Genomic DNA, 144,179 nt, shown 5'->3' with positions numbered 1-144,179 from the left:
ACATATCACCCTCGACTTTGCACAGGGTTCTGTGTCCAGGGTAACTATCATCTTCTATCCCCAAGGTCTGAAATTCAGGGCCTCTAGAAGATACCCAACATTCTCCAATTCACAGCATCAGTCTAAACGTATATATTTTTGAATATGTTAACTTTCATGATCCTATGTCTGTAAAAATATCTACATGGGTAGATAAACATATGTATCAAATTATATCTTTATTTTATTTACTTAACTTTTTATTTAAATAAACTCACCTCTTGATTAATTAATTATATTTATATTATTAATTAATCTAAAATATTTTACCAACTTTGTGCTTTTACTCTTTTGTATTTGTGTAAAGGGTAGGAGTGAGAAGGGGGGAAATGATGTACCTAAGTCAAATCACCAAGTGTTTATTAAGACTTCAAAGAGACCCAGTGACTTCTGCTTCCAAGAAGATGGAGGAAATGTAATTTTCCCTATTGCTCCCGCTAAGCACAACTGAAAACCCTGGACATAAAATATAAAACAAATATAAGAAACCTCAGAAAGGTGGAGAGAGGACAAGACTTCTGGACCCGAGGAATGGCATGGTGGCAAATTCCCTGGGTTTTCTCTTTGCCTTGCACAGACTGTTATGATCCCCCAGTCTGAGGTTCTGTTCTTTTTTTTTTTACGTCTATTTTTTTCTCTATTGTTCAGATTGGGTGATTTTTATGGTTCTTTTATTTCACTATTTCTTTCCTTTGAAAAAAAAGTGAACAGCATCTCAGACTGTGGGATCATAACAAAAGATTTAACATTTGTGTCATCAACGTCGCAGAAGAGGAGAAAGAGGATATGGCTGAACAATTATTGAGAGAAATAATAACTGAAAACTTCCCAAATTTGACAAGAGACATATATTTCCAGGTTCAAGAAGCTGAGCAAACTCCAAACAGGATAAACCTAAGAAACCCATGCCAAAAACACATTATAATTAACCTTCTGAAAACTAAAGACAAGGAAAACTTGAAAGAAGCCAGAGAAAAATTACACCTTATCTATTGTAGAAAAATGACTTGTATAACAGCAGATTTCTCGTTAGAAATCATGAAGGCCAAGGGGAAGTGGCATAATGTTTTTCAGATGCTGAAAGAAAAGAACCTTCAACCCAGAATCCTGCACCCAGTGAAAATATCCTTCAGGAGTGAAGGGGAAGTCAAGACATCTCAAGTGAAGGAAAACTAAGAGAATTTGTCACCAGACCCATGTTAAAAGAATGGCTAACTGAGGTTCCCTAAACAGAAAGGAAACAAAGAAGGAAACTTGAAATATCAGCAAAGAAGAACATAATAAGCGAAATTATGGTAAATACAATGGAATTTTCTTCTCCTCTTGAGTTTTCAAAATTATCTTTGACAAAGCAAAAAAATTATAACACTGTCTGATTTGGTTCTAAATGTAAAATATTTAAGACAATTATATTATAAATGGGGGAGGGTGAAGTACACAGAGGGAGGTGACACTTCTCTAACATTACTCAAACTGGTAAAACGATGACACCAAAAGACCAGTGAGTTAGGTAGATACAATACTTAGAGCAACTATTTAAAAAGCTATGCAAAGAGATACACTCAAAAACACCACAGATAAATCAAAATGGAATTCTAAGAAATGTTTAAGTAACCTACAGGAAGGCAAGAAACAAACAAACCAGAGAAACAAAAACAGAGAGAAAACAAAAATAAAATGGAAATAATAAAAAGTGTTCAGGAGCTCAGTGGGCGCCCAGGTGTACAAACCAGCACACAAAATGCTGGGCTTGCTAAGCCACCACTACTACCTGCCAGTAGGCCCAGCTTCACCGCTACCACACTCACAGGCCTGCGCCTGGCTGCAGCCAAGTGCCATCCATCACTGATGGGGGAGGGGAGGCATGTTTTCCAAACTAAACTTGACTGCACAGGCCCATGGTCTCACTCAACAAGGTTGGAAACGTCCACTCACCTTTTACCTTCATGGTAATATCCTTACAGTACTACCAGCTGCTGAGTGACTACAGGCCACCACCCCTAGGCTACACCCAGGGAACTGGGAACAGCCAAGTACCTCAGAGCAAATATGCAGAGCGGCTGACCATCATAAAGGGTTGGGGAAAGTGATCAGACCCACCTACACTGAGGCATCATCCACCCTAGAGGACTGGTTAGGGCGTGCTTGGTTGAAACAGAACACAATGCCAGACCCTAGTCACCTTGTTAGTTTTGAAAGGTTTTCCTTTTTTTTTTTTTTTTTTTTTTTTACAAGATGGGAGGTTACACTCGTCTCTTCTGTCCAAAAGAAACATGTTTTCAAAATAGTAACAGTTTGAATTTTTCTCCCCTTTTCCCTCTCATGGTTCATTAGGCTCTGAACCCATAGAAGAGATTTTGCAGTTAATTAGAATTTGCATTTTAAGTAGTTAGGAACTAGTCGGGTTTTTTTAAAGCATCGATTAAAAAGATGCACATAAAAGTTGTTATCTACTCTTCTGGCAAACTGTAGCTTGCCTCCAAGATGCCAGTATGTCACTTTAATCTTCTCTGTTGAATTCATTTATGTAGCCCAAATTCTTCCTTGTTCCTTTTCATAAGCCAATACCACTCTATGGATTTTGTTTTTAATGAATACTGACAGCTCACTTTATTTTTTAAAATTTTTATTTTATTGACAGCTGTACAGTATAGATTCTACATAATAGAACTTCCTTTTTGCTTAAGCACTTGCATGGCTATCAATGCTTTGAAGTCAGTTTAAAAAGTCACAATTTATAAATACAGAAAAAAGAGCAATCAACCCAACAGCAATTTTTGTACCAAGACTGTCTGTAGATTTCAGTACTGTCTTTACTGTAAGCTGATCAAAACATCTGGAAAAAAAGACTAAAACTGCTTTCATCTTCGTGTGTACTTATTATTTGACATAAAAAACTTATTTTCATTAACAAAAAATTAAAATAAATGGAAGATTAAGGCCCCTAACATATTAATAATTACTAAACACAACTGGTCTAAATACACCAATTAGAAGACAGAGATTGGCAGACCAGATTTAAAAACATGACCCAGCTTATATGCTGTCTATAAGAGACTCACTTCAATTATGATGATATTGGCAGGTTGAAAGTAAAAGTATGGAAAAAGATATACTATGCAAACATTAATTAAAGGAAAGAAGGAATATTAGTAACAAATAAAGTAGACATCAAGCAAAGAAACTTACTAGAGACAGAATGGGACACTGTATAATGAGTCAATCCATCAGGAAGATAGAGTAATCTTAAATATGTTTGCACCAAGCAACAGTGCTGCAAAAACCAATAGAACTGAAAGGAGAAATAGAGGAATTCTGAAGGAAGAGCAGATTTGAATCACTAGAGATTTAGAAACCAGAAAACATGACAGGACCGGAAATCAGTAAAGATGGACTTTGTACAGATGGGCCAGGCTGGGCCCCGTGAGAGACAGAGTCAGCTACATGTGATGGCACCTGAGGATTCTGGCAGAGTGTGGTATGCAAGATGATTTCAGGAGGCATATCACTGAAGGTTTTTTTTTTTTACTTTATACCTAAGTATTTTAACGTTATTAGGGAGAAAAATACTTGGACACAGAAGGTAGAAACATGTTTGCACAGGCCACCTAGATTAACACTTTGCCATGAATTTTTCAGACCTTCATGTACTAAACATTTCACCATGACTTTTTGGAAGTAGGGATAGTAAGAATAACTGCTCCTATCGTCTTTCCCATAGTGGTCTTGGTAGGTTATCATTCCCACATTGAGATTGCATCCAAATTGGCATGGGCTGTCAAGGTGTCCCAACTGTGTCATACCACCAAGCAGGGGCACCACCCACTCTTAACCAAGGAAGCATCTAAGCTTAGTGGTAACATCAGTCACCAACTGGCCAATCTTGAACCTAGACCAAGGAGTTTTTCACATGTTTAAAATAAACTCTTTTCTTGTATGCATTTGAAAACAAAATTATATTTACTACTTGGTTGTCATTTTTTATTTTAATTTTTTAAAATATAACTTTTGTTTTTGCAGTTTGTGTCTCAGCAGTACGTTGAACAAGTATGACTGAGACACAATCAAAATTCAACTTAACGTTTTGTTTCCCAGGTCCCCTTTAAACTTGATCCAGTGGGAAAGCTTTTTTTTTTTTTTAACTACCACTGGATAATATCCCAGCAGGCCCACTGTCTTTTTTTCCACTAGCTCGCTCTTAGGTAAAAGGCAGTCTTACAGTCTTTTCTGTTCTAACTCAGTTTTAATCTGCTGACTTGAATGTCAAGTCCTAGATATTAGCCAACTCTTCAACCTCCTCCCTTGCCTCCTGGGCAAGGCCTCTACTCGACAGCTGCCTGCCTTCCAGGAAGGCAGTGTGGTTGGCTTCTGCTCTTTCCACTCGCTTCCTCCTTCATTTGTTAGCTGCTATTCTACTTCTTCCCAGGTTAGAAAAGGGGAGGTCAGAGAGAAGAGAGGTAAAGGCGCTAGGACAGTATTTTCTGGCTGGTGGCTGAGGGCTCTCTTGGCCAAGTAGGTCACACCTGAGTTCTTCTCGCCTGGGCACTTTCACGTAGATTTCTATCTCTCCCTGTGGCGGGGCACTTAAGTATTGCTAGTCCTTTCACAGCCCCTAAAAAGACAGCATTCCCCTCTAGCTTCTTTTTGCTGGAGTTCCTCCAGGACCCTAGATGATCTGACGCAACTTCTCTTTATCCCAAATGGCCCACCTCTGGTCCATGGGAAACAGTAACACCTTCCTTGTCCCCAAAACACTGGGAATGCAGCCCACTCCTAACACAGCCACTTCTATCCTTCCTTAGGCAGGAGTTGGTTGCAATTACTCCATCTCCCCTAACAGCGGGGAACATATTCCATAGCTCTCTGTGTGGTCCCAAGGAAACTTGTCACTCTAAGTTTGAAGAAGAGGCAGTACCCCCTTTCTTGGGTCTCTACTATAGCACCAGACCTGCCCTGAAAGATCCTCCACAAATCCTCCTCTCCCTTCACACTTTGACTCATTTTAAATATCATTGATCTGGCTAAGGGGTACAAAAATCATGGAACCAGTTCTCCACAATTTCCTATGTAAACTTGCATATGAGGAGTCCATCTTACACTAACTTTGGCAATATATGCTGCATATTACATTGGAGCCTCAGTCAAAAACCATGGTTGGAAACCACATTCTAACATCCTGCTATATTTATTTGTATGATTACTTTCTATTTAAGGAAAATGATATCAGTTTTCATTTATGATAGAGTTTATTTTTTAAATTAATGTATTTATAGCATGAGTTGATATTTTTAACTATTAAGTGATAAAATACAGGAGGTAACATAGATAAGGCTAAAACACAGAGACAGTATATCAGTAATAGTCATCATAGATTATAAATCTAAGGTATTTTATAGAGATTAATTCAGTAGAAGTGAGAAGAATACATTGGAGGAAGGGGAAAATGGGATTTTTCCCATAAATCCCATAAATCCCCAAAATACAAATACACAATCATGAAGAAGACAATAGATAGCACAGGGAACATTTGGGTATAGAATGCCTTCTGAGAGTTAAGGTATAACATGGGCTGCAGTGTACTATTATGTCCTTTGTTTGCCATATTCTCTGACTTTTGAGGAAACTGCCCTGTCCCTCCCAAATGCATATAAAATAAAAGCAGTACATTCAAAGGGACCTCAGTCCTTAGCCACAGTTGATTGTTCCAGGGCAGGAAATTGACTGGAGTTTGGCTAATTATACTCCTTCCTTAGGAATTTGGAATTAGGACCAACAGATTACAACTCAGTTTAACTATCCTGCAGGAATGGATTAACCATTAGTGTGCTGGCAAATTGTATTTCTGAACTTGTGAAATGGACAGCCCTCCTCTCAGAGCCCGATGATATGTGTTACCCAAACTCGTGAAAACTAATGAGTGAAAAAACCAGAACTCTGATTTTTATATTTATAATGAGAAATATAATGATCCAACAAACTAGATACTTTGGCATACAGATCAGCATATCCTGTCACTGCTTAATCTACATAAGCAGCCAAGTTATTGGAAAGTTCTTTGAAATCAGAACAAGGGATGCTGGCTCAGTGAGCACAGTGGCTGGTGTCTGGACCACAATAACATGATGCATCCATCCCATCTCCTCCAGGGGGATATGCAACCTTGGGGGGGTCACATCCTGTGTTCTTTGTATCTGGGGGCCTTTTATTCCACTCCATGCTGAAAATACTTTGTCATACCATTGCCAGCTAACACCACTTTAAATTGGCATTTTGTTTTTTAAATATGCCAAATGTGGGAGGCTATATAATAGTTCCCGAAAAGATATCCACATCCTAATCCCTCGAATCTGAATATTACCTTATATGGCAAAAGAGGTCTTTGCAGATGTGATTACATTAAATATCTGGATTATCTAGGTGGGCCTAAATGCAATCACAGTGTCCTTTTAAGAGTAGGGAGATTTGATGCACAGACAGAAGATGGGGAGGCAACATGACCCCAGAGGCAGAGATTGAAGTGACTGATGTGGGCACAAGTCAAGAAACTGTGACAGCCACTAGGAGCTGGAAGAGGTAAGAAGCAGATTCTCTCCTAGAGTTTCTGGAAGGAGCACGGCCCTGGAGTGAGCATGGCCCTGCTGACACCTTGATTTTATCCCAGTGATACTGATTTTGGACTTCTGGTCTCTAGGACTGTAAGAAAATAAATCTCTGATTTTTTTAAGCCACCAAGTTTGTGGTAATTTTTTACAGTAGCCACAAGAATATAGTACACCAATAATGAATGGTTTCAGCTTGAGAGTCACCCTTTCTCTTACAGATGACTTTACATGACTGAATTCTGATTCATTATGTGTGTGAAGTAAAAGAAACTGACCTTAGTGACCATAAGCAGAAAAAGCAATTTGTAATAAGGGTCTGGGGGAGTCTCATGAAGCCTGGAGGCAGGAGTGCAGCTGGACCTCAAGAACAGATAGAACTAGGCAACCTGGGAATTCTCTTTCACAGCCTCTCATCTCTGCTCCTTTCTGAGAATCTCTCTGCTTCGCCGTCTCTCTTGCACCAGTCAGGCTTTCTCTGTTGCTCAGCCTGCATAGCAGGTAATGGCTTCTTCCTCCAAAAGCTCTCAGCCGTAAATTTTGTTTTCTCAGCTGTTAAATGAAAAAGTCGGATAATATGCTCTGCAAGCTCCCTCTGGCTCTAAAATTTGATGGAATTCTATTGAGTCCTGTGTGGTAAGTGATGGAAGGAATGGAAAGTCAACGACGGTGGGTGTGAGGGAGCAGAAGTGCCACAGAGAAGGTAGCTACAGGGTGAGGCTCAGGGTACGGAGTGGGAATCTCTTAGGGCCCAGTGAGCTCACAGGCTTGGGCAACTGGAGAAGAGATTCTGACAGGCGGCTTGAGGAGGGGGTTCACTCTGACACCATAGTTTTAAGCAGGCACTATCCACTCATACCTAATGGCTGACAGAAACTCTAGCTAGGTAGTTGCTTACCTCTAGTTAGCATCGATTATTTATGAATTCCTTCCCCTCATTTTATAGGAGGAAACTTTCATTTTTTAATAGAAATGGGTCATACTGCCCCAGTCTATATGTGTGTTCCCTCAGAGCACTTCGTATGGCTTTGGAGGAAAGTTCAGTCTGGGCTGGGAACCACAGTGTGACAACTAGACACATCTTTGCCCATGCCCTTAACCTAGATAATCACACCTGCTCACATGACACCTCCTCTGGGACCCTTTCACTGACTCTGTCTTATTAGGAGCACCCCTTATATGTACCCAGAGCCCCCCTTACTTGTTATTAAGCTTATCACCCTGGCTGGCAGTCAGCTATTTACTTCACAACCCTGTGGTTCCAAAGTGTGCCTTTTCCACGTACATCTCCTGTGCCTATCACAGAGCATGGAACATGGTAGAGACCCCACAAATGTTGAACGATGAGAAGGTCAGGTGTCCATTTACCCACCTTAATTATGTTGGTCTTCTGACAGAAACCACTGGCCCCTTCCACGTTTCCTGCTTTCAAATTGTGACCCCTTTTATATTATAATGAACATTTAATCATGAGATATAGTGAAAAGTGAGATGCTTACTACCCTAAACAGGGAGAAGTCGATGTTTTCTTAGATTAGCCTGATTTTTTGTCCACAAATATCTAAATGAAGTTTTTTTTTTTTTTTAACATGGCAAATGTTCAGGGAAACATAGGAAGGGATATAGGGAGGAAAACCAGCCCTTCCTGCTCTCAACTTAGACCCTGAAGGGAAGCCTTCTAAGCATCCTCCCAGTATTGTTACAGGATGACATGCACTGACCCACTCCGAGTTCCCCTTGTGGCTTTATTTCTCACGTTCCTATAGTTTGGAAAGCAGAGTGAATTCATTTTGAGACTTCAGCTTAATGTGCAACATTCTAATGATTAAATCCATCTAGAGAAACATCACTCATTGCCTGACTGAGGTTATTGTTGTGTGGTTAGCACATATTTTCTGAGCATGAAAGGAAAGGGTTGATGTGTGGAGCCTCCGAAGAAATATTTTACTTGGCACCTGCTCCAACTGCTTCCTCAGGACCACTCCACCCCCAGGCAACCTACCTTCTCTCAGAGGTCTCAGTTCCTATCCAGAGCCTCAGGAGTTTAAAGGAGCCATGAAGCACCCCGGGGAGGGGCTCCCACTCAGGAAGGAGTGGGATTTTCCATGAAATTAGGCGAATTAATTTCCCATGAAATTAGGCGAAGGAAAGAGACTCCATTTTACACAACTGGGAGTATGACTTCCTTTTTTTTAAAATACTAAGCAGCATAGACATAACTACTGCTTCTGTCAAGGCTGCACTGCTACTTCCAATACCAAAGTGAGTGTCTGGGTTGGAGGAAGAGGATGGAAGTGTAGGCGAGGTCGTGAGGCAATGAGGAAGAACCCCCTCGCTTGACTCTACAGAGCCAGGCCTTTGCCGATGTGCACACATTGACATGCTGCCCTTCCAATGCTTCTTGTCACTCTAGACCAGTGGTTCTCAACTGGGAGCAACTTTGCTCTCCAGGCAACATCTGACAAAGTCTGTGGACATTTTTGCTTGTCACAACTTGGGAGGTGTTACTGGGTCTAGTGAGTAGAGTTTAGGGATGCTGCTAGACATCCTATAGTGCACAGGACAGCCCCCTACAACAAAGAATTATCCAGCCCCAAATGTCGATAGTGCCCTGCTCTAGGCACTTTGACTTAGTGACCTTATTCCTGTCCACGGCAGCAACCGTTTTTCCGAACTCCAGCCCAGAACAGCCTCCCGAGCTTCTGCCTTACACAACTGACTGCTTGGCGGGTATCTTTACCTGGAGGTCTCAAAGGCTCCTCAAACGCAACAGGCCGAAAACTCATCTTTATTCTCGTTCAACAAACATAAAGAAGCACTTGCTACATGATAGGCGCTATACTCATGGTGGAAATATAGCAGTAAAGAAGATAGGCTCTCCGCCACCTTAAAAATTCTTGTTTGGTGGAATGTCTAAGCAGTCAAATAGGCAATTATAATACTGAGTGAAAAGTGATCATTAATTCAACAGAAGACTAGGCTTTAGAATTGGTGGGAACTAACACTCAAATATATAGATGGTATGCAAATTCCACTCTACTGTTGTAGGTTTACAGGATACAACTGTCAGCAAAAGGATAAGAGATATCAACTAGAGATGCTTGATAAGTACAAATTCTTGGATCTCCTCTGGACCCTCCTGACACACACTTTCTGTTGGTGACCAACAGTGGCCAATCTGGGATGGGTGTTGGGAGATGGAGTCCTGTCAGGGAATAGAAAGCTATGAACTCAGGGCACGTTACCCTGAATGTGCTTAATAACCTGCATTGGTTATAATTTCTGTTTTATTTTTTCCTCTGCACGTCAAGGTTCAAGATATAATTTCTTACCCTGCCACAAGTGCCATGTTTTTGCCTTATCCAGAGGCTATATAATAATAAATAGACTCTACACATGGGCCATGGCACTGTTTTTACATAAATCACATTTAGCTTGAGGACGTGGAGGATCATTTAACTACTATAACATAGGCTTAGAAGGATTAAATGTGGCAGACTATTAAATGGTGCTTTAAAAGGGAGAATCTAACTCACGCTTGGAGGTTAGGGAAGGACTCCTGGAAGAAGTATCTCTAAGATATGACCTGAAATACCAGGAAAAGTTATACAGATGAAGGTTATGGTAGTTTGTGTGTTCCTGGAGACTTTCACTTTTCTCAGTGAATTTCTCTGGATGCCATAATTTAGATACCTACCCTCACTCTTGGCCCTGGCCCTCTGTAGTCCCAGCTTTCTTCTCTTCCCCAACACCCTGCCCTACTGCTGAGGTCCCCACTGCCTTACAGTTGGACCTGCCTACATACAACCTGGTTGAGACCACATTTTTTTTTTTTTTTAAGTGTGTGGGTTTATTTCTGGGCTCTATATTCTTTTTTCTTTTTTTTTTGGCTGCATTGAGTCTGTTGCTGCGTGCAGGCTTTCTCTAGTTGCAGTGAGCAGGGCCTATCTTTTGTTGCAGTACACAGGCTTCTCAATGCAGTGGCTTCTCTTGTTGCGGAGCATGGGCTCTAGGCACGTAGGCTTCAGTAGTTGTGGCACGCAGGCTTAGTAGTTGTGGCTTACTAGCTCTAGAGCACAGGCTCAGTAGTTGTGGCGCACAGGCTTAGTTGCTCCGCGGCATGTGGGATCTTCCCAGACCAGGGCTGAAACCCAGGTCCTCTGCATTGGCAGGTGGATTCTTAGCCACTGAGCCACCAGGGAAGTCCTGAGACCACATCTTTACTCCCCAATACCAGGTTTCTCACCTGCATCATTCCCCTCAAGAATGTAGCACCTCAAATTACCAAAGGTATATTGTTCCAGAAACAAGTTGATTAGAGTTCATTGCATTTATTGGTCTGTCTCTCACCTGTTTCCCCTTCTAAAGTAGTTCTCAAGTGTGTCTTCATATTTGAATAACATGAAGTTTTAAAAACTACTAATGTCCCCAGAGATTCTTAATTAGTATAGGATACAGCCTGAGCAGCAGGAGTTTTTAAATCTTTCCAGGTGATTCTAATATGCAGCAAATTCTGAGGACCACAAAGCCAATCCACGCCTGCTGGGCCCACAGCACAGAAGCAGTGATCTGATTTCTATGACCCCACACCTGCACTCTGCCCAAATCTGCCAGGTGTGTGCCTTTTCCATCTGTTTCCAGTAGTCCTGCCTGGGCTAACACAGAATTGTCCATTCATAATGCTCGACTTGCAACAGTGTTATTGATTCCCCCCCAAAACAGGGTCTCTTCAGTTTCCTCAACAGCCTTCCCATCCACTCCATTCTACCCAAGTGCAAACTTACTTCTGCTTCCCCCACAGCAAAGGACTGTTTATTTTCTTATCGTGTTCCCCTGTGTATTAGTTTATGACTGCTGTAGCAACTTACCACAAACTTACTGGCCTAAAACAACACACATTTATTCTCTTACAGTTCTGAAGTTCAGAATCTGAATTGGGTTTCACTGGGCTATCCTCAAGGTGTAGGCAAGGGTGCATGCCTTCTGGAGGCTCTAGGGGAGAATTCATTCCCTGGCCTTTTCCAGCTTCAAGAAGCTACCCACATTCCTTAGCTTGTGGCCTCTTCCTTCATCTTCAAAGCCAACAGCATAGCATCTTCTAATCTCTCTCTCTATCTGACCTTGCTTTCATCATCACATCTCCTATTCCCTAGTGATTACATTGAGCCAACTTGGATAACCCAGAATAATCCTTTATCTCAAGGTCCTTAATTATAACTGCAAAGCCTCTCCTACCATGTAACGTAACATATTCACAGGTTTCAAGAATGAGAACTTGAACATCTTTGCAAGGCCATTATTTACCTACCATTCTATGTTTGAGGCAGTCATCTTTTTGTAATCTGTCAGCTTTCCATTATCTAGAGGTTCTGAGAGCCTAGAAGATGTGGACATTGTAACAGGACTTCAGTTTGCAATAAAATGAGAAGGTTGGATTACGCTAACACGGTGGACGGTGGTGGTAGCAGTGGTGGTTTTGCCCCCCAGGGGATACTTGAGAATGTCTGAAGACATTTTTAGTTGTCACAAGTATGTATGGGAGTGCTACTGGCATCTAGTAGGTAGAGGCCAAGAATGCTGCTAAACATCTTACAATGCCCAGGATAGTCTCCTAAAACAAAGAATTATCTTTGCTCAAAATGTCAGTAGTGCCAAAGTTGAGGAACACTGAACTAGACCATTCCTACTCAGAGTGTATTCAGTGGACCAGCAACCTTGATGTGACCTAGAAGCTCTTTAGAAATGCAGAATCTCAGGCACCAGGCTGAGAAAATGCATTTTAACAAGATTCCCAGGTGATTCCTGTACCTATTTTGAGCAGCCCCGACTAGAGCAGTGATTCTTAACCCTGCCTGCACATTAGCATCACCTGGGATGTTTTGAAAAAAGACACTGATGCCTGAGTCCAAACACATACCAGTTAAATCAGAAACTCTGGGTGGGGGCGGGGCGGGGGCAGTGGTGAACCAGGAACTAGTGTTTGTTAAAAGCACTCCAAATAATTGTAATGTGCAACCAAGATTGAGAACCTCTGTTTTATGATCACTAAAGCTTTGTTATTCAAAGTGTGGCTGGTAGACAAACAGTATTAGCATCACGGATGAACTTCTCAGAACTGCAGAATCTTAGGCCCCATCCCAGACCTCTCAAATCAGAATCTGCATTTAAACAAGATCCGAGGTGATTCGTATTCATATTAAAGTTTAAGATGCACTGCTAAAATTCCTTCCAGCCTGAATTTGTCAATGTTCTCCAGAAAAACAGAACCAATAGGAAGTACAATATATATATAGAAGGAGATTTATTATAAGGAATTGGTTCACATGATGATGGAGACTAACAAGTCCCAAGATCTGTGGGGTGAGTCCACAAGCTGGAGACCTGCAGAGCCGATGGTGTAGTTCCAGTCTGAAGGCTAGCAGGCCCAAGACCCAGGAAGAACCGATGTTTTAGTTCTAGTCCAAAAGCAGGAAAAAGCTCATGTCCCAGTTCAAAGGCTGTCAGGCAGGAGGAATTCTCTCACTCAGGAGGAAGTCAGCATTTTTGGTCTATTCAAGCCTTCAACTGATTTGGATGAGGCCAGCCCACATTAGGGAGAGCGCTCTTCTTTACTCTATCTACAGATTCAAATGCTAATCGCATCCAAAAACACCCTCACAGAAACACCCAGAATAATGCTTGACCAAATGTTTGGGCACCCATGGCCCAGTCACGTTGATAGACAAAATTAACTTTCATACCACTTAAAAAATTCCAGGGCTTCCCTGGTGGCGCAGTGGTTGGGAATCCACCTGCCAATGCAGGGGACACGGGTTCATGCCCCGGTCCAGGAAGATCCCACATGCCGCAGAGCGGCTAGGTCCGTGAGCTGTGGCCGCTGGGCCTGCGCGTCCGGAGCCTGTGCTCCGCAACGGGAGAGGCCACAGCAGTGAGAGGCCCGTGTACCGCAAAAAAAAAAAAAAAAAAAAAAAAAAAAAATTCCATTTGCTTTCAAAGTATATAATTCAGGCTTCACTAAGCCCTCTCACTGTATCCCTACATGGAAGAAACTATTCAAAAATCCTGTTTAAACAATGCTCTTCTTTTTCAAAATACTGCATTTTTTGTGACTATATTTAGCTGTGCTGCTCATAGGTAACCGTTACATTTTAAGCAACTCACAGCTTGTTAGCTTCCAGGGACAAGGATTTCTAAACAAAGTAGTGTGTTGGAAAGCACTTTCCCCTGAGAGGCAGGGGTGTGGATAGCTGCCAGAAACTTGGCCAAAACTTGTTTAGGAAAGTGGGGTCTCTAACAGAGACACACCCAGATGGTGCCAAAGGGAGCAGAGCAATGAGTTACAGAGCAAAGAAAGGCTGGGAGGCAGCCCTGGCGACTCCACTTGAATTAGAATGAAGGACTTCAGAGAGCTGTTGGTGGAGGTCTGAATTTCCAGTGGTCAGTAGAGTCTGTCAGTCAAGTCTCAAAGTCGTTTGTGAGCAGCAAAACTTCACGTTTTCAGACTTCCTTGGTGGCGCAGTGGTTAAGAATTTACCTGCCAATGCAGGGGACACAGGTTTGAGCCCTGGTCTGGGAAGATCCCACATGCCACAGAGCAACTAAGCCTGTGCACCACAACTACTGAGTCTGCTCTCTAGAGCCCACAAGCCACAACTACTGAGCCAGCATGCGACAACTACTGAAGCCCGCACAACTAGAGCCTGTGCTCCACAACAAGAGAAGCCACCGTAATAAGAAGCCCACGCACCACAACGAAGAGTAGCCCCTGCTCGTCGCCAACTAGAGAAAGCCCACGCGCAGTATCGAAGACCCAATGCAGCCAAAACTTAATTAATTAATTTAAAAAATTCATCTCTCCATCTAAACAGGATGAGAATAATGGAGTGAGCGGGGGGATGGGGGAAACACATTTATCTTCTACAAAATGTAAAAAAGAAAGGAGAATTGGGATATCTTTATATTATCTAATTGAATCTTTGAAGTAGGAATTACTATATCCATTTTATAGAAGACAAAAATTGAGGCTTTGAGAGATTAAGCTACTTGTGCAAGGATATAGAGCTTAAAGTGGGCTAAGCAAAGCTTAAACACACAGTTTTCTCTAACTGCTGTTCATTATGCTGAAGGCAACAGTTATGGGTTGAATTCTGTGGCCCTCCATATGTTGAAGTCCTAACCCCTGGTACCTCAGAATGTAACCTTATTTGGAGATAGGGTCTTTATAGAGGTAATCAAGTTAAAATGAGGTCATTAGGATGAGTTCTAATCCAGTATGACTGATGTTCTTCTAAAAAGGGGAAATTTGGAAACAGACACACATAGAGGGAAGATGGTGTGAAGAGACATAGGGAGAAGATGGCCATTTGAAGCAAGGATAGAGGCACGGAACAGATCCTTCCCTCATGACCCTCAGAAGGAACCAACCCTGCCAAGACCTTGCTTGCAGACTTCCAGCCTCCAGATCTGCAAGATAATAAATGTCTGTTGCTGAAGCCACCCAGGTTTTGGTAGTTTATAACAGCAACCCTAGCAAACTAATATGGTAAATCTATAGTAAGGATTTAATCAAGAAAACAAAATCCACATCAGTTATTTTTACAGAAAGAATTTAACTGAAGAAACTGATTAAGCAGGTATTGCAGACTGAAAGGTAAAAGAGAATTCAGGAAGCAGCCACCATCTTAGGGCAAGGGGAAATGGGTTATCAGAATCTAGAAGCTTAGAAGAGTGGCCCTGCTGAGCTGGGGTTCAGACATGGGGGCTGCCTCTTAGTGCTGGTGCCTCTGGAGCTCAGAGGAAGGACCCGCCAAGCTGGAACTCGTCTCTGAGGAGATGGGGCCAGTGGCTGGGGCTGGCATCTCCAGGGGGATGGTTCAAAAGTGTGAAAAATATGGAAACCAGAACCCATTGTCATCGACATGATGAACACCGTTTCCTGGGGTGACACTGACAGGAACAGAAAGCAGAACAGTTCCAAGAATCTCCTCCAGCCTTCCAGTCTCCCTTTAGTATCCCCTATTGTCAGTGTCACAGGGAGCCAGCCAGTCAAGGAGAAGTGTGGCTTGAAGACATCTGTCTTATTATAAAGGTCTAGATGGTTTTCCTTCAAGAGGACCCTGCTCATCGTCCCTCCTTCAGTCCCATTACTAGTCAGCCTAGAACTTGGCAAAGCTTACCTGCACCATCTGGTATACCAGCACTTTATAAAATCCCTGAAACACATTTGTCATCACATTGCTCCTCTCCTCAAAAACTTTTAGTAACTCACTGTTGTCTCTATAACCCTATTTTCTCTCAACTTTGACCAGGCCCTCAGCCCTAACCAGCAATGATTTCACTTGTCACTACTAAATGCCCTTTCTCATTCTCCGTGTTGGCGACTCCACACACCTTCCACAGCTCTTTCTCCAGCCTATCCCCCTCAATCTCAGCAGTTGAGATAATTTGTCACAAAGAAAATGGGCCATCAGATCAGAGCCCCTCGATTTCTCTTTCCTCTTCCTCTAAACTCACCTATCGTGGCTGCAACTTTCCTTCTTCCTGCCTGGCCCAGAGGAAGAGATTTCAGTCCTCCTGTCTCAGGCTAACCTCCTCACCTCCCTGAGCCTCAACCCAATCCCTCCTGCCTCTCCCCAGGCCTTGCTCTTTTGTCTATATTTTTATAATCTCACCCTCTCCAAGAGCTACTTCCTATCCACCAAAAATATATCCAAGTCTTCTCCCATCTGAAAAAAAGGTTCCCCAAATCCACCTCCCTTTTCATGCTCTCATCCACACATATCTTCACTTCATCACTTTTCAGTCACTCCTCCACCTATGCATACTGGCATCTGTCACTATCACTCACCTAAACACCTTCCACTAAGGTCAGCAATGACCAAATAATCAAATTTATTTTGTACTCTCTTACCTGATCTCTTGGAAGGTTTTATGATGGTTTTTGTCTTGGTTTAAAATTAATACGCAGTCATTATAGACATTTGGGGGAATACAGAAAAGAATAAAATATAGTAATAAAAAAAAAGTTCTGAGGGGGTTCTGAGAAGGCGTGGGGCATTTATGAGACAACTGGGATTCTTGGAGTAAAAAATTAAAAAGGAGAATAGGAATTAAAAACTGTTCAGAGGTCACAAAATATTTACACTGAAGTCTCAACTATTGACATCTTTGGAGAATAGTTCTGGATAATCCAGCATTCTGAATACCTAATGCTCATCCCTTTAACCATCAAGACATTTGAATCTTATCACATAAGGCTAAAAATCTGTTTTAAAAATAACATACCCCCCTTCTTCAACAGAAAATAACATACAGAGTTTAATCTTTTATTGATGACTTAAGGTCATCATATGGTGAGTAGAAATAATAATAGAACTATATTTGTTTTCTGCCTATTATGTGCCAGGTCTGTGCTAGGTGTTTTGCACATATAACCTGAATGTAATCTCATATAATTTGCACACCTCATCTGTGTTTTGTAAATGGGCAAACTGAGGCTCAGAGAAGTGAAGGAGATTGTAAACTGCAGCCCACCTTCTAAGTGGCAGGGCCCTGTATTTGAACCTAAAGCCTTAGGTCCTTTCTGCTACACCAACCTGCTGCCTGGTGGGCAGGAGGTTGGGTTGGGGAGCGCTGGGTTCAATTCTGTACCTTCTTGGAGATCTTGGAAAAACCCATGGTCTGCTCTGTGACTAAACTACAAAACCTTAGATAGACTTTTTTCAGTAGAAAACAGATAACAGAGAAGTCAGTTCTTGGCTTCTGTGTTTCAAAATAGTCTTCATATTATTTTGCTAGGGCTGCCATAGCAGAACACTACAGACTGGGTGGCTTAAACAACAGAAAGTTATTTTCTCACAGTTTTGGAGCCTGGAAATCCAAGATCAAAGTGTTGGCAGGTTTGGTTTCATCTGAGGTCTCTCTCCTTTGCTTGCAGATAGCTGCCTTCTCTCCATGGCCTCATGTGACCTTTTCTCTGTGTGTGTGCATCACTGGGCGTCTCTGTGTGTCCTCATCTCCTCTTGTAAGGACACCAGTCAGATTGGACTAGGGCACACCCTAATAGCCTAATTTTAGCTTAATCACCTCTTTAAAGGCCCTTTCTCAGAAGACAGTTACATTCTAAGGTACTGGAGGTTGAGACTTCAACATATGAGTTTGGGGGAGACACAATTCAGCCCATAATAATCTTTGCAAAAAAGAAAAAAAAAAGTTTTGAGATCTAAAATCTTGCCTTTTAGTTATCAAATGCCAATGCGCCAAAAGATTTAGGGCATAAAATCATGTCACACTGTTATTATTATGTCATATTATTAAATTATGAATCCCATATTTCATACTTGGATTAGATTCCTCTGAATTTCCACTGAGCTCTAAGACACTGATCAATTACAGCTCTGGTTACAGAAACAAAAGAGAAATTTAAGACATGCTGTCTTTACACTGATGTCCCTAGACAGCACTGATGTTTTAAATGTTTATATCTGATTTTTGTTGTATTTCTGACTCTTCTGTTGCTATCATGCTAACAGCACTTTTTCTTACTGTTTGCAATATACAGCTAGATCCTCCTGTCACTTACCAACCCCAATCTAGCCTAGAAACTTGATAACTTGGGTGTGTTTGAATATGTAACAAGAACAAATAAGCTTTATTGGAGGCTTTAAGGGGCTTGCCTATGAACGAACTCTTTGGTGTATGTCTTCTGTGAAACCTGTTTTCGTGACTCTGAGACTTTGTTTGCTACTTCCTATCCCTAGCTGTGTTTTGATTAAGTCCAATCCAAGTTTCAGGTAGAAGAGATGTCACCATATAGTAGAACCTTTGCAAGGGAAAATCTTTTCCTCTTTCCACAGAGGAAAACCTTGAGCTTGGCAAGGGGAACACAGGGGTCTATTTAAATCCCCCAATTCATGAATACTCCACTGGCACACAGAGTGGATACTGTGACCCAATGTCTTCTCCTCCTACCCACCCACACACTTTCTGCTATCCTTTGTCCAATCTGCATTTGACCTAGACCTGAAGTTGTCATTGTCTCAGGGTAGATTTGTTACAACAAAATGCAAATAACAAGTCAGTTCTTAGCTTTGGGGTTTCAAATAGGCTTTGCAAGAAAAAAGGGTTTTGAGATCCCAAAGCTTGGCCTTTAGATATCAAAAGCTAATAACAAAAAAAATTCAGGGCATAAAATCATATCAAATTATATATTATTAAATTGTGAATCCCATGTTTCTAGGAGAGCAATATAGAAAGACTCTCTTTGTTGGTTCTGGTTATTTTGTAATTAAAGAAAACAACCAAATAAGCTATTTCTGTATAGGTACTCTAGTAAGAATAAAACACTATGTTTTAAAAGAAACTGTGCCATAAACAAGAGGCTGAGAAGACTTCCAGGGGAGGGTCTATGATCCAGTCCACCATCCCAGGGTTGCACAAGAGGAAAGAGAAAGAATGTCAGCTAGTAACTTGAGAAAGGCCCTTGTGCCCTTCCACAAGCTAAGCCAGGGAGGAAAATGAACAGACCACTCAGAATCCTGCTGGGGAAATCTGAGCCCAGGGAGGGGCAAGACTCTACTGCTGTGGGCAGTGGAGCAATTGCAGGATCTGGCCCTAGAGAAGGTGTGGGCTGAGAGGCCAGAAGCTACCTCAGAGAGTCCCTGTGCCCTGAGGCAGCAGGTCTGGACCCCAAGAGCAGGAGGGCCAGGAGGACCAGAGGGTGAGGGAGATCATTGGAGATGCCAGGCGCGCATCAGTGGTGATGACCCAGGGTTATAGCCCATCCTCACCAACGCATTCCCCCAGGGGGAAGGAGGAAAAACACTGAACCCGGGGAGCAAACTCAGACTCTGCTACCAGGTAGGAGGAAGGCCGAAGACAGGAATTAAATTCAGCATCGAAAAGGCACAAATGTTACTCCCCTACGCCCTAGCCCAACCTGAGTTTGTGGCCTGAAGAATATGTTCCCAATGCACATGTGGTTTACCCTTCCAAAAGCTGTAAAGTACAATTGAAAATTATGCTTCCAGTTAATACTTTTATTCCGCCTCGACTCCATTGAGATGCAGAAGCTAGCAGTCTGCAAGGCACGTTCTCCAGTTAAGCCACTCTTCCTGATCTCAGCTCACAGGAGGAGGCTCGTACACGCCCCCACTGCACCGGTTACCACAGACTGGCCAGGGGGCTTGATTGGAGCCCATTTTTTCAAAAGGGCCAGAACAACTCAAGATAGCTTAAGCAAAAAAAAAAAAAAAAAAAAATTAAGCATTTATTGGAAGGCTACCAGGGTATTCCATGAACCTCAGAGACAGAAAGAAGAGGTAGACCTTACACTAGAACCAGGCCTCTGGACCCAGAACCAAGAGATCAGGAATGCACCCCATGCTCCCCATTTCCCAGGGATCTCAGGCTCTCTCCCCTCTGCATGTTTCTGTACCTTTGCTTCTCTTATCTCTCTCTGAAGTACAGCTTTCTCTTCTGTGTATGCTTGGCCCCTTCCCCCAAGATCAACAGGCAGTTTCTCAGCTCAGAGCCTAGGAGAGATGCCTAGAGGCTCAGGAGCTCATTGTAACTCAAGGAGTTTTGTTTTAATCTTTTTAAAGGGGCTTTTCATTTTCCATTAAAATCTTTTCCAGTGTTTAAAATTTTAAACCAAAGAAAAACTGAAATAATAGTACAATGAACATTTGTATACCCTTCAGTTAGATTTATTAATTGCTGTAACTCTGTGGTGTTTGCTTTCTCTCTCTGTATAATATATACACATATATACACTTTTTTCCTGAACCATTTGAAAATAAATTATGTCTATCATGAGATGTGATCCCCAATTTCTTCTTCATGTATCTCCAGAAAATAAGAACAATCCGGGAGAGAAAATTAGGTTGACTCAAGCACCAAATCAGCTCTCCCTGGGTCAGGTGTCCCATCAGTTGTGGTGAGGGGTTACAAGCCAGCTCTGGGGGTCCATCTCTTTTGTTGGGGGGGAAGTTCTCAGAGGAGAGCGTGACTGGGTGGGTACTCAAAATGATTCTACTGCATCCTCACTACTTCTTATCCCTTTTAGATTAAGGATATATATTTTATATATATATATAAAATATATACCACGTCACGAACCCTTGAGATTGTCTGTGGATAGCTGAAACCACAAAACTGAAATCCACGAATGACAAAGGTCTACATCATTTTACAAATGGCTCAAATCTGCCCCTGCTAAATGTCTGTAAAACATTCTGCTCTAGACCATTTCCAGCGATGGAATTCTGATATTGGAAGGTTCTGGAATAAAGTACTTGCATGCAGGTTCAGTACCTATGAAAAAATAAAATAGTTAAATAAATAGCTAAGTAGTAATTAAGAACTCACTCTGTGCTAGGCATTAAGTGTTTTACATACATTATCCAGTTCCATCCTCATAAAAACGCTGTGATATTCTTCTTCTTCACGTTTTACAGATGAAACTGAAGAGCAAAGAGCTTAGGTAACTGGCCCAATCAGCTAGTAAGCTGCAGGTCTCTCATACACTGGAATCTGTAGTCTTAACCACTGCTCTGTATTCAAAAGCATAACTGTGCCCTGAATGCCTAAGGACACTATTAATTTTCCCCTCCCCCTATAGAGAAAGAAAACTTGAGCCCATTTTTAATAACAAAGGATGGAAATGGCCCCAATACTAGAACTGGGTAGTCTCAGACAACCCTTATCATTTTTACTGCAGGAAGGTCACCAGGGAACAATCATCACAGAGTAGGTATTCTTGTGCCATTTAGCACTATCTCTGAACAGCCCCAAATACTCCAAGTTCAACTAAAAGGTCACATGCCAGTTAAAGAGAGGTTATCCTTTTCTTAAGAACGCCATGGTGTCGGAATGAAACCATCCTTTCTAATCACAGTCCTGCCTCAGCCCACAACATGTCAATGGGAGTCTCTGAAGTGCTTAGCCAGGTGGCAGGCACTGTGTCTCCCACACTCACTGTATGTTGTGAGGGCCTTTCACAAGAACATTCTGGGCTAGGCAGTGTGTCCATGGAGTAGACTTCTAATTACCCTCATCCTTGCAGAGACCCAGAATGTTGACTCGATATATTTAGTCCACAGACAAATTGATAAATACACTATATTCCTGCCTCTGGGCCTGCTTTGGATGCAAGGGGTTGAACGTTGCCTCCCACTGAGCCCATCGCAATGGTTCAGCTCACTGCTCAGGTCTGGTTTAGGGCTTCTGGGGCTCATGTCCTCAGGGGCCATTCTCAACTTCACAGCCCCTGCTGGCAGCCTTATCAAGAGGAACCCTTGCTTCAGGCCGTCCTGGGTGGGTCCTGCCGGGGACACCACAGTTATGCCATAGGAGATCATCACTCTCTTTCCTGACATCCATCTCATAGAAGAGGAAATAGTCCCAAAATATTGAGCTTTTCCCAATAATTCCTTATGACTCAACCACACAGATAAGTTTTAAAGACTTTCTTAAGCCCACTTATGTTTTCTAATTGAGGGAGTGGAATGTGTTCTGAAACTTCCTTTTTGCAGTGTAAGTTACTACTTCCTGTTATTGACCTAAATTGTACTCTTTCAGGTTTTCCTTGGATGCTCTCTAGTACAACTCTTAATTAATTTTAGTTGCCAAATCTCTTTGTAAAGGGAAAATTTACCCCCTTGTCTGCTAGACTCTTTCAGGCTGCTTGGGAAAAACATACCCTTACTAGTAAAGGAATTCATTGCAAGGATACATGAGAATGTGAGCCAGGAGGCATCCTCTCCATCTTGACCGTAGACTTCCAAAACTGAGGAGCACACCAGGCTTCACGAAGACCTGGAACAACAACTCAACATTGCTCGCATTCAGTCTGAGCTCTAGTCACCCACTTTCCCTTTCTCCATCTAGCATTTATTCTTCCAAAGACCATGGATGGGATCAGTTTGTCATGCCCCACCCTACTGCTCCCCTTATTCGTCACACTCTGTGACTCTTCGTCTAGATCCTGTCCAACTGCGCTTCGCAGCTTTTGGCTCAAGGAGAAATCTCTTGTTTCATCATTTATGGCCAGGATAGCAGGATAAACACATTATAAATAAATCCAATTTGAAAGAAAGGTGGGAGCATGACAGACATTTGAGGCTTCATGGTGTATCTCCCAATTTATGTTTAATAAGTTCTGTTTTATAACTTCAAGTTTTCCTTGAAGCAGGAAAAGCTACAGACACTGGCAAATTGTAGAGATTAAAGAGTTAACATGGCAGGCCTGAGACTGCTATCCTTAGAAAGTCCTGATTGCAAGTTTGGTCCATGGCTGGCATCAGGAAACTTGGATTTCAGGAGGGTTCCCACCATTCCCAGAAACGATGAGAGTGGTTCATTGTGCCTGATCTGTGCAAACAGTATGGCTTATGCTGAACACTTGCTTTCCTTTTAAAACTCTGGAATTCTGGTAGGACCAAGCAGTGTGTGCCTATATGACCAGCTCCCAATAAAAGCCCTGGTTACGAGTCTTAATAAGCTTCCCTGGTAGACAATATTTCACACTTGTGCCAATTTGGGGCTGGAAGAATTCCGTGCATTCTGAGTGACTCCACTGGCAATAGACTCTTGGAAGGCTGCACCTGGTTTCTTCTGGTCTTTGTCCCATGTGCTTTTTCCCTTTGCTGATTTTGCTTTGTATCCTTTCACTATAATAAATCATAGCTGTGAACACAACTATGTGGCCAGTCCTGTTAGTCCTCCTAGCAAATCATGGAACTGGGAGTAATCTTGGGGATCCCCCAACACACAGTCAATCTGGTCCACAGATTTCCATTCATACTGAAGTAGCACCATTTCCTCACATTGAAAAATAAACTGTACGTCTATCTGCAAGGAAGAGATATTACATTCTCCTCCTTCCCCTCCCCCATACACCCATTACAGCTATTTAAGTCAGTAACTTGAAAGAGTCAGCTTTCTTTGGAAGAAGCCATAAGTGCCTAAAAATTTAATGAGGGCAAAGAAGAAACATCAAGGGGGCAGACCCAGCTGGAGGGGGCTTCCAGGCAGCATCTCTGGTAGGTTCACTCTGAGTCGTATTCAGCAGGTTAATGGCGGCATTTCTATTTACCATGAAAAGCCAGTAAAAATGAACATTTTCTGCCACGTTCACACATCCTAAATGAACCAGGTTCTTCTACTGCATGATCTTCATGTGCAGGTCAGTTCCTTTAACCAGCTGCATTTATTCACTTCCATTTTAAGGTTTTGCTGGTGCATTAAAAATAATACCTAAGGATCTGAAAGAAGCCCTGTCATTGCTCAAAATACCTGATTTACTCCCGGGGAGTAGCCCAGACCCTGGAAGAATCTCAGTCTGTGAGGTTTTATGATAAATGTCAGTGATTATGCTGATAATAGACTGTTCCACCAAAACTAGGCAGGGGAAGGCATTGCTTTTCAGTGGGGAAAAAAAAATCATAAACTGCTTTCTACAAAGCCCATGGCTGGTGCGTTAGCATCCTGCTTCTTATCCCAAGGGTGGGAGTTAGGAGAGAAGAAGAGAGAAAAAAGAGGGAGGGAGGGTAGTAGAGGGAGGGAGACTAAAAGGGGGAAAAGAGAGGGAAATGAAATTGCCAGAGAATGAGGAAGGGCTCTCTTCAGCCTTGAGCTCTGGCCATGAAAATGTCCTATCCCTAGGGGTCCTCTCAGGAGAGTCCCAACCTGTCCATAACCGGCGACTGCCAATTAACTTCACGGCACCACTGAGGCCACCCTCTCATCCAGCCTAGACCAGGCCCACTCTGACTGGAACACGTAGGAGGGTGGGCCCATCATTTTGATCAAACACGCAGCTTTTCCAGTCTCCACATAAATTCCAAAGGCAGTTGTTTACTCCTTCATCTGGATTAGGGGAGGGAATATCCAATGTCCCATGTCCCAGAGACAAGTCTGTTGTTCCTCTGCCCATAACCCTACACGTCCTCACGGTGTCCCAAGCTGGGAAAGAGCCCAGGAATCTGGCCGACTACCTCGTGGTGGATATTTGTTGTTTTAGTCCGCCCAGTGTCCTTTCTTGGGAAGAAACTCCTGCCCCATACCACGTGTTTTGGGAAGCTGTTAATCAGAATGTGCTGCCTGCTATTGGGATGGTATCATGACCCAAATACAGCCTAGCACAGGACCACCCCCTTGACAATATGCTTTGTCCAAGCACATGGTAGCGGTGGGGGGAACATGACACAAACAGGACCAATGAGAATCCTTCCCTGGGTTGGATGTGCACAACCTTGGGAAAATACACTCTTCTTGCTGTGGTACCAAAGCTGGGAAGATGCAATTTGGGGACTTGCGCTAGCCATCTTGTCAGCCATATGGAGAAACTAAAACTGCAGAATAAGCTGAGAGTCTGATGAGAGAAAGAGAGAGAGCGAGCAAGTACTTATAGCATTGAATACTGTATTCATTTCCTGGGGCTACCATAAAAAATTACCACAACCTTGGTGGCTCAAAACAACAGAAATTTCTTCTCTCCCAGTTCTGGAGGCCAGAAGACTGAAATCAAGGTGTGGGCAGGGCAGTGCTCCCTCTGCAGACTCTGGGGGGAGAATCTGTTCCTTGCCTCTTCCAGCTTCTGGTAGCTGCCAGCATTCCCTGGTGTTCCTTGGCCTGTGACTGTACCATCTCCCATCTCCACTTCCCATGGCCTTCTCTGTGTGTCTCTTCTCCTTTGTCTGTGTTGACTATCCCTCTGCCTATCTCTTATAAGAATGCATGCGATTGCATTTAGGGCCCACCTGGAAAATCAAGGATAAGATCCTCCTCCCAAGATCTTCAACTTAATCACATCTTTGCCTTATAAGTAATATTCACTTTTTTGCCTAAAAGGTAACATTTGCAGGTTCCAGAGATTAGGAAGTAAATAAATCTTTGTGGGAGTCGGGGGGGGGAGCATTTTTTTAGCCTACCACAAGTCCTATTCAAGTCTCTGAGACCTTATTTCTTGCCAATAAGTTCCTTCTTGTCTTAGGCTAGTATAAGTTGAGTTTAATCACTTGTGTTAAAGGTATCTTAAATGATACACATCCCCATGTCTGCAGCAAGCTGGGAAAAACACGGAGGAAGCAGCCTAGTGCAGTGGACAGAACATCTGCTCTTCTGCAAGTGTTTGCGAAAACCATTTCCTTTTCCCAGCTTTGATACTTCACACCTCTTACAAAGATTAGGTTTAAAGGACTGTTGCATTTGCATATGCTAACTATTTTGTTTTAAACACTCTGTACTTGTATTTATGGTCTGATGATCAGTTGGGACTTTTTTCAATTATGATCAGAAAACTCAACCTAAGAGGCTTGAGCAAAACCAAGCAGACAACAAAGCTAAAAAATCTGGGGCTAATCAGGTACAGCTCAGTTTGAGGCTCTGATGATATTATTGGGCTCCATCTCTTAGCTCTGTCTCTTTACGATTGGTGGTATCTCAGGTCCCAGGAAGCGGCCCCTTGCAGCTTCAAACTCACATCATCTTGTACCCTGGCCAGTGGAAGAGAAAGTAGCCTTCCCTGATGGGTAGAACAGAAATCTTGAAATTGGATCTCATTGGCCCTATTGGTCTGACTTCTGTCAGATGTCTACTGCTGAACTGTGGCCAAGGGAATGAAAAGCATTAGCTTACCCTAGAGATCATTGCTTTAGCTCTAGAGTGGACTAGAACACAAGGATGAAGAGTGGAAGAGGAATGGTATTCTAGAGGGATATGCAATATGGTTACCTGAAGTGGGGTGAAAGCATGCTGGCTGCAAAAGGAATAGATGTGTACTTAATATCAGAGATTTCATGATATAAATTCCTTTATTTTTTCAAATGAATAGGCCTGTCAAGCTCATGATAAATAGATTATCATAAATCATAGTTTTGTGAACACAATATGATAATTTATACTACCAATTCACAGAATTTTCAGAAATTAACTTGGAGAAGATTGTATGAATCTAGCACCTCTAGACAGGGTAGAATACGCATACATATAAATTACACATTGTTCTGTGTATGTAAATAAACACATAAATATGTAATATTTCCCTAAGTTGGTGATGAAAGCGTCTTGTCACAGGTGCTCTCAATGATTAAACAAAATGTCACAATGATTTGATTAATGTCACAATGAACGTGATTAACAATAATAAATATTGCATTCAATTCTAGAAATGTACTTTTGGCTTGAGAGTGAGATTTAGTTTTCTGTAGCAGCGGTCTTTGAACTTTATGGTGACATACCTCCAGCAATAACAATGGACTAAATATATACATTATAAAACATACACAAAATATAAAATAAGAAGATGAGTTAAAGACAAAATAATCAACATTTAAAAAACACATCATTTTACTTACTAATGGTTGAAAAACCTTTATGCTCTCATTGGAATAATAATAAATTTAGTGAGAGTGGTGTTTTTATTTTATTTAGAAAATATTTGCTTAATGTTTTGTGACAGAGACAGTTGAAGGTCTGATCCTAAGTCCAGTTTATTTTGATATTTGGTTTGATGACTGTGAGAGGTGAAAAAGATAACTCATTTTTATAGACAAAATTGTGTTTACCCAAAACTTATATGTTGAACCCCCAATGTGGCTGTATTTGGAAATAGAGCCTTTAAGGAGGTAATTAAGGTTAAAAGAGGTGAGAAGGGTGGAGTCCAAATCCAATAGGACTGGTGTCCCAATAGGATGTGTCATGTGAGGACACATCAAGGAGGTGCCCATCTGCAAGCCAAGGAGAGAGACCTCACCGGAAACCAACCCTGTCAGTGCCTTGATCTTGCACTTCTAGCCTCCAGAACTGTGAGAAAATAAATTTTTGTTCGGTAAGCCACCCACTTTGTGTTATTCTGTTACAGCAGCCCTAGCAGACTCATACACTCCAAATGTTCATAGATCAAATGGGAGATGTGCATCAGTGGCCCACTCGCAAAATTATGACAGTGTTATAAATCAATCATGCAAAAGTTTTGTCTAAATTTGGCTAGTAAATTTCCATCTGCTCCAGAAATCATTTGTTCTTCAAATTAACTGAAAGTTTTTACATATTTAAACTTTTCACAAGTGAGTAGATAAACTATTAAAACTCTTTGCTGGAAGATTTTTTAAACAGGTTAGAAAATTTTGTTAAATTTATTTATTTATTTTTAAACATCTTTATTGGAATATAATTGCTTTACAATGTTGTGTTAGTTTCTGCTGTATAACAAAGTGAATCAGCTATATGTATACATATATTCCCATATCACTTCCCTCTTGGGTCTCCCTCCCACCCTCCCTAACCCACCCCTCTAGGTGGTCACAAAGCACTGAGCTGATCTCCCTGTGCTATGCGGCTGCTTCCCACTATCTATCTGTTTTACATTTGGTAGTGTATGTATGTCAATGCTTAAAGTTTTTTAAATGTGCATACATGAGAGTTTTTTATGGTGCCACACCTTTTTTGTTTGGGACAACAAAATCACCTAACAGTGAAACGTTTCCAAATATCCGATTTCAAAGTATTTTCTCCATAGCACAAGTTTGTTTTTGTTTTTGTTTTTTTGTGGTACGCGGGCCTCTCACTGTTGTGGCCTCTCCCGTTGCGGAGCACAGGCTCCGGACGCACAGGCTCAGCGTCCATGGCTCACCGGCCCAGCCGCTCCGCGGCACGTGGGATCTTCCCGGACCGGGGCACGAACCCGTGTCCCCTGCATCGGCAGGCGGACTCTCAACCACTGCGCCACCAGGGAAGCCCACAAGTTTGTTTTTAAGAGCAATTACTTTCTCACTCATTATTAGCATCACAAATTTTCCACGAAATGGTAGATTGTGTGTGGATTCTTCTTTTAACATGATTTACAAGATAGGTAGCCTTGTTATCACATAATAAGACAACAAATTTAGAACAGCTGTCTTTTTTTTAACATCTTTATTGGGGTATAATTGCTTTACAATGGTGTGTTAGTTTCTGCTTTATAACAAAGTGAATCAGTTATACATATACATATGTTCCTATATCTCTTCCCTCTTGCGTCTCCCTCCCTCCCACCTTCCTTATCCCACCCCTCCAGGCGGTCACAAAGCACCGAGCTGATCTCCCTGTGCTATGTGGCTGCTTCCCACTAGCTATCTACCTTACGTTTGGTAGTGTATATATGTCCATGCCTCTCTCTCTCTTTGTCACAGCTCACCCTTCCCCCTCCCCATGTCCTCAAGTTCGTTCTCTAGTAGGTCTGTGTCTTTATTCCTGTCTTACCCCTAGGTTCTTCATGGCATTTTTTTTTCTTAAATTCCATATATATGTGTTAGCATACGGTATTTGTCTTTCTCTTTCTGACTTACTTCACTCTGTATGACAGACTCTAGGTCTATCCACCTCATTACAAATAGCTCAATTTCGTTTCTTTTTATGGCTGAGTAATATTCCATTGTATATATGTGCCACATCTTCTTTATCCATTCATATGTTGATGGGCACTTAGGTTGTTTCCATCTCCGGGCTATTGTAAATAGAGCTGCAATGAACATTTTGGTACATGACTCTTTTTTTTTTTTTTTTTAACATCTTTATTGGGGTATAATTGCTTTACAATGGTGTGTTAGTTTCTGCTTTATAACAAAGTGAATCAGTTATACATATACATATGTTCCCATATCTCTTCCCTCTTGCGTCTCCCTCCCTCCCACCCTCCCTATCCCACCCCTCCAGGCTGTCACAAAGCACCGAGCCAATATCCCTGTGCCATGCGGCTGCTTCCCACTAGCTATCTTTCTTACTACGTTTGTTAGTGTGTATATGTCCATGACTCTCTCTCGCCCCGTCACTGCTCACCCTTCCCCCTCCCCATAACCTCAAGTCCGTTCTCTAGGAGGTCTGCGTCTTTATTCCTGCCTTACCCCTAGGTTCTTCATGACATTTTTTTCCCTTAAATTCCATATATATGTGTTAGCATACGGTATTTGTCTTTTTCTTTCTGACTTACTTCACTGTGTATGACAGACTCTAGGTCTATCCACCTCATTACAAATAGCTCAATTTCGTTTCTTTTTATGGCTGAGTAATATTCCATTGTATATATGTGCCACATCTTCTTTATCCATTCATCCGATGATGGGCACTTAGGTTGTTTCCATCTCCGGGCTATTGTAAATAGAGCTGCAATGAACATTTTGGTACATGACTCTTTTTGAATTATGGTTTTCTCAGGGTATATGCCCAGTAGTGGGATTGCTGGGTCATATGGTAGTTCTATTTATACTTTTTTAAGGAACCTCCATACTGTTCTCCACAGTGGCTGTACCAATTCACATTCCCACCAGCAGTGCAAGAGGGTTCCCTTTTCTCCACACCCTCTCCAGCATTTATTGTTTCTAGATTTTTTGATGATGGCCATTCTGACTGGTGTGAGATGGTATCTCATTGTAGTTTTGATTTGCATTTCTCTAATGATTAATGATGTTGAGCATTCTTTCATGTGTTTGTTGGCAATCTGTATATCTTCTTTGGAGAAATGTCTGTTTAGGTCTTCTGCCCATTTTTGGATTGGGTTGTTTGTTTTTTTGTTATTGAGCTGCATGAGCTGCTTGTGAATTTTGGAGATGAATCCTTTGTCAGTTGCTTCATTTGCAAATATTTTCTCCCATTCTGAGGGTTGTCTTTTGGTCTTGTTTATGGTTTCCTTTGCTGTGCAAAAGCTTTGAAGTTTCATTAGGTCCCATTTGTTTATTTTTGTTTTTATTTCCATTTCTCTAGGAGGTGGGTCAGAAAGGATCTTGCTGTGATTTATGTCATAGAGTGTTCTGCCTATGTTTTCCTCTAAGAGTTTGATAGTTTCTGGCCTTCCATTTAGGTCATTAATCCATTTTGAGCTTATTTTTGTGTATGGTGTTAGGGAGTGATCTAATCTCATACTTTTACATGTAGCTGTCCAGTTTTCCCAGCACCACTTATTGAAGAGGCTGTCCTTTCTCCACTGTACATTCCTGCCTCCTTTATCAAAGATAAGGTGACCATATGTGTGTTGGTTTATCTCTGGGCTTTCTATCCTAGAACAGCTGTCTTTATATCAGACAAAGGTTTGAGTTTTCAAGTTCGACAACATTTATGGCCTCTGCCCCAAGGTAATCTGTGAGCCTCAATGTAGTATAAAATGCTTTCATAGTCATTTCCCATATCATTACTAAATATTAAAATATTCTGCTCTATGTTAATTTATAAAATAAACCACATCAGTGACTTTCTACAGCATGCTATGCAGCGCTGGCCTCAGTCTCTTTGCTGCAGTATCTCATCTGTGAATTGTGCAGCACAGGGTTCCACCTGTGAGGGTAGCCGCGGAACCTTACCCTGAATCCTTCTTCCACTCTGTTCAAAGCAGCCACTCTTCTGTGGCTTCACATACACAGTTCTTCCAGAAGATGTTGCTTTCATTAAAGAAGTCATTTAATATTAAGAATGTATCTTTTCCAGCACTATAGCTTTCTGTAGTTGCTCACACACAAAAAGCAGTTCTTTGTTGATTTCATTATTGAAACAGAATTTAGCCAGTCTTTAATAAGCACTGAAACATTTGAGGCATCCATATTTTCATCACTATATAGCAACTATGGATGGTGTAATTTGCTCTAATACTTGTTTTTCCTGCTGATCTTCAGGAGTGTGTGTGTGTGTGTGTGTGTGTGTGTGGCTTTTTGAACTTTTTTTGCCAATTCCAGTGGTGTGTGCTGACCAAAATATGCATTTTAACTTGTTATTATATTGTTTTCCATGTACTATTTCTACTATTCCTGATTAGATCAGGCAGATAATTGTTCCCCCTCAAGGTATGTCTTTTGCTATTATGTAAGAAACCTAAAAGAGTGTCTCTAAATATTTAATATCAAATTGAGTGAAATTTTCTAAAGTACTGAATTGAGTACTGCATATCTTCGAACATCACCCCACCCCCCCCAAAAAAATGATAGGTATCTGTCTCAATGTCTTTATGTTCCAGATACCTGGTTTCTAAAGTTCTTGGTAATCCTAAGTACAACATTCCTAACAAATAACTCAAAGCATACTAGGCATGAGGATATCACTAATAATAATGAATGTGAATCCATATTTCACATAGTCTTATTGTTACTTTTGTGTTTGACTCATTGTCAGATCTAATTAAGTCATTTGTTTTTATCTTGTTAATGTGTCAGTCAGCAAGCTCTTTTCAGAAGTAGGAAACATGTCAGCTCTGACCTTTTCTTATTAATAGGAAGAAGGTTTAGCCTCAATTTATGGTTCTGTTCCTAAAATGTTTTTTTGTTTTGCGGTACGCGGGCCTCTCACTGTTGTGGCCTCTCCCATACGCTCAGGCTCAGCGGCCATGGCTCACCGGCCCAGCTGCTCTGCGGCATGTGGGATCTTCCTGGACCGGGGCACGAACCCGTGTCCCCTGCATCGGCAGACAGACTCTCAACCACTGTGCCACCAGGGAAGCCCCCTAAAATGTTTTTAATCTAGTTTAGTTAAAACTAGATCATATAATATGTAAATCCATTTAAGTGGGCACACTGCAGTATAACACAATATGTTAAAGGAAACGATGCCGTCATCCCTTTGTGGGGAGAAGGCCCACTCTTTCCTCATGGTGTTTGGCAACAGGACATAACTCGTGACTATCTGACATAGGAACTAAATATGGGCAACAGAGTCTATCTACATATTTGCAAAGTTAATTTCTATTTTTAGATTGGAAATAAGTAAAAATAGACATTCTAATATTTTTTCCCATGCCCTCGGGGGACCCTGCGCCCCAACTTTGGAGGGTACTGGTTTCACAGTGTAGGTTGGTGATTCGTTGCTGCAGCGGACATTCTTGGCTTGGTCCCAGCATTCATTCCTGCTTTTCCTGTCAACATTACCCTTATTTTCTTTTGGGTGGGTCTTCATTGGCTCAAATTAGCCCAGCCCAGCCTCCAATCAAAGTGACTGGTATGGAGATGTCAAGAAATTCAATTTATGCTTTCTTTTTTAAAAAGTGAACCCTAAGATTTTGTAGCAGCTCCCAAAAGAGGCTCTCTCCCTCACCCAGATGGGGTAGTCCAAGGGCGTGATGAGGCTGGCACTGAAACCAGTTTACCACCCTGAGAGCATAAACTGGAACTCTCAGAAGCCACCATATGGAACCCAGGGATGAAATAAGATTGCTGAAGGTAAAGAGGAGAGACGGCAAGAAACCGGATCCTTGCTGACCTTATTTGTGGTCGGATGAAGGCTTTCCTGAAGCCAGACTTACCCCTGGATCTCTCAGCTACTAGGTGAATAAATTCTGTTTAATTGCATAAGCAATTTAAGTTGGCCTCTTTGTCATCTGCAACCAAAAAATTCATCACTGATACAGCTGTCAACTCCTTTGTTTTGTTGTTATTGTTGTCGGTTCATTTTGTTTTGTTTTGTGTTTATTATAGAGAGTCAAGTTAACCATACTCTGTAGCACAGAATTATCATCAGTATCTGCAAGGTCCTTCCATTGAATTATTCCCCTAGCAGCACACATTAATTATAAGCTTATGTACCAGGCACTGTTCTAAGTAATTTACATATATTAACACATATAATCTGCAGAACAATCCTATGGAGTTACTATTATTATTATCCCCATTTTACAAATGAGGAAACTGAGACCAGAGGTAAGTAACTTGTCCAAGGTTACTCAGTAAGTAATAAAGCCAAGATTTACTACCAAGGCAAATTTGAACCAAGGTAACCTGGCTCCTAAACCCATGCTCTTAATCACTACAGTACACCAGAAAGACTACACTATGCACATACTAACATTTGGCATTGTACAACTCTCTAATTTTTGCCACTGTAATAAGTGTAAAGTAATATTTACCATTTCTTATGTAACTTTGGACAAGTTACTTAAACTCTCTGTGTCTAAGTTTCCTTACCTGTAAAATGGAGGTAATAAAATAATACTGACTTTATAGGGTTGTTGTGTAGTTTAAATAATGCCAGTGACTGTGAACATCTTTTCTCTACTTGTTGGCCATTCAGGATTCCTTTTTTTGAGAAACTGCCTGTTCATGCCCTTTGACCATTTTTCTACTGAGTTTCCTGTCTTTTTCTTATTGATTTGCAGGGGTCACATATATATTGCAGTTATGTCCATTTTAGATATTACACATCTCCTTCTAATCTATCACTTTTCTGTGGTGCCCTTGTTTAACAGGAATCTTTAATTTTGATATAATCAAATTGATCAATTGTGCTCCAGATGTGGAGAGAATGAAGACATGAAAAACAATGTTTATGCCCTCAGCAACTTAAAATCTGGCTGAAGAATCAAGACTAACAACTATTATGAACAAGTGTCAGACACCATATAACAATATGCAATAAGATGCCAAGTTGTAAGTCTATGTAATCAACTATTAACCTCGGAAAAGTACCCCAATTTTTCTGAGCTTCAGTTTCCTTACTTGGAAAGTGGACACAATAAAAAAATACTTTTCAGTTTGTTGTGATAATTAAATAAAAAAGACCTGGCTATTGTGGTTAGTACCTGGCATATAATACCAACTGCAATTCAGATGCAAAGCAGATTAATGAAATAATAATGGCTACCATTTATGGAGGGCTGCTACCTGCCTGGCACTTTCTATACGATACCATATTTAAATTTCACAACCCCCTGCAAGTCATTATTGTCAGATGCAGAAACCTAGGTTCAGAGAGCTTCAGTAATCTGACAAAGTCACACAGCCAGTAAAAGGTGGCAACAAGATTGAAAGCCAGGTTCGTTTGACCTCAAACCTCATGTGCTTTCCACTATGCCAAGTTATTGCCAGAAAAGGTACCAGAAAAGCAATGAAACTTTGCTTGGATCCTGAAAATTTTTTTAAAAAGACAGAATTTGAATAGACAAAAGGAAGAAGGAAGAGAGGAGACCATGCCAGATTCTGAGAGGGTGCAGTGCATGGGCCAGGGATGAAAAGTATTGTGAGTTCTTACAGGGCAGAAGCAAAACTTGTACAACATAGTGCCCTTCTGTCCCAGCACAGAGATTGGGACGGGTAGCTGGTGGGGGAATGCCTATTCCCTACTTCTCTTACTTCCATAACGAGGAAGCAGGAGTGCATTTTCTGACTGGGAAGCTTGAAGGAGGAACTAGGGATGTGTCCCTCTGACCCCTCAATTTTGGGAAGCAGGCCTGCCCCAGGAAGCATGTATTTTGTGCTTTTCCAGAAACTGTAAAACTGCAGTTTTATACAAGCAGACTTTCCAACTCTGTTTGTGGCTGGTGGGGTATGTTCAATTCTGGGGTGAAGTACAAGCAGGTCCTTGTCCCTGCAGATCTAAAGCCACTGCCACCATTCCAGTTTTTACCAGGGACAGGCTGACATTTTGCTTTCCACCAGTCTGACTCCTGCAGCTATCTCAATGGATTCTGAACTTGTATGGGCGATATGGGTGTTATTTGAAGCCCCCTAAGACCACAACCGTCGGCACTCAATAAACCATGGTAAAAGAGTGAATGTGACAAATTCAGAGGACAATGAGAAGATGGCCTGATGTGAGCAGAGGACATATAAGTAGCTTAAGTAAGGTTAGATGGATGACTTACAAGAAAGGCTTTTGGATTTGACGTGGGAAGAGTGCTTAAGTTTCTGAGCAGGGGAAGAGCACGAGGAAGACCGTGTTTATGTAGAGATAATACGGCAGTGCGCCGCAGTGGAGACTGGCGGGGGAGAACTTGGAGCTGGAGGGAACCAGAGGTGGTTTCTATAATTCCTAAGTGAAAGAGGATGAAGGTCTGGCCTAGGGAAGTGGAAATGTGATGGGGGTGAAAGGATGAACAGGAGATCTCGAAGGAAAAACTGTCAGGATACGGTCACAACTGGGGTCTGAGAAGTAGAGAGAACGTTTTTGAGGGAGGTAGATGAGCAGGCCCGGAACTGGTGGGAAGCGGGTCTCAGTCTTGGGCACATTAAATCTGAGGTGTCAAGTTGGTTTGCTCTCCGCACCAGGGACACCGGGCGCACAGTAGGAAAAAAGCTACAGTGGGAGCAGTTTGCGGAGTCAACGCTGTCAAAGACGCATCACGCATTTGAGGACCTCTGGGAAGAAGTTGGTGGAGATGTGAAGTATGAACATAGAGGGTGCCCGGGATGACCGAGGTGGGAGTAGGGACACAGGTGAAGCTGGGAGGAGGAGAGCAGGGGGACCCCGGTCGCTCCTGGGCTTGAGGGAAGGACAGGATGAGGCTGCAGGCAAACGCTGGAATCAGGATCTTCTCAGCAGAGGAGGATGGCCTCCGCCTCCCACCCCCCTCCCCAGGAAATCCACAGTTGAACCCAAAGCAGCTTTCCTCAGGCTGGCTGGTCTTCTGGGCCCCGCGCCCCCTTCCTCGCGCTCTGGCGACAGTGATGCCCTGGACCCGGAGCTGCGGGGGTCCCTCTGCACCTCTGGCCCTCTATCAGCCGTAGGGGGCGACTTCAGCTCCCCACGCCGCAGGGCCTTTCCCCCCAGGTTCCCGCCCCAGGGCGAGCCAGGGCCCCCAGCATTACCGCCCCACCTGGCCACTGCCGCAGCCCGCACTCGCAGCCTGCCCGAGCTGCAGCAAGCCAGCGGCCCCTCCCGGGGGTGGGGTTTCGGCTCCCACACCCACACCCCCTCCGCCTTTGTTGCAGTGTCCCCCAGGACCACCCCCTCTGTGCCTCGGCTTCCACGTTCTGGGGGCTAAAGTAGGGGCCTGGGTTTCGGGGAAAGGGTTCGGCGGCGCCAGGACGCTCGCGGGCTCCAGGACGTAGCGAGGGGCTGGGAGGAGGGAGCGGAACCCTGAGCCGCGGGGGCCGCTGCTGCAGAAGGGGGAGGAGAATGGGGAGGAGCTGGGGGGCAGGCTGTCGGGGAAGGAGGGGTCTTAAGGGGCGGTGAGGCCAGGTCGGATTTCCTCTGAGGCTGGCGATCGGCGAAGCTCCCACCTTCCCTCAGAGCTCGCTGCAGCCGCCTGCTCCCGCGCCCTCCGGAGACCGGAACGGGACCATGGTGAGAGCGGGGTTCGCTGCGCGGAGCCGAGCGCACTGGCCCGACCCCTCTGGGCGGCCGAGGGTGGCCGGGCGGAGGGAGCGAGCCGCCGAGGCACGAGGAAGTTTCCGGGGTCGACACGGGGCCCGGTGCCTTCACTCTCGCTCTTGTCTTTTCCGCAGATGTGGACACGCTGGCTCGCGCTCGCGCTGGTGGCGGTCGCCTGGGTCCACGCCGAGGTAGGTGAGCCTCTGAGGAGGTCCAAACTCAGGCGCCGGAGCCACTGGGGTCTGCGCGTCGCGCGGGCGGTGCGTGCGTCCAGGGGATGCTCTCCCCGGGTAGGACTGGGAGTTTCCATCTGCCGAGTGAGGGGGGCGCTCGGAGCAGAAATGCTGCTTACGAAACTTAAACCTAAAAATCAGGAAAAGTAGTTTGGGCCGTCAGCGGGAACCCCCCCGCGGCTAATATGGAGGGAGAGTGGGGAGGGGGAGAGAGGACGAGCAGGGCCGATTGGGATGCAGGCGGCCACAAGAGCAGGAGCCGAGTTCAAAAAGGCGCCTGAGTTCTTTCCTTCACTTAAGAGGAAATTGAGAATAGTTGGAGACTTTTCCCTTCCGAGTCTGTCTCCTGGGGGAGGGGGGTCGGGGGATCTCAAGAGACTCTTCCTTTAGGGCGGGATATTTTTTTTTTCTTTTATAAAGTAAAATGATGATTCTCTGGGTTTTTTTTTCTTTTTTTGTAAAGTCCCCTCGGATTTTGCGTTATTATCAGAGCCAAATAACGGCCTTTTAAAATCTCAATTTTTTTCTTAAACTGGCGTTGCGCAAGTATGAGTGATCCATTGCTCTGCTCTTTGAGGGCTCTGCGTTTCCAGTCAAAGTATTTCAGCGCCTTTTGGTAATGTTTTCTTTTCAACTCCAGTGACCTTCCTGAGACACTACAAACAAACCAACAAACCCTTCGCTCACAAGCCCCTCCATTAACTCAAAGGTTTATGGACAGAAAATAAACAATTCTAAATTCCCTGGGCTCTAGTCTCCAGAAAAGTGAGGTCAGAAACCAAACATTTGATAATTATGGCAGGAAATGTGGAAGGAATTAAAAAGCATGAGGGAGAAGAAATGGAATGTACATTACAAAAGAAATAGCTCCCTGGTGGGTGGTTATTCTCCCTCTTTGAATTTTTTTTCTTCATATTACAGTTTAGCCCCACCCTTAGCATCACAGCTTGACTGCCCAGAAAAGTCATAAAAGCCTGCAAGGTCTTCACGATTAAAAAAAAAAAAAATACACGTTATACTGAACTCTCATTTAATTCACTACCACACTTTTGGTTGATCTGGAAACACGTGCTGTTTTTACTCACAATGAAATAAAAATAGCTAATATTTTTTGGATATCTACTTTGTGTTGTAATAAAACTCCATTTGAGTGATGGGGACACTAAGTCAGAAAGGTCATGTAATTTACCTAGTGTCCTAAGTTGTTAAATGGTAGGAGTGGGATTTGAACACAGTCAGGCATCGCACCCCAGGCTCTTAACCACTGTCTCACACAAGGACTTCATATTTGCTATGTACTTCTCATATAGCAGACATTGGTTGGGCTGCATGCCTCATTTCTTTTAAAGCTTCCCAGAACCTTGTAGGGTCAGTTTTGTTATCCACAATTTACAGAGGAAGAAACAGGTTCCGGAGACTAGGTAACCTGCCCAAGGTCTCACAGCTAGTTCTTAGGAAGGATCTGAACCCAGCTCCTTCCACTGGTGGAGCTCATCTTGAACTCCAGATCTGCTTCTAATGCATTTTGTTCTCCAGGGTTTGAGTTTGAGGGAGGATCCTTCACTGGCTGATTTAGTCCTGGCTGAGAAACAGCCTTCCATCCCTGCTGTTGCCCTCAAAAGGCTGCTGTAGTCCACTGATGGACGAGGTGAATCCCTGGTTTGTTTTACTGCAGGTTTAGGAATTGCCAGCTAGTGTGTGAAATCGCTCTGTGAACTGGAATGCACATTTGAGGAGTGAGGATGCCATAGGTTCACTCACCACAAGGCTCTGTAGCCCAAGGTCTGGGATCTATTCTCCCAAGCTGTTTGTACTATACACCCCCCCACCCCCCACCCCCAGTGCATTGCAGGGAAAAGCTTAGCCCTCATAGGAAGTTCCCCCAGCAGCAATTTCCTGCTTGAGGTGGAAGAGCAGAAAGTACTCTCACAGAATTCAAGGCAAAATCGTGGGGAAAGAGGCAAAATCAAGAAGTGCTGAGGCATGAAAACGGAGGAAGTGGTGCAGAAAGAAGGTTGTGAACTCAGGGTATGTGAGGAGTAGGTATGATGTAGCTTTCATTTCATGACTCCAGATTATTAAGGATTATTTTTTTTATCAATACAATCTCTTGGTATCTGACCCTGGTAACATTTGGCAAGTTTTTAATCAGTGTTTTAATAATAACAAATGAAAAGGTAGATTAGCCCTAGCAATTTGGATATTACTTTCAGCATTTTATCGTGTAGTTAATGGTGCTTTTGCAGTGGAATTTTTTTCCTTGTTAGCTGCAACAACATATAGCAAACAAAGCCAAGTAATGGTATTTGCTGTTTTTATTGACATGAATCCACTTTAGTAGACTTTAGGGCTGAAATCGTACAAATATTGTTGAACTTTTAAAATGAAATTTAAAAAACAAACTTAGTTTTCTTGGTGCTTTTTGATTTAATACAAGCACAGGGATTCAATTCAGCATATTTTTAAAGTATGTGATTGCACAACAAATTATGCTGATAGTTGAAGAAGCCAAGTCTTTGGAATAGTAGTAGACCTCTAGAATCAGGTGTCCCTAGCTTGAGAAAAGGTGGTTGTCGTCATTATTAGTGCCAGTCTGTAAATCCTGTTCGGTTAGATTCAAGAAACTATTAACAAATCTCATTAAGGAAAGTGTTATATTTTTAATGTTTTTCATGTTCTCTTGGCACCTCAGGGTTGATTTTTTTGACTGCTTCCTCTTTTTCTTTCTTTTTGTCTTAATACTTCAGGCAGCCTCCATCAAAATTCCTTCCCATCCACTTGAGCTCACAGTCATGTACTCTTTAGAGTCTGCTTGAAACGGGGTGTTGGCACATATCTCTTGATGAGCATATATTAGTATCTGCAATGGACAAGGAATGGGGGGGTTGCAGCGGCAGAGCAAGCTACCTTGTTTCAGAATCTTTTGGGAGGGGGCTAGGTGGGCCTGCTCACTCTTCCTTCACCCATCCCCCTCCCATTGAGAATTACTGCAGTTCACTGCGAGGTGTGGATAGTGGAGGCTGGGAAAGGTTGACATGTGCCCTTGAGTCTCAGGAGGTGGTGGGTATGAGTCTACTTTAACACCAAAAGGCAGCGTTGGCAAGTGCCCAAGCACACTCCACTCTCGGTTGGTGGTTATCTCTGCTGGCACTCTGATTTCCAACATTCCAGGTCTATAAATTCATCATGATAAGTCACAAGTACAGGAGACTGATTCACAAATCAGAACACTCATTCCAGTAAGGGAATACTTAACCTATGAACTGTGAGTGCATCATTTAAGATAATAGCAGCAAGAACAATAACAATTATACAGATAGGCAAGAAGATTCTTAGGGCATTGTCCCTCTGAAGCCAGGTTTCATAACCTCATTTATACCCTATTATCAACATACAGTTAAGCAACCACCAGGGGTATTATTGGCAGATGTGGGGTCTCCTCTTTATTCTTTAGAATTATTCTAATAGTGGATTCAGGAAGGCCTAGAGTGTGATTTTCCCATTTTGCCTTGATTTTCCCCACATCCTCTGACTGCTTCTTGAAGCTACAGAAAAAACTAGGATTTTAATATCCATCTTGTACATTAACCACTATCTCTTGTTTGTTTATCCTTTGGCAAATAAACTCCTGGCTGTGATTCTGCAGACCATTGTTAGAAATTGGGATGTTAAAACATGGCAGTGACTCTGCTGAATAGCCAAAACAGATGGACAAGCACCCTGCAAATTGAGGCCCTGGATGTTGAAAATGTCTTTAGAAAGGACATGTCACAATTCCCATAGACATCTCTGGATTGGGTAATGGAAAGCAGGAGTCCATTCTCAGGCTCAGAAGAATGAGTTTGGGAAGAGCTGTGAGGTGGGGGCATGGGCTGCTATGAATGTAATGTCGCAAAGAAAATAAAGTCTTCAAAGTCAGTGAGGCAGGAAGACACATGTTTCCAGGAGAACAGGGAAAGGATGAGCTGTAAATGCCAGTGGTCACACATGGAGGATTGAAAACATCATGGTGTCTTTTTCCTGCTCCTTTTCAAATAAATGGACATCCAGACAGAAATTTCTAGTAGCCACAAATAGTATTAGCTTAAGGACACCAGATATTATAGGACTGAAAAACAACTTATACTTAGATGGGTTCATTTTGTAAGCTATGTGACTGATGTCCTGTAGGTCAAATGCGTACTTTTCTCTAAGGTTCCATCTTCTGTCACTTGTGACTTTGGCATGGGGTGCTTTCTCCAGGAGTGAGTCATTAACAGCACAGGCCTTCACTTCACGGTGCCCATCAGTCAGTATTCCCTGATGTAGGCTGAGCATGCCCTACACAGGGCAGAGTCATGGATGTCATAGCAAGCATAGCTATGTCAGAGTCATAGCAAGACATGGTCTCTGCCCTCAGGTTGCTTACAATCTAATGGTGGGCCGTTAGATTTAAACTGTGGCAGCTATACTGTATAATATTATAACTGCATGATGTACAACTATCTTCATTATTATTATTGCTTTTTTTTACATTAACAAGGACTTCCCCTGATTTTTAAAGTTATTTTACATTAATACAATGCACAAATCTTTAATGTATAGTTTGATGAACTTTCACATGTGAGTATACCCATGTAGCCACCACCCAATCAAGACTGAGGGAGTTTGTACAGTAAGGAGGCTATGAACTCAGGGTGTGTGGAAACAGTTAAAATGAAAACGAGGTATAGATATGATCGAGGTTACGTTTCATCACTTGATGATCATTAATTATCATTTAATTAGTCCAGTCTCTTGATGTCTGTCCCTACTAACATTTGGCGAGCTTTTAATTCATGATTTAACAATAATGAACCTTTAATAATTCATGAAAAGGTAAATGAACCCTCTCCATATGAGACTTGCACTTTGGATATTATTTTAAGCATTTTTAACTTGTAGTTAACAGTGCTTGCAGTAGACAATTGTTTTCCTTGTTAGCTACAAAAACATAGCAAACACAGTTAAATACAGTCTTTATTGACATGAATTCATTTTAGCAAACTTTGTATAGCTGACTTGACTGTTTCGCTGATGGATATTTCAGGGCTGCATATAATCTACGCTGAGAAACCAAATCAAGGAAAGAAACTCAGTTAATTCTGTTTGACCGCTTTGCCCTGGTCATTATTACTTTTAAAGGGACTCTACATAAGATGCCTATCACATTAGGAAAGCCAAAAACTTAAAGCCTACTACCTACCTAACAAGAGGAAAAGAGTTAAGAATTAACAGCAATATATGCCACTAAAAGTTATGTTTACAAAAAATTTAAGCCTCCAGCAAATGATTATCATTTAAATAAAAAAGCAGAACACCCCCCCACTCCAATGCCTATCCTCACAACTATGTAACAATTTATAGAGAAGTATGACAAAATGTCTTAAAATCCATCATGAGGATTCTTGTGACATCTCACCTTTTTCGAGAGGAATTTATCCTTCTAATATATGCTATTTTATTTAAATAAGAAAGTGTTATTTTCTGATAAAATATGGAAATTAAATATGTTCATAAAAAGCTCAGAGAATATAGAAAAAACTAGAGCAACGAATAAAGTTGCCCATAATTCTACCACCTAAAGATAAACTAGCCCTTCATCCCTCCTTTCAGAGAAATTATCAAAGTCAATTAACAGATGTATGTGATATGCCTACTAGACACTGTAAGCAATGAAAATTAGTGCCTCCCAACACTATGATAAATCGCCTGCAGAGATGGAACAAACATGGTGTGCATGTCACCACTGCCCTCTCCCTTACCCATGGCAGACCTTACTAATCAATCAGAATTCTTCCTTCTGAGCCTGGAGGAGGTTAGAAAATCCTTCTCAGCAATGCTGTAGACAGCCACTAGCAGTTACTCTGTGTGTGAGATAAAAGACATTTGCCTTTTCTGCTGGAAAAGTCGATCCAATTTGACAGACATTGGTATATCTTTAGCCAGAATTAAGATGATTAGAAGGCAGAGTTTGGGACTATGTAAAACAACAACAACATGGGGTAATAGATGATGGAACTAGGGTAGCAAATAGATGAAAATGTCGAGAAAACAGCAGTTTGTTCCTGGCTCAAGCTTCTAAGTTCTCTAGATGAGTTCGAACACCTTAAACATGTAAGCCAAACTCTCTAATACTGGCCATCAACAAAAATATGAGAATTTTCTTGGCTCTTCTGCTGGAGTAAATAGTTGTTCTTGCTAAGGCTCTAAGAGCTGCTGCTGTCATAGATAACAGCTTCTGCATTAGCAGCCGCCTGGCAAGAAACTGCTAAATGGAAAGCTCTCTGGGTAGTTGGAGTACAAAATATATCCTGTAAATCTGCATTTTCTGCTGTGGTTGGAGGATTTCCATGTAATCTCTTTGCAGACTTTTTATATGCTCATTTGGAAGCCATCACTAGTAAGCTATTCCCAGGATTGTCTGAATTTATGACCTTTAAAATGTTTCCTGTATAATCCCAGACACTATTTGTGACCAACTAAGCTGTTGCCAAAACAAGTCATGTGACACATGGCAAAAGCATGATATGTTGCAGGCCCGGTTTATACATATGTGTGGCATGGGATATTGGCTTGAGGTAGGGAAAATATCTTTTACTACTTTTTATCGTATTCAAGATTTAAAATCCTGTGTCTGAGGCAAAATTTGTCTTATTCCACAGTCTGTCATTCTGTCCCTCAGTGATAGTAAATGAATGTAATTTATTGATCTACAGCAGTGCCAGTTATACCAATCACTCTGCACATATACTGCTATTAAGAATAGTGTGGAACTAAAAGCAGTACCATATTGGTCCCTATTCTGAAGTAGCTGCTACCACCATAGCTACTGTACAGCTCAAATGGACCTGGCCGTTAGGGGGCCAAATCTTTGGCATTCACAGAAATTACCACCCCCTTCCTCACCTCTTGCTGCTGGTGCAGAAATCCCTGAAATGCATCTGTGGGATGGATGCCTTCTCAGAATTTGAGAGGCTCCAAGGGAGCTGCTGGGGCCATTTTCAGGCTGTTCACCTTGACCACTTGACCAGTCTGTCCAGTAGGTGGCAGCTTTTTGTGTGGAACTTCATCTGAAATTGTGTCTGTTCCTGGAGTGCTAGCGCTTTTCTCTTATTTCTTGTTTTCATGTCACTCAAGCCTTCTACTGAGTTCCTTTCTTCATTCTCTTCTCTTGTTCTCATATCTGGGTGTTTCCAAGTCTTACCTTTTACATGGACCCTGTTACAGAACTTTCTTATTATTAAGAAGAACATAGTGAAAGAGTCCTTGATTTAGAAGTCCTGCTCTTTCCCTTTCTTGCTAATGTTACCTTTTTAAAGCCACCTAATTAATATCTCTGACTTGCAGCCTCAGTTAAGAGCAAGGGCTTTGGGGTAATGAATAGGTTTGAATTCTGGCCTTGTCGAGCTGTGAAACCATGAGCAAATGACTTTACCTCCCTGAGCTTACTTTCTTCATTTGTAAAATGAATAATGGCTAGACGTCTCTCTTGCCTATCAATCCAATTAGATAATAAAAAAGCCTCTTCTCCTCATAGCACACAGTCAACACCAAACACTTGCAAAAAAAAAGTGCATCTTAAGAGTCCCTACTGGGGACTGATAAAGACTGTTTTTAACTCTAATGATTTCAACAAGAGAATTCTCAGTTTACACATTAACATTCACTAGGCATTGTCTGTATTTGTACAACCTGTGCACTGGCTCAGGTTGTTGTTCTGTTCACTGATTTATCGTTGAGAGGAAGTATAGCGTAATGGTTTAGCACTCAGGCCTTGAAGCTACATTACCTGAGTTTAAATCCTAGCGTAGCCCTTATTAGCCCTGTGAACTTGGGGAAGCTACTTAACCTCTCTGGGTCTGTTTCCTCATCTATAAAATGGGCTTAATATGGAGTATTTGCCCCATAAGTTAGTTGTGAGAATCAAGTAAGCTATTCCATGTAAAGCAATTAGAAGAGTGGTTTGGCACACAGAGTACAGTAAATGTTAGCTATTATTATCAAGCTTGTGGCATCTCTACTTATTGGAAGAGCTCCAAAAGCTGTGGTGTGTGTGTGTGTGTGTGTGTGTGTGTGTGTGTTTGCACACTCGCATGTGCTCATGGCTGGCAGAACTCCCCTTGCTTCCTTTATTCTCTCCAGAGATTAAGGATCACCTTTTAAAAGACAACTAGAATATTTATTTCAGTGGATGCTTTGACGCCCAGAATTCATATCAGAACCCTTGCCTCTACTGAGCCAATCTCGCCTTCAAACTTCCAGCATGTCCTCTGTGAAGCCACAGCTCTGTCATTCCTCCGGGAAAAGAGTTAAGGACTCATTGAGCACCTTCCTTGCACAGGCAGTGCATGTTGTAAGCCAGCATAGGTTTTCCCTGAAGACTGAGTGAACAAGGCAGAGAACTGGAAAGGGAAGAAGAGTGAGAAAAGGCAAAAAAGAGAGGTGATAAAACTCCTCTGGAATTTTTCCAGATTCAGCTTTTCTCCTGTGTCCACCCTTCTTACACATGGAGGTGGCCACCAGATATCTTGGATTTTTTGTGGGATTTGTCATTTGGATATTCTTGCTGTAGTCCCCGTAGCACAGCCTGTCCCCGTGCCACAAATACTCAATTTGGGGTTTAGAAAATAATGATCAGGCAAAGGAATAGAACCCTTTGCTTTCACTGTTTGAAAAATAAATACCGGGCTTCCCTGGTGGCGCAGTGGTTGAGAGTCCGCCTGCCGATGCAGGGGACGCAGGTTCGTGCCCCGGTCCAGGAGGATCCCACGTGCCGCAGAGCGGCTGGGCCCGTGAGCCATGGCTGCTGAGCCTGCGCATCCGGAGCCTGTGCTCCGCAATGGGAGAGGCCACAACAGTGAGAGGCCCGCGTACCGCAAAAAAAAAAAAAAAAGAAAAAGAAATACCTTCTCTCAAAGACAGGGTAGGAAGTATCCCTGGAGCAGGCTGATTTGTCCGTTTGGGAACCAAGGCAGTGCTTCGGGTGTTTTGCACACAAACTTGAGTCCTCTGCTGCTGTGTCTGGCAGCCAGCCCTGACTGTAGCCTCACGTGGCCACCAATTCCCAGGCCCCGGAGCCTGGTCTCTTTATTGCTCCCTGTGTTGCTCTCTTCATCTTTTCCCTCTGCCTTCTTGTCTTTCCTTTTCTTTCTCATCTCCTTCCTCCACCATAACAAAGAGGTCATCGCGGAGTGTTTGGGCTGCATTTTCGGAGCTGCCAAAACATACACAGAGCACCAGGTTCACATTTCATGCAGAGAGAAAGCTGCACAAAATCTTGATGCATTATTTTGCTTCACCATCTGGGACAAAGTAACAGTTCTCCAAGTAAACTCAAGGAAGGAAAGGTTTCCTGTTCTCTGTCAGGCACTGAGTTAATGCTGGTGACTAAGACACAGACCTGTCCCCAAGGAGCTTGCAGTCCACTGGGGGAGGCACACAGGGCGGAGTGACCCAGCATGGTAAGTGCTAGGACAGGGCTGACAACGTAACCCAGCACTGGGGGTTGCGGGAAGGCCTCACAGAGGGTGTGCCCCCAAGCTGAGCCCCAAATATGAGTGGTGTTAGCCAGACAACAGCAGGGAGAGGGAAGGAGCCTTATCTAACTCTCACAACATGATGATGCTGTTACTATAATCTTCATTTATCAGTGAAGAAACCATGGCTCAGAAGATTGTTAGTTACCCCAAATCAGTCACCTAGTAAATCGTAAAGCCAGGATACAAACCCAGGACTTCCAACTCTCAAGGAAGGCAAATACTCTGTTCAAGTGTGCTTAAGGTCCACTGAGTCTTATTTCTGAAAGTGACTTTGAAAACAAAGCAAAGACCTTTTCTCTCTAGGTTATGTGGACTCAAAAACAACTGCACAGGCTCTGTCATTTAACTCTTCATGCTCTATCAGCTGCAAGTGCCTGGATCAATACTTGAGGCCTGGTCATGGTCATTCTGGCCACATCGACATGGGCATGGCCTCAACTTGGTTCGGGTCCAAGTGCTTCTTTGACCCACATTGAAGTACAGTATAGTTGTTCCATCAGAGCACTTGCCTCATAATGGTCAGTGACTCAGGAGCTGCTTTAAAACAGTTTCTTTGTCCTTCAGATGTATTCACAACGATTCCACATTGAATAAGACCAAACTTCAAGACAGCTCTAAGACTCCAGCTAAGTGTCTGGGTATGGTTGTTCAGACTGTCGACTGCACAAAAGTGGCTGGCGAAGGGAGCCAACTGGGCTGACTCCATCCTGCACTCTGCTTACCAGTCTCTGTGCCCTATCCTGGGCCTTGTCTGCCCACCCAGGGGGAGAGCCACCTTTTTTCTAACTGATGTGCAGAGCTTCCCAGACCCAACATTTTCTCTCAGATATGAGATGCTTATTCGACTATGGTGGCCATTTCTCCTCTGTACATTTTGTAAATTGATATCATTCAGAGTCTTAGAAAGCTTTCACAACAGGCTTCCACCAAAAGCCAGTTCTGTATTTTTGTGGATTTTCCTCATGGATTACCTAAGATGATACAAATGGAAATTTTTAAAAATCTGTCCTTTTACAACCAAAAATGTGCTACTTTTGGCTCTTGCCCAACTCAGTTTAGTTTGGGAACTATGATTCCCCAGGAATTGAGAAAAGCATTCCTAGCTTCCCCCGGATTGCTGGATTAGCACAACTTCCCTCAGCCCACAGCTGAATTCCAGCGCCGAGGAAGAAACGTCTTAGACAGAGTGAACTCCCAGCCTGGAGCCTGTCAGAGGTTGTGTCATGTGTTTGCATTAGCTGAATAAAAAGCAAGCAAGCTTTCTGGCCTTACTCCCCCTCCTCCCCACACCCCGCTCTGGAGAGGCCGGTTAAAGTCTAGACAGTGTCTGCTTGGCAGTGAGCCTTTTCAGCACAGTCTGCACAGTTCTGCAGCTCTGACTTGGGTTGCCTCTCTTCACTCATTCCCTGCCCCCTCACCCCCGTTTTCTTAGTTAGCCTTAAACTGTCTCAGGGGACTGGCATGAGCCTCACATGTAAGAAGCAGGTGGATGAATTTATGAGATGGTCAGGATTCAGCTGTCTTGAGAGGTTCAGAGTTGAGAAAATGTCAGCAGTGCTGGCTGCAGCTGTGGCTGAGTTTACAGAGATTCCATGATGTGAGCCAGCTTCCAACAAGCCTCCATTTATTGGCCAGAGATGGGCTGGAGGGAACCCAGGACAGACAGTGGCACCCAGGTAATGAGCCTTGGTGGAGTGAACTTGGGCAAGTCACTGGGCCCCTCATCTGCAAAATAGGGGGGTTAGAGTAGGGGAGCTCTCAAACCCAGCTCTGAAATCCTATCCATATAAAAGGAGGCAGACATTTTAGGTTGGATTGTCAAAGTATTCTACTTAATGGAGTTAAGATATTTGATTAGCTCTTGTCTTAATTGACGGCCCAAGGAGGAGCACTTTGAAAGAGAAGCTGGCCCAGGAATGGGAACAGAGAACGAGTAAAAGCAGGAGGCATTTTGTGTCCCTTGCTTTCTCCTGTGTGCGTTGAATGAAATATAAACGGTACATCACGTGGCACCCGAACAGTCTTCATGCCCAGAAATCCCAGTTGCTGTCTATTCTACAGAAAGGAATCACTTGATTTTTCCACTTTAGAAAGCAGCTGATCCACAACACTGGGCAAGAAATGAAGGATGCTGGGTCTTCTTGGGATTGAGCAAGGAATCTTTTGTAAAAAAGAAGACAACCCAAGATTCCAAAACGTGCAACTTGAGCTTTTACTGAACTTACAAAAAAACAAAAACAAAACTTTCTTCTGACCTTTGTAAATGTTCACGTTTTCTTTTCAAAATAATGATGCAATATTGAAACAGCTTACAAAAATCATTGTCTGAAAGCGTTGCATGGACCCTATTTTGTTTTCCAGAACTCTTCTTGCCTTCTCACCATGTTGCCTGGCCCGTGACCAGGATCCTGGGTTTCCTCAACAGGAATTGATGAAGTTCCTGCCCTGGTCCCCATGCCTTCTCTCTAAATCAGTTCAGGGCTCTTGTTACAGCTGAAGGCACTACTCTTTGGCCTTGACCTCGGTGGTTAAATCAAGTGACTTGAGAGGGTGAATGCAGTAAGGAAGCAGAGGCCAGTGCAGATGTTTTAGTCCTGTTTAATGCTTGGTACCTCAACTGCACTCTAGTTCCTGAATCCCACTAGACAATCCCAGTATGCTAAACTCTGCTGACCTTTGGTTCTGAATTGGGGGGCCAGCCCAGTGCTGTCTGTGGCTTTCCTAATAAGGCCACTTGTACAGTGTCAGAATTGAATTCAAATTGGCTGTGCTCCAGGGTAGACTATATACACAGAGACACCCATAAATTTTACTACTTAACTGACTTAAGTTTCACTACTTGGAGAATGTGACCATCTACTTATAGACTACAATACATTCCCCTCACAAGTACACTCCCCTCACAAAAACAAATTCCTGTGGAAACTAAAGAAGAGAAGCATATATGTTATTAAATTTCCCTTAATTTGATTGTTGTGTTTAATCTAGTTTGGTACTTAACTTCTGTTATAATGTCCTGATTTCTTTCTGAGCCTAGTGATATAGATCAGGGCTTATTTTTGTGGTTGTGAAGTTTGCTTGTTAACTTAATCAATGTGTCATTCATTCATTCATTCATTCCCTACCTCATTCCAAAAATAAGAAGTATGTTTTTCTTCTCAAATTCTATGGCTAGCATGTCCTACTAGTTTTTGTTCGGGTCATGCTAAATAGACATATTTTCCATTTTGGTAAAGGACTCAAGTTTATGGCCTAACAGTTGCAACAGAGAAAAATAAAATGGATGGAGAACTTAAAATTCCTGATGACTCACCACGATACCTGGCTCATCTAGATTTTAATGTGAAATTGACACACTAGTGTGGAATTCCTATAAGAGCAGCTACAACCTTTGAAGCAGAATTCCAGATGCCTGCACTGAGCCCAGACTCAGACATACCAGAGTTCCCGTCATTGTCAGGGTCCCTATCAGGAGGACCCAGGTGTGGCTTCTGGGGGGCCCAACCCAGCTCACAAAACCTTCTTGGGAATGGTGGCAGAATTCACAAATGCTCAGAACGGTCAGCTTCACTTTTCCAAGGGTGTTCCCATCCTTGGGTTTTCACCATATGCTGTGATTACAATGCTACAATTAATTGGAGCAGACTGAGGTCTACATCAGAAGCAGGAAATTCACCTGGCTTCTCCTTAGAGTCCTTAGGATCTTTCAGGAATCTGTTCATTTGTGCTTTGTCCCCCCTACCCCTCCTCTAGTCTTCTGTCCTTGGCATTTTCTTTCATTTCTTAGCCTGTGTGGCCTTGGCCTTGCCAGCAGCCACATGCAGAGAAGCAGACTTCCTAGTTTAGCTCTTTATTTTAAGGGTAAAGCCTTTCACTTTATGCATTAATTGGTGTCTGTATCATGTTGAACAAAAGAGTAATTTTCTGCGTGGCATCAAGGGCTGGCTAATGATCAAAGAAAACCCCAGCACAAGGATATCCACTTCAGGTATGAGTTTGTTTGGGATTTCTCAATTTCCTTTCCTGGGGGATGGGACTAGAAGGGAGAATGGGATTGGGAAGTGTTTTGAGCAGAGGCCAGACATTCAAGTCTTTGCTAAATGTTGGGTAAAATAAATTCAGTACTCACTGCAGACTTATTTCTTAATAAAATTTTCTAAGCTGTCTGTGGGCCGTATCGTTTAAAGGGCAGTTAAAAAGTTAACGGTTTTCTCTCTGAGAAATACAACTGGAAAAGAGTCTTTGTGTTTTTCTTTGTTTCCTGTAAAAGAACGGGTATAATATAACCTGGATGATAATAAGAAACTGTATTTTTTTGTTTGTTATATGCCCTATCTAGGCTTTCTCTTTTTTTACATAAAAATAAAGAAACCATGAAGGGGATATGAAATCCTGTAAGAACAACCAACGCTTGAGGATTATTAACCCTGCTATGTTGGTCATTTGACAGCTTAGGTAATTGCATTTTCCCTCTAGATTCCCTTTACACATCTGATCAAACAGAAGGCTCTTCATTTCTTGCCTAAGTTGTTTCATTGAATTGCTGTGTGAATTAGAGAGCAAGCTGGGTTCCTCCCCGGGGGCTATATTTGAGTTGGTGATTGGGTTATTTTTCTAAGTAATGCTGTCATTATTTGGCCTAGGGTAAATAGCATTGTCATTTAGTGACCATAATTACTCACATTACAGTGGCCTGGAGTGCAAAGACCTCCTCATTCCCCAATGATCTGTTTAACTCCAGGAAAGTCTTCTCTCTAACCAGGTTGGTGAAGCGAGCGTGTGTGTGTGTGTGTGTGTGTGTGTGTGTGTGTGTGTGTGTGTGTGTGTGTGTGTGTGTTAACTCCAGGAAAGTCTTCTCTCTAACCAGGTTGGTGAAGCGAGCGTGTGTGTGTGTGTGTGTGTGTGTTAACTCCAGGAAAGTCTTCTCTCTAACCGGGTTGGTGAAGCGAGCGTGTGTGTGTGTGTGTGTGTGTGTGTTTGTGTGTGTGTGTCTACATTACCAGTCTGTGGATTTACATGTGACAACAGCCATATTCAGAAAGTCATGACATTCTCTTTGGGGGAGAGACAAAGGATTCTAAGGCCAAGGGTGTTCAAGGCATGGAACTGTCCTAAAACAGTTTCTTGTTTAGAAATGCGTGGAGTAAATAGGAAGAAGGAAAGTAGTGTTGGGGAAGACTGCAGGGAGAGGAGGGAGGCGGTGGTGGGGGTGGGAGACGCTCACCGTTAGCTATAGTTGGGTACGTAAAGGAAGAAGGGGTGATAAAGTGAAGAATATCTGGCTTTTATCTTAAATGCTTTGTGAGGAAATACTGTGAGTGAACTCTGCTGATACATACGATCAGAAAAGAAAGGTGACTTTTTACTAAATGAATGTGTGGACCATAAGCAAAACTCACAACAGCAAATGATAACGCACAAGGTGTAAATTAAAACAGCACCTGTATATAGTGTGTATAGCAAGGGAGATAATGGTACAAAGTACCTTACATAAGGTAAGTGCTCAATAAATAGCAGCTGCTATTCTCTTGTTGTTGCTTGAATTCCAGGGGAGAGTAGAACTACAGGGAGAGACATACAGAGCCTAAACCCATGTTTCTCAAACTGAGTACTGAGTGATGTTAATATATGTGCTTGGTTAAATGGTCTTTTAGTTGCAAGACTTCAGACCCTTACAATGTTCATGTGCATTATTTATCTTCCTCTCTAAAAGAAAGTACTATAAGCAATGTTTTCCAGATGTTTCACCACAGAAAACCATTTCGAAAAATACCATAAATATTTAAAGGCTAGTGGAACAGTTTGGAAGTATGGGTCAATTCTAGACAGATTTCCGTAAGCAGAGTCTGTTTACCCCAGGTCTTAGTGAGCTTGGTGAACTCACTTCCTAAACTATAATTCAATTTCATGAAGAAGGCATGGGACTCATCGGGATCCCAGGGCCAGTCTGACAGAAGAGTCTTCTGAGCCTGACTCTAGACTGGACCATTGGCATGTCCATGTCTATACCTACCTAGAACTGGCTGGGGTTTTTTATTATCAGCTTGAAGTATCCAGGAATCTTCTTTTTGATTTTTCACTTGCCCCATCCGTACCCCATCAGTCCATCAGCAAATTCTGTCGGCTCTGCTGTCAGAGTATATCACCTCTCTATTGACTGTTCTGTCTCCATCACTACCACCTTAGTCCATGCCGCCATCATTTTGTACTTGGGCTATTGCAGTAGCATCCTAGCTGCTCTACCCCTTTGCCCTCTAGCTTTCTCCATCTACTTCTCTGCACAGCAACCTGAGCGATCTTCATAAAGCACTTATATAATCACGTCACTCTTCTATGTAAAACCCTCCACTAGCCCTCATCTCATTAAGAATAAAATATAAACTTCTTACCCGTGCCCACAGGGCCCTACATGCTCAAGCCCTTGCTTGCTTTTTCTAGCTCACCTCTCACTGCTCTCCCTGTTGGGCCCTGTGTCACAGCCACAGTGACCTTTCTTCTGGTCCAGGAACATGACAAATTCCACCCTGCTTCAGAACCTTCACACTTTCCTTCTGTCTGAATTGCTCCATTCATCCCTCAGGTCTCAGCTCGAAAGAGTGTTTCCTAACCACTCGATCTGAGTGGTGACCTCTCTCCCAGATTTCTCTGTCAAACATACTCTATATTCTTCTAAACATTCATCACAATCTGAAATGATCTTGTTATTTGTGTTTACTCACTGTCCTCGCTCTAGAATATGTACTCCTTCAGGACAGAGCCCTTCTTTCTCCTTTACCAATGAATCCCCAGCACCTAGAACTGAGCTTAGCATATAGTAGGTGCTCAGTAAGTAATTTGTGGAATTAATCCACTGGCCAAATGTATTGATCAATGCACTCAAATATCTCATCTGCAGTATGAGAAGATGCATAGTATCCTGCCCACCTCAATCATTTCTGTGCCAGATTCTGCAAGTATATTGTGCACCTGGGAAGGTGGTTGATACCACGTGTCCATCAACACTTTGCTTAACCTTGGACGTGGTAGTAATGCTGGGCTTGCTTAGTCTGAAACCTGGATTCTGATTCTCTCAGGTCCAGGTAAAGTTGGAATTTACGCAGACACTAGCTGAATAGTAAATATTTTTATTCTTTCTTTCCATGATCAGCAATTCTGATTTAACTGGGCCTCATTCCCAGAGTAAGCAAATGTCCCAAGGAATGTAAAATAAAGCATTAAATTCTGTTATCAGTGATTCTTTGCCCCAAGGCCTCTGGTCGTTTTGTCTTCTGACCTCACCATTTGCTGAGACCTTTACTTTTCGGGAGGCTTCCTGCTTTTGTTCTTTCTTCTGTTTCATTTGAATGGCACCTGTGATGTCCCCAGTATGGGTAAAACAATGTCTCTGGATTTCCACATTAGATCTCAGAGAAGTCTTCTCTCCTGGGGAAAGTTCCACCAGAGGCACAGTGACCAGTAGTGAGTGGAGTCCCAGGGAACAGACCAGCCCCCTTATCTGCAGTTTTACTCTCTAAACTCTCCTGCCATTGACCCACAGACCACGTTCCCGACTTCCGCTGCATCTTGCTCCACTTTTCAGTGAAGTCAGTTCAGTGTGTGGCATTTCTCTCGTTTTCAGTCAGTTAAAAATGAAGGAGAACAGAGCTTTAAGAACTATACCGCCACATAATACTTGGGAATGTTTTTACCACAAATGATAATCTGTGTGTAGTTACTGAGCTAGTGGGTTTGGGGTAGGGTTTCTAATGCAGCCCTTAGGGAAAACAAAATGAACAGAAAAGGAGGTCTTTGTGCATTGTTGGTATAGCTTAAGGGTCTCACAGGATTTTAATCTCTGCAAAAATAGGGAGTTTGCTACAATGGAGCAGGATACCTGGCACATTCCCACTAGTGGGCCTCCTGTCAGCTAAGGCCTGATTGGCCAGCACAAGTAGGTTTTGCAGCTCCTTCCCCCACAAGCTGTGGCTTCCCAACTGCTCCAAGGAAAGAATGCAAGGCAGGAGTATCTCAAGAAGAATAGAATGTGCATGTTTTCATTGACTTTAATCTCAGGGCACTAAAAGTGTGTGTGTGTGTGTGTGTGTGTGTGTGTGTGTGTGTGTGTGTGATATTATTGAAAGCTGACGGCAACAGAGTAAATATATCAGTAGAGCAGAAAAATGAAAAAAAGTTTTGAGAAATATCCACCTCATTGTGAAAGTTGTCCATGGACTTCTATGCAAAAAAAAAAAAAAAAAGCGTATTTAAGTAGTTAAGAGAAGGCTCAAAATAAGTAGTTTAATTAGCCCTTTAACACTGTTTCATGAGATAAGCCATACAGTCCTAAAATAGGAGGTAGCAAACATTTTATCTTCCTTATAGGGGAGACCAGAAGGGTGAAGTGCCTTGTCCACAGGCATTGAAAGCTGAGTCAGGATTAGGCTTAAGCGCCCAGGATGCCTGTCCATTTTCAAAGGACTAGGTACTCTTTCAGTTTCCTGGTCTCAGGCGCAGCCCAGCATGCTGCCTTCCCCGCGGGATCAGATAATATCTGTTGACTTCTGTAATACACACCACTTCTAAAACATTCCCAGTTAAAGTCTTAATCTCTCTATCTAAACTCTCCTCCTTGATTCAGCTCTCAGTAATGTCAGAACTCAGAACTTACTGTTTAGAACTGTGCTGTTCAGTAGGAAAAGCAGTAGCCACAGGTTGGCTCTTGAGCACTTGAAATGTGGCCAGTCCCATTAAGATGTGCTGTAAGTATAAAATACATGCCGGATTTCAAAGATTTAGTATGAAAAAAAGGAGTGTAAAATGTCTCATTAATAATTATTACATGCTGAAATGGTAAACTTTTGGCTATATTGGCTTAATAAAACAAATTATTAAAATAATTTTATCTGTTTCATTTGGCTTTTTAAAATATGGCTACTAGAAAATTTTAACTCATTTATGAGCCTGGTGTTATATTTCTGTTGGACAGCACTGCTCTAGACAGTTGTCACCTAACCATATGTTGCATTTAGCCACACGTTGTCTTGACTTAGCTCTTATTAGATTGTGTTGTTCTGTTATTTAAAATTCCATCTTCTCATCTGAACTGTCACCAGCTTAGGGACGTGGACTATGCTTTATTGTTCCTTGAGTCCCTAGCATCTAGCATGATGTTTGGTATTTCGTTGCTTGATTATTCCATATTTTGCTTTCTCCAAAATAGGTTTTGTCCAGTTCCACTCTGGGCAATGATAAGGAAGTGCAGATTAAATTGTGTTTGGAGTGTAGCTTTTTACAAAAGGATTGATTTTATGTAATTCTTAATTCATTCCAGAAAGATTAACATTCCTCTAAACTGGACTGTTAAAACCCAGGAAACATGCAGTGGGTGCTGGAATTTCCTGACACTCCTGCCCAGCAGAGAGCAGCAGTGTTAATTGATGATTAAGGGTCATAATTGCCACCCAAAAATCTTGGGGAAGCTCTACATTAAGCTCAGAGATTTTGAGCCCCATTTTCCAGAACCTGTCGGGGTATAGGTCCAGGTAAATAAGGCACATTGGCCCCAGTGGCTGCCAACCTTGAACCAGGGTTGAGAGGAGAGGGCTGCGACCAGCCATGATTGCTAAGTAACTGCCAGGAACTCTGACCAGATGGCTGTGATTTCCAGAGTCCCTGAGAAAATACTAGGGGATGCACCCTGGGTGGCCTCACCCTTTAAACATCCTACAATTTTGTAACTGAGGTTGTGGCTGGACCACATGCTCATAATTTCTAGGCTGGCTGTATTATACCTAAAATACAGTCATTTCTGCTGGTTGCCTGGGAGAGTCTGACCTTTCGCTGGGTTTTGTGACCAGAGGATCCCTGAGCCACTGCTTTTGGTTCTGTTGTTAAGGAATATTTAAGAATGCACCTTTGGAAACCTCCCCTCTTCAGGGGGAGATTTATTAGGTCTCACTGCTGTGGAATGATCCCACTCCATTGACCACATTATTGCCGTAAATTCATTAGGACCGTCTCCCTTTGGCAACGATGCGTGAAATTAATGATTGTCTCTTTAGAGAAGTAGTTAGAAGGATTTGTAATGACAAAGATTTTGAAGTAAGAATGGTCTCATCTGCCCAGGTTCCCCAGCTTTGCAGCAGCAGAACCCCATGAATATCCTCATGTGGCAGTTGAATCAAGGGAGATTAAAGCTACAAGAGGCAGCTCAGGCCCAAAATAGTACTTTCTTTGGGTTTTTCATCTTTCCTAGGTTATGCCCTAGGAAAACTGAGTACCAAAATCTATAGCTGGGTTTCTAGGGTCTCATAGACACCAGGTAAGAATTCCCACATTATAAAATGAAAATAAGCATTTTCCACTTGGGCAGCCTAATAATTAAGGTGACCATGTGTCACAGTTTATGCCTGTTGTCCAAGTAATCTATTTGAAAGTTCCCCCTTTTACTCTCAAAAATGTCCCAGTTTGGCTGATAAAATGTATCATAGTCCTACTATGAGCACGTGTTCCCCCACTCAAGCTCACATACCCCTACTTGCCCTCAGCACTCATCCAGCATCCCCCTCATAGAGGAGCTAGGCTCCATAGTGATATATAAATTAAGCCTGCAGCTTCCTTCACTGGTCTTCAGACTCAGATCCAGAAAGCTCCTGGGGCCAGAGACCACCCAGAGAAGAATATCACCTGCACAAACTCTTCCCCAAGAATCAACTTCCTTTGGATGCCATCTGAATGTAGCCCTTCATTTGCATGTGGAATTGCTCTGGGTATGTACCCGGCCGGTGGGAAGTGAGGAGGAACTGGGTAGGGAGAGTCCTCAAGAGTCTGGGAGTGGGTAGGCTAGAGAAACAGACCCTGCTTGTGGAGCCTGAGGGTGATGACCGCCACCTGCCTCTGGCATTTGGTTGGAAGATTGTATTCCTCAGACTCCAGGTTTTCCCCCTACTTCCCCCCCAGTGCCCCCCTCCCCCTGCCCCTGTCTGGCAGTTGCCATGACAACACAATGTCTGAGCACTTCTAATTACATCTGTCTATTTCTCCTAGAACCATACCGAGCCACACATATGGAGACTTCATTTAGTCCAGAGTTTCTTGCTGGGTTTTAACCCCTTCTGCATTCCCTGGGCTGGAGAATAATTGCCAGGATGCTGCAAACTTGACAGATGCTTTTCAGCTACACTACCCCAAAAGATTCCCAGGGCTTTGTCTATGTCTTTAAAGAGGAGACTTAGGCTGCTCTGCTATGCTGGGTCTCTGGGTCTCTCTGTTCTATTTTGTTCCAGTCAACCCTGCCTTCTTGGCTTTCCCCCCACCCTCTTGCCCGCTCCATTCTGTCAAATGGTCTCAGCTCTTGGTGGGACATCACAATTCCTTTTCCCCAAGCACCAGGGGAAATAAATCACTCGGGCACAGCTAAGTCTTTGCCCTGCCCTGGCAACTCATTTCAGTGTATTCCAGCCCACTGCAAGGTCAGCCTAGTGGATGAGCCAGAGGGGAGTGGCTAGAGAGATTCTCAGACTGGAGGAGGGGTAGAACAAGGCAAGAAGCCTCTTTTTCTCATGTAGGAAGACTGACCATCTTGCCTTCCTTCTACCTCATAGGGCAGTGTCGGGTGGGGTTCCTGAGAAGAGGTAACACAAAACAGCTGCCTTGATAATAAGCCCATTTGCACAATTTCTCTTGGCCTCTTCTCACGTGCTTCTCTTCATGTCCACTTTTCCCTTTTATAGGCCACCTTGTTGGGCTGCTCTTGGGTGGCCTGTACGCTACACTCTGAAGTCCCACCCAATTTTGCCCTCCCTGAGGGACCTCATATTCCGCATCACCTCATCTTCCACCCTCCCTCCCTCCACCAAATTCTCATTCCCTCAGCGTATCAGCTAGGTTATACATTAATTTTGAACAAGGACATGTCTGAAAGTCATTTCAGTCCCCCATTGTTCTCCTGTCCACTTTATCAAAACACACATACACACGCACCCCAATATCTTTCTGTGGGTCTAAGGCAATCTCTAATTAGTGAAATTCCAAGCTAAATATTTATGGCCTGGTGGAAGAGTTGGGTCTTGATCCTATTTCCCCAAAAAGACTGGTCCTGGAAGGGGGCAGCCCCAGGAGGGAAGCTGGCACAGGGGCTGGCTTTCTGCCTTTGCTCCAAGTCCTTAGGGCAGTGGGGTTCAGTCCCCCTTTCATACTTTCAACGAAGGTTGGCTGAGTGTCACAGGGTGCTATGCCAGGACCTGTGACAGAACTCTAAAACATAATCCTTGTCCTTTAGGAACTTACAGTTCAGCTGGGAAGACAAAATCTGCACAATTAAAAGTTTTTAAAAGTGATCAAAAGGAGTTCATACAGAGAGGAATGAACGTTCAGAGAAGGAAGGAGGAATTCATACCAATCAAAAGGAAAAAGTCACTGAGGATGGAGTGGTGTAACTTGAGCTAAGCTTTGAAGGACAGGAAGAATTGGGGCAATCCAGACGATAAATCAGACTTCCCCTCTCACTGTTGTGGCCTCTCCCGTTGCGGAGCACAGGCTCCGGACGCACAGGCTCAGCGGCCACGGCTCACAGGCCCAGCCGCTCTGCGGCATGTGGGATCTTCCCGGACCGGGACTTGAACCCGTGTCCCCTACATCGGCAGGCGGACTCTCAACCACTGCGCCACCAGGGAAGCCCGGTGACATTATTTTTTTAGCTGGTCCTGTGGGACATTCTTTGCCCATCTGAAGGTTAAAGAAGCAGATAACAATACCTCATGGTGCTGACATTTTCAAAGGGTAATGAGTTTTCTTTTCAAACATAGTCCCTCAGGTGCCCCATACCCTTTATTTTAGTCTGCTTTGGCCACCTGCTCTACTCACAGACACCTCCTGAAGTGCCTATAGCCAGAGGACCTGAGAAATGAGGATTCCTGGAGGTGAGAAGGCCAAGTAAACAATGAAGTCACCCAGAAGAGAGGAAGAAGACTGAGCCACGTGCCAAAGACCTGGTTAAATGTGGCCAAGTAGGTGACAGTGTTGGCATTGGTGCCAGATCATGTGAACCACCTTGGAGAGTAGTGGATTGCCTTTCAGTTTTAGGGAGAGCCATGTGCAAACTGGGATGATGGAAAGGAGCCACAAATGGTTATCCCCCAGTTCAGGGAAGGTACCCAAGTTCTCTGCCACATTGGATTCCTTCCTTAGGAGTTATGTGATATCAGGAGCTACCTAAATTGAGAAGAGCCCAGGCCAAAAGGGCTGGTGAGGAGAACTTGTAGCTCTTAGCCTGTATTCATGTCTCTTCTGCCTTCCACCAAAGCAGGGGAATAAATCCTATATTCCACTCAGAAGTCCAAAGAATGTGAATTCTCTTTTGTTCAGGGCTTGGGAAGCCTGGGGAGGTGGAGGGTTGGCTTGCTCGGGAAGGAGTGCCGGGAATGTGTGGGGATGTTGGTCCAGATGTGGCCAGCACTGCAGGGGACACTTCTAAAACTGGCTCTCAGAACTCTTCCACAGCTGCCCTAGAGCTGTCTCCCTTCTTTAGTTGAGGGAATTGGGACTTAGGTGTGTGGGGTTTTTTTTTTTTAACCTTTAATCAACCATTTTCCTTGAACTACATGTGGAAATAATTAGAGCATGAATGCTGAGTAAATGTAAGTCCTGGCAGTCGCAGACATACTTCAGTGACAGGTTCTTGGCAGGAATGAAGAATTGTGAATCTCATGTGAATTTCCTTTAGCCATTCTCTCCCTTCTTTTCTTCCTTTTTTTTTCTTGCAAGGCAAACACAAATAGAATAAAAATGTTATTAATGGCATTCTAGGGGAGTAGAGGGTTCCAACCAGTTAAGAGTGAAATCAGGCCACTCAGTTGGGGTCCCATTACTGCTCCCCTGATTTCCTCTGCCATGATCCAGGAGGGAATGAAAAAGCATTGCTTATGAAAATCCTTTGACTATGAAATCCAACTTTAATTCCCCCACCAAAGCCCAGCAAAAACCGTGAAACACCCTCAAGAGGGTCTATACATAACCAACATCTTTAGTTTAGTTTAGGCTAGTTTCCTTGGGAGATTAAAGTTTGATATTCAGGAACATCTGAAATGGTAAATTCCTGTGCTTCCTAGGTAAGAGAATTCTAACAGTTTAAGGGACTTTGGCATCATCAACAACACTTACATTTTATAGATGGGGAATCTGAGGCCCAGAGAGGTCAAGCACCTTGCCCTAAGTCACACAGTGTGTTAGAAGCAGAGACATGTCCAAGGCCACTCTCCAGGCTCTTGCACCAATTCTCTTTACATAGGACCTCACTGCTTCTGCCTGGTCTGACGCCTGGGTTACTGATTCAGGTTTTAGCAGAGGTTTAAAAGTTTTTTTGTGGGTTTTTTTTTTTGCCTACTTCCCAATGTTTGCCAAAGCATTTCTCATGCAGTGCCATTCATCTTCCATTTCTAGGAGCTCTCTAGACTTCCTGGTTTTGCTCCCAGTTTTCTGAATGTGCCTACTCTGCTTTCTTGGCTGGTCCGCCTTCACAGCCCTCATACAGTTGTGCAGGCTTTTCACTGCACCAGGAGGTGAGGGGGGCTGAAATCCAACCTGCACTCTGCTTGCCAAGCCCTGTAACCTGGCCCGGTGTTGCATCTGCCCAAAGGGGAAGACACTTTTTCTGATTTGCACAAGGACTCCATGGGCAACCTGCCTTCCTTTCTGCTGCTGTCTGTGCTCATCTTGTCCCTTTGTCTCAGTTGCCCTCAGCCCTCCATTCCCACCCTTTCCTCCTGAGCTCATTTGTTCTCATCATCTACACAGATGATGTCCAGATGTGCACCTCCAATCCTTTATTTTCAACTTAGTGGGATGTTTTACTGTCCCTTTAGACTAATGTCCATAACTGACTCATCATTGCCTGCCCCTCTTTCATTCAGCCCCTTCCCAGGGCTCCACTCTGACAGACACACCAGCAGCCTTCCAGGCCTTCAAAGCCAGAGATCTTGGCAGCTCCCTGGATTTTCTCCTTCCTCTCTTCTGTCTGGTATGTTGCCAGATCCCCTTGTTCTTTAGAGATTGCTCTTGGATTTCTTCCTTTCTCTGAATCCATGTCACTACCTTCCATGAGACTTATCACCCCAGACTCTTTCTAGCTGGTTTCCTTGTGCCCCCAATTCCTCCTGACCTATTTCTTCCCACATACCACCACCCAACTGTTCTTAAAACCCTCCTGCTAGGGCTTCCCTGGTGGCGCAGTGGTTGAGAGTCCGCCTGCCGATGTAGGGGACACGGGTTCGAGCCCTGGTCCGGGAAGATCCACATGCCGTGGAGTGGCTGGGCCCGTGAGCCATGGCCGCTGAGCCTGCGCGTCCGGAGCCTGTGCTCCGCAACAGGAGAGGCCATGACAGTGAGAGGCCTGCGTACCGCAAAAAAAAAAAAAAAAACCCTCCTGCTCAGAAACTTACAGATTTTCTGTCCAGATCCTACCATTCTTCAGGACGAGTCCCACCTCGTCCATGAAACCCATCTCCTAAGGTCAGCCCCATTGACTTCAGGACTGCATTGGTCTGTGTGTGTTAGTTTCATCTCCCGGACTACGTTAGAAACTTCTGTGAAGGCAGAGGCCACATCCTGTACTCTTTTAGAGTATATGCCACAGGACTTGTACCATGCTAGTCACAGGCTGTTATCCTTTTTTCTTTTTTTTTAAATAAATTTATTTATTTTATTTATTTATTTTTGGCTATGTTGGGTCTTCGTTGCTGTGCGCAGGCTTTCTCTAGGTGCGGCGAGCAGGGGCTACTCTTCGTTGCGGTGCACGGGCTTCTTATTGCAGTGGCTTCTCTTATTGCACAGCATGGGCTCTAGGCACGCAGGCTTCAGTAGTTGTAGCACGCGGGCTCAGTAGTCGTGGCTCACGGGCTCTAGAGTGCAGGCTTAGTAGTTACGGTGCACGGGCTTAGTTGCTCCACGGCATGTGGGATCTTCCCAGACCAGGGCTCGAACCCATGTCCCCTGCATCGGCAGGCAGAATCTTAACCACTGCGCCACCAGGGAAGCCCCTGTTATCCTTCTTGTTTGTTGTTATAGGCATTATCAAATACGCTTTCTGAGAGGTTTAAACTCCTTGCTTTGGCTTTCACTGAAGAAGCCTAGAGGACTATCCATACCCTCTACTTTGTCCTTTAAAATGGACAAGTCTCAGACAGATGGTTGGAAAACAGAAAATGAATACCATGCTCACACCTAACAGACTAATTCGGGGTGGAGAGTGGTCTGGCTTAAAAGTTTCCATTCAGGGTTCTGATGAAACTGAAGGTGAAATTGTGAAACCAGGGAACTTACAAAAAGCACCCTTTAGGAAGACTGCCACGCTATCTTGGGAATTCCCAGGGGTCACTCTGAAGACTATTGACAGATAGTGGGGAGCCCAATAGCCCCTGTCAGAGTGGCGTCATTGCATGTGCCTGAGTTGGGGAGATAGCATGGCACTCCACAGGAAGACACCCAGCTCATTGCTGTGGACCATGACATGAAGGCATGGGAGCAGAAATGCCTACTTACCTCACACACAGCTCAGAGTTACAGCCTCCTCACTGCCAACGGGGATGAATACTCTACCCTCATAGACCCTTGTGAGATTATTTTCAGTCCATGTGAAAGGGCCTAACATATTGCTAACTCTGTGCTTACTAAATGCCACTATTTGTTTATGCTATGACTGGACAAGACCATTGCAGAAAACTGAACTTACCATTATATAGAAACCAAGCATCCAGTCTGCCATGCTGTATCTGGGCCACCTCAAAAAAGTCCTAACATATGGAGGGGGAGGCATTCCAGAGACGGCAGATGAGCAGCTGGGAAGGTGAAAGGGCTTCCATATGAAGATGGCAGTGTAGATCCTTGTGTGACAGGGCCAGCACTTAGGAGAACGTGACAGAATCTGTAAAATAACAAAGACAGTGGTTAAGGTAAACAGCTTTGTCCCATTTGAAATTTGAAAGTAGACATTTCCAGGCACACAATACATTATCACATAATGAGTAGAAAATGTGCTATCCTGTAAGCTATGATAGAGGCTGAACATAGAAATTAATACAATGAAAAAATAGATAATTCTTGAATGACAGATCCATAATAGAGGGGTTTTTTTTTTTTTTATCTTAAGGCTAATCCTCTTGGGGGTGTTGCAGCCCTTATTTTGATATCATGAAGCTTAGCCATGCCTTACCCCAAACATCCTGAGTGCATTGTCGCTGGCCACTGACACTGACACCAACCTGAAGAGCCCCAAATGACATTTAATGTAAAAAACGTTTACTGAGCATTTTTCTCTGGCAAGACAATGTGGTGAGTCTGTGGGAAGCCAAAATGTGCAGGCGTTTAGTCTACTTGAGATACACTTTGTGTGCATAAAATATTAAATAGGGCTCTGACTAACAGACTAAAGGCCTCAAAGCCTTCTTGTTTATGGTGAGTCAGATTGACTGAGAAGCTAATTAAGCTTCATTTTCGGTCCTTTTACTTGTAAGGCCCACTTCCAAAGCCCTGTGCCCAATTTTGCAGTCATAGTGGTGTATTCTTTTTCTTAAGGGGGGGGCCCTCAACTTGTTTAAGCTTCAGGCCCCACAAAACCTGGGTCTGGCCCTGGTGCCTAAACCTTAAGATGAGGGATTGGCTGTGAGCACCCACGAGGGAGGGACAAACACACTGCCTATTGCCAAGCGCATCAGAGCAACTGCTAGAAGTCACTCCTTCCTCCTCTTTCCTGGAATATGTAGGACGCAGCAACACACTCTTCAGAGAAAAAGAATCAGAGAATTGAGCAAGGTCACATGATGCTCCAGCCATATTTCAGGGTCCTGAAGTGGCCTTGCTTTCTTCCTGGCTTTCTCAAGCCTGTGCTACTGGGTTCCATTCCAGAACGGCCGTCCCAGCCTGTGCCCCACCCAGGTCTCCTGCTCTCCCCAGTTCTGTGAATTCCTTTGTCCCCAGCTCTGGTGCTCAGCATATCTGAGGGGCCCTGGTGTTCCTGTGAAGTTTCCATGACTAATTCTGGCAAAGCAAGGAGAGCCTTTCTCATGTCAGCAAAGCCGCTCTGTCACAGAATAGTGGCAAGGGGAGCCAAAATTCCACCTTGGCATACGTAGGGCTGTTTTTTTCAAAAAGAAAGTTGGGAAGGAGAAAAGGGATGGAGGGGACAGAGCCAACCCAGTTCACATTAGTGAAATGATGATGGTATATTAAGCTGACAGTTTTATGGCTTTGCTTATAAGCTTCCTCCCCTGCCAAAGCACACTGTTCTTCTAGAAATTGTTTTACTTCAGAAGACTTCTTTTAAACATTCAAAGCATATTTTATGTTCAGGCTTAGTGCTGGTCAGCCCAGAGACTCAGACACCCTGTCACCTCTACTGGTGGTTTTGCAGATAACTGGTTTTCCCATGGCTTGCAAAGGATCTTTTTCAAGTGCAAAGATAATTTCTGTTTTGTTTTTTTTTTTAGACCTTGGATCCAAGACAATACCTTTTCTAGCTCTGATTTGTAGAGAGGCAAAGTGGTTTAGTGGAAAGAGGACTGGAAATAAAGTCTGGAGACCTTGGGCCAGGACCCAGGTCTGTACCCATGAAGTCTTGGACCAGTCAATACAGCTGTGAGCCTCCCATTTCGTCTTTATCACAGGATGTTACATCTGGAGGGGCCTTAGAAGTAACCCCTGCCTGCCTATCCTAAAAGGTTTTGAAAATAAAAGTAACAGTAAAAATTACAGACTCATCAAAATTACAGACTCGTCAAAATTGCTATTCAAACAGAAAGTATCATTATCACCATGCAGTGGCTCAGAGAGGACGTTTTTCCCTGGTAAAAGTCAGCAATGTTCCCGGTCATCTTTTACCAAGGGGAATTTGAAGTGTGCAGATTAACATGAGACCAAACCCCCAGAGCATGTCTTGCAACACATAATGAAAACAACATAAAAGCAAGTCAAGGAGAGGATGTAGAAGGATAAAGCTAGAAACTTGATGTTTCTCCATAGGGAGCAAGTATTTTGTTGATTTTTCTCCATATATCATGGTGGCCTCACTTCCAGAACACATTCCCTCTCTCCACTCAGTCACACAGGTATATTCAGACAACCAGTTCATATACCTGCGACCTCACGCTCCCAGAGAATATTCAGATGCCAACGTCGTTATCTCTACGTAGATGAAATTCTCATACAGCTCTGGGACCTAATTCCTAAAATTGTTATGGTAGTAAAGCAGACAATTTTCTTTCCATTGTGAGAACTGCACTGCGCCTGTGACTCCTCCCTGTACCAGCCCTTGTAGCTGTACCCTCTCCCTGCAGCTCATTTGACTGTTCCCCATAAGGGATTATCAAGACTCTGGGGTCAGGCTGACCTGTGTTCCAGTTCTGACGCGGCTCTCGCTAGTTATGTGGACTCTGCACATCACAAAGCTTTTCTGAATCTTATAATTCCTCCCTATCTGTTACATGGAACTAAAAATATGGAAACCTACACAGACGTTGTGAGGACAAAGAGATCTGTGAAGAGCCTCACTCAGTTGTAGGTGCCCTGATTAATACTAGCCCTAGGCCCTGGTCACCCCCCACAAGATTGCGGCCTTACACCTGGCAGGTTTTTTTTTTTTTTTTTTTTTTTTTTGTGGTACGCGGGCCCCTCCCGTTGTGGAGCACAGGCTCCGGACGCGCAGGCTCAGCGGCCATGGCTCACGGGCCCAGCCGCTCCGCGGCATGTGGGATCTTCCCGAACTGGGGCACGAACCCGTGTTCCCTGCATCGGCAGGCGGACTCTCAACCACTGCGCCACCAGGGAAGCCCCACCTGGCAGGTTTTTGTCTCCAGCCTCTCTCCAGGCTGCCCTGCACTTTGAGTCGGTATTTCCAAGCTGGAAGGGACCAGACGCAATATTCGAAAGCACCACCTTCATCATGTCACCTGCCCCGTCCCAAACTTCCCAGGGTCTTCACTGTGCATCAGATCCATGGAGAGCCCCTTGGATCACCTGGCCTGACACGCCCCCTGCCACCTGCGAGCCCCACCTCATCTCTCTCTTCCTGCATTCACACACCAGGCAGCCATTGTCCTGTACCTTGAGCATGTTCCTGCCATGTTTATCCCCTCTCAAGATGTTCTCCCCCACTCAGAATCAGTCACTCAGCAGACGGGTAAGAGCACCTACCCCTCTGAGGAACTTCTCAGGAGCCTCAGGGATGCTCCTGACATCCCTGCTCCCAGAAAACATAGGGCTTGGAGAAGGGCTTTCAATGACACAAAGAAAATTTTCTTCCTTATTGATTTCTACATGACAGCATGCCTGTGAATGGGCAGAATAGGGGGCTGGTGTGCTGTGAGGGCTTCAGGTTAGATGTTTTTTCCCAAGTCAGCAAATCCCTGGTTCTTGGTGTCCTGATGCCCTCAGGGCACCCGCCCATTCTCCCACCCCGCTTTGTCACATCTCGATTGGGAGGACAGAGCTGGGAGGAGCTGCTGAAGCCAAAGCTGCGCTTCTGCATTGCAGCTCCAAGCTCCGTAAGACAAAGAGAGAGATTGCCCCCTATTGACAGATGTGCCACCTGCAAAGAGGAATGCTGTTTAGCTAGCATTTCTCTGTGGTCTTCAGACATGATAACAGGGTTGTTAGGCCCTTGGTTTTTTCCATTCGATCAGTGCTGCTCTCAGTATTATCATTCAGTGTAAGGAAGGATGGTTGGGGACTTGACAGCCCAAGGTGATGACAGCATCACGGTGGGAAAATTGTATGAAAATCAGTTGCCCTCTGTAATAACGGCCGCTTCCTGTTGTGTGGCAGGCACTGTGCTGCATGCAGTACATCTCATATAACCCTCCCACAGTCCTCATAGGGATTAGTGTTCCCATTTTACACACTAGAAACTGAGGTTAAAGAGAGTACCTTGCCCACAACCATGGCAAGTAAGGAGCAGAGGTGGGAGGTGGACATCAAATCTAACTCTGTCATAGCCTTAAGCACTTTCTCCTGACATTTGCTAATTATGCAAATCAAATCCCCATCATAATTTCTTTAATTTCCAATCTTACAGATATGAAAATAAATCAAATATAAAAGAATAGTTTTCCCTTTGGTTGGGTAGAACCCTAGCTCTGCCACTTTCTACTTATTTAAGCTCTTAAGGCTTAGTTCCCTCATCTATAAAATGGGGATAGTTATGATGTCTGATTTATGGTGTTGTCGTAGAGCTTAAATAAGATCCTGTAAAATGAAATTCACTTAGCAGGGCGCCAGGCATTTATAAATAGGAGCTTAGTCATCTATTGTCTGAAGATCTGGGTTGGAATCCTAGCTCCTCATTTTTAGCTGTGGGACCTTGGGCAAGTTACTCGACCTTCCCATTTTGTTTCCTCATCTATAAAATGTGGTTAATAATACGCATGTTTTTGCAGGGCTGTCCACAGTAAGATGAAATTGTATGTATGAAAACGCTTTGTAAATTTTAATAGTACTATTCAATTATTAGTCATTATATTTTATGTAAAGGGTATCTGTTTCTTTAAATGGGTTTTTGAGAATTATTTCTGAAAAATGACTTGGGTTGAGTTCGACCTATCAGTAAAAGCTTTTATTTTTAATACTCACTAAAAACAAACATAAGATGAAAACAGGCTCTGTAAATGCCACAGGTTATTCTTCAGGAAACTCTATAATCATTAAAATGAATAATACTTAGCAAGCAGCTTGCTTTACAGTTTATGATGCAGTTCCAAATATATTATCTCATTTCATCTTCACAAGGTAGGGCAGGTATTTACCCCTATTTTACAGATGAAGAAAGCAAGGCTCAGAGAATTGAAGTGACTAACTATGGACATACAGCTAGTAAGTGGTAAAGGCTTGTGGGACTGTCTGCTGGTGTGTCTTTGAGTGTAGGCATATGTCTGAGCATGCTTTTTTATGCAGTAGTGTGTCTTTAACTCACGTGACACACTCACTGGGGGTATCTATTTGTCTGTAGCCCTCAGCATGTTGTTTCATGAAGGGGGCGAGGAGAAGGTAGTCTTACGTGAGATTTTTTTTTACACTGGTCAGCAGTAGCCTTTTCCTCTTCATTTTTAGAGCTGCTTGCCATTCCCAGGGAGTTTCCAAGAGGGCCCTGCCTGGAGAATATACTAGATTTTATCTCCACTCCTGGTTTAGGAAACAACAGCTCTCCAGTACCCCCAGCCTGCTGGGAATTACTTCCTCTTTCTTTGCTCCCTGCCAGCTTTATTGAATTCGCCTTAGCAACATCCAAAAGAGAATGGGTTTAGCAACAGCTTGTGAACCAATGAAATGTGAGCATGGCAAGGGTTTCTAGGCCAATGGGAGCCCTGCATGACGGGCAAGCTGGCTCAGAGAGAAAATAACCTAGAGTTTGCAAAGCAGCCTCCGGGTGGCAGCAGACCAACTTGTATTGGACATACCCTCTCAGCCCTCAACATCCACTTTGTTTATTGCTTTCTTTGACCTTTTCTTGGATGTAAAACATGTACCGACTATAAGAATTTTACAGTTACAAGCTTTGCGGGTGTGAGTTTTCTGCATGACACGGCAGACGTGGCCTGAAGGATGGAATCTTAGGTTCCATCCCCCATCTTTACTATAGCCAGTCCCACGACCCCATCCCAGCCTCTGCCATCTTTGTTGGTTCTTCCACGGCCAATGCTACCCCAGTGGGCAGAAGCCTGGAGGCGCTGGTGACTGCCTACCCATGCAGTCAAGAAAAGGGCTCAAGAAATCACATTCTCCTTCGTTCAGCCTCCACTACTGCTGACCTGAGTGGCAGATGAGGTGGGGCTAGCTTTCTGCCACCAATTAATAGGAGGGAAGGACTGTGTCACTGACAGATGAGTGCCTGTGAACACCCACATTGTCAGTGGCACAGACTGGGACCATTCCCTGCCTTGTCAGTTGTGCTGCACATGTCTGAACACGAATGTCTGACCACAAGTGGTTTGAGAACAGGTCTGTCTGTCACGTGATTCTTTGGCCCTCTTGGTCTTGAAGCCAGAGGCAGATGTGGGCAGGGGCTGCATAAGACCATGTCGAATAATAGCAGATCCATGTTTCCAATGGTTTAGCCATCCTTCTTTTGCCTTTTGAGATGGCAGTGCCTTGAACACTGCTCAGTGAGGTTTTGGTCCTTCAGATATCTGTACTTCTCTCAAGCATTTCCACTTCTGCCTAGCTTGCTCTTCTCATCCTGTAGGAGTCAGTTAAGGCATCTTATCTTCAGAAAGTCTTGTTTGAGTCTCACCTTCCTGTTGTTAACACTTCCTCATTGCTTTCTAGAGGTCTCTTTAGTCTGTTTCCTTGGATAGCCATGGAGCTTCTTGAGGACAGGGACTATGCCTTTTTATCTCCAGTCCTTAGCCTAGTATTGGCATTTAATGGGTGCTCAATAAACGTTTTAGAAGAAAGGAAGCCTGCAAGAAAGAAGCTCTTGCTCTTTGAGAAACAATCTTAGAGATTCATAGGGAGCTGGGCCTGAGAGGGAGCAGTGCCAGCAAGACTGATGCTGGCTGTTGGGGAGAACTTCTGGTTGTTTAGGACCCTTCAGCACCATGAGCCTCGACTCTAGGCCACGGCCCGAGCCTGAGAGATAATCACCACCATTGGCTCATCTGGAGATGGGCTCATCTCACTGACACAAGGGTTTCCTTGATGATTTTGTGTTTTAGGAGGAACCAAGGAGCAAATCCAAGATCTGTGCCAATGTGTTTTGTGGAGCCGGCCGGGAATGTGCAGTCACAGAGAAGGGAGAGCCCACCTGCCTCTGCATCGAGGTAAGTCCTGAGGGTGGGAGCCAGAGTGTGGTTATCTCGCTGGAGCTACCAGTCTGCAGAGCAGTGCCAACGATTTCATCATCTTTATAAAAGCACACCTTGTCTATCTGAGAGAAGTGAAATTTTTATCTCAGAAGTTAAAAATCAGATGTGAATGTAGGGATATTTTTCCTTTTAAAAAATGTTTAGCTTTAGAAGAGTTTTAAATTACAAAATTAACAATTGCTTTTTATAAGTCAAGTAGTACAGACATTTATGCAAACATAAATTTAATAATCTTCCCCATAACCCTCAAATCCCATTAGTCTGAAATAACCAGTATAAACAGTTTGGTGTTCCACACGGGGTTTTTTTCTATGCAGCTATAAACATATAGGGTTTCCCCCTATTTTATACAAAAATGGGATCGTAATATAGACAGATCTAGATATATGCAACTTGTATCTTATACTCATTAATATATAACAACAACCCTCTAGGTCAGCATATGTAGTTCTAACTCATTTTTTAATAGCTCAATATTTAGTGATGTACAGGAACCAGGTTTATGTAATCATTTTCCTATAGATGGACATTTAGGTTGCTTCATGGGTTGTTTACCACTACAAACAATGAAATCTTTCTACAAATGTTCTTACATGCTGCTGGCTTTATCTCTGTAGGATAAAGAGTCCCACTGGGGCATGCTAGGTCAAAGGATATGCATATTTTAAAATACTAGATGGAATGCAGATTTCTCAGGTTTGGTTTTGTTTTTAATGAAGTTTAAAAAACAAAGCGACCTTTTAAGAAATAGGCAGGATTCTTGCTCTTGGCAAACATAAATAACCTGGATGTGTGCCCTTTTTTCCCCTTTCTGTCAAATGAACCCAAGACTGGAAATTCATCTGTAATTCTACAAGTAAATACACCCACCTTAGTCCCCTGTTGAAAGATCCTGACCCATTGTCCCAGAAAGGAAGTCCCCAACTCAGAAACCTGCAAACCAAATCTGCTGGGGACTCTGGGATGTCCTCACTAGTGGTGTTCCTGGCCACTACGTGGCCATTTAGGGTCCAGAAACCTGGTGTCTAGCCTCAGCTCGGCCATATATCATTGTGTGATTTTAAACAAATTAGTTGCCACTGGATGCCATAAAGACAGACCATGTTTGGCTTTGCTCAGGGCCAGCACATGGTAAGAACCCAGTGGTAAGTATTGGTTGAAAGAAGTTTGTCTTTCTGGGCTTTGGCTTTCTGGTCTGTAAGTTGGAAAGGTTGGGCTACTTTCCAGTTCCAGGGTTCTGTGTTCTTTTATCACAGCTGCTCATTTTTGCTTTAGTGCCTTTATCAGGTCTGAGCAGAACTTGCTCCCCACTTACCCCTTTCAAAAACCATGGAAGTCTCGGGCCTCCCTCCTGCCAATGCAGGGGACACAGGTTCGAGCCCTGGTCCGGGAAGCTCCCACATGCCGTGGAGCAACTAAGCTCGTGTACGACAGCAACTGAGCCTGCACTCTAGAGCCCACGAATCACAACTACTGAGCTCACGTGCCACAACTACTGAAGCCCGCCCGCCTAGAGCCCGCGCTCCGCAACAGGAGAAGCCACCGCCCACGCACCACAACAAAGAGTAGCCCCCGCTCGCTGCAACTAGAGAAAGCCCGTGCACAGCCAAAAATAATAAATAAATTAATTAAATTAAATTAATTTAAAAGAAACTAAAAAAAAATCATGACGTCTAAAGAAACTGAGCTTGCCTGTCATAATGGCACTTTATATAGTATAGCCAAAGTAGAATCAGGTTGCCAAGTGAACCTTAGTTCATTTACTGTGTAGTACTTCACAAAGACCCAGGCACCCCCTGCCCCTGCCTCACAGCAACTGTTGTGAGATTAGGAGAAAAACAAAATACTCAATAAAGCCAGAGAGCAAAGATTCTTGTAGCTAGACCCTGGAATAAGTGAAGAATTGGGATGATGGCGGGTAGGGAGCTGTATGTGCCTGTCTTTCAGTCTCTCCACATTCCCAGCTCTGGCTGTTTTGTGTCGTAGAATGTTGGAATTTAGGGCTTCCCTGATGGCGCAGTGGTTGAGAGTCCGCCTGCCGATGCAGGGGACACGGGTTCGTGCTCCGGTCCGGGAAGATCCCACATGCCGCGGAGCGGCTGTGCCCGTGAGCCATGGCCACTGAGCCTGCGTGTCCGGAGCCTGCGCTCCGCAACGGGAGAGATCACAACAGTGAGAGGCCCGCGTGCCGCAAAGAAAAAAAAAAAAAAAAAGAATGTTGGAATTTTAAGGGATCTTAGATCATCCAGAGACTTACATTGATTGACTTTCTACAAAGTGATAAAGTGATAGATAATCCAGATTCCTGACTTCGAATAAAATGCCCTTCCTGCTAATTTGATAGGGTTGGAGTAGGGGGGATTTATTTCTTTTCATTGCGTAGAAGAGATGACCCTGGGCCAGGATCAGCACAGAGCACCACGAGGGGCTGCAAGGTGATGTGGTCCCTCTAACAATGAGTGGGGTAAGGTCACTGATGCCAGAGCTGAGGCTCCCTGTTGCCCTGGCAGGATAGAAGGCATCTCTGCTGGTGGGGACTCCCCTCACAAGATGGCTCTGTGTGCGTGTGCGTGTGCGCATGTGCACACACACAAACTCAGCCCTAACTGCACCAACGTCCTCCGCGGTCTGTTTCAGCAATGCAAACCTCACAAGAGGCCTGTGTGTGGCAGCAACAGCAAGACCTACCTCAACCACTGCGAGCTGCATAGAGATGCCTGCCTCACTGGATCCAAAATCCAGGTCGATTACGATGGACACTGCAAAGGTAAAGAGTGCTCTCATCACCACATCACAGCTCCAACTGGGGAGCCATGGAACGGAGCAGTGTGGCCTGGCTTCCTGGAGTCCTTTCCACCCTGAGCATAGTGCCCAAAGCTGTGGAGACCACCCAGTTGCTTGGAGAGGCATCCCCTTGGTGCTCATGAGCCTGCTGGGTTTGCCCTGGGTGGCCCAGGCCTCTGCCCTGTGCTTCCTGCATCAGATTCCCAATGTGGCTTTCAGTGCTGTCTGGAGATGGATAGTGGGTGGGGAACCACATCAACAGTCAATAATATGGTAGCATTTAACTGAATTCTGTACCTTTTTAGAAAGCAGATAAATTTCACATATCCTATGCTTTTTAAATTTGGGCACCTCTCAGCCCTGATAATATGATATTTCCTCTAATTCACACTCAAACCATTGCTATTATGGTAAGAGGGAAGGGGTCCCAAGCTTGTTGCTACCTAGACACCAGCCGCCTGGCCAGCCTTGAACTTCCTTGGAGAAATAAGAAGCTGTTTCCCACATGTTGGTCTCCATTTCTTTGTCCATAATGATTCTGTATGAATTCTCAAACTCCCAGCAGCACCGCGCCCCCCGCAAGCTAACAGTAGGAGGTGTGAGATCAGGAGGGCAACTCAGTGGCCTCAAAATGTCAAACAAAGCAGGGAAGCAAAGATCCCCAAACGTGGGACCTGGAAGGAGAGGATGTAAGGACTCAAGACGAAGTGATGGAAAGATATAAGTGGCCCCCTTAATGTGGGCAGTTTTAATCCTAGCAATACACAGAAATTTCTTTTTTCTTCACTTTGCATTATGCATTTTCTCCTTTTGTCTTGCAGAGAAGAAATCTGTAAGTCCATCTGCCAGCCCAGGTGAGTGCCTGTTTTTTCTACGGTGTGCATCTTAGGGAGGAAATCCCATGTTCCACAATCCCTGCCAAAGCTCACAAGATCTTCAGTGTGTCAGAACTTGTGACCCAGAACTAGTCACTCTTCAACATAGCTCACAAAAGCTGCAAAACTGCATTTTTTTGTGCTTGTCACGGGAAGCAGCTGGTTGGGTCAGAATGTTGGCTGTGTTTTCCATTTTTGCTGAGTAATGATTGAACTGCAAGGATGGGAAAGCCACCAAGTCCCTCCTTCAGTGCTCTGTGAGACCTGCGGGTGTCACAGAACAAGGAGAATCAGATAGGACAACTCGTTTTGAAAGGGGTGATTGGAAACGACAGTGAGACTCTTTCCATGGTTTTCTATGAATACAAATTTAAAATTTCCTCATGATTTATAGTTACCAGACTCCTTTAGCATACAATTTTCCTTAGATCCTCACAATAACCTTGTGAAGTAGCTTTTACTATAATTACCTTATAGATGAGGAAATCTAGGCTCAGAGAAGTTAAGTGAATTTCCCTGAGTCACACAGCTAGGAAGTGGCAGAGTGGGGGAAAGTGCCCATAGTTTCATTTCCCTGGCTCAGTGCCCTTTTCACATCCCAACATGTGTTGCCTCCAGGAATTCCCTTTTGCCAAGGCTTTCCCTTCTCTGCTTCCCCATCCACTGGACTCTCAGCCCCACCTGTTGTTGCCATGTGGCTTACAATGAACAGCTGTCCAGAGCAGGGCTTCAACATGCCCTTCCTTGGCCTCATTTTCTGTTGTTCATAATAAAGTATAAAATTTTAAGTGGGAGAAGTTTTTAAGTGAGAGAGACGAAAAGCTATAGAAAGAATCAGAAATCCAGTGCATAAAGAATTGTAATGTTTTCACTTATTCGTTTATTATTTCAGCTCATTTTTGAGCCAAGAGAGCTGTTCTATTGATTGATTGATTTTTTTCCCCTCAGCTTCCTAAAGTTAATGAAAATGTCCTTTATTTTTCTTTCTTTTTTCTCGCCTTAGCAACATAATCTCTGTTTCAGCATTCTCAAACTTTATATTTTTAGACATGAGCTTGAATCCTGGGTTAGATACTTTCTAGTGTGTACCCTGGGCTGACTCCTCTGTACATGTGTGTGATGATCCTGTTTCCCTGGATTGCTGTGAGAATTCAGTGAGATGACACATGCAGACTCCTGGGCACTGAGTCCCCATGTACACGGTGCTGGGTGACATTGGGGTCCTCACTGCTCGGCTGACCTCCCTCCCCTTTCCTGCAGTCGTTTGCTATCAGTCCAACCGCGATGAACTCCGGCGTCGCATCATCCAGTGGCTGGAAGCGGAGATCATCCCAGATGGCTGGTTCTCTAAAGGCAGCAACTACAGTGAAATCCTAGACAAGTACTTTAAGGTAAACCAGAGTTGGAGTCAAAGACCGTTCAGCCCGGAGAAAGGGAGTCTTCCTCTCCCATTACCTGATCACATCTTCCCAGACCACAAGGAAACATAAACCTGCATAGAGTCCCTGAGTTTCTTCATAGATCATTCCATGAAGCTGAGACAGACAGTGGGACTCCAGGAGTCCAGCCTTTGGGATCTAACACACATGGGCTGCTCCCTTTGGGCAATTAAAGCCACAAAGGTCTTGGAGAGCCTGTCCATGAAAAATATGGCCAGGCTGTATCCCCATCCTCCATATGACACCTTGTAGAGCTGCCTGCCAATACCCAGACCCAGGCCACTTCAGCCTCTTTCCCACCCAGTTTGGCTTTTCTCTAAGTCTTTTTTTTTTTTTTTTTTTTTTGTGGTACGCGGGCCTCTCACCGCCGTGGCCCCTCCTGTTGCGGAGCACAGGCCCCGGACGCGCAGCCCCAGCGGCCATGGCCCACGGGCCCAGCCGCTCCGAGGCATGTGGGATCTTCCCGGACCGGGGCGCAAACCCGTGTCCCCTGCATCGGCAGGCGGACTCTCAACCACTGTGCCACCAGGGAAGCCCTTCTCTAAGTCTTTAACTTGACCATCCATGGCCTGCAGAGTTTCTCTTCATCTGAGGAGAGTCAATGGACTGGTGTTTCATGGGTCCAGAATTCTTCATGAACCTAGATATTGCTGTTCCCATTGTGTTTAGCTGAAGAAACAGATCGTTCCAGTTGGAGGGAGGAAAGATGCTGCTTTCAAAGAGGAAAACGAGGGAGGGAATAGTATTTAGCAATGAGTAAGGCTGCCATGATGTGGAGATCTTTCAGAGAGCTTGAGACAGTTGTTGGAAGAAGCAGTTAATGGCGCTCTTCCTGCTGACTGATAAGGACATAATCGCACACATAGGTACATCACACTCATAAACATAACAGAAACACAGACGTACACACACCACATACAGAGATGTGCATGCCACACAGAGACACATCCCACACACACGTTCAGGTGCCCGCATTCCCACACCTGCACAAAAGACCCCCTCACTTACAGACACACACATCTCTGGGTAGATGCCCTTGGAGGCTCATCCCCAGACGGACGCCCTCACATGCCCCCAGGGTGTGTCGCAGGCCTAGCCAGCCCGGACTCGGGGGCAACGCACACACACACAAGGGACTTCTTGGCACCTCTGTGGCCACTGAATGTGGTCAACACCTGCCTAGTCTGTGGCTTCCTCTTTCTAACTGGCATCATGGACCCCACGGATGGAAACATACCAGGTTGGGTTGAAGTAGGATATTGGTCGTTTAGGACTTCATTTGCGTTACCGTCCTTAGGTAGAAGTTTCTCTCTGTGACAGAAAGTAAATCTCTCTGGATTCCAAGTGTTTGAGAAGAGAAAGCACAGCCTCTCACTCTGTCTTCTCTCTCAACTACTCCCACATTAGAGAGCCCTGGGGGCAGGGGTGTTTCCTTGTCTACAGAAAGGAGCCAGGAGAGTCAGACAGGAGCAGAAGGTTACTTAAAAGAAAATGATTTTTCCAAAGCCAAGTGAACAGCACCTGCTGGGTCGGTCGTGAGCAGTGACTTTGCCGTGGTCATTACAGCCCAGGAGCCGTGGGGCCCAGGACGCTCTTTCCAGGAGACCTCCTGGGACCTTGTAACGGTTCTGGTGGCCCCTTGATGGTACCCTGCCGTGGGCATCACTGGCAGGTGCTGTTAATTTGATTCTCAAGGACCAGGGCCACACACCCCCTCCACACATCTCCACCTCCTCTGGCAGTAACTCTCTCTAATAGGCTCCCATCTAAACACTGCAAGGCCACTTGAGAAAGTAGCTTTTCTGTAGGGCATTCTCATGCTAACCAAGAAAGCTTACTCCTGACCGACAAACAAATGCTCACTCTTCCCAGTGTCTTCCGAGAAAACAGGGTTTTCACCATCTACTTGTTGATGATTATCAAAGAACCATATGGTGCAATCTTCAAAGGGAGGCTTCTTCCCACTAGGCAGACAGCTGCCTGTTGCTGAGAGATCAGTATCTCACAGAGACTGTTTCTGAACCAGTGAATTGCCCTCTAGCCCAGTCGGCATTCCTTACATCAAAATCAGTTGCAAAACAAATCTAATCGGAATTCGGATAAGACCAGAATCAGACTCTCATCTCAACTGGTGTTTCAGTCACAATTTTTAGACAAAAGCATAACAGAGTGAAGAGGGGAAGACCGGGTAGAAAGAGCCTTTTATGACCGTGTCACACACACACACACCCTGAATTCCTGGTGGCCAGGGCTGAAATTGGAGCCAGGGTATAAGTATAGTGACCAGAGATCTGAGACCTTTTCCTAGGAATTAGGATGAGAATGATAACTAGGGATTAAGCAAAGGCCTACAGGGTTGTTTTATACGTACCCGTCATACATACCACGGAAAGATTTACAACCTTAGTGTAGAATGCACATGACACATGAGTCATGCAAGGAGAGTCAGTAGCTGTATCTTTCCCTTCCACCTGGTCAGACTTTTCTTCCAGAATCCCTTCCACCGCCTGGGAGCCACTTTGAAAGTAACATGGGGGTGCAGACTATTTCCCAGGGTAGCAATATGAGGCAGCCTAGGGAAAGAAATTTGAAAAAAAAATTTTTTCCACTAGAACTATTTAGGAGAGCAGCAGTTATCCAACTTGGACTTTGATCAGAGCCTTGAAATTGCCACCCTCCTCCTGCGGCTGGGGCCTGGGCATCCCGAATTGTCCCAGATGGCTAAGGTCTCAGTTTAGCATCTTGCCAAAGGGAGGACAGTACTGAGCTCACTACACCCTTGCCTTGTGCTCATGGGGTGTGAGCTGGGTCATGAGGACAGGCTGCACCATCTACAGTGTAGCCTGCAGCATAGGGTGGAGGGGTAGGGGGCTTGCATCACCTCCGGGCAGGTTATCAATGCAAATAACATGCAGGGGCCTTTGCCTTTGACTTCTCACTGATGAGTTCAGCTAGGTGTACCAGTGTGAGAAGTGAGCACTGAGAGCAGGCCAGGGAGGCTGGAATTCAAGCAGCAAGAAATGGTTCTGTGATTCCCAAAGTGAGCTCTGAGGGTCACCTGCACCATTGTTCCCAAGCAGCTTGTTAGAAATACACATCCTGGGCTCCGAAGCAGATTCTGATTCACAAGTTTGTTCCATGATCATTAGGGTTTGAGAACATGGAGTGGTGGAGTGAAGTCAAGAATGTCTGGAACAGGGTCAGGGATGCGGCTACAGAGACCTCTTAAGCACCCCCAGGCTCCTTGGACAGTGCAGGCCTAGGTTCAGGCTGCCATCCTGAGCAGGGTCTAGGATTGGAAGGCCCTCAGTGACCTCTGCCCAGACACTTTGACTCTCTCATCTTGGGGCACAGGTGCCTTCCTTCTCTGGGTGCCCCAGGGCTTTGAACCTTTTTTGCTCAAAGGGCAGAGCAGGGTTGGACAGTGTCAAGAACAAGATGAACCAGAGATGGGTCAAGCTGAATGGGGGAATGATAGAGCTGGGGTTTTACAAAACATTCCTGAAAGATCACTTTGTCCCCTTTCTAGAACTTTGATAATGGTGACTCTCGCTTGGACTCCAGCGAATTTTTGAAATTTGTGGAGCAAAATGAAACCGCCATCAACATCACTACCTATGCAGACCAGGGGAACAACAAGCTGCTTAGGTGAGTGGAGTGAGCGGGTAAGGGAGAGGTCCACGAGGGAAGGCTGGATAAGAGAAGAGATTTGAACCCCTTCCTACCTGCAAAGGAGCCACCAGTGTCAAAGTCGATGTGAAGTAAAAAGCAAAATAGGGATTCTGTCCTGGTCTCTTCTGTGAACGTTATGATATCGGATCAAGTAGTTACTGTTTTGGGCCAGCAATTGCAAGGAATGGAAGAATGTAATTTTAAAATAAATGATCACGTCAGACCAAAGTTGTTTCTGAGTGTCATGGGTGATGTTTTAATGTTTAATTTTCTTAAGGAATTACTTTAATGTTCTATTTAACGATAGGTCTAAAATAGCTTTAGTTCTGATTTTAAGATAACCAGTGCTATTTCATGTAGAGAACTCTAATTGTTACAAATGTAAGCACGTTCCTCTCCTTTTCTGGTATTATTCCAGAGTAAATATTAATAAAAATTAACCCCTAAGAAACTTCTGGTGTGGTTCCAGTATACTGGTAAGAATTAAAAATAGGAAAAGCACCTATTTGTTCAAAAGATTTCAAAGCATGAAACCCAGATTCTAGGATTCTTTCCTAATAATAGCCCATGACCTTAAAGTATAATATCTGTAAATCCTTCATATTTTGATAACCTGAAATGAGGTAATATTTTACAAGTTCAACATCTGATCCCCATAATATCCCAGTGAAGGAGGGCTCCTGGTTCCCATTTTACAGCTGAGAAAACAGGTGCGGGAAGGTTGAATAACTAGCCCAAGGCCATTTGGGTTGTAAGTGGTTGAGCCAGGACTCAAATCCAGGCCAAGGGGAGACGGAGGGAGCTGGAGTTCTAGAAAACTTTTCTGAAAGATCTCTTTGCAGAAGGGTGATAGTGGTGATGCTGGCTTCAACTCATGTTCTTTCAAATCACACATGCATTTCATATCATCTGTTCCTACCATTTCTGTTTGATTTTTCTAGTTGGGTTGACTTGACATGCATAGCATGGGGAAAGGCAACTGCTAGTGGAAGGTATGCAGGTGGTGAAACATTTGCCAATCCAAGTGGACAAAACCATCCAGGAAACTTTAGTCATCTTGGGCATATTTGAACAGCTTGAGTGATCTGACATCCCATATAATAAACTAAAGGTTGGATGCTTACAGGAGTCGGGTCGCATAATGGTTGTAGGAGGTCAGTGTAGAAATGTTCTCTTTAAATAGTCCCCTTGGCCGCCTGCGGAGGCCTAGGTCTGTGTAATCCTGATGCTTAATTCCTTTCTTTGGGACTGAAGCTGAGGTCTTGCTGACACGTTTCTCCTGTGTTTCATTTCAGAGGACTCTGTATCGATGCTCTCATTGAACTGTCTGATGAAAATGCTGACTGGAAACTCAGCTTCCAAGAGTTCCTCAAGTGTCTCAATCCAGCCTTCAACCCTCCAGAGAAGAGTATGCCTAACCTAAGAAATAGGGAGGGGGTTGTAGGGAGTGGGGACATTTAGAGGGGGCCAAGATAGAGGGGATCGTGGAACTCTGCAGAGCTTACTAAGAAAATTCCCTTCCACGATTCTAGACTGGGCGCCAGCCCAGCATCTCCGAGCTGAGATTCAGGTCCAAAAATATTCAGGTTGTTGGTGGCGTTTGCTCAGATATGGTGCCTCTGAGGGACAAGCAGGTCTTGTCTGGGAAAGGGGTAACATGCACAGACTATAGCCAAGACGTCCTGTTCCACCCTCGCCCTAAACTCTTGCCTCTTATTTCTGGTCCCACAGAGTGTGCTCTGGAGGACGAAACATATGCTGATGGAGCTGAGACCGAGGTGGACTGTAACCGCTGTGTGTGTGCCTGTGGAAACTGGGTCTGCACAGCCATGACCTGTGACGGTGAGCTGTGCACCTCACGCAGAAAGAAGGGACGGCACGGAGACAACTTCCGTCGTGAAATCACCATGAGAGAAGTCAGGGTGGGGATGGTGGGGAAGAGTGCAGTGGCTGGGTCCCAGCAAGGAAACTGGGGAGCAAGAGACTGGCTCATACTTGTAATGTCAGAGCTCTCAGGGGGCAGCATTGAGGGCAAAGCACTTATGCCAGATGCATTATGTTGGAAAGTCACTCCAGAGGTTTGGAACAAGAGAGGTTCGAGACCCAGGGCAAGATCAAATGTTGATAAGAGATTAGAATGGTAATAATAATAAAGAAAGCAAATGCATAAGAGTGAGAATTACATGCATTTCTTCTAAGCACTTTACATATTAACCCACTTAATCCTTATGACAGCTTAGGAAATCCTATATGTCAAAGACTTAGGTGGTTGGAAGACAAAATGACTCTTGCTTGCCATCCATGCCAAGCAGGAAAAGGAGGCATGTTCATACACATGGTTGAATTAACAGCATTGGGTCCCCCAAAAAAGAGAAAGTTGAGATAGTTGAGACATGGGCAGGGTGGGTTGGGAGATAGAGATGTCAGGGAGAGTTTGGGGAGGAGGGGGCCGTGCACAAGCCAGCATCACCACTATCACCCTTCTACAAAGAGATGTTTCAGAAAAGTTTTCTAGAACCCCAGCTCCATCCGTCTCCCCTTGGCCTGGATTTGGGCCCTGGCCCAGTCACTTACTACCCACGCACATTACTTTGGAGGTGTCCATTGCACTGGGACACTTTATAGTTAGAGAAATGTGGATAATTCACCTCGCCTTCCATGTGGTAAATGGGAAATGAAATTGAGAGCCTAAAAGGTAGATATTAGTGGGGATCCCTAACTGGCCTCCCTCAGCCACCACTGCTCTGAGCCTTGGTTCTTCTTACAGGAAAGAATCAGAAGGGGGCCCAGACCCATACAGAGGAGGAAATGACCAGATATGTGGAGGAGCTCCAAAAGCACCAGGTGAGTTGCAGCCTCCACGCTGGTTCAGGTATCCCTGTTGCCACCAGGCCCTTCTACCACTCAGACACTGCCTAACTCCCCAGGTGACAAAGCAGATGTGCTCTGTCCCATACATTAGGTCCCGAACGATATACCTGTATACCTGTATTACGCAAACCATGATACATATAGCTCCCTGACGGAGTCCTCGTGGGGCCAGTATGCCCCAACAGATGTAGGTTACAACTTGGTAAATTGCTTTATAAGTTAGAATCAGCTGAGTGGTGGTTTGCAAATGTGTTGGAAGTGGTTTGCAAATGAGCATAGTTTAAAAAACCTCCTATTTCTTTTCACCACCAGTGCCCAGACCCAAAGACTGTGAGCCTCTTGAGGGCAGGCTCTATGACTTGCTCACCATTGTAGCCCTGCATTTAGCACAGGGTCTGGTGTACAGTTGTCTCTCAGTGAGCATGAAATTAGTGGATTTGGGCCACAGCAGAAAGGATTTAAGTTAAATGCCAGGCTAGCTAGAACATAGCCTGGAAACTTAGAGATTCTGCTTCCTAGAGACTTGAGAAAATAATAAATCAGTATTCTATGTCATTAAGTTGAAGGCCTTCTTGGGGAAAAGGTTCTTAGCAGAATAGTGATCCACTGACATATTTTTCTGAGGGCCTAGGGAGAAAACATGGATATGCTGGACTTCTGGGCCTGTCTTTCCACTGGTTTACCTGTAGTTTTAACAGAGGATGTTGCTCCTTGAATCATCTGTCTGTAAACTGGGTCTGGTAATATGGGCCTTCTCTCTGACATATAAGTTTTTAAGGAATATAATGGTCACAAGAACTGTTGACATGAAATATTTGAATTGAAAATCAAGAATTATTAGTATTAATAATAAATTCTCATGTTTATTGATGCTTTTTCATATGCCTTGTCATTATTGTCACTGATAGTGTAGAAACCTCATGTCATTTTTTAAAACAAATGCAGAAGCTCCTAGCCCTTTGTGTTTCCATAGTTCAGCAGCCTTGAGCCTCCAGATGAGTATAAACCCTTAAAAGCAAAAAGAACTTAATAGGAATTCCTTTCATCTAGGGTGGGGAAATGATCAGAGTAGACAGTGGGGAGTGAATGATAATAGCTAACATTTTTTAGCGTCTCTGTTTTATGTGAGTTGCCTCGGAAGCAGACGCCAAGGCAAGGACTCAAGTACAAATAGTTTATTTGGGAGGCAGTCCCAGGAAACACCAGAAGGGGAGTTGGGAAGAGAGCCCATGAAGGGAAGGAAACAATAAAGAGTGCATATCCAGGCATGTTACCACTGGGAGCAAGTGGAGCTTAGTCCTGTTGCAGAACTCCAGGAATAGTTACTGTGCACAACGGAGCAGGGAGCTGGGCTGTGCCTGTATGAACTCCCATCAGCCATTGGCTGAGAGCAGCCACCGGCAAACATGAATTCCCTGGCATTTCTGCCCTGTCAGCATGTGTGGGCAGAGCAGGCTCCAGCAGCCAGAGAAAGCCTCAGGCAAAGAGATGCAGCTGCTGGCAGTAAGAAGCCAGGCCAGTGTACTGAAACGTTAAAGGCACGGGCTATGGATGGGGCACCGACAGTGTGTACTAGATGCCAGACACTTGTTTTTTATTCCCTATTTAATTTTTTTATTGAGACGTAATTCACATACCATAAAACTCACCCTTTTAAAGTATACAATCCAATGGTTTTTAATATATTCACAAGATTGTCAACCATCACCACTGTCTAATTCCAGAGCATTTTCATCTTCCCTAAAAGAAACCCCATACCCATTTGAAGTCACTTCCATTCTCCCCTCCCCCAGCCCCTGGCAGCCACTAATCTACTTTCTATTTCTATAGATTTGCCTATTATGGACACATATAAATGGAATCATATGATATATGGCATTTTCTGTCTGACTTTTTTCATTTAGTGTAACGTTTTCAAGGTTTATCCTTGTTGTAGCATGAATCAGGACTTCATTCCTTTTTATGGCACAATAACATTTCATGGTGTGGATATACCACATTTTATATATCCATTCATCAGTTGATGTATATTTAGGTTGTTTCTACTTTTTGGCTATGATAAACAATACTGCTATGAACATTCTTCTACAAGTTTCTGTGTGGACTTATGTTTTCAGTTCTATTGGGTGTATACCTAGGAGTGAGATTTGCTCGATCATATGGAAACTTTGTGTTTAATCTTTTGAGGAACTTCCAGACCGTTTTCCAAAGTGACTGTACCATTTTATATCCTCACCAGCACTATTCCAATTCCTCCACAAACTCACCAACATTTGTCATGGTCGTTATTTTTTATTAGCCATCCTAGTGGGTGTGAAGTGGCATCTCATTGTAGTTTTGATTTTCATCTCCCTAATGACTAAAGATGTCGAGCATCTTCTCATGTGCTTTTTGGCTATAAGTAAGAATGTCTTCTTTGGAGAAATGGGCTACTGGTATAAGAGGTAGTACTCATTTTGTAGTTGAAGACATTGAGACAGAAGATTTCATAATATGCCCAAAGTCCCCCAGAAAGTCACACAGCCATGATTCAAGCTCAGGCAATCTGCCTCCAGAGCCTGTTGCTCTTTTTGTGTGTGTGTGTGTGTGGTGTGTGTGTGTGTGTGTGTGTGTGTGTGTGTGTGTGTTTTGGGCTGCATTAGGTCTTCGTTGCTGCCTGCGGGCTTTCTCTAGTTGCAGTGAGCGAGGGCTACTCTTCGTTGCGGTGCGCAGGCTTCTCAGGGCTTCTCATTTCAGTGGCTTCTCTTGTTGCAGAGCATGGGCTTCAGTAGTTGTGGCACGTGGGCTTAGTAGTGGCTCATGGGCTTAGTTGCTCCGCAGCATGTGGGATCTTGCCGGACCAGGGCTCAAACCCATGTCCCCTGAGTTGGCAGATGGATTCTTAACCACTGCGCCACCAGGGAAGTCCCGAGCCTGTTGCTGTTAATGCTTCTCCCAACTTGGATTCAGAACATTTTGTAGCACCTCCATTTAGCATCCTTTTCTTCATTTCTTCATGAATATAATAATGTCTGACGTTATTGTTTCATAGGAGTTTAAATGGGGTCAGCTCTTAATTTAGCAACAGTCCCTATACAGCCGTGTCACGAGTAAGACATTATCCTTGTCCTCAAGTTGTTCATCATCCACAGAGGAGATAGACAAGTAAACAGAACTCGGCATAAGCATGTATCTGTCATGCTATGTAAAGTCTTGAAGACTAGATAAATGCCAATATTTTTTTTTTAATTCCATAACGCTTATTTTCTCTTGCTTCTCAAAGGAAACAGCTGAAAAGACCAAGAGAGTGAGCACCAAAGAGATCTAATGAGGAGGCATCTGGGAAAGGTGTCCAGAGCCTGGCACCTTCTCTTCCACTTCAGCGCTGAGTCCAGTATACGCAAGTGTCTGCTACAATCGCCAAATCACCAGTATTTGCTTGTATAGCAATGAGTTTTATTTTGTCTATTTGTTTTGCAGTGAAGGAAATGGGGGTGGCTGGCTAGGAGGGGAAGGGCCATAGCCTTCATTTCTAGGAGTACTTTGAGAGAAACTGTAAATGGTGCTCGGGGGCTGGAGGGAAACTGCATCGGTGTTGGGAGAGTGTACCCAGATCTGGAACACTTCTGAGTCTACCACAGCTGTGAACATGCTGCAGGGGGTGCAGGCAGTGAGAAAGAGCTTAGCAGGCTGTCCCCAGAGGAGGGATTTGGGAAGCTCAGTGGAGAAGACTGCATTCGGCTTCCAGCCCTTCCTGCTGCCATCAGCATAACAGACCTCTAGCATCTGTGCTTCTCCTCGTGGCCCCAGCCACTGGCTCTAGATACACGGCCATCCTCCTAGTTACCCAGTGTCTGGGAGGGTGCACCCAAATGATGCAGATACTTGTAGACTTTGAGCCCCTTAGAGACCTAACCAAATTTTTAAAATACTTTTTACCAAAGGTGCTATTTTTCTGTAAACTTTTTTGGCAAGTTGATTTCATTCTTCAGTTATTATCATTATATTATTGTTGTTGTTGTTTAATATTTTATTTTCTTGACTAGAAATTAAGCTTTTGTAATTATTTTTCATTAGTCCTGCCATTTCAGAGGTGGGAGAGTTTGGGGTTCTTCCTTGTGCAGGGACTGCTATCACCCGGACTCCCCCCAACCCTGCCACATACTAGATGCAGCCCAGAGTTTGCCCCCTGGCTTCCAGTGGGTCAGCAGTCTGTCAGAGGAGCAGGGAGTACCTCAGACAGCAGCCAGGAGAAGTGTCTCCATACAAAGCTTTTAAGATCCAAAAAGCTAATTTGTTTTCATTCATTCTCATAGATCCATGCAAATCAGTATTCCAAAGGATTGAGACCAGTGCAGCTAAGCAAGGCTTAGATGTCCCAGCCTATCAATATGCTCACTGATCCTCCACTAACTAGGAGAGTGACTCTGTCCCTGTCTCTTCCTATTTCTGGGCCTCAGTTTCCTCAGCAGGTAGGAATGCATTAAACTTTTGACTTGAGAAATTGTAAATTCTGTGGTTCTGATAATTGGTCCAGAAGGAGACAATGTGATTTTCCTCCTTCTGCTTAAGATAAATGAAACCTTGTTGTTATATAAGAGTCAGACAGCCAAAAACAAGCTGACCAAATCTGACCTCGATATGAATGGCCCCACGGGTTGTGCTGTGATGTAGAGCCTTCTGGTAAAGCCTGCCCAGGAAGAGAGTGGGAAAGAGAACCACTTCACTTTGTCTTCACTTTTGCATGTCATCTTTAACCTTCGTGGGAGCAGAAATGACTTTCCCTTTAGAGATGAGGATGAAAGAAGGTTTCACATTTCAAGAGGGAAAAAAATGGACATTGAATCTTAAAACTGTGACTGGGGAGAAGTCAGTCATTCCTGTGTCTTTCGGCCTCTGTGATAATTAACTCCACTCAATACAATGTTTAGGATGCATTTGGAATAACAAAATTAAAAACTTGACATAAGATCTCATTTTCAGAAAGCAGATTACAGACCACCAAAGGGAAATGATGTAGACTATACTGCACAGGCAACTCTGAGACAGTTGTGCTGAAAATGGAATTCCTTCTAAACAGGTTTCCTTTTTCTCCTTTGAAAACATTCCACTTTGTTTAGAATTCTGAGCTTTTGTAAATCATCCCACTTAAAAGCTGTCTTCCAACCCAACTTGTGTGGTCTGAAATGTACCTCCCTGTCAAAGTGCCTTGGAGAACTCCCAACAGCACGCCTTGATCAAGATTTGCCAGCCCTTGGACACTATGGAAGAGAGGGCAGGAGTACCAGTCTGTTTAAAGCAAGAAGGCAGAGTGTCTCCTCACCAGTTACATTTAGGTCAGTGGTTGCTATCCAAGACGACCCTCCCCTGCAACATTGAATTCCCAAGAGCAAAATCTGCATTCCTCCTGTAAATAGGGAAGCTACTGTCTGCACCACAGGATCATGTGATCTGACAATCATTCACGGAAAGCTGCTAACTAGCCTAGTCTGGGGAGTCTTGCGTGAAGCTTTGCATGGAGCAAATAAACAGGATTCAATTGGGTTCAGTTCCTCCAGCTCTCTAAAAGCACAGGGCTCAGACTGCAAGCTTCCTTGGGCTTTCTCTGTGTGTGTATGGTTTTTATAAACATATTACAGCATCTGTTAAGATTCAGTGTCCATGGAAACCTTCTCACATGCCATGACTCTGGACTCCATCACTGCTTTTGGAAAGCAGGGCTCCTCCACCTGCTAATAAGCCCATGTGGACCAGTCTGAATGTCTTCCCTTTATACTTGTGTTTTTAAACAGTCAAATTCCAAGAAGCAATTTGGACAGGTTTCTGTTGCCTGTGTATTTGTGAAATGTATTTGTATTTAGTAGGCTTCCTTATTGCATTTAACTTGTTTTTTGTTAACTCTTGATTTTTTTTTTTTTGGATACTATTGATAAATAAAGAAATTAAAATAATAGTTGTATTGTTTTCTTTCCCCCAAATTAAGGCCAAATAAAGTTGCAAGAACATTAACCATTTACCTCATAAAAGTAGATTTGAGTTTCAGGAGGCTTAAAAGAGGCCTGAAAAGTTTCTCCTAATCTGGGGACTGCAGCTGCAGGGGGAAAGGTTTACTCAAGGACTGATAGAACAAGTTTATTTAAAAGAATCACCTGAGTCTGGGTAGGAAGTAATGAGAAGTCAGGGAACAGTATTGGGTAGAGGTTAAACTAAATGACTCCAAAAACTGCCGTGGACCTTATGAGACTGAATGGCATCGGGTGAGGCTGGCTGCAGGTAAACCTGTATGAGAAGCCAAACAAACCTGGGAAGGTGGCACAGGGAGCATGTGAAGATCTGGTAGGATAATCTTAGTGGCTGTTTACCAGGTACACGTGTATACCATAGGGATAAGCATTTCCAAGTGGACTGAATGTTGGCTAGTTAAGACCCTCTGCTTTGCTCTATCTTGGAGACACATGACCAATACTAGTTCTCCATCTCCCTGTCCAAGTGATTCTTACAGATATCATGTACTCCCCACCAGCAATAATTAATTCTGTCTTCCAAGAGAACTCATTACAGTTGGTTTAAGCTTTCTTAATTTTAGTCATAATGTATAGAAGTCTTGCTTCTCTCAAATTATAGCCAGGTCACCTTGATTGGATTTGGAGTATTATTCAAATGCTAATCAGATATTAAAATGTCATCTCTGGTTGTGTTATTGCTACAAATTACTGATCTCATTAATCACCGTTTGATTCTTTAAACTTTCATTCTCAGAATTCTTAAACCCAATTTGAAGGGTACCTTGTCCACAACCACTTTTAAATGCTGGCTGGCCTCTCCCAACCTTCTACCATGCTCTGGGAGCACTTCTCCTGCTATTACAGTATGCATGTGTTCAGGAAATGAAAATGAATTAAAAGAGCCTGAAAGAAACATAATTTAGAAGGTAAGTTTCCTATAATCAAAATGTAACATTATGAGCTCTGTAAATTAGAACAAATTACTGTGATTAACTTTAGTTTTGGAGTGCCTGTGTCAAGTCCCCAACAGTCCTCTTAAATTACTTCTGAAATAAGGGGGAGGAGGGAGTAAAAAATGTCTATTGAACGAGTAGATCTAAGCAGATGCCCTCAGAGCCCTGGAGTAAATGTAGCATAGGTGGAAGACATGAAGAACGTAAACCCTGGGCTACTGCTGCTGAAGGCTGATTCATGAAGTAACTAGGAAGTATCATGTTGCTGTCTGAATGAGAGGTCTTCCTGTCAATAGGAGTTCACTTTTAAAACTTATTTAACACATTTCTTAATGATAAACTAATACATGCACATGGTAAAAGAAAAAATTCAAATTGTATCAAAGAAAATACAGTGAAAAAAGTTCATCCTCTTAGAGGGTGTGTACACTTATAAATTTGCTTATAATTGCCATTTGTCCTTCAAAGAGGTTGCATGCATTTACCTACAATTGCACCAAAAATACATACACTGAGCATATCTATTTTCCCAAATTTTTGCAAGCACTGTGTCTTCAAACTTTGGGGTGTCTAACAGAGGAAAAATGGTAACTCATTGACTTATTTTTAATTATTTTATTATTCCTTATGTGAGATTGAGCATCTTTTCGTGAATTATTGGTCCTTGTTCTTTTCTTCCATTACCTTTGTTCATTTTCTGTTGGTTGCTGGCCTTTGCTTACTGGTTTATAATAGTTCTTCATGTATTATTATTAGCCCTTTGTCATGAGGGTGGCAAGATCTGGCAGTAGTAGACCAGATAGAAGGCTACTTCAGGAATGAGGTGAGAAATAATGGTGACTTGAATTTTAAGATAATGGCAGTGGGGATTAATAGAAGGTTAATGAGGTAACATTGACAAGAGCTGGCTAATGACTAGCTATGGGAGTTAAGGAGGAGGTAATGGTCATGAATGACCCTAAGGTTCCAGCTTGGATGACTTGGTAGATAATGGTGCCATTTTCTAGCGTTGGTAAGAGAGCAGGAGAAGCCAGTTGGCTGGGGAGAGGAGGAAGGAATGGGAGATGATGAATTCAGTTTTTCACAGGTTGAATCTGAGTTTGGAAGTATGAGTAGTTGGATAGGAAGGTTTTGGAAGAGATCTGGGCTGGAGATAAAGATCTTGGAATAGACAGTATGGAGATAGTGTTCCTTTGTGTAGACAAGATGGCCTATGGAGAATATATCAAGTGAGAAAAAAAAGAAAATGTTGAGTTGGGAAGGTCCATAATAAAGACAGAACCCTTTTGAGAAACTCTGGGTACGTGTATTTCTCCTGCTTCCTTGTGGCATCGTTAACAAACAGTGTACACAGAAAAATGGTACAATGGGTTGGATTCATAGATGAAAACATAGCATGTAGAGAGTTCAGATGGGAAATGGTACCATGGATTCTATAGAGAGGTCAAAACTGAGAAGGAAACACCATGAATGTATGGAATGGAGTAACACAACTTGCTGGAAAACGGGTTAAATGAATTTAGGAGAAAGGAACAGGAAATGCACCCTGATCATGATCACTGGAATGCACAGGTCTTAACTGACCTGATGTGGTCAGATAAGAAACTTAGGAAACTTGACAGTGTTAGGGTCTGTAAAAATAATATATTGCCAGGAAAATAAGAGGCAAGATTGTTAATGGATAAGAATAAAATATTTAACCAGGAAACCTGTATAAAATTGTCAAGAGGGTGGTGAAAGGAAATTTCTGCTGCCAAAAGAGAAGGGACTTTATCCTTCTAGTGCCTTGCCTCATTTTAAATTATATAAGATAGCAGAATTTGTCATTTTCCAAGGAGCAGTGACAACTCAAAACAAATTGCTTGCTCCAAAATCCTTCCACTAGACTCCATAGTTAAAGCTGGCAGCCAGTAATATTTATAACTTTATATATTCTTTGTCTTTCATAAATGCCATTCTTAGTTTCATGTTTCAACTTCTTTCTAATTTATCTGTATCATAACATTGTTCTTATTGTGACTGATAACTTACTGAGAGACGATATCATGTAATGTTTAACAACCAGGCTTCCTGAGTTTATATCCTGGTTCTGCCTCTGCCCTTTATATTCCAGGAGTTATTTAATCTCTCAGTGTCTCAGTTTCCTTTTTTTTTTAAATTTTTTTGGCTTCATCGGGTCTTAGTTGCGGCACGTGGGATATTCGTTGAGGCATGCGGGATCTTTTGTTGCGGCACACAGGTTCTTCATTGCGGCACACACTCTTCTCTCGAGTTGTGGCGTGCGGCTTTTCTCTCTCTAGTTGTGGCATGCGGGTTTTCTCTCTGTAGTTGTGGCGTGCGGGTTTTCTCTCTCTAGTTGTGGTGTGCGGGCTCTGTAGTTTGCGGCACACGGGCTCTCTAGTTGAGGAGCGTGGGCTGAGTAGTTGTGGCGCATGGGCTTAGTTGCCCCGTGGCATGTGGGATCTTAGTTTCCTGACCAGGGATCAAACCCACCTCCCCTGCATTAGAAGGCAGATTCTTTACCACTGGACCACCAGGGAAAGTCCCTCAGTTTCCTCTTTAAAGTGGCATAACAAGAGTACCTACCTCATTTTGTTCTTTTTTCGAGGATTCAATGAGCTAATGTATATAATTTTTTCAAATAGTCTCTGGCACATAGAAAGTGCTGTGTAAATGTCAAATTATCACCAATTATTTTCTATTATACATTCTTATATTCTCACAATGACTTGGTGAAAAAGATATTTTACAGATAAGGAACAGACAGTTTGTAAAGTTTAAGGAATTTATGTAATACCACACAATTTGCAAAGAACAGAGTCAGGATTCAAACCCGGGTCCCTCTCATACTCATTCTACTTTGCCACCGTCTTTCCCTTTATTTTAAAAATTATTACATCCACATGAGCCATTAATTCCTCATTCGTGTTCTCTAACTATGTAACTGCTGAGCACGTATAAGCAATTAATAAGTTTTTTCATTTAGTTCTAATAACTGTCTGCACGTCTTCTCACTCTTAAGTGAGTGCGGATCAGGCCGGGCCTCTGAAGTTCCCCGAGGCGTGATCCACAATCCAACTTGGTTTCCCCAGAAACGATGCATCCAGGAGTCATGCCAGCCAGTGTGGGACCCCAGCAACCTCCAGCATACACCTCAGAGGTTTGGCCCAGTAAACCTCTCTGAGATGCCTTCTTTTTGTGACATTCTATGTGGACGTTTTAGAAGCAGATATATGTCTTATCTCCATCAAAATTATTTTATCACCTGAGTCCAGTAATTCAAAAAATTTGGGTTTTAACCCAATTAAAATCTCTGGTTCCTGAATGATTTTCTGAATTCCCTTTTCTCTTACATGCCTTTTTCTCCTCTCTCCCATAACCTAAGCTTGATTCCTACAAGGCCCGGGACAGATATCACCCCCACCCCCTTCCAAAAGGAACAAAGGAGGAGATTCTGTACAGAAAGTATAGAGATAGGAGAGATTTGGAAGGTGAGTTTTAGGAATAATAAAGACTCTGAAATCAGTTGGGCAAATCAGAAACGTTCAAGAGTGAGTCTCACCTTTGACTTTCCAAGATTTCCATAGCCTTTGCTCAGTTATGCTATGTAAAAGAAGGCTTTTACAGATATAGTGATTCCCATTCATAATCAGTTTTAGGAAGATGTCTCTCTCTCAACTTCGTATCAGCAAAGTGCCCATGTAATAATATCGATACCAAAACCCAAAAAATCTGGCTTAGAGAAATCCTGCTCTGCCCTGAAGTCTCCAACAAATCGTCTGTCACTGCAGCACTACATCAATGAAACATACACAGAGTAGAAAGTTCATCAGGTTTTTGGTCATCTTTCATCTCACTGTAAAGATTTTAAAATTTTATTCAGAGAACTTGACATATGAGAGGCATGAGGTCAAATAAAAGTAAATCTTATAAATAAGAGAATTAGAGATAAAGAAACAAGACTTTATAAGTATACAGACCTAAGAGAGACAAAATAGGGGTGCTCCTATAGTTTTAGTCAACATCCAGTACACTGGACCTGTTACCTCCTTATCTTTTAGGTTTATGACAGGTAGGTGCCTAGGACAAAGAGAATATAGTCCACAAGAGAAAACCAGGAGCTCCAGTGGCTAAAGGCAAGACAGTTTGGTCCTCGGGCAGATGTTATTCAAATCTCTTAATAGTAGTCATATGTACGGAGTTACTTTCTCCCTGTAAAAAAGAAAGCAAGCATGGAAGGCTGGAGTTTTATATTAGAGGCAAACCCTGCATTCAGCTACAATGCATTCCTGAAAGTCACACAGGAAGGAACAGTCGTGAAAAATGAGTTCTCTCTGTTCCTCCTAAGAGCAGTAGCCCTCAAATAACTCATTCACCATTAGTAACTCTCCTTCATTTTTAAGGCAAAATCCTGGTTTACTCATTCATTAATTCAACACTATTGTTAGGGGAACAATGACAGAAGCAAAAAGAGAAAAGGGAAGTGAATGGGATATTTCCCACCAACTTTCAGAGAGAGGGGAGATACAGAAGCAAAATAGGCCCAGGGCTTCGGAATATACTATACTACTGTGTCTGTTAGGTTTGTGGGACTGAGATACATGTCAGAGGAACTGATACTATCAGTCACCAGATCCCACCGCATTCCAGTATACACTGGAAAGAATACATCCCAGGCCAAGGAATGACTGCAGAGTCTGCTTATTAGATCTGAGCCTGCAGGGGGAGGAGGGAGGAAGATGCTCCTGATGTGTCCTGAGAAAAGGAACAAGAGTTGTGCGTTTCCATTTCAAGATTCAAGGTTATTTTGCATCTCTGGGGCCATGACGATGAGACTCAAAAACTAAGAGCTAACACCACCTATTCCAAGAGACTACTGTGCATCAGGAGCCAGAAAAGAGGGATAGAGGAACATGGCTCCTGCTTGTGAGGGATTCGCAGTCTTGGGACAAGACCTAGATGACTTAAATCTGTTCATGGAGTGTATAATCTTAGATACATAAATGCTGGGTGGTGTAAGAAAATAAAGTATATGAGCTTTGGATTCAGAAAGAACGGATTTGAATTTTAACTCACGTGCTTATTAGCCATGTCCTTGGTCAAATTCTTTGCCGTCTTGCTTCCCTCACACAGGAGGGGGACCGCAATAACAACTACCTTGCGGGGTTGAGGCAAGGACTTAATATGACATATGTAAAGTGCCAGGCACATGGTAAGAGACTGATAAAGGGCAGCTATGCTTATTCAGCCTGTCACATCATAAAGCTGACGCCCGTAGCAGAGGGAGAGAAGCCTTACCAATAGGAACAGACACATCGATTGGGATGAAAGCTGTAAGTTCCTGAAGTGTGGTCTTTTTTCAGACACAGAGAAACTCCCACCTCCCCACCTTCTCTCGCCCCAAGCTACAACCTTCTCTTCCTGAGTTTCTTTAAATCTCCAAAGTGCCCAGAAGTGCCTGATACATTTGGCATTTGGTAAATATTACTGAATAATGACTTCTTTGTGGGGAAATACACCCTGCTTTAACTCACTTACTTGGGTACTTGCAGATGATTCTGAAGGGCTGGTTGTTCACATCTGTCTCTGTTATGTGGCAGACATATTTCTCATTTAACTTGACCGGGTATTTCAGGACAGAGAACACCCGGTAGAAGCCATTCATCTGCTCCTCCAGGACCTCCATGGTACTGTGGTTGCTCAGGTCCCTCTCTGCCCGATCCAGCCAGGTCACACTGGGCGTGAGGTACCAGCCCCTGGAGACGCACGTGGCCACATCCTCATCATTAATCTTATCAAACCGCACCTGGGGCGTTTCAGAGTCTGGTTGGAAAAAATAACAAAACAATTAGTTCCTTTTTTAATTCCAGCCCCAAGAGGATCAGGCTAGCAGAAATCTTGCCCTGAGTTTTTACATTAACCCTTATGTAGGCAACACATCTTGAGGTTCACCGTAGTTAAAGTTTTGATCCAGGCACAGCGAGAGAATATCAGGATACACGCATATGCCTGCACTCCAGGTCTCATCTACCACTGCTGTCTTTATTTTTGGAACCTTCCTCTACATGAGGGGGTTCATTTCAGACTCTCTGCTGCACTCAGATAGCCCTGCTGAGGATCATAGAAGATAAATGACTCTCAGCACCCCCCTGGCATCTCTTCCAACTCCTACCCAGAGGAATTCTGCCATGCCTCCCTCCACCTTTGTGAGATCTCTGATGAGGAAAAGACCACCCCCCATGTAATCCTGAAAAGGGTGAGGATCCTTGGGGCACTATGGACATCCACTGGTCCAGTCCAATCTTACATTTTAATAGTGAGAAAATGAAGCCTGGAAAATCTAAATGGTTTGTCCAGAGTCACACAATTAGAACCTGGGCCTCCTGACTCCCAGCACAGGGCTCTCTTCTCACCAAATCACACATCCTATCTCAGAGTTTTCATGTAGGAGGCTTTTGCAACATGTTGGTTTTTCAGTCTTACAATTTGTTTAGTAAGTTTGGGATAGGACCAGGGTTTTGGATTTTGGGTTTTTTTTTTTTTTTTATGTTTTGTTTGCTTGTTTGAATGAATGAATGATGTAGTCAGGTACAGATTAACACCTTTGGTTCAGAGCAATATTTTTAGCTAAGATGAATTGACATTCCAAATACCTGACTCTCATAATGGGAATAAGAAGTACCTATAATGATTTGAGTAGAAGGGAAAAAGTGAGAACACAGGAAGAGAAAACTTGTAGTTTATCTTTGTGAACAGAAACAGAGCTTGAAACCAAGTTAATCCAATAAATTCCCCTACCTTCTCCTATTAGCTTAATTGTACTTTTGCCTCTTCCATTTGGTGTGATGGCTGAGCATTTGTAGATAGCTTCATCCATGAAATCCACATTTCTTAATAAGAGTGATAGAGTCCACTCAGAAATTTCCTCCCGATCCATGGAGACTTTTCCCTCATACAAGGAGTTTTGGTCCTCTAGTTGCTCTGTGTTACTGCTAAACTGGCAAACCAGCTTCGAGAAAACTTCCAAAAAATCATAGTACCTAAAAAATTGGTAATATTCTTTATCATCCTCTACCTCATACTCCTGTCTTATGTCTTCTCTCTTCCAAGGAAACTCAAGATTTTCTGTGCCCTCCACAAAGGAGAAATGACAGGAAAGGGTAACATCAGTGAAAGGATGGGCCTGCAACTCTTCTATAGACACTGAGGATGTCAAAGAAGAAATGAAGTCAGCAAAGTATTTGTAAAGACCAGTGAGCACTGCATCAGGTAGGGTTTAATAACAGATAAAATAAATCACTCTAGCTATGTCAAACAGAAAGAGGTTTAGTACAGGGAATTAGACATTTACAAAATCATTGGGAGCCTAGAGGAATGAGCCCAAAGAAGGTCACGGAAGGTAAGACGTGCAATGTCTTATGTGTTAAGTCCTTCCCTGAATTATGCTCAGAACAACAGGCTGAGCTGGTCTGCCAGTGGAACTGCTGCCTCTGCCACATCAGGAAGCTGGTAAATCAGGAAGTTGTCACTGCAGGTATTGGCTCCAGAGTCAAACTGCACCTGCTAGATTCACACTGGGAACAGAAAGGATGCCTCATGCACTATCACCATTCTCCTCCCTTAAATCAGTTGCTAACTTGGTCCTTTAGCAAATGTATCTGATTGGCAGAGCCTACGTCATTTCCAGAACCCAAAATACAAAGGAATCTTGGAAATACAGTTTTTTACTCTGTAGTCTCAGCAGTTCAGGAAGGCATGTTAAAAAGGCAAAAATAGAATTTCAGTAAGTCAGTCTATTCTACCTGCCACAAATATCTACTGGTCTGGGCAGAGTTATCAACAGAAGGGGCTGAGGGCTATGGGGAATATAGCCATTGCACTATGTACCGTTCATAGAATCATGACCTAGAATAGAATCCTGATATATTAGAGCTGAAAGAAAGCTTAGAGGTCATTTGATTCAATCCTTCCAAACTATTTTCCCCAAAGCCCACCTCATTGACAGCCAGGTGAAAGACCAAATCAGTGAGATCTGCATTCCTTTATCACTTCAATCAGAAAAATCCCTCTACAATTTAATTTATAAATGGGGCTTCCAAGTAAGAATTCTTCTGTTAAGTGTCTCTGCTACTAAAACACAAAATTGAAACCCAGGGAGCAATGTTGCTTGGGGTCACAAAGTAAGATACTGTTAGCACAACAGAAAGAAACAAGACGTCTCAGAATTTAAAAAGAACCTTTTGGGTCATAGTTATCAAACTTTTGAGCCTAAAAGACTTATTAAATTCCCAACTTGAGTAAGACAGAATAATGAAACTTCTGCATTATGAAAGTAGGGACTCCATCTCTTTTTTCTCCTAGAGACACTATGCAAGTAAGAAGCATCATAAAGGAAGAACTTGTCATATAAGCCTAAGTAAGGATATTGTTTGATATAATGAAGTGAGATCAAATAGAAGAAAGAAATACGTGAGGCACCAAGGAAAACCCAAATGGTGAAAGTTAATAGGCAAGGAAGCTTCTAAGCCATCAGCCCAGCCCAGCCAGAGAGACATCTGGTAGGGGACATTCCAGCTGAATAATAGATGCAATCTGCTCATTTCAGCAGTGGCAACCACATGGCTAATGATGGCTCTGGGTATAGACTGTACACAGAGGGCAGAGACCATATCTTAACCACCCTGTTTCACCGGTGCCTAGCACAGGACTTGACACAGTAAAAAAACATCAGGTGTAATGGTAAATTTTATGTCAACTTGACTGGGTCACTGGGTACCCAGATATTTGGTCAAACATTATTCTGGGCATGTCTGTGAGGGTGTTTTTAGATGAGATTAACATTTGAATCAGTAGACTGAGTAAAATTGACTGTTCTCTCCAATGTGGGGGGCCCTCATCCAATCAGTTAAAGGTCTGAAAAGAACAAAAAGACCAGCCCTCCCTTGAGTAATAGGGAACTCTTCCTGCCCAGCTGTTTGAACTGAGACTTTGGTCCTTTCCTGCTCAGACTTGAACTGAAATATAGGCTCTTCTTGGGTCGTGAGCCTTCGGACTTGCACCGGAAATATACCATGGCCTTTCCTGGGTCTCCAGCTTGGTCAACACTGTAGTTCTGGGGACTTCTCACCTCCATAATCACTTGATCTCTTTATATAGATTTTATTTGTTCTGTTTCCCTGGAGAACTCTAACTAATACGTTGGGTAACATTTAAGTTTTTCAATGTCCTAGGCGTATTCAAAGAGCTTTTCCTGAACTAATTCATTTAATCTGTATACTAACACCGAGGTAGGTACTGCTATTATTCTCAATGTACTACTGGGAAAACCAAGGCACAGTGAGTGAGGTGAAGTAAGTTGTTCAGGGACACACGGCTAGTGAGCAATAGGGCTATGATTCAAACCCAGGCAGTTTGGCTCCAGAGCCCTCCATCTGAACTGGGTTCTGTCTTCTAACAGTAGGCACTCGTTCTAAGTTTGATGAATGAAAAAATGACTGATGAAATAAATGACTGAATGAATATAAAGGAAGACAGATGACAATGGAAAAAAAGGAGGCAGGGAGAAACAACTTGTCCACCCTTTGGAAGGATGGATTTGCATACCAAAAAAACTAAGTGCTTTCCTGCTCAGATTGTTATTTGTCTGACGTGGTTATAATCAAGAAGCAGTGGATTACAGGTACAAAAAAATCTTGGTAGATTTGTAAATCCAAGTTCTAGTTCTAAGTTTTCTTTATTAGTCATTTGGAATTGGGCAAGTCACTTAATCTCTCTTATGTTACAGTTTCCTTATGTATAATTAGGGTAAGAACACCTGCCCCAGGGCTGTTATGAAATACCTTGGGATCTTAGGGATTGTTTTTATATGACATGGTTTAGTCATTTTCCAGAGGGACAGAAGGAGTGGACCAGATGGGTGGATACCTTAGTAAACTGCCCCTCTTCCCAAACTCTCTCATAAAAATATGAGAGGTCCTTGATTCTAGCTTTTCAGTTTATATCCAGGAGGTCTTGCTACAGCTGTACACTTTCTGTCCCCAAGGGAAAGGGTCTCAGACTCAGGAATCCAAAGGCTCTAGCCAATGAATCATGAAACAGGATCTGCCAATGATGTAATTGTTAATATAAAAGCCAACTTCTGAGTGATGTGTCTGCAGATGGTCCTACTTGAATCTGAATAACTCTTTTGTCTATTTCAATCTGTATTATTTCTAGACCTTTGTATCTTTAGCTTCCCAAGGCCTAAGAAGCTGAGGCAAAAGCTCAGCAAAAAGTTAATAATATAGGAAAACACTTTGAAAACTATAGAAAGATACTACATCTAAAGCACCTAATATAGTACCTAGCACCTAGTATTAGGTTGTCACTATTGCTATAAAATATAAGGTATTATTAGAACTAACACAGCTTTCTCTTTCTCACTTACATATATACCCATTCCTTTAATCTGTTTGGTTGGGTTGTTCCTAACTATGAGTGGATTACCATCTCACTTTGCCTTACTGCTCCCTTCTACACACACACACACACACACACACACACACACACAGAGGAACCAAGCATCAAAAGAAAAGAGCCAGTAAATATAATCTGGGTGGACCAGGCCTTGCACTAACTCCTAAGTAGATCTCTGGATGCATCTCCTGAGGATGCCTTCCAGCTTCTGCCAGCTTTAAGAGACTGGCAGAACTGCATATACCTAAAACCGATTAATGTGTTTGACCACTTTTTGAGTAGTTATATTGCAGGTTTGGGATATTTTTTTTTAAAGAAATTTTTGCATATATATTTTTGGCTAGCTGAATTACATTAACATTATCAACATCTATATACTATTCATCTCAACATTTTTGAAGAAATGAGTATAAAAATTATACAAACTCTGTGTTGACTGCCCATCCAGATTTTTCAGGACAGACCTGATCTCAAATATTCTGTGATGCTATACTCTGAATCAGCACTTATCAGGCACTTGAAGTGGGGAGGACTGTCTAGATTTTTTTTAATTGGGGGAGTTCAAATTATAGATGTGAATAGGTGTAGTTATCCAGATATGGCCTCAAATGGGCAATTCAAATTGGCAGTGGGGGTGGGAAGGCTTTTCTCATTTAAAAACATGAAAATAGAATAAACAAGAATGCTTTACAATTTGGGTCTGTTATATTTGCCCATCTGTCTTCACCATTTCCTGTTAAACAAATATAACATTGTTACTCCCATCTAAAAAAAATGAAAAGACTGAGGTTCAGAGAGATTAAGTAATTTGCTTGTTTTTTTTTAAACTCAAAATCACTATTTCCCTCACTATCCCCAAAGTTTTCTCAGAAATACCCACAAAGATTTTTTGAAAAGTGACTCATCTACATTATGAATAAGTAGAAGTATGTTGACAGTCACCAAAAAGAAAGACATTCTGTAAGGAACAAAAAGAAAGGGAGAAAATTTGCTTCAGCTGAGAAACAGTGTGAAGCAGCACAACGCTGCTGGGTCGAAGGAAGGCCCCACCAACAGGCACCACCACCAGACTCCACGCCCACCAGATGCACTCTTAGCAGACAGAGGCTTCCAGCACTTCAACATTCTGTGTGGGATTGTCCACTGAGTCAAGTTCACCCAGGCTGATTCTATGCAGATTTGTTTGACTTGCTATATGAACCTGGAGCTCTATTTCTGTAATATGCAAATCTATCTCTAGAGGTGAGTCACATTTGAATTCCTCTGGATCAGAGTTAGCCCTGAAATGATGTTTGAGGGATCAGTGACAGCTTCCCAAGCAATTGTCATTGATCTTTCTGGATGTTGCTTGGGGAAAGTCAGCAGTGGGGGAGATATAACTAGTAGATATACAGATGTATCTGGGAAGTTATGGAGTGATGCTTCCCCAAACAGAGAAAAATAACCAAGAGACAGTACTAAACACGTCTGCCCTGCCAGGGCTGCACATTAATGGAAATGGTACTAACAAGCCTGGGACATCTCTGGAGGCGGTGGGAGAAAGGTATCGGGGAACAGTCAGCCCCTTTAAGAAGCTCTGACATAAATGTACATCTACAGCAGGTAAAGGCAATCTTACGGTCTGGATGCTGCCTCCCTCTCTGGTCTCATCTCTCACTACTCCCCCACACCTCAAGTTCCACCAGTGCCATCCCTGAGTCATGGTGCTGTTCAAAGCCTCCTCGCCTGGCACATCCCCCATCACGACTGCCCTCATCTGCCCTCCACTACTCACTTAACATTCAAAATTCTGCCTCTTCCTATAATCTGTTAAGGAGAAAAATAAAACTCCACAATCCCCCAGGTCTGTGATACATTATAATAATAGCTACTATATATCAAATGTTAACAAATGCCAAATTTAATCTTCAAAATAAGCCTATAAAATGGGCACTATTATTATCTCCATTTTTTCTCTTTTTTACTATCTCCATTTTATAAGTGAGGAAAATAAGGCATAGAGAGGGTAAATAATTCATCAGGGGCACACAGAACAAAGACACTCATCTTTCAGGTTAGCCGAAGCCTGTCATGTCACCTAAATTCTGTCTTGACAAACCCCTGCACTGTCGCCACATACCATGGGAAGTCCCATCACCCAGGGTGCCCACCAAAAGAACAGGAAGCTCCTGGTCGATGAAGCAGATGGCTTGTGGAATATTACAATAAGTCTCTTTCCTAAAGGCCTATTGGACCCTGGAGAATATGTGCTCTGTGGGTTGAATATTAACAGATACAGAATTCTTCAGAAGAACAAGAGGATAGAGGAGCCCCTGCCAGCAGATGTCCAAGTAAAGCATTTCTGGGGTCATTGGGACAAGTGGAAAGATTCTTTGCCAAAAGTATATACTCTGACTGGGAATATGACTAGTGATTGACAACAACTACTGATTTAGAAAATATTTCTCTGTGGTATATGTAGGAAAAAATTTTAAAGACATATCTAAAATAATAAAAAATATAAAAGGTAATATGCCAGATAGCTACTAGAGCTACAGATAGTCAATAGAGAGAGACTGTAGTCAAATGTCATAGAGATAAGAAGTTGTAGGAATATAAAATGCCTTTTCAACTCAATGAAATTTCATTATCTATTTTCAAGATTGAAAGTTTTGCATCATTATTAAAGACATAAATCCTAAAGCCTTCCCATTCCCCCACCTCAGTGAGATATAATCTTTGCTCCTCCATAATTCCACTGTATTTTGTACTTTTATGCAGTACTCTAACACATTTAATAGAGCGTATTTTTTAATGATTCTAGTAGTAACACATATTCATTGTTTTAAAATGTTAGAAAAATGGAAAAGAATAAAGAAGAATACTACAACCACTTTTAAGTCCATCCAGACAACCACTGCTACCATTTTGGTAGTACATACACATACTCAGTATGTGTAATTTTTTTTTTTTTTTTTTTTTGCGGTACGCGGGCCTCTCACTGTTGTGGCCTCTCCCGTTGCGGAGCACAGGCTCTGGACGTGCAGACTCAGTGGCCATGGCTCATGGGCCCAGCTGCTCCACGGCATGTGGGACCTTCCCAGACCGGGGCACGAACCCGCATCCCCTGCATCGGCAGGCAGACTCTCAACCACTGCACCACCAGGGAAGCCCAGTATGTGTACTTTTTAAGAGAACTAAATTTGTATACAGTTTAGTGTCCAGTTTAATTTTCCTCTTGACACTGTTTTGTGAGCATTTCTTCATCATTAAAAATATCCCTATAATCTGGTCTACTCTATTTTACAGTTATGTGTGTGCATATCTTATCATGCCTACAAGACTGTAAGTTCCCTAAGGGCCTGCCTAGGTCCTCTTTGTCTTTCATATGTCCATCATTGTGTTCCATATGTCGTAGAGGCCCAATATGTGTTTATTGAATTAACTAAATTAAATTTAATTTGGTGTAACATTCTTACAAATTTTCACTCTATAACAGAAAAATGAAAAAAAAAGAAGAAATTCATACACTACTAAAGATGAGCATCAACTATGCCAAAGCAGAAAATTCCAGCAGTGCAGCCCGGTATTGTCTCCAGGGCTTGTACCCTTTTCACCTCTCGTCTACAGAAAAACTATGAGAAGACTATGAACTAGCTTGATATAGAGGCACATGTGTAAAGGGACCACATACAGTTGGAGTAGATACCTAAATACTTCAGTCATATTATCCAACATTTGACTCTCCAGTTCACAATCAAGGCCAACACTTTCTCGCAAATAGTCTATTTATTGAAAGAGCTTACCTGTATCACAGCTGGTCCCTCTGATCAGCCAGGTGAGAAGCAAGTGAGGTGGAGTCAGCCTGTCTTTCAGAGGGATGGTTGTGTGGCAGTCCCCAGAGAGAAGGCTTGGTGATTCTGTTATTACCAAGCTGTTGCAGCAAAAGCTCAGCAAAGAACCTTGTGAGATTTAATATTTCTAATGGCTATATTTGTTGGCTAAAAAGTGCTTGCAAGGCATTATGGCTGAAGAGCGGAACTAGTAGAACACCATAATGTCCAATATTGGAGAATCATTCTACACGCAGTTTTTAAAAATCACATTTTTGGAGAATAATAACACGGAAAATGCTCACTATACAATTTTTAGTGAGAAAAATCAAAATACAAAACTTAATATATGTTTATACACATGCATAATTTCAACTTTGTGGGAAAAAATATGTGCACATAGAAAAGGGAGGAAATACACCAAAACGTCAGCAGTGGCTACTTCTGAATGGTCAGATTATGTGTGATTTTAGTTGTTTTCATTACACAGCTCTGAATTTTCTGTAATGACCTTTTACATTTACATTACAATAAATACTTTATAACTGGATAAAATAATGAAATGGACAGACAGAACTTACAGACATAATGCGGTTCAGAGAGTAAGGGTACAGGAAGGAGAGCAAATGAGATTTATTCTCTATTCTCTTCCTCTTAGGGATGAGTACGGCTTGGTCTCCTGTTTAAAACCTTTCTGATTAACCTTTAAGCTCAAGTTCAGTGGTGGCCAGCTCTTTATTAGGGTGCCTTTCCCTCTCCCATCACCACAGCAAATGAATTACTGGGTCTGGGTCTCAACTGGATTGCCCTAGTTCTTACACTCAGCATGCAACCCAGGTGAACTACAGACAAGGGTTTGAGGGAACACTTGGCAAGTAAGATAAAGACATAAACAGGAGGTCTCCTGCTGGGGATCAGTGCCAGAGGCATCTGGATCCCTGACCTCTTCTGACTGCTAATGAAGCAGTTAGTTCCTCCCTTTGCATCTCCAGAACCTTTCAGTTCTAATCATCTTTAGTGGTTGAGTGAAGGCAACACCCATGAAATGTCGAAGTGAACTTAAAGCTACACCCACAAACATGAACTGTTGAAGAATGTCGTTTTTTTATGCAGTTGCTCAATAAAATAACCCTGGAATGGAACATAATGGAATGAAATAATTGTGATCAGTTCATACCACTTCTCTAATTCCTGTTATGGGGCTTGAGGCTTGGTCTATTGGGCTGGCCAAAAAGTGCCTTCGGTTTTTAAGTAAAAGTAAAAGACACATTTTTCATTTTCACCAAGAACTTTATTGAACAACATATTCTCCCTTTTGTTTCACTACCTTCTGCCATTTTTCAGGCAACTTCAAAATTCCATCTTCCCAAAACTTTTTACCTTTTTGAGCAAAGAACTGTCCCAGGTGCCTTTTACAGTCTTCCAGGGAATTGAAATTTTTCCATTAACAAAATTTTGTAAAGACTCAAGTAAATGGAAATCCGAAGGTGCAATGTCTGGTGAATGTGGCGGATGAATCAGAATTTCCCAGCCAAGCTGTAACAGTTTTTGCCTGATCATCAAAGAAACATGCGGTCTTGTGTTATGCTGATGGAAGATTATGTGTTTTCTCTTGACTAATTCTGGATGCTTTTTGTTGAGTGCTGCTTTCAGTTGGTCTAATTGGGAGCAGTACTTGTTGGAATTAATCATTTGGTTTTCTGGAAGGAGCTCATAATAGAGGACTCCCTTCCAATCCCACCATTTACACATCACCTTCTTTGGATGAAGACTGCCTTTGGTGTGGTTGGTAGTGGTTCATTTCGCTTGCCCCACGATCTTTTCTGTTCCACATTATTGTACAGTATCCACTTTTCATTGCCCATCACACATTTGTTTTAAAAATGGAACATTTTCTTTACATTTCAGTAGAGAATCGCCCTCGGAAGTACAGTCAAGTAGGTTTTTTTCACTTAACTTATGTGGAACCCAAACATCAAAGCAATTAACATAACCAAGCTGGTGCAAATGATTTTCAGCCCTTGATTTGGATAGGATATTTTGAGTATGTCAGCTATCTCTCACATGGTATAACACTGATTGTTCTCAATTAATGTCTTGATTTGATCACTATCAACTTCAACTGGTCTACCCTAAATCTCCAGCATGAAACTTCACAAACCACTTTTGACACATTCGATCAGTCACTGCACCTTCTCCATACACTGCACAAATCTTTTTTTTTTGCATTTTGGTTTCATTTTCACCTTTGTTGAAATAATAAAGCATAATATGCTGAAATTGTTGCTTTTTATCTTCCATTTTCAAAATGAAAATGGCTACACAAAAATTCACCAATTTTGATGTCTTTTTTTAAATGCACGCTGATATGACAGCTATCACATACAATCTAACAAAATTGTTTTGAATGAAGTTAAAGACAACTAAGTGCTACTAGAGCCATCTTACGGGAAAAAATGAACGAACTTTTCGGCCAACCCAATACATTTGATTTCCCCTCTGCGGCAGAGGAGAAACATCCTGATGTTACTACAGTCTTGAGAAATGGGGAAGAATACTTTGTCTTCATATATAAAGCTCTTTCTATAGGTGCCACACTCCATAGACTCCCCCAAGCCTGGGAGTTTTTCATGCATGTCTACACAAGCTAATAAGGAAATGGGATTTCAAGCTTCCAGTAAGGAAAGAACTAGAGATGCTCTCTTCACCTGGTATTCATACCTCTCCCATCATGATCTAGACCAGCTTATCATTTCAAGCATTACCCTTCCTTTATACAAAATAATAACAGTACACCTTAGATTTGGGGGGCAAAGTTACAATTTAAAATATTTTCTCCCATTATTCTCCAAAGTGCACCAATACCAGGCTATCGAAACCACCAGCACCAAGCACCTCAGCCATCAGACCCTTCACCGTTTCCCAGACATAAGCTTTCCTTCTTGTTTTTGCCATTCTTTCTCAAGAAATACCTTCTTCGTTTCTTTCTCTCCAATTTCGTATGCCTCATCCCAGCTCTACCAAAACCCCACCACCCAATGAAGGCTTTCCTAACTGCAGGAGCCTGAAATGGTCTCTTTCCTCTGAATTTTCATAGTATTTGTTTATGCCTCTATTCGACAGTTACCAAATGCTACTTAATATTTTAATTGCTTTGGGTTTATAACAGCTTTATTGAGATAAAATTCACATATCATACAATTCATCTAGTTAAAGTGTAGAATTCAATGGTTTTAGTATATTTACAGAGTTGTACGACCACCATCACAATCAACTTTAGAATATTTTTATCACCCCAGAAAGAAACTCTGTACCAGTCACTCCACATTCCCCCCTCTCTCCAGCCCCTGACAAACATCAATCTATTTTTTGTTTCTATAGATTTGCCTATTTTGGACATTTCATTTAAATGGAATCATACATCATGTGGTCTTTTGTGACTGGTTTCTTCCACTTATGTGTTCTCTCATAATGTTTTCAAGATTTACCCACGTTGTAACACATATCAGTACTTCATGTTTATTGCTAAATAATATTCTATTTTATGGATAAACACGTTTTTTAATCCATTCATCAGTTGATAGAAATTTGGCTTGTTTCCACTTTTTGGCTATGATGAATAATGCTGCTATGAACATTTGTGCACAAGTTTTTGTTGGATATATTTTTTTCAGTTCTCTGGGATACATACCTAAGAGTGGGATTGCTGGGTCATACAGTAATTCTATTTTTTTAACCTTTTGAGGAACTATCAGACTGTTTTCCGAAGTGGCTGCACCATTTTACATCCCCACCAGCAGTGTATGAGGGTTCCAATTTCTCCACATCCTCGTGAGCACTCATTATCTATCTTTTGGTTTTAGCCATCCTAATAACTGTGAGTGGTATCTCTTTGTGGTTTTGAAACCGTGCACCTCAGATTGGGACTTGAACCCATGTGCTGGGACTTGAACCCGGCCAAAACTCACAGTCTTCCAACTGAGATCACACACCTGGTTTCAGGACTTAATGAAGCTCAGGCTCTTGATGTCTCATTGCAGAAAGAATTCGGTGAGAGACAAAGTGATAGGTAAGAAGTGGATTTATTTAGATAGAAACACACTCCACAGACAGAGTGTGGGCCACCTCAGAAGGTGAGAAAGGCACCAGGGTATGGGGTTTTCAGTTTTCATAGGGATGGGTAATCTCATAGGCTAATGAGTGAGAAGAGTATTCCAGCTACTTTGGGAAGAGGCGGGCATTTCCAGGAATTGGGCCACCACCCACTCTTTGATCAAGGTTGGTCTTGGAACTGTCATGGTGCCTGTGGGTCATTTAGTGTGCTGATGTGTTACAGTGAGGTATACTGAGGCTCAAGATCTAGTGGAAGTTGACTTGTCTGCCATCTTGGACCCATTTGGTTCTAATCAGTTTATGTCATGTCCTTGGGCTATGTCACTCTTTCAATGCCCTGCCCCCTTCCCTCCTGTTTCAGTTTTGATTTGCATTTGCTAATGATATTGAGCATCTTTTCATGTACTTATTGGCTATCTGCAAATCTTCTTTGGAGAAATGTCTATAGATTTTTTGCCCAATTTTAAATTAGATTATTTGGGATTTTATGGGCTCATGTTTACTCTGTTACTATACTATAAATCCCTTGAAGGCAGTGATTGTATTTCAACAAATTCATAAACTTTGGAGTCATATTCTACTGTGCTGGTACCCAGCCCCTTCATAACTGTCACGTGGCAAGTTACTTAATTTTTCCACACCTCAGTTTTCTTGTCTGTAAAATGGGGATAATACCTTACAGAATGAGTATGAGAATTAAATAAAATAATGACTACAAAGCCTCTAGGACAGTGCCTGGCACTGAGAAAACACTCAATAAATGTTAGCCATTATTTTTGGATATACATCTTTAATGCATAGTTCAGCTTCTTACACATAAGAAATGCTCAATAAGTATTTACAAATGAATAAATTGGGGACTAGAAGTATTTTAGCTTGTTTATAGTTGTTGTTATGACTAGCTATCTATGAAAAGGTAAAACAACCCAATTATGGAACATAGGCTGAACAAGTGGATAAAATTTAAAAGATGTATATACACTACCAAATGTAAAATAGATAGCTAGTGGGAAGCAGCTGCATAGCACAGGGAGATTAGCTCTGTGCTTTGTGACCACCTAGAGGGGTGGGATAGGGAGGATGGGATGGAGACGCAAGAGGGAGGAGATATGGGGATATATGTATATGTATAGCTGATTCACTTTGTTATACAGCGGAAACTAACACACCATTGTAAAGCAATTATACTCCAATAAAGATGTTAAAAATAAATAAAAGATGCATAGCTACTCAAATTCCCAAAACAATCACCAAGGAAAACACCTCAACTGGTGTGAGAAAACCCCTACATGAAGTGAATTCAATGGAAGTAGTCATGAGGATGCTTTTATATCTCTCACTGAAAGACACCCAGATCCAAAAATGTCATGTCATTATTTGAATCTTCAAAATAAAGAGAGCCCATACTTCAGTAAAGACTCATTTGGGGAAAGGTATTGAGGAAAGCTTAATCTACCAATTAATACTGATCTGTCAATTCTATAGCAAGAATACACTGAAGCAGAGGAAGGAACCTGCTACTAACCAAACTGTAGACCTTAAATTACAAAACTGTCTGCAGATTCACTCTAGGCTCCTGTAAACATAGAGGCGGACTCCTCCTCATGATGGATTGAAAGATTACAGCTCCCTCTGCCTTCAATGCTGCCTGGAACAGAGAGTAACTGTCGTTTGATATTTGGACTACAGCTGGTAGGAAGATGGCAGAACTTTAAACCATCCCAGGCCAGACTGGATAAGCCACTCTGAGAGTGACTCAGCAATAGTAATAATCCAAAACCCTGCATGCCAGGCTAAGCAATTGTCCTTCATCTTCATAATGAAGAGACATGGGGTTAGGAGAGGTAGGAGAAAGATGGCTTGAAATAATAAAAGCAGTGCTTCATCAGAGGTAGCTGGAATGGAGGTAGGCGTCCAGTTTAGGAGGGATGAGGTCTTGATATATAACTTGAAGATAGACAGGGTAATAGGCATAAATCTTGGATGTCAAGACCAAGGGCAAGGAGAGTTCACACCAACCTCTCAAATTCTAATCCCCCAAACACTGCCTGGCCCAGAACAGAAAGCCACGGTTTATGCAGTAAATTGTGCCATCATAGTAAAGGTTGTTCTCAACTTCGTTCATCTTTACCCTGATCATGATCTAAAAAGGGGGAGAGGGTAATAGTTATAACAATAACTGCTATTACTATTATTGCTAATAATAGTCACTACTTACGGATTATTTACTTCATGCTACATACCTACTAAGCTAAACTCTTTAGATTTAACCCATATAATGACCCCACAAAACAGACAATAATCAGATAATGAGATCAAGGCTTAAAGAGATTAAGTAACAAAGTCAAGATTAAATAAGAGAAATTTGATTTCCAGAGGTGGGATTTGAAACCTATATGTGATAAAAGCCAAAGCCCACGCTTTATATACTTAGTACACTGTCTCCTGGCTAGTATGGTTTATGAAAGGATTCTTCACTCAGCTTATTCTTGTTTCTTCTGCAGTCAGTTGGGCAATAGTGGCCATCCTAGTCAGGTATACCAAAGCCTCTTCGTGCATTTATTTTCTTCACTTACTATTTACTGAGTGTCTACTATGCCTCAGGGGTGGTGCCAAGGTAAATAGACACAGCTCCTGCCCTCAGGAAACCTGGACAGGGTGGCTGAAGGAGGACCTGCTCTTCATTTGGTCTCCCTTTTTTTCAGTAACACTCTAGTCAGGAGACTTATCCTGAAACAGTCAATTTGACCCAAAAGTGACTCAATGGTGAAGTTTTGATAAGTGTGCAAGTATGCCATGTTTCTTCCCAACTCCCTGTAATCCATCTCCCTTTCCCTAGATAACTCATCATGTCTCCTTTTCCCTTTACACTTTCTGGTGCCCCAACTGCATCCATCACTGTGAAGGTTCACAAGCCACCAAAGCTCCTTCACCTCCCAGGGAGTTTTCAAAACTCTCCAAGCTCACTGGACAGTTTTAAGGCCCACTGTAGTGTTGAGGGATGCTGCTTTATTTAGACCCACCTGGCTTCAACAAAGAGATGCACCCATGGTAGCTGAGATAGAGAGGGTTCTTATAATGAGCAATGGGGGGGGGGATCCTCCCATCACTCTCAACATATCTCCAAAACTTTCTACCAGGTAGCTTTATTCTCTAATACTGAGACTATTTCTATCTCTTCCCCCTTAATTTCACCAATTTGTGACCTTAACTCTATTTCTGAATCATATTTGAATTATGTTTTCTCATTTTACATTACATTCCCGTCAGTTTATTTTTATCACAGACACATACACATTTTTAAAAGCATAAAACTGGGGCTTCCCTGGTGGCGCAGTGGTTGAGAGTCCGCCTGCCGATGCAGAGGACACGGGTTCGTGTCCTGATCCGCGAAGATCCCACATGCCGCGGAGCGGCTAGGCCCGTGAGCCATGGCCGCTGAGCCTGCGCGTCCGGAGCCTGTGCTCCGCAACGGGAGAGGCCACAACAGTGAGAGGCCCGCGTACCGCAAAAAAAAAAAAAAAAAAAGCATAAAACTGTATTACTTTACACATTTGCAATTTTCACATATTAGGTTCCTGCCAGAATGTAATCTTGATCCAAAATAAGGAAGGTCTCATTTTTAAAAGGGCCCTTTCAAAACAGTCTTCAAATTCAGGACACTCCAGCGGTTTTAAAAACATTCCATCCCTGGTTTAAACTCACAATGTGTAACCTCCCACAGCTATAACTCAATCAGAAATTAAGGTGAAGTTTGGCAGGGGGTGGGGGGCGGTAAGAAGCATAAAGTTTCTCACACTAACTGGAAAGAAAAAAGATACTTTATCCTCCTTTTTAGGAAGAAGGCAATTTAATGGCATCGGTTATACACAATCTTTTAACGTTTTTGTGCATGACTTTGTAAAAAATACGCTGAATATTTTCATTTCTATTAATGACTTTTCAACATTATAAAAAGTAATTTCAGAAAAGACTGAATTTAGGGCAAGGCAAAAAATATGTTAATTAGAAGTACTGAGTTAAAGCCAGAGTGTGGATTTTCCCAGTTACATTGTAGTTTTAACCTGAACTAAAATCTCAATGCTTTCTGCCTTCTTAAACTGATCAATTAATCTGAGCTATCTCAAATTAACAAAAACTTCTCCATGGCCCCCAAATTCATTTCTAGCCACTAAAACAAACCAAAAAACCACAGAAGTGCTTCTACAGCTAAAATGGCGAAACGTCCTTATTTGACACCTCCTTTTAAAACGGTTTTTTAAAAAAAATGCTGTAGGGCAAGCAGGGCAACGATTATACATATTTTATGGATGGAGAAACTGAAATCATATCCCATATCTGAGGAAACAAGGCTATTTAACAGCTGAACCCGAGGTAAGATCCAAGAGTTCTGATTTCTAGTCCAGCTGCCTTCGCACTTCAAAGTCGGCTTGGTTAATCCCGGGACTTGAAATTCCTGGGGCTTGCTGTCATGGAGCTGAATCACCACTAAATTCCTGTGTTCTTGCTTAATCCCTCAGACCAGGGGCCCCACTCCTAAACTGGAAACCAAGAGGGCGGGGCACCGTGACGCGCGAATTCTCAACACCAAATAGCAAAACTGTCCTCGGGCTGTTTACCGAGGCGGTCCTGGACTCCGGGGACAGGTCACCAGACTTCAGGGACCATAAGCCGCGGCTACCCAAACCCGGCCGCGTTCAGAGGGTAACTGGGGGCCGCCTGGTCTCCGCCCCCGCCGGCAAGCCCGGTCCGCGCCGCGGTCCGCGTGAAGCGGAGCCCAGCCCCCGAGCGGCGCAGCCCGGCCCCCGAGCGGCGCGCGCACCCCGCCGCCTCGCGTCGCGTGACTCGGCGGGCGCGCGCGGGCTTAGCGCGCGCGCGTCCGCGCGTCCGCCCATCCGCGCCACTTCCGACGCAGCGCTTGGTTCAGGTTCCGGGGCGCCGCGGAGCTCCCGGCCTGTGGGTAGCGCGCGGCGCTCTGTGGCGGCCGGGATGGAGGAGGCCGGAGCGGTGGTGGCCACGGCCGGGGAGTCCGAACTGAACTTGTCCCGCCTCAGCGTGTCCCCCGAGACCCTGGAGTCGGAGCTGGAGGCGCGGGGCGAGGAGCGGCGCGGCGCGCGGGAGGCGCTGCTGCGGCTGCTGCTGCCGCACAACCGTCTGGTGTCGCTGCCGCGGGCGCTGGGCAGCGGCTTTCCGCACCTCCAGCTGTTGGACGTGAGCGGCAACGCGTTGACCGCGTTGGGGCCGGAGCTGCTGGCGCTGCGCGGCCTGCGCACGCTGCTGGCCAAGAACAACCGGCTCGGCGGGCCCGGCTCGCTGCCCAAGGGCCTGGCCCAGTCGCCGCTCTGCCGCAGCCTCCACGTGCTCAACCTTAGCGGGAACTGCTTCCAAGAGGTTCCAGCCTCGCTGCTGGACCTGCGCGCGCTGCACACCCTCAGCCTCGGTGGCAACCAGCTTCAGAACATCCCAGCCGAGATCGAGAACTTGAGGAGGTGAGCGGGTGCCTGCCTGAGAGTAGGGAGGCCCGGGGCGGTGTCCGGGAGCCCCGGGGCCCCGCGCCAGGTCTTCGGGCGCCGTTCGGTTGTCACGTACCTGTCTTAGTCTAGGCTCTTCTTCAACTCTTTGGCTGTGAGTATTGCCCTGCAAACTCAGGGAGTTGTAGTGAAGATCTAATAAGATCGTGGTCGTGACAGCATTTGGTTTGTTGTGTTTGCCCTGTGCAGATCTTCCAGGCAGCTTTTCTGTCGTCTTCTGGGGTCTGGGGGAGTGATCCCAACTGAGTACATACTCAAACAAATGTAAATCTGAGGTTGCCTCTTGCAACATTGCTCCGAAGGTTCCTTCCTTGCTCCGAAGTCTTGGGTGGTTTTCCATGCCTGTAGATCAAATTTATGTCTTGTAGCGTGACAGACAAGGTACTCCGATCTGATCCTTGCTTTCCACTACATTTCCTGCTCCATCTTTTCTGTATCGATACCAGCAAAACTATTTGTGGAATTCACTGAGCTGTGCACTTTACCGGCACCTTGTAAGCACTGACTAAATATGTGTTGAATGGATACAATGCCTCTGTGTTGCTGTTCCCTTTCTCTGGAATGTTGCTTGCATCTGGCAAACTCGTGTTCATCCTTCAAAACCTGTTTTGAGGGTCATTTCTTTGTTTCCTTTCTTTACTGCTTCTTGGACAACAGTTAATTATTGTCTAAACTGTACTTCTTCTGTACCTCATTCACTCTGCCATTGCACTTATTGATTATAATTATTGCCTACAGATCTGCCTCATCTACTAGATTGTTCGGTAAATATATGTTGAATTAAATGGAAGAAGGAAGCAGAGAAGCAGGGTAACAAAAGTCCCCTAAAGGTGCCCTGTAGGGGAGTGAGAAATAAAGTAAGAGCAAGTGTATTGTCCAAAGTGAAAAAAAAGAATTTTCTATCTGTAAAATATTTTCACATCCTTTATTGAATTTTCTGAGATAACAGAATATTAGAGCTGAAAGGGACCTCAGAGTTAAGTGTAGTGAAAAGAACATTGACCTGAGAATAAGAGCAAAGGAAACCATAAACAAGACAAAAAGACAACCCTCAGAATGGGAGAAAATATTTGCAAATGAAGCAACTAACAAAGGATTAATCTACAGAATTTACAAGCAGCTTATGCAGCTCAATATCAAAAAAACAACCCAATCAAAAAATGGGCAGAAGACCTAAATAGACATTTCTCCAAAGAAGATATACAGATTGCCAACAAACACATGAAAGAATGCTCAATATCATTAATCATTAGAGAAATGCAAATCAAAACTACAATGAGATATCATCTCACACAGGTCAGAATGGCCATCATCAAAAAATCTACAAACAGTAAATGCTGGAGAGGGTGTGGAGAAAAGGGAACCCTCTTGCACTGTTGGTGGGAATGTAAATTGATACAGCCACTATGGAGAACAGTATGGAGGTTCCTTAAAAAACTAAAAATAGAACTACCATATGACCCAGCATTCCCACTACTGGGCGTATACCCTGAGAAAACCATAATTCAAAGAGAGTCATGTACCAAAATGTTCATTGCAGCTCTGTTTACAATAGCCAGGACATGGAAGCAACCTAAGTGTCCATCAACATATAAATGGATAAAGAAGATGTGGCACATATATACAATGGAATATTACTCAGCCATAAAAAGAAACGAATTGAGTTATTTGTAATGAGGTGGATGGACCTAGAGTCTGTCATACAGAGTGAAGTAAGTTAGAACGAGAAAACAAATACCGTATGCTAACACATATATATGGAATCTAAAAAAAAACAAAAAAAAAAAGGTCTTGAAGAACCTAGGGGCAAGACGGGAGTAAAGACACAGACCTACTAGAGAATGGACTTGAGGATATGGGGAGGGGGAAGGGTAAGCTGGGACAAAGTGAGAGAGTGGCATGGACATATATACACTACCAGATGTAAAATAGATAGCAAGTGGGAAGCAGCCACATAGCACAGGGAGATCAGCTCCGTGCTTTGTGACCACCTAGAGGGGTGGAATAGGGAGGGTGGGAGGGAGGGAGACGCAAGAGGGAAGAGATATGGGAACATATGTATATGTATAACTGATTCACTTTGTTATAAAGCAGAAACTAACATACCATTTTAAAGCAATTATACTCCAATAAAGATGTTAAAAAAAAAGTAATGAGCCTAAATCTATGCTTGACATGTAATAAGCACTAAATAAATGTTTATTATTGTTAAAAAAAAAAAAGAACTCTTGGTGTCCCAGCCTTATGCAAGTCACTTTAACATATCCTGACTACAGCTTCCTAATCAGCTAAATGAGGCATTTGGACAAGATGTCCCTTTGTTTACTCACCAACAGATTTTTATTGAGTACCTACCCAGTGTCAGGCACTGTCCTAGGTGCTGGGGTGGGGATACAGTGGTGAACAGGATCCTGCCCTCATGGAGCATTCTAACAGAGGAGACATTAAACACCTGTTAACTTCATTATTTAATTACAGTTGTTATAAGTTCTGTGAAGAAGTACAGAGTGCCTTGAAACAAAGTAACTTAGTTTGGTCTTTGAGCAAATAACATTTGAATTGAACTTTTAAAGGAAGAGTAAGAATTAACCAGGAGAGGGTGGGATGGGATCAGTCCAGATTGAAGGAACAGCATGCATGAAAACCCAGAGACAAGAAGGACTGAAGGCCAAAATTTTGAAAGGAGGACATTGTACTAGAGCATAGTGAGGAAGTGACCAACAGGGAAAGTGGCAAATATAAATTTGGACCAGATCCCAGGCCATGTCATATCTTGAAGGCCATGGTAAAGCTTGAATTTTATTCTAAGTACGCATGGAAGAGTTTTTAAAAAGCACATCTGTCTTGTTGCTGTGCAAGAATGGAGCGGGGAGCAGGTGGAGAGATGAGAAGACATTTTGAAGGCTGGATGGAAGGAGGCTATTCTAGTAGAATGAGAGATGATGGTAGCTTATACCAGGGTGATGCTAGGAGAGATAGTAAGAAATATTGATAGAAGGGTTGGAGAGAGATTTAGATGTAAAATTGTCAAGCCTTAGTTCCTTCTAATTTTGATGTTAATTCCAGCATTCTCATTTGAATTTTTTTAATGTACTAAGAAAAACTTAGAGCAAATATTACCATCACATGGGTAGAAAGGTAGGCAAAAATCTCATTTATTGAATCCTTACAATGCAGTAAGCCCTGTGGTAGGTCCTCTAAATATGCTTTTTAATTTTCACAATGACTCTGTGACATGAGAAGAAGAAACTGAAGCCCTAAGAAGTAAAGTCTTAAGATCACAAAGCCAATGAGTGGTAGAACTGGATTTGACCTTTGGATCAAACTGGATCTCTGACTTCAAACCCATGAATTTTCCACAGTGACAGAGTAAGGGCTAGAACCTAATTCTTCTGACTTCTGTTCTGTTGAATATGTGATCAGGAGGATTGGCTAAAGCCATTTTCCTGATTGATCTGATTTTCTGGGCTGTTTACCGTGGTTTTTGGACATTGTACCTTTGTCTCCAATTGTATGTAGGCTTTTTTATGTCATTGTTTTCATTCTTCAGGTGTCTGCTGTAGTTCTCTTTACTGATAAGAATCAGTAAAGGTTTAGGTTATATGCTCCAAATATAAACTCTAGTTGAATGTAGGCTGAAAGGGTCATGCAGGAATATACTCTTAGAAGTAGAGACAGCCTAGGCAATTGGCCTGAGTCACCCTCTTCTTTTTACAGATGAAGAAACTGAGATTTAGTATCAGTGACTTGCTTGAGGCCAGATAGCGACAGGGAGATTCATGTGCTTCAACCCTCAAAGGCTGCTTACTACTTACTACTAAAATAATACATTAAAGCTTCAAAAATGTAGAGGTAGAGGTTCAGTTACTCAAACCCTAAGGTACCTGCCCAGGAACACCTTCTTCTCTTAGAATATATGTGGACTCCCTAGACCTCATTGGTAACATTGATGTATATTGTTTACTATGCCATGTTGCTTTTAAAACCAAGTGAGGTGTTTCTGGGCATTTGGAATCTATCTACCCTCTTTAACGGAAGTTTAAAAAATAATGCAGAGTATATAATCCATATAGAGGTCCCCTTTCTCCCCACCCTCCATCCTTCCAGGAGGGAATAACAAATAAATACTCCTAGCTTAATTGGTGTATTTGATCCTCCAGATTTAGCAGGGTATTTTCATGTATATTTTCTGTATTCTGTTGATCCTTTTCCCTGGTGATAAAATTTTTGAAAAGTGGTTTTTGAAAGATGATTTTAAAGTATAACAAATAAGTAGATGGTGAAAATCTTATTTTTATGATTAACTTCATTCCCCTGGAGTAAATTAGGCTCAGTGTGAATCATGAGGTTGTGGGTGTAGATTCTTTCCATCAAAATATGAGGTTCTTCTTCAACAAGTAGGTATAATAACTTGCTAGTAGATGGACAAAATTGGTTTTGTCTTACAGTGTTGGAAAAAGTAGGTGTAATTCATATTTTGACCTGTTTCTTTTTCTGAACTCTTAACTTTTATTCCTCTCAACTAGCTCAGACATTAACTGAGAAAGAGCTTAATAACTTATCACCCAACGGGTAATAGACTTTGTTAAAGAAAACAAAAGCTCCAGGATTCTTTGGCATCCAGGATGCTAGACACTGGGAGAGTAGGTTTGAGCACAAGTGAGTTTCGTTGGCTCCATTCCCCACAGTCTTTTCTTCTCAGGTAAGAAAAGATTTCCTTCCTTTTTCTGTTCATGATGCCTCTTTCACTGTCTGCCTGATGTGGTTTTAGAAATTAAAGATATGAGAATTGTGATGGAAATAAAAGCTAAATATTAATGTCCTGGACTGTTTTGAAGCTAGTGTGCAATAGGTTGATATCTTACAAAAGAGACGACCTAACCAGATGATAAATAGAATGCAGCAGTAAAGTTTAAATAAAAACTCTTTTCGCCATTTAGAGTCATATTGAGTTTTTCTCTGGCTCTCAATTCTTCCTTCTGACTTCTTTCAATGCCTTAGTCTGGGGCAAGAACCAAGAGATGATTCCTCCATTTGTGCTTCTACTTTTGAACATATAACGGACTTTAAAATCCTGTAGTGAGTATATTTGAAAATGATTTAGTATGGGGATGCTGTCTCAAGAAAACTACTTTCTTTATCCACAGACGTATGGTTCTTATCTTTCTGTGTTTCTCTTATTTTCTATTTTCTGCCTCTTTAGGTACAAACCTGTCTCACTTTAATTCCATCTCCCTTTAACCAATCATAACATGGGACTAATGTATATTTTTGTTATATTGAATGTCATTTTTGTTTGGGTGGAGAAGCAAAACATTTCCTACTTACACCTGTGGTTAAGTTGATTGGCACTAAGTGGACCCTAGTGTATTTTTCCAGTGGGTCACTGGCCCTTCCTATAGGAAGGGTACCCACTTCAGTATCCCTAAGGATTGGAGAGGTGAGATACTTTTCAGGAAACAAATTTAAGGTTGGTCTGTTAACCTTAGACAAAAAAGAAAGGAAGAATTCTCTAAATTTTGTGAATGATTTTCATGTTTTTTGTATTTGTCAAACATCAAAAGAATAGAATTGTTTCACGTCTGATTAACAGGTGTAATTTTGACAAATACAAGAACTTTTAAACACTACGGTTTTGCTTTAAATTCAACAATAGTTTCATTTCTCCTTATAGAAAAGCGTGTTTGGAAACAGTAGAGTGTGTTTTAGAAATTTAGTTCCCACAAATCATTGAAAGGCTTTAAGTCCAAGAACTTTGGAAATTATTTGAGTTTCAAAGTGGTACATAAGCCTGAAAATGTAAATTGAATATGCTGGTTGTATACTCTAATTAATGATACCCATCAGCTGCAAAAGAGATTTATATGGTTTTGAAGTCATGAACTTGGTTATATTTTAAAACATCAGATCTTTCTCTGCCAAAGTCACAGTAACAACTAAGGTTTGGCGTCCTTTCTGTCTGTTTACCTCCCCACCAACTCCAAAACACTGAGAGAAGACATTGAGTAGTGACTGACCACCAGACACTAATTTCTCTTGGTTCCTGACTTAACCATATAGGAAGGGCAATATTTATATTTGCTCTCAGACTCACTCTTCCCTTTCATCACTTTCTTTTCTTTTCTCCCTCACTAGACTAAATTGCAAGTTGTTATGTAACTATTGAATCCTTTATAAAAGAACTTCCAAGTTTGCTAAAAATTTTTCCCAACTGTCTCATTAAAATTGTTTTTTTTCCAGAGAAGTTTCTGTTTTGGACTCCAAATATTCTTTTCTACTCTCTTCTATTCTGTTCTAGTAGCTCTCATCATTGAAAAATAGAAATTTCTCAGTAACTGAGCAGTAACTTATAATCTGTAAGCTCAAAAAATCCTGCCTAGGAACCTTTTTCACCAGTGTTTAAACACTTATATGTAGGGGAATTCAGTTTTGTATCCAGACCATTGATTTTTGCCACAAGGTAATCCTTAAAGGAGAAAAAAATAGCCTATCAGGGTTAAGTGTTCTGCTTACTTTTACTGAGCATTGTAAATCTAAAGAGAGAAATGCAGTCTTGAAAAGAGTTACACAATAAGAAATAGAGAGTAGCATTAATATTTTTTTATTTTTTTTCATTAATATATTTTTAGAATGACAAAACTTCAGATTCAAATTGGCTTTTTGAATCACCACACATCAAGGAAGGCTGAGATTATGAAATACAGATAAGAAAGTCAACAAATGGAAGAAATTGTATCTGAGAAACTATGTATAAAGGCCATCTGTAAAGGACTTTAAAATAAGTTGTTTCCTAACTTCAGAGAGATAAAGGAGGGAACTTCATCAGTGAAAGAAGAATAAGAAGTTTTAAAACTGACAACTATGAAAACCCCAATCGGAATTTCTAGAAATAAAAATATATAATTAGGAACTCAGTAGGCTGAATGGTAGACTGGAGTCAGCTGATGCGTAGTGAATCAGTAAGCTAAAAGATCTTACTGAGGCATTCTGGAATGCAGCACAAAAAAATAAAGAAACGGAACGTATGAAAGAAATGTTAAGAGAAATGGAAAATAGACTCTGAAGTTCAAAGTGCTGTTTGCTAGGAATTCCAGAAAGAGAATAGAGAGAATGTAGGAAAGGCAATGCCAGAAGTAATAGTAGCTGAGAATTTCCCATGATTAAAGAAAGAGAGCACTCTGAACTGGTATCTTGACACATCATAATAAAACTGTAGAACAAGAAGGATAAAGAAAAAAGACCCTAAAAATTCCTAATAAGAAAAAAAACAGATTACCTACAAAGGAATATGGGCTGTAATAAGATAGTAGAACAGTATCTTCCTCCTGGTAAGGAAAAGCAACTGTCAACCTAGAATTTTATGCCCAGCCAAGCTATTACTCAGGTGTGAAGGGAAAAAATAAGAACATCAGAGACAAAGGACTCAAACATTAACAACTGTGAGTCCTTACTGAAAGAACTTCTACAGGCTGTACTCCAAGAAAAATGAACTTTAAAAGAAATAGCAAGTGCCCAGAACAGTGGTGAGCAGAGAAATTGGTAAAACATATTGATGACTGAGTAATTATTGATTGGGAATAAATAAGTTACAATTTATTTTCAAATCAAGGTAGAACTAATCCTGGATGATGATATGAAGATGACAGAGAAGTGAGCATGGTTGTATATTTGGGAGTGAGAGGGAGAGCAAAGGAAATTGAAGGGGCAACTACTAGCAAAATACATGTAGCATGTGCAGTTCAAAATAATGGAGTGGGACAAAAGGAAACTTGATGAACACAACAGAAGGCAGACAGAAGAGAAAAAGATATTGAGATATACCATGGTAAAGAAAACACAAGTGCAAATATATCAACAATCAGGTTGTGCACTGTTTGCAAGAGTTACACTTAAAATAGAAATACCCCAATGTGTTTAAAGTTAAGGTGTAGAAAAAGATGTACGAAGCAAATCTCTATCATTTCATACCTGGATTCAACTGCCTTAGGCTCCAGTCTGGTCTTCCTGCTTCCACTCCTCCCATTGCACTCGCCTGTCCCTGCCACTTCTCCTGCTGTTTTCCAAACAATAACCAAAGTGATCCTTCTAAAGTGTAAGTCAAGTTACACAACTGGCCTTTGTTCAAACCCCTTCTACCCAGGATAAATTCAGAATCCTTGCTAAGGCCTGAAGGGCCCTCTGTGATCTGGCTTTCCCAGGCTACCTTTCTGACTTCTCTGACCACCACTCTCCCCACCTCTGTCACCCTGATGTACCCACACTGGCTGTGTTGCTCTTTCACAGCACACCAAGCTTTTTTCCACTGCAGGGATTTGTACTCACTCAGTCATTCCATTCAGATCTCTGTTAAAGTGTCATCTCCTAAGAGAAACCTTTTCTGACCACCCTATCTACCGTATCACTTCCATCAACATCTGATTACCTGTTTTCCTTTGTAGCACTTAAAGCTATCTGGCATAATATATATACATTCATTGACTTACTGTCTCTCTCACTAAAATGTAGGCTTCTTAAGGTCAAGAACTTGGTCTTATTTACATTATATTCCCTGGAATAGTGCCTGGCACATGGTCGGTGCCTAGTTCATATTTATTGCCTATATGATATATAGTAATGTTATTCAATTTTAAAGAAGAGGAAACTGGGGCATAATGAGATTTAGTAATGGGCCCAAGTTCTCGTACTGGTAAATGGTGGGGCTAGGATTAAATAAATACTAACAAAAACAGGTAGGCAGTATTGATAATCAGAGGCGATAGATTTTACGGCAAAATGGGTTAGAAGGAAGAATGAGAAATGCTTCATGTGAATTAAGGAAAGATGCAACAAGAAGTTTTAACCATCATGAACCTGAATGTATCTTCAATATAGCTTCCATATTTTGAGGAGAAAGAGAGCAAAAATTGACAGAACTATAAAGGGAAAACCATGGTTCAGGTAGGAAACTAACCACCAGAGTAAGAAGGTGAAATAATGAGACACTATAAAAAATTTGAATTGCACAGCTAACAAGCTCAATCCTAATAACTGCACATTCTTTTTACACATATAAAATGTGAACAAAAATAGACCGTGCTCTAGACCACAGAGGAACAAGGTTATGCAGAACATATGTTTAACAACAACAAAGCTCTCAACAAGCTAAGAGAAAGCCATATAACCCATGAGAAAAATGGGTAAAGGATAGAAACGCAGTTCTCTAAAGATGTACGAATGGTCAAAACATAAAAAGATGCTAAACGTCACTAATAATTAGAGATTACTGGTACAGAATGGTATCATTTTTCACACCAGCTAAATAGTAAAAAGTAGAATAAAAACGTTAAAGCAGGTGATGATATTAAGTGTTGGCAGGGCTGTAGGGTAAAGAGTGCTCTTAAATGCTAATTGTGGATTGTAATTAGCTATAACTCTGCAGGGTAATTTGGCTTTTTCTTTTAACATTACAGCTTGTACCCTAAAATCTGCCACTTCTCAGGCCCTTCCCCTGGAACTCTGATTTACTGGATCTGAGCAGGGCCTAGATTTTGTAGCTTTAAAAGTATCCCAGTTAATTCTTATCCTGGAAGTTTGGGTAACAGTTTAGTAGGCTGTTTTTCCCTACATTTAAAGGTGTCTTAAAAGAATGATAATGTCTACTGAGCAGATTTAACAGGAAGACAAAAGTAACATAGTTATGGGAAAGATCTATATGTATACATTTCATTGATATTTATATAGTAAGAACTGATTCTGCCACCCCCCCATCAACTGAAAAAATCTTTTGGAGAGAGTCTTTCTACAGTCATCACCACAAGGAGCAGCAGTACATTTTGGTGCAATATATGCTATGTCTAAAATGTTAACTTATTATTAGAAAACTGGATAATTATCTAGAACTTTAATTTCATAATAGTGGTCAGTTTTACATAATTTAGTTAGCCTCTTAAAGACTGCATTTGCCATAATAAGAGCAAAGAAGAAACATAAATTTGAGCTGTGTTTTTCCACTCTTCAAAAAAAAGCTAGTGGTTTTCCCCTTCCCATTGCCTAGTAATGCATTGAATCCAAACCCACCAGCGCGAATACAGGGCTCCTGTAATTTGGCCTTTATCCAGCTGTATCTCTGGGTTCCTCAACATGAATTCTCTTCTTATGTGTTAAAAGGTATACTCATTATCCCATAAAAACCCTTCTTCCGACCTGAAGGTCCTCTTTCCTCCTACCCTAAATGGGCTAAATTCATAGTGCAGCTGAAATCACAACACTTTTGGGAGCCTTTCCAATCAGAACTAATGTCTTTTTTTAAAATTTCTCTACTTTTTAAACTCCTGTATCATTTATGGATTGTTCTGCTTATTTTGGTATTTTAATCATGTTATGCTTATTTGGGATCTTGTTTTGCATTTAATTATAAATGTGGTGTGTCTTGTCTGCTTACCTATAATATAAGCTCCCTGAAGATTGCATTATTCCTCCAGAGACTGTATAGCACATAGAAAGCCTGAGTAAAACATTTGCGGAATGAATAAACGATATATGTTCACTGTAATAAAGATAATGGGGTACTTGTTCAAATTTTGGCTTTTTTGTTTTTTTCATTTATTTTTGCAGTTTAGAGTGTTTATATCTTGGAGGAAACTTCATCAAAGAAATCCCGCCAGAATTAGGAAATTTGCCTTCTCTAAATTACTTGGTATTATGTGACAACAAAATCCAAAGTGTGCCTCCTCAGCTTTCACAGTGAGTATTTTCAGGCAGTTTATGTACACACAGAGATACATGCTTAGGAATTATCATCCTGCATTCACCCACATGATTTGTATGTGGAAAAGAATTAAGTGTTCTCAAAGTAAATGATACATGAGAATGAAAGTTCTGAGGTGTGTTATGAATTGGGTGGCTTATTTTTAATTTTACTTTTAGATGCTCTGATATATTCCTCAAAATCGTTGAGCCTCTTTTCTTTTTTTTATTATCTTTTTAAAATTTTATTGACGTATAGTTGATTTACAATGTTGTATTAATTTCTGCTGTACAGTAAAGTGATTCAGTTATACATACATACTTTTTTTCATATTCTATTCTGTTATGGTTTATCACAGAATATTGAATATAGCTCCCTGTGCTATACAGTATGACTTTGTTGTTTATCCATCCTATATATAATAGTTTACATCTGCTAATCCCAAACTCCCAATCCTTCCCTCCCTCACCCCTCCTTCCCCTTGGCAACCAGAAGTCTGTTCTCTGTGAGTCTGTGAGTCTGTTTCTGTTCTGTAGATAGGTTCATTTGTGTCGTATTTTAGATTCCACATATAAGTGATATCATATGGTGTTTGTCTTTCTGTTTGTCTTACTTCACTTAGTATGATAATGTCCAGATCCATCCATGTTGCTGCAAATGGCATTATTTCATTTTTTTATAGGGCTGAGTAGTATTCCATTGTGTATATATACCACATCTTCTTTATCCAGTCATCTGTCGATGGACATTTAGGTTGTTTCCATGTCTTGGCTATTGCAAATAGTGCTACTATGAACATAGAGGTGCATGTATCTTTTTGAATTATAGTTTTGTCTGAATATATGTTCAGGAGTGTGATTGTTGGGTCATATGGCAACTCTATTTTTAGTTTTTTGAGGAACCTCCATACTGTTTTCCATAGTTGTTGAGCCTCTTTTCTGTAATCAAAAATAGAGTATTACTTTGGCATAGATTCCCCAAGGTTTTATGGGATTTTATTGATTTATATTTGATATGAAGCATTCCTATCCTAATGAGACAATGTGAAGGATCTTTATTCCTGTTGCATTTGAAATCTTTCCTTTTTTAGGTATCTGAATGATAAAGCATGCCAAAAAAAAACACCTTTAAATCTAGCATTTAAATCAGCTAACACATCAGAATACTCTCTTAAGTATTTTAAGCTCTCTTCATGACATATACAAGTATGGGCTCTAATTTAGTTTCAGCACCTTTTAATTTTACTTCCATTGACCTTAATCTTAATTGCTCATTCTTGCGGGGAAATTGAGTCCTTCCCTTAACTTTCTGAGTAGTTTTCTTGCTTATGGTGGTTGATTTTTGTATTGCATTCATTCTAGGTTGCATTCACTTCGTTCCCTCAGTCTTCACAATAACTTGCTGACATACCTGCCTCGAGAGATCCTCAACCTTATTCATTTGGAAGAATTGAGTTTGCGAGGAAATCCATTGGTTGTTCGTTTTGTTAGAGATTTAACGTATGATCCTCCAACTCTCCTGGAGTTAGCTGCACGGACCATTAAAATTCGAAATATTTCCTATACTCCCTATGATCTTCCTGGGAATCTTCTTAGATACTTGAGTTTAGCCAGCAATTGCCCAAACCCAAAGTGTGGAGGTAAGTTAATTCAGTGTCCTTGTTTCCCATTCATTTAGTTACTTTTAAATTAATGATCTAAATGTTGTTTTAATTAGCTGTCTTCTTTCAGAGAAAGGCAGTTTGTTTGTTTGCCTTATTTCACCCTTTTACCAGAAAGTAAGACATTTCACCCTCTCTGGATTCCTTCCTTCCTTCCTTCCTTCCTTCCTTCCTCCCTTCCTTCCTTCCTCCCTCCCTTCCTCCCTCCCTCCCTTCCTCCCTCCCTCCCTCCTTCCTTCCCTCCCTCCTTTTCTTCTTTCTTTCCTTATTTCTTCTTTTCATGGTACTTCAGGATTCATACACAGGGAAAATACCCAGAAAGTCTCATCTTTCTTGGAACTGTCATAGGGTAAGGTAAATTGGTAACATGAGAGGAAACAGAAAGAAAGCATAAACAGTTCTAATTGCTTTAGAAGAGTCTCTAAAATGTTTGGCCACCTTTCATATTTATTTGAAGGACATTTTCTTAGACTCACCATTCTGAGTGTCAGGTACCTTTATAGAGTACAATTCAAGGTGTACGAGAATAGGCTGAATGTGTGCCAGTTTCAGAATGTACCCTGGAATTCTCCATTCTTTTAAATCCATGCTTCAAAATTTCTTGAGTTTAGAGCATTTAGAGAGAACTAAACAAATAATATAATGTAAGACAGTGTAAAGTAGGAATCCAAAATACTGTTGGAAACCAAAGGAGGGAGAGAGCACATTTATTAGATCTGGAAAAGATGAGACAATTCTTGAAGTATGAGTTGGATTTTGATATGGTTTGATTGAGGATAGAAGACTTTTCAGACGGAGAGAGTAAAATAGGAAACAAAACAATATGGGGCAGAATGTTGGTTGAGTAATAATTTGGTTCAAATGTACAGTTAAGGGAGTAATGAGAGCAGAGTAAAAGATACATTGAGGCCAGATTTTGAAGGGCCTGAAGTGCCAGTGTGTGGAGGGGAGTTGGTGAATGATAGCAGGTCATTCTATCTTGGCTCTCTCATAAAAGACTACTTTTTAAAAAATCCAATTTAATGGGGGTACAGAAAGGTTTTTATTATTGTAGGATAATTGTAGGTGCCAGGGAAATGCTGCATAAATATGATCAGAGCCAGCTGAGGTTTTCCCCAGATGTCCCGTCAGGCCTTGAAAACGGTTATAATGTTAAACAGAGAGAAGGTGATTTAAGTTTCTCAAAGAATATTAAAAGGTAAAAAAGATACTACTAGTTTAAAAAAGAAAAATGACACTACTCTGAGCCATTTCTGGCCACTTACTTTTAGAAGTAGAGACTGCCGTGCCAAGTTAGAAGTACTTAGATTTTCTCTGTGAACTCTCCTTCTGAAGTTGGCTTTAACAGTGGCAAGAGACAACACTCTCACCAGACCTTCAGGCTTCGTAGTCTGTATCTAATCTCTTGGAATCTATCCTTTCTAGAAATAGACCTCTACAAGAAGTCTCTTTTCTCTCTTAAATGGTTTCTTTCTTTCTTAAATGAGTTCTTTAGTATACTGCTTTGTTATTTGTCTTAGGAACTAAAATACTTTTTAAATTATTAGCTTAAAATTTTGTAATATCTGAAGTGAATTCCCCCTCAGATTCCCTAGTTACTGAACTCTAAGTTAAACAAAAGTAATTTTCTATTTTGTGAGATATTGCCTTTGTATAGTCTGAGATCTTACAGATGACAAGATAGTATTATACTATTTTAGCTCTTGGTAACTATAATTATTTTATTACTTCCATTTGTTTCAGAAAGCTAACTCATTTGGGGGGATTTATTGTTAATGATTGATCAGTTTACTGAATCTGTCTACTTTTCTGAATTGTTCGAAGTAACATACCATGAATTTCCCTTTTTAAACTATGAATTATACTTACTACAGGATCAAAAAATTAGAAAGTTAATGGAGAAGTAACAGAAAAAAAAATTAACAGGAGAAAAATTGTTTCTCCTTTGCTTGGACCACATCTTTTTATTTTGTTCCCTTATGTGATATACAGAGTAGTTGGTGCCAGAGGAATCCTAGGTAGAGTATAAAGGTTGAGATTCTTCTCCAGAGAGGTGATGGGACGCAGGGGTCTAGGGGTTCCGGTTATACTGCAACCATTGTGACAGCCTTCATGGATTAGAGATGTGCAATATCTAGTAGGAGGAGCAGCTAGAAGCCCACGAAACAGCAACCTCTGCTTTCCTGTCATCTCTAGCTGTATTTTTACTTAGCTGAAGGACCACAGTTCAGGAGCACTAAATTAGGACTCAAAAAGAGCTGAATACTAGTTTCAGTTTACTTAGCAATATATAATTGCATGAAAGTCAAGTGAGATCAGTAGTGAAACAGCTTTGAAGCTGTAGATTTAGACCCTGTGGAAATAGGATGGCATTTTGTTACTTTTAATTTTTCCTTCCCAATACATAAAGACAGGGGTACTAAAAGTTGTCTCCTTTCTGCAAATTTTGGGTATAACAACTAATTCTTTAAGATCATTATCAAGACTCTAGGGTAGTACCAAGGAGGGGCTTGGGGGATGGAGAAAGGGCACTTTAGGTATCCTGTAATCTCCATCAACCACTGTCCACCAAGTCACCCAGAGAAAACAAGCCAAGTAAATAGTGTCCTTTTTTTGTTTGTTTTTTGTTTTTTGCGGTACGTGGGCCTCTCACTGTTGTGGCCTCTCCCGTTGCGGAGCACAGGCTCCGGACGCGCAGGCTCAGCAGCCATGGTTCACGGGCCCAGCCGCTCCACGGCATGTGGGATCTTCCCGGGCCGGGCCACGAACCTGTGTCCCCTGCATCGGCAGGCGGACTCTCAACCACTGCGCCACCAGGGAAGCCCAATAGTGTCCTTTTAACGCCAGCTCTCTTTAAGATAAATCTCCTAGCCTTCTCTTTGTAGTCCATCCTTAAGACCTTCCAGTATTTCTATAAACAATTATGGGAGCAGCCACTACCTCTGCTTAAGATTCTCAAAAGAGAAGACTATAAGACATTTCTTCAGAATGCTGGAGATAGGGTTGAAAAAGAAAATGTGGGTCTTTGCTTTGTAATGATTACTTTGTCCTTATTCCTTCTTCTCTCCAGGAGTCTACTTTGATTGCTGCGTCAGACAAATTAAATTTGTGGACTTCTGTGGGAAATACCGTCTCCCCCTGATGCACTACCTGTGTTCACCGGAATGCTCTTCCCCTTGCAGCTCTGCCTCTCACAGCTCCACATCCCAGAGCGAATCTGACTCAGAAGATGAAGCCAGTGTGGCTGCACACAGAATGCAGAAAGTTCTTCTTGGTTGAAAAGGGAAGCAGGGCGGTGTGAAACACTAAAAGACTGAGCAGAGGTGGTTAGAAAAGAGAATAGACTTGGAAGTTCACTAGAAACTGTACCTTCATCTTAAATGTCCATGACGGAGTTGGAGATGGTGTAAAAGATTTTGTGTTTCTAGCCATTCAGCAGGAATGAGTCCAGTTCCATGTTTGGATTCTTTTAAATTCACTCTGAATGGCAGTTTCAGATTTAGCTGATTGTTTGCAGTTTTCACTCAAGTTTTGCATGAATCACACAGCAGAATGGAACATCCTGAAGAGCAGTGCTATTATAAACCATGAGTGTTAACTTGTGATAGTTGATATGAAGATAGAAATGATCAAAGATGTCATTTTTACCAGAGTTGTCCTTGAGTTTAGGTTGAACACTATACCGTAACAGGATTAGCCCTACATTCTTGTATTGCCCATATGTCTAGATTACAGAGTTATTCAGATAAGCTCACAGATGGTTACATAGGACCTAAACCTTTCTCAGCTACTGACTGGTAAAGTAAGGAATATAACTTTCATGTGGGGTTTTAAAACTCTTCACTTCTGCTCCTTTGTTCTATATGATTGTTGTTACCCTTGTATAATCCAGCAATGACTGTAATAGTGCCTTAATCATAACAAGGATTTAGAAATTTATTCAAGAAATGATACCAGAGCAGCCTATAACCTGACATACTATGCAGAACACTTTAAAATATGCTTTAATGGGACTAGGTAAACAGCTGTATATCTGACATCTGAGCTCATAGCCACCTTAACTTCATTTTTTGTTTAAACAAATCACTTTTATAATTAATGGGAGGCCACGATCTTGATCAGTCTGTTCATCATAAGACAGAATAATAGTTTTGTTTTGTTTTGTTTTTGTGGTACGCGGGCCTCTCACTGTTGTGGCCTCTCCCGTTGCGGAGCACAGGCTCCAGACGCGCCGGCTCAGCGGCCATGGCTCACGGGCCTAGCCGCTCCGCGGCATGTGGGATCTTCCCAGACCGGGGCACGAGCCCGTGTTCCCTGCATCGGCAGGTGGACTCTCAACCACTGCGCCACCAGGGAAGCCCAGAATAATAGTTTTTAATGGAAAAATCTGTCAGATTTCTTTTAACAGAAAAGAGATGTAAGATAGGAAACTTCTTTATGTCTTGCGTTAAAGGAGTGGGAAAATGATTTTAAAGGTTTTAGCAGTCCAGTATGACTCCTTTGCCTGTGTGTACTGAACTGTAACTTCCTCTAATTTTAAAGAAAAACTAGAGAAACATTACAAGTGAAATAAAATTGGGCACAGCAGTCATTGTGTTTTTACACAATAGAACAGTTTCCAAAACAAGTTTAACCATGGAGTAGTTTTTGAAAATAATATATTGATAAAATATTTTAAATGTATTAAATATACCCTTAAAGTACAGCAGAAAAATGGTTTCACAAATTGCCAGTAGAAATGACAAATGTTTACTAACTAGTATGCAGTAAAAATTGAGTAACAGTACAACTGTAAGTTGACATTGTAAAATAAAATACATAGCACACATTAGCAATCGTTAGCTAACTAATCTGTAATAACGTAATGGTTTGTTGGTAAATACTACCTGTAGAGTAATACAAAGGTCAGAAACACATTGGAACATCAGATGATCTCCCTTCTGACTTCTGGCATTCGTGACTGGGGCACACCATTTCCTAAAAGCAAGTTGTATAATAATGATATGTACATATGTTAGGTTTTTGTCACATATATTTTTTATTTTAGAAGAAAATATACTGTAGGATAGTTTGTTTGTTTATTATATGTTAATTCATGAAACATCATGAGAGTTTCATGACTGCAGTTGTGAAACGCTGCTATAGAGTGAATCCCTTCACTCTGTTGTAATAAGATTCTTTTTTCCTTTTGATCCAGAAATTTTCTGACTGTGTCTGTAGAAGTAATGTAGTATCTTTCTACTGCCTAGCAGAGTAGTACATGGGTGATTATATCATAAAATGGAAGTAATAAAAAGTCTTTGTTTCTCCATTTGAGCCACAGCAGGCTGCGTATTACAGAATTATAAAAGATAAAAGATGATTTAGGCAGTGCCTAAATGGCAAGCCCAAAGTGTTTTGTAAGTAAGTGATTTAGGTAAGATACATAAAATATTTTCATAGAAAATAATGTATTCATAGTAAAATAAATTGATAGGACCAAATTTTTCTGGCTTAAATTCCTCAGTTTACTTCCTAATTAATTACCAGTTTGATCTAAGTAACAACTTGGGTAATCTTCTAAGAGTTAGTCTTTGTGAAATAAACAGGTAGATATGTAAATAGATGCTTAACCTTGCCAGAAGATACACTGATTGATCTTTTACAGATGTAAATAGATCCAACCAGAAAGTTTCTAGCCTTTGCTGTGTAATGTAGATATATACATTGTATACAGCAAAATGTCTTTCAACAAAATGTTTGTTATGCTTCTCTATATGTACATTTGAAAATCTCTGATCAGTATGCAGCTCTCTTTGGTGACTTTTACTGAAGTCTACATTTTAACTGTTAGTTTTATCTTTTTTTTTTATCTTTGACCTAACCTTTTATAAGAGCTGCCAATAATTTCTAAGCTTTTCCTGAGCTGCTAATAATTTCTAAGTTTTCCCGTTTCTTTTCTCTACCTTCCCTGTTTTCATAACTGGTGACTGTAGAAATTAACCAGAAGTGAGTTACAGTTCCAGAGTCATATAGCTAACTATGTATTTAAATTGAAAGTCTCTCTAGTTGCTGAGTCACTTGTTTGTGTGTAAGTTTTTGATACTGCTCTACTTGGACAATTTTAGTGACCAAAACTTCTGTGGATAAAACTACTTAACCAAAGCATAAATGTGTTTAGAATGGAATTCTTCAGTGCTAATATTTGGAATTGAAATGGATACATTGAACATTCTTAGTAATCTTTATTCCTAGAATCCAGTTCTCTCAGTGTCACCAAACTGAGTCGGTGAAATGGTCCTAGGATTTTAGGAAATAGGAAGATTAGCTACTATAACGTTTTGCTTCCATGGTGCCAGGGATTGGCTGACCTGAGGACAAGCTAGTCAGGGTTCTCAGCATTCTCTGTATTTGTGTAGTAGAGGTAGATCTGAGCGTTACTGTTCATATTTTACTTCTAAATGCTTCCTGGGGGAGTCTCTTACTCTAAAATTCTTGATATTTGGAACTTAAAGTTAACAAATGTAAAAGTAAAGACTTGTATTATAAACTGTACCTCAAACTTGAGAAATTTTTGTACTAATGTAAAGTTAAAAGCAGTCCACACTAGTGCAGGGTAATACTGCAGACCAGTTCTACCAAACATGGTAAATACCAATTTAAACAAAAGAAGACAAGGGAAAGGCTGATGGCTGGAGTGTAAAATGAAAGAAATCTTTAAAAACCACAAAAGGCAAGGAAAGAGAAGTCACCAGACACCCAAGGAGATCCCTGAGCCAAGAAAGTTTTTTAAAGTAATACTGAATTGTTTTGAAATTAAGTGGCCCACTAACTACCATCTGAAAGCCTATTTATCACTAAATTTCTTCAGTTTCTGCTAGTGGGAGATTGTCCACATCCCTCCATAATGAAGGGCTAGCAAATAATTGGATTTTCTTACACCCAGCCTTGCTCTTTCCAAAGGGAGAAAGTAATACCTCATTAACCTGGAATTTGTGGTACACCTTTGGTTAATGTTTACCTTTTCACTATGTAAAAGAGAAAAAATACTAAGCAAATGATTACTGCAAATTAAGTTTGATCTTAAAAAACATTTTAGCAGTAGCTATTTATAAAAAAAAGTTATTCTAAATAAGACCCTTTGTGGGCAGAACTTTTTATCAGTTATAATATGTATATATAGTATATAAAATTAGTTAAGCTGCATTTATTTAGAAATACCTAATTTTTACCTAAATGACTCCCTTTATTCTCATCCAAAGTAGAGATTTTATTATGACAGTATAACTATCACTCCCCATTTAGTCCAAAATAGTCAGTTTTGAAGTTATGTTGAGCATTTAACAACAGTAAAGGCTGCTGTATAGGTTTTAGGCAACGTGACCTGGAATTCATAGTTCTGATCCCCACTGTACAGAAAAGAAGTATTTGACCTTCACTGTTCCTGTATTAAGCAGCTATACTCTATAACATTAATCTGATGAATTTAATAGCATCCAATTTTGTATTTTATAGTCATGATCTTTTTAAAGGTAGCAGTGCCTTCAGTTGCGCTTTGAAAGTATGTGCCTTAAATCTTCCTCGCTGGAGCCAAAGTTTGGGGAACTATGTCATTTAATAAGTTGTGTGTGACAGCCTCATGACGCTTTGCTTTGAGTTGAAGGAGAATGACTGTGATCCTGAAGGACTCCTTCCACTAAAACTAGACCTAATGTCTCTGAGTCTAGGGCTTTTGGAGAAGGAATCCCAATCATACATACTGTCATAGAAGGATTAGAGTCCCTGAAATAAAATCAGTGAAAAAGTATATTCTCGTTCATATAAAGAAAATATATCTGCTACCACTAAGGGATGACAAGTTCCTAACGAATTCATATTAATAGCATCATATAAAGATATTATTGCCGTGAAGCCTAGCACGTTTTGTGCTTTCTTTGTAATACCAGGTTAAAAAGGGGGTGTGGTTTAATATTTTTGCATGTAAATATCCCCATTCTTTTTATGTCTCTACTTGGTTCATATTTGCTAAGAATTGATGTAGGAAATAACAGTTCACTAACAACAAACATGACACATTATTGAACACTCACAGGGTAATATTGATTTGGGTGCTACTAGACTTTTACCTAGCACTTGCTGGTCAGTCTCAGTTTATCGTAAGGGACAGTATTCAATCTAGTTAATATTAAAATTTGTTAGTATGAAGAAGATTATTTATATACCATTATACTAGAAAGCCATGGTTGGAGAGACTATCTGCATTCAACAGAAGTTACTTTCTTCCTTTTGCTGTGAATAAATTGGGTAAAACTCTTTTATTTTCAATTCCAGTTTTGGGAAGAAACTGGGGATAAGCTTGACATCACTATTGCTGGTACTACAAAAGCATTACTAAATTGGTTAATTCTGTCTACAACTGGTGTTTTAAGAGAATCCTTTAACTAACTTAAATGGTTGACAATGATGTGTTACTGAGAAGGATTATTAACCTCAACAATCACTTTACAACAATTATGGAGCAAATGGTGTGCCTGCAATTGGTGTCTGTTGCATTTCTGAGCCCACTTTGTATTCATGAGAAACAAAAATATAATGGGAGAAATGTTTTAACCAGTATTTTAACTTTTTATAAAGTTTGGGACTTTAAAGTATCAACAAAGGATATCAAAAATATATGTACTTTTACTTTAGTCAAATTATTTTTTATTACCTGATTTCTTAATTTTCTGTATTTGCATTCTTGTGACTTAAGAATACCTATATCTGTAGGTATATATATATATATATTTAAAACAATGGTTACAATAAATGTAATTCAGCAGTGTGACTCAATTACATTTTATTTTTGGGACAAGATATAGTTTATTGCATCAAATTTATGTATTACCTTGTAATGGTAAATGCTCTAAAAAGAGTATTTAAGCTACTTCAATTCTATACCTCCTTTTTTTCCCCCAGGACACACAAAAGAATGTGATCTAATATTAACCGTCTGTGTGAATTTTGCCTTATCAAACATTGTGCCTTACTTTATTAAAAGTGTTTTGTTGGAATCTAATTCTGTATTCTGGAAAAGCAAAAGTATTTTAGTTTTAATTGACAAGCATTTACTTAAAAAATCTAAAATCCTTATACTGTTGGTTTTTGCGTGATTACTTGCTATACCATTGCTCATCTATTCATTGAATTTTTTCAATACATGAATAATACATTAAGCGTGTATTAGTATTTATACTCTCTGTGCTAGATGCAAAGGATGAAAGATGAACTAGACCAGATCCTTTCTACCATAGTTCCTTCTGCTTCCAGTCTTAACAGACTTACGGATACATACTCTAAAAAAAAATTGGTGAGGTCACGTTGCTACTGAGGGTCAGTTACTTATTGCATTTAGTCCAGAATCATACAATCTTGATGCAAAATAGTATAGTATTAACTGAGCACGTTGATATTGCAGTACTTATTTAGTGCCATTATTTTGGTGACCCTAGAACACTTGACATATTTCTAGATTCCAGAATTTGGAAGAATATCATGGTTGGTTATGAGTTGAGGTAAACAGAGTGGGTAGGAAAGACACACTCTGCAAAACAGCTGATGTTTCAGAATTGCTGAAATGGAAAAAGCTCAGCACTTCCCTGGTTGGTGTATAGGAAGTCCTCTTGATGAAGATGGGCTCAGAAATTTGAGGGCACAAGAGAAGAAACATTGGGTGTAACTGATCTTTCCTGAGAATAAAACTGCTCCCTAACCTGCCCTGTTGTGGATGTTCTCCTTAGAACAAGTGTTGGAAGAAACTTCTTCTTTAATGGCTTGTCTAACTCTGTAGAATACTACATGGGACGCCAGAACATTTCAGGGGCTATGTAAGACTTGGATGTGTCCCGTTCATAACATCAGTCATTGCCAGCTTCATGAGCAGTTCCATCAGCATGCCCTAGAATGTTAGAGCTTAAGGAAACGTCAAAGGTCTGAAGTTAACTCATGTTTGAGAGATGAAAAAATTTAAGCCCAGAGAGATGTGTTCAAGACTTCACATGGTGGACTAGAGGGGTGGGATAGGGAGGGTGGGAGGAAGACGTAAGAGGGAGGAGATATGGGGATATATGTATACGTATAACTGGTTCACTTTGTCATAGAGCAGAAACTAACACACCATTGTAAAGCAATTATACTCCAATAAAGATGTTAAAAAGAAAAGACTTCACATGGTGGAATCTTGAATCCAAGCCTCTGGATTCCCAGGTCAGTGCTGTCTCCACTACAGTATGCTGCTTTCTTTAATACTCTGTCATGTGACAGGAAATCAGTAACAGCATTGGTACCGCATTGTAATTTGCCAACGGGCATCAAAGTGATGCTGTCCGCACCATCTCTTCAGAACTTTACATCTAGTGGGAAACCTTAGATAAGAGTAGATATCTGGGTAGCTCATTATGTTTACAAAGCATACTCAAGAGTCTACCTTATTTAATCGTCATGACACTGTGAGGTAGGACTAGACTTGGTGAAATTTGTTGGTGTGGTTTTGTCACACCCTTTCCCTTCCTCTGAGTTTGAAATCAATTAAGAAATTGACATAGATTTGAGGAAGGGATATAAATATCAGCTTTATCAAATCCAAATTGAACTTCTATGTAAATTGAGTATTACCAACCAAAATCAGACTCCCTCTACTCCCAGATAGCATTTCACAAGACTGACCCTAACACACCACAGATCCAAAGGAGGTCTAGTCAAATCTTAAGCCTTGTAGTGCTGCCCAATTGGTATTTCTCCCACAGGGTGGAAAAAGATCTAAAAAGATTTCTTCTGGGCAGCTGTTCTCAACCCTGGTTGCACTTTAGAATCACTATGGGAGCTTTCACAATACACAAAAGTTGGGCCCAACCCCAGACCAATTGAAACCTGATCTCTAGAGGTGGAGTCTGGGCATCAATAATTATTGATGCCCACTGAGCTCTTCTCTGTGACTCAGTTACCCAGCAAGGATGATGATTCTTTTGTGAAAATCCCTTCATGATAACTTGAGGTCAGTGAAGTAGGATTTTTACAGATGAAGAAATGGGCCCAAAGTGATGAAGTGACTTGCCCAGGTTCTCTTAAGGTAAATCGTGACAGAGCCGGAGCTAGAATCCATTCATCTATTTTTTAAAAATATTTTTTTTAATTGAATGCCTACTTCAGACCAGGCGCTGATTACTAACCCAATGTTCTTTGCTTCTCCCTGTCAGTTACCTTTTCTTGAACCGAAATGTAAGATGGATGTACGTTTGCTGGACGTAAGATGGTATGTTCAAGTGGAATACTGAATTGGCTGTATTGAAGCCAGCTTCAACTAAATCGGAGTACCTGCCGAATCATGGAGCACAAAAGCAGCAAAACAGATCAACGTGACTAGAAACATTCGTAAAAGGATGGCTTGGTCAAATATTTCAGGATAAAGCCACAAGGCAGGAGACAGCCTTTCCATGGGCGAGGAAAACCTCATCAAGTCACTGTACACTGCTTCTTTTGACCACAGGTAAACAAATGGCTAACATCCTAAGCAGCGGTGATGAACAAGTTGATATTACCATGAAAGATAAGAAAATGTAGACATCTCCCCAGAAGAAAACACTATAGTTCATCCATAAACATAGATTCTCTTGCTAAGGAACAGTAAGAAAAGCTCAACTCAACTACACATTTTTATAAGCACTATGCATAATTTCTACCCCAGTTTCTTTTAGGTCTAGCTATAAGATTACATGATTATTTCATTGCTTAAATCTGAATAGTAATGCAATCTTAAGACCTCTGTAAATATATGGAAGACTTAAATGGAAAAGTAAACTTGCTCATGATGCCATGGAAACTCAAAGAAAAAATATTCTTAAAATGTTACTATGGGTATTTTCTTTCTATGAATAAAGACAGGATTTAATGTTGCTTTGGGGTTTTTTTAAGCTGAATTAAATAAAGATTTGTGAAATAAGTTTAACTTCTTGGAAATTAAGCTTATGTAACAGCTAGAAAGCTTCTACAATTTTAGAATTTTGTCATTATTTGTAATTTTAACCTGTTTGTAAACTCAACAATGATCTCTGAGTTTTTTCCTTACTTTGAGTCTACAATTATCTGTGTTCAAAACTCCTTTCCATTTTTGTAGCTCTCAAATATTTATAAGTTCTTGGCTTCACTCACCCCACCCTTTTTAATCACCTCTATTTGGGTCTTTTAATCTTTCCTCCTAAACCAGTGCACAAGCAGCCAGGGGCAGTGTTAGTGGAATAATGAGAACTTTGCCCCTGAATCTGCAATTAAAATTCTACCCTTTAGATTACTTCCAGGGGTTGGTTGTAGTGGATAAGTCAATAGGCAGCTTTGAAACAAACTATCTGTTTTTTATTTCTGCTGAGGGCAGCATCTTATAAAAGAAAGATGTGTGTAAATGACCAATGGATAAAAATGAATCAGATGATTGCTAGATCCCTATGACAAGCTTTGGTATGACTGTAATTACATTTTTAACCCTGGCTGAAATTGAACAGTACTGCCTGCAGAGGGAGAAGGAGTTCAAGGCTAAGGAAGCTGCAGCTCTGGGATCCCACGGCAGTTGCAGCACTGAAGTGGAGAAGGACACCCAGGAGAAGATGACCATCCTTCAGACCTACTTCAGGCAGAACAAGGATGACGTCCTGGATAACCTCACCAGGGAAGCCTGTACCACATCTTCTTTATCCATTCAGCTGTCGATGGGCATTTAGGTTGCTTCCATGACCTGGCTATTGCAAATAGTGCTGCAATGAACATTGGGGTGCATGTGTCTTTTTGAATTATGGTTTTCTCTGGGTATATGCCCAGTAGTGGGATTACTGGGTCATATAGTAATTCTATTTTTAGTTTTTTAAGGAACCTCCGTACTGTTCTCCATAGTGGCTGTATCAATTTACATTCCCACCAACAGTGTAAGAGGGTTCCTTTTTCTCCACACCCTCTCCAACATTTGTGGTTTGTAGATTTTCTGATGATGCCCATTCTAACCGGTGTGAGGTGATACCTCATGGTAGTTTTGATTTGCATTTCTCTAATAATTAGTGATGTTGAGCAGCTTTTCATGTGCTTCTTGGCCATCTGTATGTCCTTTTTGGAGAAATGTCTATTTAGGTATTCTGCCCATTTTTGGATTGGGTTGTTTGTTTTTTAATATTGAGCTGCATGAGCTGTTTATATATTTTGGAGATTAATCCTTTGTCCATTGATTCATTTGTAAATAGTTTCTCCCATTCTGAGGGTTGTCTTTTTGTCTTGTTTATGGTTTCCTTTGCTGTGCAAAAGCTTTTAAATTTCATTAGGTCCCATGTGTTTATTTTTCTTTTTATTTCCATTACTCTAGGAGGTGGATCAAAAAAGATCTTGCTGTGATTTATGTCAAAGAGTGTTCTTCCTATGTTTTCCTCTAAGAGTTTTATAGTGTCTGGCCTTACATTTAGGTCTCTAATCCATTTGGAGTTTATTTTTGTGTATGGTGTTAAGGAGTGTTCTAATTTCATTCTTTTACATGTAGCTGTCCAGTTTTCCCAGCACCACTTATTGAAGAGACTGTCTTTTCTCCATTGTATATCCTTGCCTCCTTTGTCACAGATTAGTTGACCATAGGTGCATGGGTTTATCTCTGGGCTTTCTATCCTGTTCCATTGATCTATAGTTCTGTTTCTGTGCCAGTAACATATTGTTTTGATTACTGTAGCTTTGTAGTATAGTCTGAAGTCAGGGAGCCTGATTCCTCCAGCTCCGTTTTTTTCCCTCAAGACTGCTTTGGCTATTCGGGGTCTTTTGTGTCTCCATACAAATTTTAAGATTTTCTGTTCTAGTTCTGTAAAAAATTCCATTGGAAATTTGATAGGGATTGCATTGAATCTGTGGATTGCTTTGGGTATTATAGTCATTTCCACAGTATTGATTCTTCCAGTCCACGAACTTGGTATATCTCTCCATCTGTTGGTATCATCTTTAATTTCTTTCAACAGTGTCTTATAGTTTTCTGCATAGGTCTTTTGTCTCCCTAGGTAAGTTTATTCCTAGGTACTTTATTCTTTTTGTTGCAATGGTAAATGGGAGTGTTTCCTTAATTTCTCTTTCAGATTTTTCATCATTAGTATATAGGAATGCAAGAGATTTCTGTGCATTAATTTTGTATCCTGCAGCTTTACCAAATTCATTGATTACCTCTAGTAGTTTTCTGGTGACATCTTTAGGATTCTCTATGTATAGTATCATGTCATCTGCAAACAGTGACAGTTTTACTTCTTCTTTTCCAATTTATATTCCTTTTATTTCTTTTTCTTCTCTGATTGCCATGGCTAGGACTTCCAAAACTATGTTGAATAATAGTGGTGAGAATGGACATCCTTGTCTTGTTTCTGATCTTAGAGGAAATGCTTTCAGTTTTTCACCATTGAGAATGATGTTGGCTGTGGGTTTGTCATATATGACCTTTATTTTGTTGAGGTAGGTTCCCTCTATGCTCACTTTCTGGAGAGTTTTTATCATAAACGGGTGTTGAATTTTGTCAAAAGCTTTTTCTACATCTATTGAAATGATCATATGGTTTTTCTCCTTCAGTTTGTTAAAATGGTTTATCACATTGATTGATTTGCATATATTGAAGAATCCTTGCATCCCTGGGGTAAATCCCACTTGATCATGGTATATGATCCTTTTAATGTGTTGTTGGATTCTGTTTGCTAGTATTTTGTTGAGGATTTTTGTATCTATATTCATCAGTGATATTGGTCTATAATTTTCTTTTCTTGTGATATATTTTTCTGGTTGTGGTATCAGGGTGATGGTGGCCTCATAGAATGAGTTTGGGAGTGTTCCTTCCTTTGCAATTTTTTGGAAGAGTTTGAGAAAGATGGGTGTTAGCTCTTCTCTAAATGTTTGATAGAATTCACCTGTGAAGCCATCTGGTCCTGAACTATTGTTTGTTGAGAGATTTTTAATCAAAGTTTCAATTTCATTACTTCTGATTGATCTGTTCATATTTTCTATTTCTTCTTGGTTCAGTCTCGAAAGGTAATACTTTTCTAAGAATTTTTCCATTTCTTCCAACTTGTCCATTTTATTGGCATAGAGTTGTTTGTAGTAGTCTCTTAGGATGCTTTGTATTTCTGTGGTGTCTGTTGTAACTTCTCCTGTTTCATTTCTAATTTTATTGATTTGAGTCCTCTCCCTCTTTTTCTTGATCAGTCTGGCTAATGGTTTATCAATTTTGTTATCTTCTCAAAGAACCAGCTTTTAGTTTTATTGATCTTTGCTATTCTTTTCTTTGTTTCTATTTCATTTTTTTGTGTTCTGATCTTTATGATTTCTTTCCTTCTGCTAACTTTGGGTTTTGTTTTTTCTTCTTTCTCTAGTTCCTTTAGGTAAGGTTAGATTGTTTATTTGAGATTTTTCTTGTTTCTTGAGGTAAGCTTGTATATCTATAAACTTCCCTCTTAGAACTGCTTTTGCTGCATCCCGTAGGTTTTGGATCATCGTGTTTTCATTGTCATTTGTCTCCAGGTATTTTTTGATTTCCTCTTTGATTTCTTCAGTGATCTCTTGGTTATTTAGTAATGTATTGTTTAGCCTTCATGTGGTTATGTTTTTTACAGTTTTTTCCCTGTAATTGATTTCTAATCTCATAGCGTTGTAGTCAGAAAAGATGCTTGGTCTGATTTCAATTTTCTTAAATTTACTGAGGCTTGATGTGTGACCCAAGATGTGATCTATCCTGGAGAATGTTCCATGTGCACTTGAAAAGAAAGTGTAATCTGCTGTTTTTGGATGGAATGTCCTATAAATATCAGTTAAATCTGTGTGGTCTATTGTGTCATTTAAAGCTTGTGTTTCCTTATTAATTTTCTGTTTGGATGATATGTCCATTGGTGTAAGTGAGGTGTTAAAGTCACCCACTATTACTGTGTTACTGTTGATTTCCTCTTTTATAGTTGCTAGCAGTTGCCTTATGTATTGAGGTGCTCCTATGTTGGATGCATATATATTTATAATTGTTATATCTTCTTCTTGGATTGATCCCTTGATCATTATGTAGTGTCATTCCTTGTCTCTTGTAATATTCTTTACTTTAAAGTCTATTTGATCTGACATGAGTATTGCTACTCCAGCTTTCTTTTGATTTCCATTTGCATGGAATATATTTTTCCATCCCCTCACTTTCAGTCTGTATGTGTCCCTAGATCTGAAGTGGGTCTCTTGTAGACAGCATATATATGGGTCTTGTTTTTGTATCCATTCAGCAAGCCTGTGTCTTTTGGTTGGAGCATTTAATCCATTCATGTTTAAGGTAATTATCGATATGTTATGTTCCTATTCCCGTTTTCTTAATTGTTATGGGTTTGTTTTTGTAGATCCTTTTCTTCTCTTGTGTTTCCCACTTAGAGAAGTTCCTTTTAGCATTTGTTGTAGAGTTGGTTTGGTGGTGCTGAATTCTCTTAGCTTTTGCTTGTCTGTAAAGCTTTTGATTTCTCCATTGTATCTGAATGATATCCTTGCTGGGTAGAGTAATCTTGGTTGTAGGTTCTTCCCTTTCATCATTTTAAGTATATCATGCCACTCCCTTCTGGCTTGTAGAGTTTCTGCTGAGAAATCAGCTGTTAACCTTATGGGAGTTCCCTTGTATGTTATTTGTCATTTTTCCCTTGTTGTTTTCAATAATTGATCTTTGTCTTTAATTGTTGCCAGTTTGATTACTATGTGTCTTGGCGTGTTTCTCCTTGGGTTTGTCCTGTATGGGAGTCTCTGCACTTCCTGGACTTGGGTGGCTATTTCCTTTCCCATGTTAGGGAAATTTTGACTATAATCTCTTCAAATATTTTCTTGGGTCCTTTCTCTCTCTCTTCTCCTTCTGGGACCCCTAAATGCGAATGTTGTTGCATTTAATGTTGTCCCAGAGGTCTCTTAGGCTGTCTTCATTTCTTTTCATTCTTTTTTCTTTATTCCGCTCTGCAGCAGTGAATTCCACCATTCTGTCTTCCAGGTCACTTATCCATTCTTCTGCCTCAGTTATTCTGCTATTGATTCCTTCTGGTCTATTTTTCATTTCAGTTATTGTGTTGTTCATCTCTGTTTGTTTGTTCTTGAATTCTTCTAGGTCTTTGTTAAACATTGCTTGCAACTTCTCGACCTTTGCCTCCATTCTTTTTCCAAGGTCCTGGATCATCTTCACTATCATTATTCTGAATTCTTTTTCCTGAAGGTTGCCTATCTCCACTTCATTTAGTTGTTTTTCTGGGATTTTATCTTGTTCCTTCATCTGGTACATAGCGCTCTGCCTTTTCATCTTGTCTATCTTTCTGTGAATATGGTTTTTGTTCCACAGGCTGCAGGATTGTAGTTCTTCTTGCTTCTGCTATCTGTCCTCTGGTGGATGAGGCTATCTAAGAGGCTTGAGCAAGCTTCCTGATGGGAGGGACTGGTGGTGGGTAGAGCTGGCTGTTGCTTTGGTGGGCAGTGCTCAGTAAAACTTTAATCCACTTGTCTGCTGATGGGTGGGGCTGGGTTCCCTCCCTGTTGGTTGTTTGGCCTGAGGCGACCCAACACTGGAGCCTACCCGGGCTCCCTAGTGGGGCTAATGGCGGACTCTCTGAGGGCTCACGCCAAGGAGTACCTCCCAGAACCTCTGCTGCCAGTGTCCTCGTCCCCACAGTGAGAGACAGCCACCCCCTGCCTCCACAGGAGACCCTCTAACACCAGCAGGTAGGTCTGATTCAGTCTCCTATGGGGTCACTGCTCCTTCCCCTGGGTCCTGATGCGCACACTACTTTGTGTGTCCCCTCCAAGAATGGAGTCTCTGTTTCTCCCAGTCCTGTCGAAGTCCTGCAGTCAAGTCCCGCTAGCCTTCAAAGTCTGATTCTTTAGGAATTCCTACTCCCACTGCCGGACCCCCAAATTGGGATGCCTGACGTGTGGCTCAGAACCTTCATTCCAGTGGGTGGACTTCTGTGGTATAAGTGTTCTCCAGTTTGTGAGTCACCCACGCAGCAGTTATGGGATTTGATTTTATTGTGATTGCGCCCCTCCTACCATCTCATTGTGGCTTCTCCTTTGTCTTTGGATATGGGATATCTTTTTGGTGAGTTCCAGTGTCTTCCTGTCGATGATTGTTCAGCAGTTAGTTGTGATTCTGGTGTTCTCACAAGAGGGGGTGAGAGCACATCCTTCTACTCCACTATCTTGAACCAATCTTGGTAGGATTTTTTTTCACTAATTTATTATTTTAATGTCTGGATGTCAGAACACGAGACCAGGTTGGCGGGGCTGGAATCTCCAGGAGAGAGTCCATTTCCTTGCCTTTTCTCACTTCTAGAGGTTGCCTGTGATGCCACATCACTCTGACCTCTCCTTTCATCCTCACATTGTCTTCTCTCACCAGTATCCAATTGATAGCATTATATTGTTTCTAGTTTTTTGTTGCTATTGTTTTTTTTTCTTTTTGTTACTGCTGTCTTTGCTATTACAAATAATGCTGCAGTAACCATCCTTGTATATATAGTGTGTCATACATTAGCTACTATATCTTTAGTCTCAATTCCTAACTGTGGAATTCCAGAATCAAAGAGCGTATGCATGTAACTGGTTTATTTAAAAGACTCTCTTCTTTGTAGAGTCTAAACGTGAAATGGTTTTGTTTCTCAAACCATCATTTTCAACTGTGTTATTTTGAATACCCTTCAGGCTTTTAAGGCATCTTGAGCAGATTCCATAACTTTCCAGTCCATTTAAAACTTCAAAGTTGATTCAAAGCTCTCCATTTCCCTTGAGATACTTAGAAGGGCTCCTTCAATGAGAGAAGCAGAGGAGGAATGGTGGTGGGAACAAAGCAAACACTTCTTGACTTTAATTGTATCTTGTTGGCTGTGTTGTTTCTCTGGCTGACCAGGCAGATAGTTGATGTTATTTGTATGGCAGGCATCAAGATTTTTGTGTGTCTTGTGTCTTGTAAGGCCTCCTTCTCTGTTGCACATTCCCCAGTGTGGGCGAC

The 144,179-nt window shown here is 41.9% G+C and overlaps 3 protein-coding genes and 1 pseudogene across 4 annotated transcripts; 3 read left to right on the top strand and 1 right to left on the bottom strand.

Annotated features, from left to right (window-relative positions):
- Window positions 1–1,985: 1,985 nt before the first annotated feature.
- LOC309961697 (cyclin-dependent kinase 2-associated protein 1-like) lies at window positions 1,986–2,389 on the top strand (annotated as a pseudogene). Its single transcript has one exon. The product of its transcript is annotated as a cyclin-dependent kinase 2-associated protein 1-like (transcript).
- Window positions 2,390–36,532: 34,143 nt separating this feature from the next.
- Window positions 36,533–86,084, top strand: FSTL1 (follistatin like 1). Its single transcript, XM_082839653.1, has 11 exons — window positions 36,533–36,650; window positions 36,812–36,868; window positions 70,146–70,250; window positions 72,933–73,062; window positions 73,901–73,933; window positions 75,215–75,345; window positions 78,923–79,041; window positions 80,361–80,473; window positions 80,797–80,907; window positions 81,833–81,909; window positions 85,199–86,084. The coding sequence occupies exons 1-11, from the start codon at window positions 36,648–36,650 to the stop codon at window positions 85,241–85,243; spliced, it is 924 nt and encodes a 307-aa protein (XP_082695779.1). The 5' UTR covers window positions 36,533–36,647; the 3' UTR covers window positions 85,244–86,084.
- A 6,852-nt stretch (window positions 86,085–92,936) lies between these two features.
- Window positions 92,937–107,438, bottom strand: LOC309961751 (V-set domain-containing T-cell activation inhibitor 1-like; the record flags this gene model as incomplete). The annotated part of the gene is made up of 4 exons (XM_082839254.1): window positions 92,937–92,953; window positions 94,412–94,696; window positions 95,672–96,076; window positions 107,363–107,438. The coding sequence occupies 4 exons, from the start codon at window positions 107,436–107,438 to the stop codon at window positions 92,937–92,939; spliced, it is 783 nt and encodes a 260-aa protein (XP_082695380.1).
- A 4,737-nt stretch (window positions 107,439–112,175) lies between these two features.
- LRRC58 (leucine rich repeat containing 58) lies at window positions 112,176–134,248 on the top strand. The gene is made up of 4 exons (XM_082840331.1): window positions 112,176–112,742; window positions 123,378–123,506; window positions 124,872–125,149; window positions 128,241–134,248. Exons 1-4 carry the CDS (start codon window positions 112,243–112,245, stop codon window positions 128,447–128,449), a joined length of 1,116 nt encoding a protein of 371 aa, XP_082696457.1. The 5' UTR covers window positions 112,176–112,242; the 3' UTR covers window positions 128,450–134,248.
- The last annotated feature ends 9,931 nt before the right edge of the window (window positions 134,249–144,179 follow it).

The sequence above is a fragment of the Leucopleurus acutus genome, assembly GCF_964270905.1.
Source record: "Leucopleurus acutus genome assembly, chromosome: 5".
NCBI classification, from domain to species: Eukaryota; Metazoa; Chordata; class Mammalia; order Artiodactyla; family Delphinidae; genus Leucopleurus; species Leucopleurus acutus.
Note: the sequence above shows the minus strand (reverse complement) of the source record. Positions and strands in the feature narration are given on the sequence as shown.

Excerpts from the sequence above, each read along its gene's own strand:
- FSTL1 (XM_082839653.1), top strand. Across the intron at positions 80,908-81,832 it reads CACAGCCATGACCTGTGACG|GAAAGAATCAGAAGGGGGCC; the intron begins GTGAGCTGTGCA and ends TTCTTCTTACAG. Across the intron at positions 81,910-85,198 it reads AGGAGCTCCAAAAGCACCAG|GAAACAGCTGAAAAGACCAA; the intron begins GTGAGTTGCAGC and ends TGCTTCTCAAAG.
- LRRC58 (XM_082840331.1), top strand. The coding sequence starts at position 112,243 with ATGGAGGAGGCCGGAGCGGTGGTGGCCACGGCCGGGGAGTCCGAACTG. Across the intron at positions 112,743-123,377 it reads GAGATCGAGAACTTGAGGAG|TTTAGAGTGTTTATATCTTG; the intron begins GTGAGCGGGTGC and ends TTATTTTTGCAG. Across the intron at positions 123,507-124,871 it reads GTGCCTCCTCAGCTTTCACA|GTTGCATTCACTTCGTTCCC; the intron begins GTGAGTATTTTC and ends CATTCATTCTAG.